At 43.7% G+C, this 141,825-nt stretch overlaps 6 protein-coding genes and 2 non-coding genes across 17 annotated transcripts; 7 read left to right on the plus strand and 1 right to left on the minus strand.

The window, feature by feature from the left end:
- The first annotated feature begins 27,265 nt into the window (after positions 1–27,265).
- lap2b (Lamina-associated polypeptide 2) lies at positions 27,266–36,870 on the plus strand. Its single transcript, NM_001173602.1, has 6 exons — positions 27,266–27,873; positions 28,312–28,429; positions 28,714–28,881; positions 29,147–29,259; positions 29,452–29,561; positions 34,552–36,870. Exons 1-6 carry the CDS (start codon positions 27,640–27,642, stop codon positions 34,967–34,969), a joined length of 1,161 nt encoding a protein of 386 aa, NP_001167073.1. The 5' UTR covers positions 27,266–27,639; the 3' UTR covers positions 34,970–36,870.
- Positions 36,871–38,044: 1,174 nt separating this feature from the next.
- LOC106561671 (phosphate carrier protein, mitochondrial) lies at positions 38,045–46,080 on the plus strand. 6 transcript variants are annotated; one of them, XM_014125850.2, is made up of 8 exons: positions 38,045–38,310; positions 38,690–38,857; positions 40,283–40,407; positions 42,190–42,369; positions 42,831–43,012; positions 44,135–44,307; positions 44,587–44,697; positions 45,328–46,080. In XM_014125850.2, the coding sequence occupies exons 2-8, from the start codon at positions 38,710–38,712 to the stop codon at positions 45,486–45,488; spliced, it is 1,080 nt and encodes a 359-aa protein (XP_013981325.1). In that variant the 5' UTR covers positions 38,045–38,310; positions 38,690–38,709; the 3' UTR covers positions 45,489–46,080. The 6 variants fall into 6 exon arrangements, with proteins under 6 accessions (XP_013981325.1, XP_013981322.1, XP_013981326.1 ...); XM_014125847.2 differs by lacking the exon at positions 40,283–40,407 and adding an exon at positions 41,623–41,750; XM_014125851.2 differs by having other exon boundaries at positions 38,090–38,304.
- Positions 43,269–43,503, plus strand: LOC123724997 (small nucleolar RNA SNORA53). The gene has a single exon (XR_006757473.1). It is a non-coding gene; the product is annotated as a small nucleolar RNA SNORA53 (small nucleolar RNA).
- Positions 44,950–45,184, plus strand: LOC123724996 (small nucleolar RNA SNORA53). The gene has a single exon (XR_006757472.1). It is a non-coding gene; the product is annotated as a small nucleolar RNA SNORA53 (small nucleolar RNA).
- Positions 46,081–46,767: 687 nt separating the features above from the next.
- Positions 46,768–74,726, plus strand: LOC106561670 (L-lactate dehydrogenase B-A chain). Of its 2 annotated transcripts, none has more exons than XM_014125843.2 (8): positions 46,768–46,909; positions 48,105–48,241; positions 70,634–70,751; positions 70,980–71,153; positions 71,277–71,450; positions 71,743–71,860; positions 72,147–72,270; positions 73,534–74,726. In XM_014125843.2, the coding sequence occupies exons 2-8, from the start codon at positions 48,113–48,115 to the stop codon at positions 73,699–73,701; spliced, it is 1,005 nt and encodes a 334-aa protein (XP_013981318.1). In that variant the 5' UTR covers positions 46,768–46,909; positions 48,105–48,112; the 3' UTR covers positions 73,702–74,726. The 2 variants fall into 2 exon arrangements, with proteins under 2 accessions (XP_013981318.1, XP_013981316.1); XM_014125841.2 differs by lacking the exon at positions 46,768–46,909 and adding an exon at positions 47,197–47,576.
- Positions 74,727–79,926: 5,200 nt separating this feature from the next.
- LOC106561669 (vesicle transport protein GOT1B) lies at positions 79,927–84,171 on the minus strand. Its single transcript, XM_014125840.2, has 5 exons — positions 83,994–84,171; positions 83,580–83,671; positions 81,685–81,863; positions 81,301–81,382; positions 79,927–81,019 (listed from the first exon to the last, which is right to left on the minus strand). The coding sequence occupies exons 1-5, from the start codon at positions 84,016–84,018 to the stop codon at positions 80,981–80,983; spliced, it is 417 nt and encodes a 138-aa protein (XP_013981315.1). The 5' UTR covers positions 84,019–84,171; the 3' UTR covers positions 79,927–80,980.
- A 64-nt stretch (positions 84,172–84,235) lies between these two features.
- Positions 84,236–98,602, plus strand: LOC106561668 (UDP-xylose and UDP-N-acetylglucosamine transporter). Of its 2 annotated transcripts, XM_014125838.2 has the most exons (10): positions 84,237–84,641; positions 84,864–84,977; positions 85,117–85,219; positions 85,364–85,413; positions 85,742–85,823; positions 86,069–86,129; positions 86,881–86,990; positions 89,306–89,381; positions 94,389–94,464; positions 97,601–98,602. In XM_014125838.2, the coding sequence occupies exons 1-10, from the start codon at positions 84,565–84,567 to the stop codon at positions 97,851–97,853; spliced, it is 1,002 nt and encodes a 333-aa protein (XP_013981313.1). In that variant the 5' UTR covers positions 84,237–84,564; the 3' UTR covers positions 97,854–98,602. The 2 variants fall into 2 exon arrangements, with proteins under 2 accessions (XP_013981314.1, XP_013981313.1); XM_014125839.2 differs by lacking the exons at positions 85,364–85,413; positions 85,742–85,823 and having other exon boundaries at positions 84,236–84,641.
- A 537-nt stretch (positions 98,603–99,139) lies between these two features.
- Positions 99,140–119,795, plus strand: LOC106561667 (calphotin). Of its 3 annotated transcripts, none has more exons than XM_014125835.2 (9): positions 99,140–99,366; positions 112,423–113,575; positions 113,880–113,970; positions 114,187–114,367; positions 115,107–115,121; positions 115,313–115,396; positions 117,310–117,380; positions 118,678–118,810; positions 118,913–119,795. In XM_014125835.2, the coding sequence occupies exons 1-9, from the start codon at positions 99,298–99,300 to the stop codon at positions 118,931–118,933; spliced, it is 1,818 nt and encodes a 605-aa protein (XP_013981310.2). In that variant the 5' UTR covers positions 99,140–99,297; the 3' UTR covers positions 118,934–119,795. The 3 variants fall into 3 exon arrangements, with proteins under 3 accessions (XP_013981310.2, XP_013981311.2, XP_013981312.1); XM_014125837.2 differs by having other exon boundaries at positions 99,164–99,382; XM_014125836.2 differs by lacking the exon at positions 115,107–115,121.
- Positions 119,796–141,825: the final 22,030 nt, after the last annotated feature.

A 141,825-nucleotide genomic window follows, 5' to 3' on the forward strand; every position in this document is an offset into this window, starting at 1 on the left:
GCTCTGCGAGTCAGAACCCTGGTTCCCCTGTCTCGGACAGAGCTCTGCCAGTCAGAACCCTGGTTCCCGGTCTGGGACAGAGCTCTACCAGTCAGAACACTGGTTCCCCGGTCTGGGAGAGAGCTCTGCGAGTCAGAACCCTGGTTTCTGGTCTGGGACCGAGGTCTACAAGTCAGAATCCTGGTTCCCCGGTCTGGGACAGAGCTCTACCAGTCAGAACACTGGTTCCCCGGTCTGGGAGAGAGCTCTGCGAGTCAGAACCCTGGTTTCTGGTCTGGGACCGAGGTCTACAAGTCAGAATCCTGGTTCCCGGTCTGGGACAGAGCTCTACCAGTCAGAACACTGGTACCCCGGTCTGGGAGAGAGCTCTGCGAGTCAGAACCCTGGTTTCTGGTCTGGGACCGAGGTCTACAAGTCAGAATCCTGGTTCCCCGGTCTGGGACAGAGCTCTACCAGTCAGAACACTGGTTCCCCGGTCTGGGAGAGAGCTCTGCGAGTCAGAACCCTGGTTTCTTGTCTGGGACCGAGGTCTACAAGTCAGAATCCTGGTTCCCCGGTCTGAGACAGAGCTCTACCAGTCAGAACACTGGTTCCCCGGTCTGGGAGAGAGCTCTGCGAGTCAGAACCCTGGTTTCTGGTCTGGGACCGAGGTCTACAAGTCAGAATCCTGGTTCCCCGGTCTGGGACAGAGCTCTGCCAGTCAGAAGCCTGGTGCCCCGGTCTGGGAGGCTCGCAGGTGGCCTTTCCCATTGGCTCTGCGTGGTAAAGCTGTTCAGAGTTTCCCTCTCCCTGCGTTCCCTTCAGCCTTCAGCATCTGTCTCTGTCTGCCAAACGCTGCTCACCTTGCATGTCCCAGGGCAGGCTGGGAATGCGTCCCAAATTACACTATTCCCTTTGTAGTGCACTACTTTTGACTAGGGCCCGTAGGGTGCTTTTTGTGACGCAAACCTGGAAGGCTGGAAGGACAAGGCCGGCGGCCGCTCAGCTCAGCAGCTCAGCTCAACAGGGCCTGTATGTGTGTTGAAAGGCTTCCATTTAAAATAACCTATGGATAATTAAATACAGAGCTCTAAGTTCACTGTACAGTAATTGGTCAGGAAGCCGTTCGCAGGCAAAGCTCATTTACAGTAAATGGATCAGCCTGGAGCTGCTGAAATACACTTGGCTCCCTCCGTGCATTATAACGATTGGAAATTTCAAGTGTAGTCCCAAAGGTTTTTTTTTAATGTGCAAATATTTATTGCGATGTCTCTTAGACGCTGTTATTTTTTTTTCTGTGGACAAAGTCAACACTGTTTGAGTGTGTGAGTACAGGTTTAGTAAAGTATTGCGTTTTAAAAATATAAATATTACAGAAATGTTTTTGATCATATGATCTGTGATGTTGTGTTAGAGTCTCAGAGGGCAATGAGGTGCAGGTTTAAAATAGAGATTCTTACTATTAAACTGTTGATATAGACAGAAAACAACGAGCATAACAAGAGAGGACATATTATCCTCATTGAAGGGCTCAGTCATTTAATTCGAGACATCTGAAAGACAGTGAAGAAATCAACCAAGTAAGTTAGATTATGATTGTGGATGTGCTTGCTCTAATAGAGCCAAGGCAGCAGCTACTCTTCCTGGGGTCCAGCAAAATGAAGGCAGTTTATAAAATGTTTAAAACATTACAATACAATCACAGATTTCAAAACACACTGTGTGCCCTCAGGCCCCTACTCCACCACTACCACATATCTACAGTACTAATTCCCTGTGTATGTGTGTGTATAGTGCGTATGTTATCGTGTGTGTTGTATTCACATGCGCTGTATAAAGCAGGTGTAGACCTCACCGTGAAATGCTTTCTTACAAGCTCTTATTAACCAACAATGCAGTTCATGAAATGCAGTTAAGAAAATATTTACTAAATAAACTAAAGTTAAATTATTATTTTTAAAATCTAAAAGTAACACAAGAAAATTACATAACAATAACAAGGCTATATATACGGGGGTATCGTGCAGGGGTACAGGTTAGTCGAGGTAATTTGTAAAGTGACTATGCATGGATAATAAACAGCTAGTAGCAGCAGTGTAAAAACAAATGTAAATAGTCCGGGTGGCCATTTGATTAATTGTTCAGCAGTCTGATGGCTTGGGGGTAGAAACTGTTAAGGAGCCTTTTGGTCCTAGACTTGGCACTCCGGTACCGCTTGCCGTGCGGTAGCAGGGAAACAGTCTATGACTTGGGTTACTGGAGTCTATGACAATTTTTTGGGCCTTCCTCTGACACCGCCTAGTATATAGGTCCTGGATGTCAGGAAGCTTGGCCCCAGTGATGGACTGGGCCGTACGCACTACCCTCTGTATCGCCTTACGGTCAGATGCCGAGCAGTTGCTATGTCAGGTGGTGACGCAACCGGTCAGGATGTTCTCAATGGTGCAGCTGTATAACTTTGAGGATCTGGCCCGTCGATGTTAATGGGAGCTTGTTAGTCCCTCCTTTTCCTGTAGTCCACAATCAGCTCCTTTGTCTTGATCACATTGAGGGAGAGGTTGTTGTCCTGGCACCACACTGCCAGATCTCTGACCTCCTCCTTATAGGCTGTCTCATCATTGTCGGTGATCAGGCCTACCACTGTTGTGTCATCAGCAAACTTAATGATGTTGTTGGAGTCGTGCTTGGGACTACGCACGCAGCTTTGAGGGGCCCCAGTGTTGAGGATCAGCGTGGCGGATGTGTTGTTACCTACCCTCACCACCTGGGGGCAGCCTGTCAGGAAGTCCAGAATCCAGTTGCAGAGGGAGGTGTTTAGTCCCAGGGTCCTTAGCTTAGTGATGAGCTTTGTGGGCACTATGGTGTTGAACACTGAGCTATAGTCAATGAACAGCATTCTCACATAGTTGTTCCTTTTGTCCAGGTGGGAAAGGGCAGTGTGGAGTGCGATTGAGATTGCATCATCTGTGGTTCTGTTGGGGCGGTATGCGAATTGGAGTAGGCCTAGTGTTTCCGGGATGATGGTGTTGATGTGAGCCATGACCAGCCTTTCAAAGCACTTTATGGCTACTGACATGAGTGCTACAGGGCGGTAGTCATTTAGGCAGGTTACCTTCGCTTCCTTGGGCACAGGGACTATGGTTGTCTGTTTGAAACATGTAGGTATTACAGACTCGGTTAGGGAGAGGTTGAAAATGTCAGTGAAGACACTTGCCAGTTGGTCCGCGCATGTTCTGAGTACACTTCCTGGTAATCTGTCTGGCCCCACGGCCTTGTGAAAGTTGACCTATTTAAAGGTCTTGCTCACATCTGCTACGGAGAGCATGATCACACAGTCGTCCGGAACAGCTGGTGTTCTCATACATGCTTCAGTGTTGCTTACCTCGAAGCAAGCATAAAAGGAATTTAACTCGTCTGGTAGGCTCGCGTCACTGGCCAGCTCGCGGCTGGGTTCCCCTTTGTAGTCTGTAATAGTTTTTAAGCCCTGCCACATCCGATTAGCGTCAGAGCCGGTGTTGTATGATGCAATCTTAGTCCTGTATTGAAGCTTTGCCTGTTTTATGGTTCGTCTGAAGGCATAGTGGGATTTCTTATAAGTGTCCGGATTAGTGTCCCGCTCTTTGAAAGAGGCAGCTCTAGCCTTTAGTTCGATGCGGATGTTGCTTGTAATCCAATGCTTCTGGTTGAGATATGTATGTACGGTCACTGTGGGGATGATGTCATCAATGCACTTATTGATGAAGCCGTTGACTGAGGTGGTATACTCCTCAATGCCATTGGTTGAATAGCGGAACATATTCCAGTCTGTGCTAGAAAAACAATACTGTAGAGTAGCATTCACATCAGCTTTAGTTGTTGCTTGTAAGCAGGAATCAGGAGAATAGAATTATGGTCAGATTTGCCAAATGGAGGGCGAGGGAGAGCTTTGTATGCATCTCTGTGTGTGGAGTAAAGGTGGTCTAGAGTTTTTTTCCTCTTGTTGCACATGTAACATGCTGGTAGAAATGAGGTAAAACGGATTTAAGTGTGCCTGCATTAAAGTCCCTGGCCACTTGGAGAGCCGCTTCTGGATGAGCATTTTCTTGTTTGCCTTCAGCGTCTGATCCCGTTAGCGGGATCAAAATCCAGCGAAAAATCATATCGCCAATTAGCATTAAAAAAAATCATAATTGTTTTAAAAAAATAAATATATATATATATATTTTTTTATAGATACACCTCTCCTGAATCGACCCACGTCGTCCGATTTCAAAAAGGTTTTACAGGAAAAGCAAATCATTAGATTATGTTAGATGAGTCCATCGTAAAAAGCAGCAACATAGCCATTTTCCGACCAACCACTTGCATCACAAATAACCAAAAAACAGCTAAATGCAGCACTAACCTTTTACAAACTTCATCAGATGACACACCTAGGACATCATGTTATACAATGCATGCTTTCTTTTGTTCAATAAAGGTCATATTTATATATAAAAACAGCATTTTACATCGGCGCGTAACGTTGACTGACTATTTTCCCCTCAAATGCGTCCCGGGAAACAGCGCATAATTCCATTTATTACTATTCGAAAACGATTTTTTAAATTTATATTGTCAATCTAACATTTATAGATGAATATCTCTTGAGAACACCTGTCATACCAGATTTTAAATTAACTTTACTGGGTAATCACACTTTGCGAAAAAAAAAAAGGAGATGCGATACACAGAAAATGAGCTAATAAACCGAGCTCGGCGCCATCTTGGAACAATCGCATGTCACATCTCATCTTGTATAATATTGTCAATAATCGCCTACCTTTAGTTGTCTTCATCAGAAAGCACTTCCAGGAATCCCAGGTCCACAACAGATGTATTTTCGGTCGAAAAAGTCCATCATTTATGTTCCATTAGCTTTCTGTTGTTAGCGCGTCTGAATGCTGTATCCAAATACTCTGCCGGGAGCGGCACAGCCGTTTCGAAAAAAAACGTTATTTTCCCATTTAGGTTTGTTCAAACATGTCAAACGTTGTAAAACATTAATCTTCAGGGCCTGTAACACCAAGAGAGCCAATAAGATTCGAGGGGGATGATTTCATTGTGTTTCAAACCGTTTACAAAGGTGGGGGTAGACATGGCCGCCGGCGTCATAATGGTGATGGCCCATCCCCTGTGACCAATTTCCAACGCGTCTCATTCACTGAGTTTCGACTGTATAAGGCTCAAACCACTGTGAAAAGACTGGCGACATCTAGTGGAAGCAATAGGAAGTGCTCACTGAACCATTGTTAACGGTGTGATTAATAGGGAAAGATGAGAAGTCGAGTCCACAATTCTGAATTCCACTTCCTGTTTCAATCGGTCTCGGGGTTTTGACTGCCATAGGAGTTCTGTTATACTCACAGACACCATTCAAACAGTTTTAGAAACTTTAGGGTGTTTTCTATCCATATATAATAAGTATATGCATGTCCTAGCTTCTGAGTTTGATTAGTAGGCCGTTGAAAATGGGAACGAATTTTTTTCAAAATGCGCTGTGGCGCCCCCTATCCTAGGGTATCCTCAAGAGGTTTTAAGGCCTTATAAAGCTCGATGAGTGCGGTCTTAGTGCCAGCATCAGTTTGTGGTGGTAAATAGATGGCTACGAATAATATAGATGAGAACTCTCGGTAGATAGTGTGGTCTACAGCTTATCATGAGGTATTCTACCTCAGGCAAGCAATACCTCGATACTTCTTTAATATTAGACATTGCGCACCAGCAGTTGTTGACAAATAGAAACACACCCCCGCTCCTCGTCTTAACAGACGTAACTGCTTTGCCTTGACGATGCACGGAGAAGCCAGCCATCTCTATGTTATCCGCGTCGTCGTTCAGCCACGTCTCAGTGAAACATAAGATATTACAGTTTTCATGTCCCGTCGGTAGGATAGTCTTAATCGTAGATTGTCCAGTTTGTTTGCCAATAATACGGAGGGTAGTGGTAGTTTACCTACTTGTCGGCGAACTCTAACAAGGCACCCCGTCCTCCTTCCCCTTCTTCTCAGTCTTTTCTTCACGCATGCAAACACTGCGGTTAGCCCTGCCAACCTTGTTGATCTACTGGCTTAGCATGGGGTTACATGCTGTATGCAGAGCATTCATTGAACTATTGAATCTGCTCTTCACATAAACAAACATACAGGCTCAATCCGTCATTGCTGTGTCAGACTAGACGTGTGTGTGTGTGTGTGTGTGTGTGTGTGTGTGTGTGTGTGTGTGTGTGTGTGTGTGTGTGTGTGTGTGTGTGTGTGTGTGTGTGTGTGTGTGTGTGTGTGTGTGTGTGTGTGTGTGTGTGTGGTTTCAGGGGTAAACCTTTTTATTAGACTGTCCTTTGTGTTTCAAATCCTCAGTAAAACATCAGGAAGGGTGTATGAAATGACTTGATCCCATTGGCTGCACACCACATTCTTTTTATTTTGATTCCTTCTAGCTCCAAGTGGTGTAAAGAGTGCATGTACTCAGAAGCGTCTCAATCCTCGGGTGTAACATATTTATAATATAGTTTATTTACCAGTAGTAATGGTTTAATAACCTGCTGTAACTGTACAGACAGTAGTAGTAATGGTTTAATAACCTGCTGTAACTGTACAGACAGTAGTAGTAATGGTTTAATAACATGATGTAACTGTACAGACAGTAGTAGTAATGGTTTAATAACATGCTGTAACTGTACAGACAGTAGTAGTAATGGTTTAATAACATGCTGTAACTGTACAGACAGTAGTAGTAATGGTTTAATAACATGCTGTAACTGTACAGACAGTAGTAGTAATGGTTTAATAACATACTGTACAGTAGTAGTAGTAATGGTTTAATAACATACTGTACAGTAGTAGTAGTAATGGTTTAATAACATGCTGTAACTGTACAGACAGTAGTAGTAATGGTTTAATAACATACTGTAACTGTACAGACAGTAGTAGTAATGGTTTAATAACATACTGTAACTGTACAGACAGTAGTAGTAATGGTTTAATAACATGCTGTACAGTAGTAGTAGTAGTAGTAATGGTTTAATAACATGCTGTACAGTAGTAGTAATAGTAATGGTTTAATAACATACTGTAACTGTACAGACAGTAGTAGTAATGGTTTAATAACATGCTGTAACTGTACAGACAGTAGTAGTGTTTTAGTAACTTGCTGTAACTGTATAGCAGTAGTAATGTTGGGGCCACCGGTTTGATTCCAAAGGCAACCGGCACCATGGCAACACCACAAGTCACAGAACATAAAACACCATGGTAGGTTTTTATGCTGTGTGTAAACTGCCACCACCAGAACCAAGAGAGCCTCCAGGCACGCACGCACGCACGCACGCACGCACACACACATTTCACACACACACACTTCACACACACACACACACACACACACACAAACACACACACACAAACACACAACCACCTCCTCAACCAACCCCTCACCCTCCTCCCTTCGTCCCTCAGACTTCACTGCAGAGCTATCTTTACTTGGGCACGGGGGTGGAGAGTGGGTCTAACTGTGTCTGACTGTGAGCTGTGCTGTGTGTTGCTTGGCAGTGCGGCTGAAGTTTATGGTAATGTTTTGGGTGATAGGTCGGTCGGGGGCAGTGGGTTGGCGGGTGGCAGGCCAGGCCAGAGCAGCCATTGGTGGTGGCTATGTGGTGACTGTGTGAGGTTTCAGGCCGTGTCCAGCTGGCCAGGGTTCGTTCTCTGAGGTCAGGGCAGGGGAATGAGAGGAGGCAGGTAGCAGGCAGTTCGACCTGGAGCTGCTCGTGGTCAGGGTGGGCGGGCGAGTGGCGGCGAGACGGAGCCACCCTCTCTTGTAGACCAGAGCACAGGGCCATAGAGGGTAGCCACAGTCAGACACAAACACACACACATAAACACACATAGTCAGACACCCCCAATGCTCTCTCTCTCCCCACAAACAACATCTGCCAAGACTGAGCAATGCCACAGTGACCACTTCATGAGGCCAGGGCAGAACGCTCGGACTCTGGGCTTCATTTTCTGCTTTCTGAATCCCCCGAATCTCTTTAAAGTACTGAGGTGTTATCACACAGGCACACACGTGCGTACACACACAGTTTAAAAAGGAGAAGGGTTAGCGACTACGGGAGCTCAACATTTTATAGATTTATCTACATAGTTTTCCAAGTTCAATTCCTTGCATTCTCTAGCAAAACTCCTTCCCCTGACTTTTAATACAAAGGCCTTTGTGAATTCACACTAAAGATTTTTTGGGAATATTTACTGTAAATGCCTATTTTTAGTACCCGTATATATAACATATCTGTTGCCACCCCATGTTATGAAGTTTCTCTCCAGTCATCATCAGACCCACACATCTGGTCCCAAGGTGTTCCCCCTGGTATACCTCCCTGCATCCATTCAAGCTACATTGTAGATGCTTTTGCTACAAAGAGGTGGGTGGAGAGATAAGAGCGTCTGCTAAATGACTCAAATGTTTAACATGTCAAATGCATACAAGGGGATGGGTGCGTTTTGAAGCTACAGGGTGAAAAGATACATCAAAGACCGTTGGCTAAATTTGTTCCAGGCTCTGCCCCTATTTTCAATTTCAGCACAAAAGCTTCTGTGAATTCAAACTAATAAAAAAATATATCTAAATAATAAAATAAATAAATAATATTTATTTAAAAAAATAAATGTTTGAAGAAATGAGACATAGAGAAAGGTAACAACAGTTGTGCCTCCTAGTTTCTCTCCCGGCACCACACTGAGTCTGACAAGCCGCTGAAAAATAGGACCAGCTCGAGTTTCACCCTTCAGAAAGAATGTGCTGTGAGGGGCTGTGACTGCTACCAACTACCAACCCTGTGGTCTAGCCCTGGCATGTTTGGTCTGGCTCTTCTGAAAATGATGTTGAGTGCCATTGAAGACCTAGCTAGGCAGGGTATGTACTGTACTGTACACCAAAGAGCTACTCTGAGTGTGCGTTCCAAATGGCACCCTATACCCTTTATAGTGCACTACTTTTGACCAGGGCCCATAGAGATCTTGTCAAAAGTAGTGCACGATATAGGGAATAGGGTGCCGTTTGGGACGCACACTGATTCTGACTGAGGGTGTTTCTACTCAAGAACTCTGGAGAACAGACTTCGTCCACCAAGACCTAATAGTAGCACTGGTAATCAGTCTTAACCCGGGCCTCAACATCAAAGCATTTTCTCAGGGGCGGTTGGGGCGGTTGGTTGGTGACTTTGGCGGGAATGCGTTTTTTATCATTGGCACTGGGACATTACAAACACCTGGTATTAGATTGGCATTATATGAAGGCTGCACACTAACTGCTGAAAGAAAGAAATAGCTTCAGGACAGGAGTAACACTTAGTTTAAAGTGTCAATGAAAAACAATAAAAGCTTTCAGGAGATATAGGACCAGCAGTGTTTGTTGTACAGTGAAAACTTTGTTTGTTTTGAAACAAAAGTATACTATCCCAGCTGTGACCTTTATAAAAGAAAAGAAAGAAGATTATACACAGACTGAGACAAAAAAAAATGAAAAATGGGCTGTGTGATGTAAATTTAGTACAATTATGTTATTGTATTATAAACATATTAATCTCACATAAAACATAATTATACCTAATTCGTTCAATTCTGTTTTATAGTATGCCAACTGTTCAGCGCTCACCTCTGGGCAGAACATCTCAAATCCTCAACCTCTCCTTTTATCAATACCAGCAGTATTGGAAGCCGCCGGCCTGAGCAAGGCTGCGATCTGGTTCAGTTACATAGAGACATAAAGTCCCAACAGAGGAAGAAAAACACTCAAAGACAATTTGGTCAAAGCACCTGATCTCGACTGGAATGTATTAGGTGTCACCCCCCATAGATGCTTGGTACCCTACCAAATTGTATTCCTTACACCGCGTCTGTCTTGCTATTGCACCTGTTCTGAATTTGCAGGAAGACAGAAAACACATACTATACACTAATGGGAGGAAGAGTATCACTCCGACTCAAATGACACCCTATCCTAATGGAAGCCCTCTGGGCCCTGGTCAAAAGTAGGGCACTATATAGGGAATAGGGTGCCGTTTGGGACGCACCCTATGCCAATTAGAAAGAGGTAAATCAGATCAAACCACCCAACATGCAACATTCTCACTGTGAATTAATTCAAATTGATTTCCCCAGCAAGGCCAATATTTTTTGTCCTGCCTGCCACTAAACGTTGGGCTATTTATCATCCAAACATCCTAAGCTAGGGTGAGGGGTTTTGTGTATAGGTACTCTTGGACCTCAGGACCAGTGGGTGTGATGTCCGGCCAGAGATAATATGGCCGTCTTGCCAAGAGCCCAAGCTGTGAACGCTTGTCTGAGAGTTACCGTAAATCCTTCTGCCTGCACCACTAAGAAGCTCAGAAAGCCACAGCCCTGCTATTCGCCACCCCTGTGGTCCTTTACAGGTAGCCTAGACTGACTTACAGACTGAACTAGGATCTCCCTCCTCTGTTTGTAGAAGGGAGCATTGCAAGGACAGACAAAGCTCTCAATGGATAAAGGATACTTTACTTATTTTGTATTATTATCCATAGGTGAAACCATGAGCAACAACTTTGCCTCTTGGATAATGAAAAAAAGAAATAATTCAAAAGCTTCTCTCTTAAAAAATATACAGTTCCTTCAGAAAGTATTCAGACCCCTTGACCTTTTCCAGATTTTGTTACTTTACAACCTTGTTAAAAAAAATCTTCAAATTCCTCATCAATCTACACACAATACCCCATAATGACATCACAATACCCCATAATGACAAAGCAAAAACAGGTTTGTAGAATTGTTTGCACATTTATTAAAAATGAAAAACAGAAATTCCTTATTTACATAAGTATTCAGACCCTTTGCTATGAGACTCGAAATTGAGCTCATGTGCATCCTGTTTCCATTGATCATCCTTGTTTCCATTGATGTTTCTACTCCTTGATTGGAGTCCACCTGTGATAAATTCAGTTGATTGGACATGATTTGGAAAGGCACACACCTGTCTATATAAGGTCCCACAGTTGACAGTGCATGTCAGAGCAAAAACCAAGCCATGAAGTAGGAGGAATTGTCCATAGAGCTCAGAGACAGGATTGTGTCGAGGCACAGATATGGGGAAGGGTACTAAAACAATTATGCAACATTGAAGATCCCCCAAGAACACAGTGGCCTCCATCATTCTTAAATGGAACAAGTTTGGAACCACGAAGACACTTCCTAGAGCTGGCCGCCCGGCCAAACTGGGCAATCAGGGAGAAGGGCCTTGACAAGGCACATGACAAGCCACTTGGGGTTTGCCAAAAGGCACCTAAAGAACTCTCAGACCATGAGAAACAAGATTATCTGGTCTGATGAAACCTTTGGCTTTGGCCTGAATGCCAGCGTCACGTCTGGAGGAAACCTGGCACCATCCCTACGGTGACACATGGTGGTGGCAGCATCATGCTGTGGGGATGTTTTTCAGAGGCAGGGACTGGGAGACTAGTCAGGATCAAGGCAAAGATGATCGAAGCAAAGTTCAGAGAGAACCTTGATGAAGATCTGCTCCAGTGCTGAAGACCTCAGACCGGGACGAAGGTTCACCTTCCAACAGGAAGCACACAGCCAAGACAATGCAGGAATGGCTTCGGGACACGTCTTTGAATGTCCTTGAGTGGCCCAGCCAGAGCCCGGACGTGAACCCGATCGAATATCTCATGAGAGACCTGAAAATAGCTGTGCAGCAACGCTCCCCATCCAACCTGACAGAGTTTGAGAGGATCTGCAGAGAAGAATGGGAGAAACTCCCCAAATACAGGTGTGCCAAGCTTGTAGCGTCATACCCAAGAAGACTCGAGGCTGTAATCGCTGCCAAAGGTGCTTCAACAAAGTACTGAGTAAAGGGTCTAAATACTTATGTAAGTGTAATATTTCCGGGGGGTTTTTTCTTCTAAAAACCTGTTTTAACTTTGTCATTATGGTATATTGTGTGTATATTAATAAAGCAAAAAAACTGTAATGTAACAAAATGTCGAAGAAGACAAGCACTTTGAATACTTTCCAAATGCACAGTATATATCTATATATATCTTGAAGCTGTCTTGAATTGGAGGGAGCACTAGCCATGTAACAAATGATTGTATAAAGGGCATGCCACTTTCAGAAAGCCTGTCTCAGTTTTAGTACAGATTTAGGATCTTAATTTGACCAGTTTCTCACAGCAGTAAAATCATCATGCATCAAAAGGAAATGTGAAGTATTGTGTGGATTATAATTAATGGATTTGTGTCGGGATTAATTAATTTCTAGTATTAAAAATGTTAAAGCGGAAATTACAAAGTTTAGAAACCTATTTAAACCTTGAATACACTACAAATGTTCATTTCCTGTTATGCAGGAAATTTCCTGCAACAACAGGGTGATCAAATTAAGATTCTACATCTGTAGCTGCTTGGTTCAGTCAATGGATCGTTATTTGCTTCCTCTCGCAATTGTTTCAGGAACTACCCTTTGTGTACACAAGTGTTTTCTTTGGCATTTTCATACCATGGTCTTTATAGCATTCCTGGGTGCAAACGTTTTGTCAAGTACACCTGTTGGAAAAGCCTTTTAAAAGGTGTTTGGGTATCCTGAGACCCGGCAAATATCCTTGTTTCATAGAAAGAGAGGGAAAGTAAGAAAAAACATAATTATAATAATATTAACAATAATTGTACTAGTTGATACGAAAAGCTCAGAAAATATATCTGTATTATGAAACTGTATCTGCTGCAATTTGTCACCAAGTTCTAATGCTAACTGTATATTATCTGTGTTTGCTGCTGATAATTGTAGCTGCTGCTATTTGTAGCAGGTAGGTGTCTCCACCTTCCGGAAGGTGTCTCCACCTTCCGGAGACACCTGAAACCCCACCTCTTTAAGGAATACCTAGGATAGGATAAAGTAATCCTTCTAACCCCCCCCCGTCTTAGTCACAGATATCATACTGTGACTAAGACCGGTAAAAAGGTCCTCCTGTATACTGCAATTCCCATCTTTTCAGTCCATGACAGTCCATTGCCTAATCTGATTGGGTTTTAAATTCATATTCAATTCATAGTGAATTTATGAACTTCAGGAATTCAATTGTCATGGTATAATCAAGAGAGAACCTCAGATTTCAGATGCTCTCTATTTCTGTGACTTATATTAGAGATCACTCATGGCACACTGGCTCTGCATGGGAACTAAGGACGCGAAACAAGGAATTACCCAACTTTCTTTCCTTTGGATATCAAAGCCTGCCGTTTGGGAGGTAGGGTAGGAAGACAGGAAAGGTCCAACACTGCCCCCACCAGGAGTTATCATCCCAGCAGGGTCCCAGGATCGAACCCTCCATCCCGATCTGTCGCTGCCTGGTCCTCAACCCCAAGCCATAGGGACAGAGAGGGAAGGTAGACTTGGGAGGTGGCAGATTGGGAAAGCTAGGGGAGGTGGAGGTCTTAAACAGGATGAGAGAGACAGCACACCCTAGCTGCGTGTAACTAACTGCCATAAATGCACAGTGAATCCTTTCGCTTGCTGTCACGCCATCCTGCGACCACAGGATTGCAGTGTTTACTTAACAGCCGGTGCATAAGAGAAAAGTTGTATTCCAAATGGCACCCTATTCCCTATGTAGTGCACTACTTTTGACCAGGACCCATAGACTCTATTCCCTATGTAGTGCACTACTTTTGACCAGGGCCCATAGACTCTATTCCCTATGTAGTGCACTACTTTTGACCAGGGCCCATAGACTCTATTCCCTATGTAGTGCACTACTTTTGACCAGGGCCCATAGACACTATTCCCTTTGTAGTGCACTACTTTTGACCAGGACCCATAGACCCTATTCCCTATGTAGTGCACTACTTTTGACCAGGACCCATAGACCCTATTCCCTATGCGGTGCACTACTTTTGACCAGAACCCATAGACCCTATTCCCTTTGTAGTGCACTACTTTTGACCAGGGCCCATAGACCCTATTCCCTATGTAGTGCACTACTTTTGACCAGGGCCCATAGACACTATTCCCTATGTAGTGCACTACTTTTGACCAGATCCCAATGGGCCCTGGTAAAAAAAAAAGTGCACTATATAGGGAATAGAGTGCCATTTTGGACAGACCTAAAAAGGGAAGACCACCGGCAGTTGCCACCCATCGGGCGCTGGGCAGGACCTGGGGCTCATCTTTGTTGAACGTGGCTCTGGTACCTGCCTGCCTCTCACCTCCCACTGGGCAGCCCGGACTGGAGACTATATTTAGCAACAAACTGAAAAAGAAAAACCCTCTCATTCTTAAAAAAGCTTTCTGTTTATGTTTCCATTGAGGCGGGCTGGGGGTTTAAAAGAGGTGAGAGGAGAGGAGGAGAGGTAAGACACTGGGCTGCACTCTGATGCTCTGACTAAGTGGTGATTTGATTTGCACAGGGTGGTGGTGGTGGTGGTGATGATGGTGCAGATCAGTGTTTTCCCCGCAGCATTCACGTGTAGATGTTGTGTCTGTACTGCAGACAGTCACTCTCTGGTTGGAGCTAGATCTTCTCCAAGCTCGTCTCCTTTCCTAAGCTGAGTACAAAAGCACAGGTCCAGTCCGCACAATAACTGAAGCCTTAGACAACTTATTTCAAGACAATAAATGGATTCTTCATTTACATTACATTTCTTCTTCTTCTGTACATCCTGTCCAACAACATCGCATTTAAAGTGGCTGATTTTACATCTTGTAAGGTGTTTAAAATAACAAATATAATGGAATCATTGGAGAGGAAAGTCAGAAAGACTGGCAGGCTGGCAGGTAGAGAGAGACAGAGGTTTGCAGCTCATTGAGCCACTGAGAGTCTTCAACCAAAACCACAGAAAATACCTGCTTTTAAAAGAAAGGGTTGAGGACAGCGACCAGTGTTGTCTTTCCTGTGAAACTCAAGTAAAAAATAAATAAAAGTATTATTCTGCTCCAACCTCCCAAACATGTGTGTACGTCTGTCTTTCAGAGGGATCGGGAGAAAGGAGACATTCGTCAGACATTCTTGGACATTGGACAATAAAGTAATATTATTTTTCTCAGTTCCCAATGCATCTTTATAAGGATGGGATGGGATGCAGCAGTTTCTAAGGAGGACATTTCTTTTAGATATAAGTTCCATGTTCTTGTTCACCCCTACACTGGGGTGATCTAATGTGTGTGCGCTCCAATCGAGAGACAATCCCTCTTTTCATGCCTCGCTTTCTTTCCATGTTTGATTCAGTAGTTCAGTGGGTGGTAAGACTCACAGTAAGAGCCTCACTGTGATTGGGGATGAGGGAGTTTGGCCTGGGAGCATGTTCCAATCCAAGGTGAGTAGGTGGCCTACCTACCGACGTGACTCATGGGAGATGACTGGTGTGTTCTGTTCACTCACTGCCATTAGTCTAAGTGCAGTAGTGTCAGTTAACTCGCCACTGGCACCAGGAGCACCAGGACTACTTAATGCCAGATGGAGGGAGCTGTCCTTGAAGTCTTCACAAGCAAGACATAGAGAAACAAACCCTTTATTCAGTAGAGGAGAGCGTAGAAAAAAACGGATATCTTTGCAAGGTTACCACAAAGTGTAGGTTAAATCCCACATAGGAAAAGGGAGGGATAAAGGAGATGGGGGGGGGGTTGAACTTCCAATTCCATTCCAGAAGTGTATAAAAAAACACAATTTGGATGTTGCTGACTGTAATTTTTTATTGCGTTCAAAATACAGGCTGAGATATAAAACAAAGCGGTGGTTGTCACGCTAAAGGGTCCTGCTGCTGAAGAGGTGTCGAATTATTGTACCTCAGCTGGATACGTGGGTGTTGGAAGCCAGGGGGTGAGGACGGTGCCAAACCCAGTAGACTTTGGCACATCTGTCCCCTCACCGCTGGCACGGATCAACCTTGCTCGCTGTGAGGCTTCAGACCATCGATAGGCCTCTGGTGGATTGGCAACCGACTACTACCGAGAAACCATGAAAACCATGCAAGGGCTTCACTGACTGACTCCCAAATATTGATCTATGATGAAGAGGGTCGTTGGATTGGAAAACAAGTAAACATGACAACAACACTTGTCACTTCCTGTTGTAGGCTTATCTCCACCCAATCCCCTTGGAACTGACACTTACACTGACATAACACTTCTTCTATGGTACAAATAGGTCAACACTAAACTAGACAGGGGCCCGCCCAAACAGTACAAAGATGGAATGAAAAGTTTACGTTTTCAAGATTACATAAATATAATAACAGCAGGAAAATTGCTATGCTGTTTTACCAGAGCGTCTGTTTTACCAGAGCGCCTGTTTTACCAGAACGTGTGTTTTACCAGAGGGTGTGTTTTACCAGAGGGTGTGTTTTACCAGAGCGTCTGTTTTACCAGAGCGCCTGTTTTACCAGAGCGCCTGTTTTACCAGAACGTGTGTTTTACCAGAGGGTGTGTTTTACCAGAGGGTGTGTTTTACCACAGGGTGTGTTTTACCAGAGCGTCTGTTTTACCAGAGCGTGTGTTTTACAAAAGGGTGTGTTTTACCAGAGCGTCTGTTTTACCACAGGGTGTGTTTTACCAGAGGATGTGGTTTACCAGAACTTGTGTTTGCCTGCTTTGGCACATTGCATGAGCTTTAGACAGCTCGGAACTGAATGAAAGCTAATGACTGGACCAAACCTGTTCTGATAAATTCCTTTGAGTAAGCAAGCTCTTGTTTAAGTAAGTACATACAGTACATTTATACAACGTTTTGTTTATTTTTGGAGGGTTCATCCATACCAACGATAAGCAAGGCAGTGACGAAACTGGCAAGACCATTGACGGCCTTGAGTGTAAGCCACCCCATAACCATTCAGTTAGACTCTTCTCTTTATTTAACTTCTTTACTCAATTACAATTTCATGTTTTGCTGAAACAGCAGTAATATTATAATTTGTTCCATCTTTGCTGTAGTCAAAAGTATGTGTTTCTTTCTGTAGCCTATTTCAACTTCCCAATACCAGATCACCAGTGTTGGGGAGAAGAGAACAACATATAGTTTAATTGGTAATTTAACTAAATATTGCAGTAGTTTGGCGGTAGTTGCACGAAATTCAAATCTTGGTAGTGTTTTTAGTAGTTAATAACCTTTTAGCCATGTAGCTAACTACTGACACCACTTTTTTTTGCAAAAATCAAATATGTGTTTTTATGTTTAATAGGCCAAATTACACATTCTGTTAACTCAGATCTGACTCCAGAGTGACCAGTCAGATTTCAGATTTAAATATATTTGGATGTACTTTTAAAAGTAACTTTAGTTAATTAAGTAAACTATATTTTTCTCAATGGTAGCTATAGTGTAGGTTAACTTCTTCCAGTAATTGGTAGCTTGGTAAACTATATTTTCAGAGTGTCTTCCCCAAAACTGCAGACCACCAATACCAGACATTTTATTTTCTCATGCTCTAAGAGATGAATTGAAAGCATTCATGTTTCATACACGAAACCTTGGAAAAATACTTTTCAACACTGACTTCCGTTTCACTGTGAGACCTTTATTATTTCTTTAATATAGAGCTGTAGAATAAAGGAACATTCTTTTAAGGTGGCGATGTCCGATTTCCTCTGTAACATTCAATGCTCCGTTTCAAAGTGCTTACTATTGCTTCTCTATGCAAACAACTCACTTCACGCTGTCCACTCTGATTGTGGGTGGGCAGTGGGCACACATAGTTTCAACTGACTGACCAAATAAATCTGATCATTTTAAAACACATTTTGAGAGTCTATGCTTGGCTAGTGATTCATGATCTTCTTTAAAATTTGAAAAAAAATACATTATTGACATCTTAATTCCTTATGATCAAGATCATAATTGTTTCATATAATATCATCTCTTCAACTACATGTAGGCAAAGGTCTCCCACCATGCACGCCTGACAATACTTTTATTATCAGCTATGGTAGATCCACTCTCCATCCGCTTTCCATCCACTCTCCAATTTATTTCTTAATTGAAAAATTTAGGCTGGAGCTATGCCAAAAAGGGGAGAGTGGGGTAAGTTTAGGTGTTTTTTAAATTCAGCATCACTCCCTCAAGGGAAATATAGTATTCTTTCTAACAAAGATGTCTACATATATTTCAGGATGTTATGTATCCCTGGAAATAATCAGAATCCATGTAAATATTACTGTTTTGAAAACATAGCTTGTTCAAAAAAACTGGTCTCTTGGCACAACTTACCCCGGGTATGAGGTAAGTTGAGCCACTGGACAGGGTAAGTTAAGCCACCTACAAATGTATGTACTGAATGAAATATTACCACTACCTTTTAAAAACCATGTCTATCTTTATTTCCCAAACACAATTCAACACAATCACAATCACTTTTTTGTCTTTTAATCATTTTAAGCATTTTTAGCATTGACTTAACACCTAACAAAAACTTAACACAGGCCAGGCCCTGTTATTACCTCATATCCCATCGATAATGCCTTGCATTACGTCTGGGAAGAAAACACTTAAATTTGTTCAACTTGCCATTGGCTCAACTATTGGTTCAACTTACCCCGTGGCCATTGTCTCTGCTTACCCCAAGGCAAACATTTTGACTATATTAGCCCACACAGCTAGAAGGATGCACTTTCATGCTAGATTTAGGACCTCATATTGAAGCTTATACAAACCCTAACTTATGTAGAGAACAATATTAAAAGTATCTACTTTGGTTAAGATACAAGCATCATGAAACCTCTAACACAATACATAAATTTGACTTGGTAAAAATCTTTTTTTTTTTACCTAACTTGCTGACCACTTTTTCCATGTAGTTTCCCACTGGGCACAGATGTCAGTTCAACGTCTAGTTTTGATTAACATTTGGTGGAGTTGTCAACTAACGTAAATTCAATGTGAAATCAAGAAAAAATGGTTTCCTAGAAGCGAGGGTGGCTCAACTTACCCATTTGGCTCAACTTACCCCACTCTCCCCTACAGTGAAATGATAAACACATTGAGATGTTGACATCTCCCTCGATCTGGCCCGGTGTGACTGTGAGTGCTGTTTGTGTTTCTACTGAATGCTGGTTGATTTATTAGGTAGGGTTAACAGTGAGGCTCCAGACTCCAGGACGACTGATGGCCTGCTCCGATGGAGGGCAGACTTGGGTTCAAATTCTATTTAAAATATTTCAAATACTTTGAGTGTTTGCCTTAGCCTGCCAGTAGTGCCAGATGGTGCCAGGGTTTGCTGTTTTGGAGCTATTCTATTGGACTGTAAAGCCAGGTGCACTCAATCTAGCCCAGCTCAATCAAGCCCAGCTCAATCAAGGCCAGCTCAATCAAGGCCAGCTAAAGGATTTGAAATGGATTGTATTTGAACCCCAGTCTGCTGCTCCGGTAGAGGGCCGCTGGGCCAGGCTGGTGAGCTCAGAGTCCAGGCATCAAGTATAGAGAGGAGAGGATGGAGAGAGAGGGAAACGGACAGAGCCAGAGGGCAGGCTGATGCCATAGCTGCCACCGGCACATCACAGCACAGGAGTCTTTTGAGAAAAGTATTTTGCTCTTTGGCTTTTCCACGCATCCGCCGGGGCCAGGCAGTTGGTTCGGTAACGGTGTTCATTCAACCATGCGAGGCGACCGGTGGGCAGCGCAAAGAAACTGAGCAGAAGCTGGTCTGATTGCTTGCCCTGCCTGACTGAGGGTTCCTGGGCCAAGTTAAGCACGGAAATATTTATTTCCTGTTAATTCAAGAGCCTTCCAGGTTACCCTCTCTCTGTTCATCCTGAGGTACCGGCCAGCCACTCAGTTCAACCGTGTCAGTCAGCCACAGGACTGTAGGCTATGTATAGTCAACTGGGTTCGTGGCTTGGTTAAACCATGTAGCTGCAGGTAGCCAGGCAGTTAGAGAGGCGAGCCAGCAACTGGAACTGGAGGGTTTGCCAGTTTAAATCCCTGGTCCGACAGGAACAAATCTGTCAGGAAGTGAGCTGGCAGGGTTGCTGGTATCAATTCCTAGATGCCATTGCCTGCTGTTGTGTCCTCAAGGAGCAAGGCACCTACAACCCACCCTCACAACAGCTCCCCATTGTCCCAGTGTGGCAGCCCCTCACACTGCCAAATAAAACAAACTGTATTTGTATGTGTGTCTTTCAAAGGGGTTGGGTTAAAAGCGGAAGTAACCTTTTTGGTTGGACCTTGTGTGCAATTCACCAATTCACCGATCTCAATCTTAATGTAGGTCGGCCATATTAATTTATGTTTGTTCAGTGAAGGTTTGAGACATGGTTAAACCATGTTAAGGTGAAGGGTTAAACTGTTTGTCTGAATTACCATTGAGAATTTCAGTGATATGTTTCTTACATGTCTGTTGTTCATTTTCAATAACATTTAGCATGCTCAAAATCTCCAATGAAATAACTTTACAGTCCAGGACTAGGAGTAATCTCTGTCCGGGAAACAGGCCCATAGAATTTAATCGAAGACTCTTTAGCTATGGCTATTATATCAGCTGTCGCTTACATAAGGAGACGTTCACTTAGCAGGGTGGTTTTTTGTTGGCCAGAGTAAAAGTTCCCTTAATTGTGCTGCAGGTATTGAGTTGCTGAGGGACGCTGAGAGGCTGAACGGCACAAGGTTGTCTCGGAGAGCCTGGTCTGTGCTGGGGGACACGGGATGGATTTATATTTGGGCAGGGCTGCTGGGCTGGTGATTGTGTTTGGCTTACAGCACTGTAGCGCTCCTGGCACCGGCTATGCTTAGCTATGCACATAGGGCCCGTGATCTCTTAAATTACAGCAAGGAGGATAAAAGATTTACAGGGTTGAAAGCTCTAACTCCTGTACTAATGTCTACTGGGATGTGAGCTGGGAGTCAGGGGTAACTTTAGGGTCTGTGTTCAAAAAGGTGTCTCAGAGTAGGAGTGCTGATCTAAGATCAGATCCCCTTTGTCCATGTAATCTTATTGATTATGATCCTTGATGGTAAAACTGATCCGATATCAGCACTTAGTGAGTATTTTGTGAATATGGGCCTAGATCTTGAATATGTATTGGGTAGTGTTGACCCTTGCATAGTAATTATTAGATATGACTCCATTACACTAGGAATAGACGTTGGGTTCACACTTCAGTTTACCTCTAAAGGGTGCTAATTTAAAAAAACCTCAAAAGCTCTGACGAAGGCCGTGAGGTTGATACGTAAAGCTTATTCAAGAGCAGTGATACTGTCAAGAGCAGTGATACTACCAAGAGCAGTGATACTACCAAGAGCAGTGATACTACCCAGAGCAGTGATACTACCAAGAGCAGTGATACTACCAAGAGCAGTGATACTACCAAGAGCAGTGATACTGCCAAGAGCAGTGATACTATCAAGAGCAGTGATACTATCAAGAGCAGTGATACTGCCAAGAGCAGTGATACTATCAAGAGCAGTGATACTAGCCAGAGCAGTGATACTGTCAAGAGCAGTGATACTATCAAGAGCAGTGATACCAGGCCAGAGCAGTGATACTATCAAGGGCAGTGATACTACCAAGAGCAGTGATACTGTCAAGAGCAGTGATACTATCAAGAGCAGTGATACTGCCAAGAGCAGTGATACTATCAAGAGCAGTGATACTAGCCAGAGCAGTGATACTGTCAAGAGCAGTGATACTATCAAGAGCAGTGATACTAGCCAGAGCAGTGATACTGTCAAGAGCAGTGATACTATCAAGAGCAGTGATACCAGGCCAGAGCAGTGATACTATCAAGGGCAGTGATACTACCAAGAGCAGTGATACTATCAAGAGCAGTGATACTACCAAGAGCAGTGATACTATCAAGGGCAGTGATACTACCAAGAGCAGTGATACTATCAAGAGCAGTGATACTATCAAGAGCAGTGATACTACCAAGAGCAGTGATACTATCAAGAGCAGTGATACTAGCCAGAGCAGTGATACTGTCAAGAGCAGTGATACTATCAAGAGCAGTGATACTATCAAGAGCAGTGATACTACCAAGAGCAGTGATACTATCAAGAGCAGTGATACTGTCAAGAGCAGTGATACTATCAAGGGCAGTGTGCGGGTTTCTTCTTTTTTCTAATTTTATTCAACTGTTACCATGCACCTGCAAAAAAGATATCTCAGATGTGCGAGTCCCTTTTGAATTTGAATCCTCTAAATTACCTAACACGTCATGCCATACCCTGCCGGTGGTCTTGACAGGGATTTAAAAAAATAAAATGTTTTATTCATTTTGAGACTTGAAAGTTCACCTAACATTTGTCTGAACTGAAGCAACCCAGTGCAGTGCACACAGACATGAGCTGTGTTTTCTGTATTCGACAGCCAAACAAAACTGGTATAAAACTTTTTGTTTTTAAACTATAATAACAATAATGCAAGTATATGGAGCACTTGGTTGGTATGGTACCAATGAGTGGAGAGCCATATGAGCATCAACAGATGAGCCAAGAGAGAATCTCAGTTTCCCCTGCAGAGAGAAATGTCTACAACTAAGTGTGTGTCCTTTATGTACAGTTAGTTTGAATTGTCAACAGACGTAAATATACTGTGTGAGCAGCAGACTGAGTTGAACCACTACTGGATGGCTGGATGGCTGTTCTTAGGCCAGGACACACAAATCTCCTCTTCAGCTCCTGTGAAACGAAACGCAGTCAGAGTGCCGGCGCCCGCATCCTACCCTCCCTCCCTCCATCCCTCCCACCCTCCCTCCATCCTAGCTCCGTACCTCCCTCTGGAACAGGAAACGACAGGGTCTGATCTTAATTAGCTTGGCAGTTATGAATAACATCCTCAGTGGATTAAGGGGATTGTTGTTGTTGTAGGTTTGTGTAGGGAGCAGGGAAAATGTCTCAACAACCAACCATTCTGATTCAGTTATTGTATAGTGGTGGTACACACACATGCACACACACACCTTGAGTGTGTATCCAGTGCCACGGAACTGTTGGAACTGTTGGAACCCACCCAGGCATGATCAGGATCACACAAGGAGCCATATTCAATCAAACATCAAACCCAGTAAATGGGAGATTTGGGATACCAGAAAACAGGTTAGTAGATTACCTGCTGGTTACACACATAACGAATATAGTGTAAAGAATGTGGACTCCACTTGTAAACTCTATTCCTTGTGCAATGTACCCAGGGCCAAACCTAGCCTTTTGGGGACCCTAAGCGATTTTTGTTTGGGGCATAACATTACCGTGCCCCCACCCCTCTTGGCAGTGGATAATTATTTTCAGTGTTAAATTTATTTCCTGCAACTCTGCACATTGTGCCATTGGGTGTAGAGAAAATGTTTCCGTTTTATAACTAATTTCATGCAATTCTACACATTTTGCCATGAGGTGAAGAACTGCTGATACAGTGCCTTGCGAAAGTATTCGGCCCCCTTGAACTTTTCGACCTTTTGCCACATTTCAGGCTTCAAACATAAAGATATAAAACTGTCATTTTTTGTGAAGAATCAACAACAAGTGGGACACAATCATGAAGTGGAACGAAATTTATTGGATATTTCAAACTTTTTTAACAAATAAAAAACTGAAAAATTGGCCGTGCAAAATTATTCAGCCCCTTTACTTTCAGTGCAGCAAACTCTCTCCAGAAGTTCAGTGAGGATCTCTGAATGATCCAATGTTGACCTAAATGACTAATGATGATAAATAGAATCCACCTGTGTGTAATCAAGTCTCCGTATAAATGCACCTGCTCTGTGATAGTCTCAGAGGTCCGTTTAAAGCGCAGAGAGTATCATGAAGAACAAGGAACACACCAGGCAGGTCCGAGATACTGTTGTGGAGAGGTTTAAAGCCGGATTTGGATACAAAAAGATTTCCCAAGCTTTAAACATCCCAAGGAGCACTGTGCAAGCGATAATATTGAAATGGAAGGAGTATCAGACCACTGCAAATCTACGAAGACCCGGCCGTCCCTCTAAACTTTCAGCTCATACAAGGAGAAGACTGATCAGAGATGCAGCCAAGAGGCCCATGATTACTCTGGATGAACTGCAGAGATCTACAGCTGAGGTGGGAGACTCTGTCCATAGGACAACAATCAGTCGTATACTGCACAAATCTGGCCTTTATGGAAGAGTGGCAAGAAGAAAGCCATTTCTTAAAGATATCCATAAAAAGTGTCGTTTAAAGTTTGCCACTAGCCACCTGGGAGACACACCAAACATGTGGAAGAAGGTGCTCTGGTCAGATGAAACCAAAATCAAACTTTTTGGCAACAATGCAAAACGTTATGTTTGGCGTAAAAGCAACACAGCTCATCACCCTGAACACACCATCCCCACTGTCAAACATGGTGGTGGCAGCATCATGGTTTGGGCCTGCTTTTCTTCAGCAGGGGCAGGGAAGATGGTTAAAATTGATGGGAAGATGGATGGAGCCAAATACAGGACCATTCTGGAAGAAAACCTGATGGAGTCTGCAAAAGACCTGAGACTGGGACGGAGATTTGTCTTCCAACAAGACAATGATCCAAAACATAAAGCAAAATCTACAATTGAATGGTTCACAAATAAACATATCCAGGTGTTAGAATGGCCAAGTCAAAGTCCAGACCTGAATCCAATCGAGAATCTGTGGAAAGAACTGAAAACTGCTGTTCACAAACGCTCTCCATCCAACCTCACTGAGCTCGAGCTGTTTTGCAAGGAGGAATGGGCAAAAATTTCAGTCTCTCGATGTGCAAAACTGATAGAGACATACCCCAAGCGACTTACAGCTGTAATCGCAGCAAAAGGTGGCGCTACAAAGTATTAACTTAAGGGGGCTGAATAATTTTGCACGGCCAATTTCAGTTTTTTATTTGTTAAAAAAGTTTGAAATATCCAATAAATTTCGTTCCACTTCATGATTGTGTCCGACTTGTTGTTGATTCTTCACAAAAAATTACAGTTTTATATCTTTATGTTTGAAGCCTGAAATGTGGCAAAAGGTCGAAAAGTTCAAGGGGGCCGAATACTTTCGCAAGGCACTGTACACTACCAAATTTTGAAATTGCATCTTGTGTTTTCTACTTTTGTAACTCTCAACAATAAATTGCGACTCAGAGTGAGTTCGGCCACTGGGCCCTATGCGTAGTCTACATATAGGCAGAGGAAGCGCTGAATGTACCTGGCTGCATGTACCATGCAAAATATAAAAGTGCTTTCATCAAGTTCAACCATTTACATTTTACATCTTCTATCAATTTCACCAGTATTTATTTTGTTGTGTCAGTGGAATTGGATCAGACACATTCACTGGGTGGTAAAAGGTTGAGTTTTCCTATGCTCCTAACGCAGCGGCGGTTGGCTCGATTGGGATTCAGAAATGCTTAAAATCCAAGATAAACTGGACCAAGGACAGAGTCTTATGTTCAACATTTTTCCAAATGATCAAAAAATTCATTGGATCTTTGAGTTGGATTTCAGTCAAGACCTCATCCGAGTCCCCACCCATCATGCTGTTACATTCTTGAATATGGAGACTTTCTGAGTATATGAATCTTATCTGGGCTCATCTGAGACTATACAACTCTAATTATAAGGTTTATAATAATATTATGCCTCTCTATGACACACTGAGTCACGATAATACTAGGATGATAATAACATGTTGTAAGGGGGTCATAAAAGTCAAGTCTTATGATGCATTATACCTACAGGCTTTAAGTGAAATGTTACCAAACTCTACACAATAACTATATTGGTCATGGAGAGCCTAAACATCTCCCATATCTGGAGACAAACAAATTCACTGACAAAGCTAAAAGATGACAATCAAATATTCTGCATGCTCAGATGAAGGTCTTCATGACTGAAAGCTTGAACTTTATACTCATTGAATGTGTATTGATTTAAGTGCACAGAGACTCTACAATTTAATCAGGTGGGGAAATTTGAGAGAGGTTCAGTAAGTTCAGTAAGTATCTAAAAGTTAACACCATTGCAAAATCTTTATCTAGCCTCAAGAGGTTACAAACATTCATCCCAAAATATATATTATTAGCTATTCACAATCACTGTATGGTACTGTAGCCTAAGAGAGCAATGTCCTTACACAGTATTTCATTTTTACATGAACTCATTTTGAAAACGTGAACGTTGATAATTGCAGTCTCCACTTTGATCATTTTTCAGAGGGCACGACTGTTATGCTTAAGGAGGCACTTCCTATGATTCTTGGCCCGCCGCGTATTTTCTGTGTAAATGACATACAAAGAAAACTTAAGAGGTGTTTCTCAAGGGCTCAACATTTTTTATGCTTACACCCCATTGGCAAGTCGGCTATGGAAAACCTGAACTATAAACTTCAAGCACTGTATTCTGTGTGGTTTGAGGCTGAAGGCTGAGGTGGGCTGGGGATCCATTGCTTGGTTTCTACGGTAGCAGCAGCATCCCAGAAAGGCCAGGGTTATGTCCCAAATGGCTCTCTATTCCCGGTATAGTGCACCACTTTTGACCAGAGCCCAATGGGCTCCAGTGCACTATAGGGAATAAGGTGCCATTTGGGATTCAGCCCAGGTCTAGGGGCAACACTCTGCCACCTCAAACCACTGTCACCATGGCATCATAGGGCCTTCACCACCACAGTGTAAAGGCTTGGCAACTGGCATGCCCTGAAGACCGGAGCCAGACAGTGGTCAGAAATATTTTTCTATGACTGTGATTTTTTCTCTCTCTCTCTCTCTCTCAGCTGGTCAAATTAGTCATGGACATTTATTTCCTTGTGCGATAAGAAGTGACCACTTATCTTAGCTTAATTTATACTTCAGAACGATCTGACCAGCGTGTACATTATGTTAAGAATATTCCTATGTACGCCTGTGTCAAACAATGTTTATAACGTTTAATGTAACACTGTTATAACAGCTTTCCTTTGTCACTTATAGTCTGTGAATTGTGAAGTGCTTAGGGGGCTGCTCTCACCGACCACTGGTTTTCAGACTCAACCATATAGTGGATGACACTGCCATCTTCAGATGGGGATGCAGAGTTTCATCATCATCATCAGTGTTATACAATTGGAAATGACCTCTCATGTCATTATAAAGGACTTTTAAACTATACCAAAATCAATCTGGGCAGAAATTCAGACGATATGCTATTTTGACTGCTGACTAGGCCTACTGATGTTGAAGCTCCTCTTTCTTTGTGGCAGGTGCATCTGTTATTTTCAAGACCGACCAATCACCATCTAGTTTATAGTTCATTGCCGTCTACCGTCCAATAGCTCTTCTCTTTGTTGCCTTGGCTTGGTATTAACTGGTTTACGACTGCGGACAGACAGACGCAAATAGGCCGGGCTTTAACTAATCGGGCCTACAGTTCTTTAAATAGTTTTAAATCCGTATTTACTTGTTCAGTTTAAATATACAATTAAATTGCATCTGTATTTTTGCTAAATAATCGCAGCCTGAGACAAGCGATCGGAGGTGAATATATCTGAAGATAAAAAAAATAAGTAACTAAACCGGATAGCTAGTTCATGCTAGCTAAGTTAAATCGCTGGGCGCCAGTCTTTTCATTTGCCGACATTGCTAGCTCTGCACGTTTTGTTGTTGTTGTTGTTAGCGACCGAGTTTGCTAACTGCTACATTTCAGCATTACTTGCTAGCTACAGTTTTAAACTAGAAGAAAGCAACCAGGCATGGCGGAATTCCTCGAAGATCCGTCTGTTCTCACGAAGGATAAGCTCAAAAGTGAGCTCACGGCCAACAATGTCCCACTTCCCAGCTCCGAACAGAAGAAAGATGTGTACATTCAGTTGTACCTGAAAAACTTGACCGTTCAGAACAAGAAATGTCCACCATCTGTAGACACGTTTTCCAGTGATGAAGATTTACCAGCCCCTGTAGTCTCCAACAAGAGCCGATCTGGAAGAGTAAGTAATGAAATGTTTGTTATAAATGGTTATTACAGTGCTATGAGTGTGAATGGATATTCTAATTTTAGTCATAATGCATTAAATCACTAGATACCTGTGTTGTAAAATCAAGGATGCTGTCCATGTGATGTTATTTCCGTGAAATATACACTAACATTATTTTCCCTGCTACTCACGCCTTGAATTAGTTCTCTAATGGATGTGTTAAGAACAAATTCTTATTTTCAAAAACGACCTAGGAACTGCCTTGCTCAGGGGCAGAAAGACAGGTGTTTTACCTTGTCAGCTCGGTAGATTCGATCTTGCAACCTTTCGGTTACTAGTCCAACGCTCTAACCACTAGGCTAGATAACGTTAGATAGAGACCAAATATTAGCCTCTATTAGATAATCGAATTAACCAATCTATGTATTGACACCCATAATCAATCCATAGAAAGCTACCAGGAAGACAGACAAGCCTCGCTCAGAAGAAGTGGAAGTCACAGACCTCACCGATGCAAGTTTAAAAGATGAGCTGTTGAAACATGGAGTCAACGCTGGGCCCATAGTTGGTGAGTCCTGCATATATCTCTCACTTGTCTAAGGTGTCCTCCTCTCCTTCATCTGCACTGATTGGAGAAGAGAAGTGAAAGTCAAATGGCAGAAGCCTACTGAGGAATCTGCTTTCAACTCATCAGTTCTTTCAAACCTGTGCAGATGAAGGAAAGGAGACGAGGAGAGGAAGCCACTTGAGACTATGGAGGTGTGTGCACCAACAGCCTCAGACAAACGGAGATATATATGTTTAACCACAGTTCACTTCATCCCTAACTGGTTTCCTTTGCCTTTCCCTCAGGCTCCACCAGGAAGCTTTATGAGAAAAAGCTTCAGAAGCTACTGGATACACCTGCTGCTGAGACTACACCCAGCCCACCTGAAACTGCCACAGTTAACGCTGCAGCCAAGGCAGATGGCAACCAGAACGGCAACACATACTCTGGCCAGTACAGTGACAAGGAGGAAGGTGAGAGCAATCATCTTACCACTGCACAAGAACATGCACCATTAATTAGGCAGCTCACCTATACAAATAAAAGTTAATTCAGGGTTGGGATCAATTCCATTTCAATTCAGGAAGTAGGACTAAACTGAAAAGCAATGAGGAAAATGTTAATTTCAGTCTACTTCCTGAATTTAAATGGAATGGATCTTTTTTTATTTTATGATGTTTGACTGTCAGTTTAGATGCCTTGATTCTCACTGACTCATGTTGGCTTTGCCTGTGCCAGATGAGATAGGTACTGCTACGGAACCAGAGCCTGTTCCCGTTGTGGAGAAGCCTTTGAGGAGCAGAGGGAAGACTCCTGTCACTGTTAGGAACAGCAGCAGACGGAGCAGCAAGGTAAGCCTTCAAGTTCAACTTTATTTTCCATATACAATAAATAAATAATAATTAAAACATACAATGGAAATCAGAGCTCTCACATTAATACCGCTTTCGTCTTCAACAGCAAGAAAGTTCAGCACAAATAACATTATCTTGCACCCATAAACTCCAGCCTCAATCATCTGTTGCTATTGTCAATGTTCACAGCTACAGGTGATGGAGGTGAGCCTAGCAACTGGCGACCAGACCCCTAAGAAGACGAGGGAGAATGTTGAAGAGATTCTCGCTAATGAGATCCTTTCACCCACAGGCATCAGGTAAGTCTGTTGACATTTCACTTCATCAGCGAAGTAGCCTTGAAGTGTCACGGCCGTCGTAGTAATTGGACCAAGACGCAGCGGGTTAAGTGCTCATCCTGACTTTTATTGTGAACACTTAAATAAACAAAACAATAAACGAACGAACAGTCTTGCAGGCTAAACACAGCAGTGCAAAAAAATAAAAAATAAAATACATTTAAAAAATACCACAATTCCCATAACAAACACACTCCTAATTATAGGACCTTCAATCAGAGGCAACGAAAAACAGCTGCCTCCAATTGAAGGCCCCAATCCCAATACCTAAACATAGAAATAGAATGACTAGACGGAACATAGAAATACACTAACATAGGACATAGACCAAAACCCCGGAATACATAAATCAAACACCCCTCTACATAAACACACACCCCGAACCACATAAAACAAATACCCCCTGCCACGTCCTGACCAAACTACAATAACCCCTATACTGGTCAGGACATGACAGTACCCCCCCCCCCCCCCCCCCAAAGGTGCAGACCCCGGATGCACCTCATACAAAAATAAACACAAAATAACCCCCCCCAAAAAAAGGAGGGAAGGGAGGGTGGCTGCCGTCACCGACGGTTCCCGTGCTACACCCCCCCCCTCCCCAATCCTCCTACTGTGGAGGTGGCTCAGGTTCTGGCCTTAGTCCACCACCTAACCTGTCCACCCCCGCAGAATACCTTTGGTTGAAGCGCCTCGCTGTAGACCTCGGGCTGAAGCGCTTCGCTGTAGACCTCGGGCAGAAGTGCGACTCTGGGAGCTCCGGACTGTAGTGTGACTCTGGGAGCTCCGGACTGTAGTGTGACTCTGGGAGCTCCGGACTGTAGTGCGACTCTGGGAGCTCCGGACTGTAGTGCGACTCTGGGAGCTCCGGTTCCGGACTGTAGGGCGACTCTGGGAGCTCCGGTTCCGGACTGTAGGCCGTCTCACTCGGTTCCGGACTGTGGGCCGTCTCACTCGGTTCCCGACTGTGGGCCGTCTCACTCGGTTCCCGACTGTGGGCCGTCTCACTCGGTTCCCGACTGTGGGCCGTCTCACTCGGTTCCGGACTGTGGGCCGTCTCACTCGGTTCCGGACTGTGGGCCGTCTCTCTCGGTTCCGGACTGTGGGCCGTCTCTAGACGGGGTACTGTCACTGGACACTCTGGACGGGGCACTGTCGTCGGACACTCTGGACGGGGCACTGTCGTCGGACACTCTGGACGGGGCACTGTCGTCGGACACTCTGGACGGGGCACTGTTTCCGGACACTCTGGACGGGGCACTGTCGTCGGAAGCTCTGGACGGGGTACTGTCGTCGGAAGCTCTGGACGGGGTACTGTCGTCGGAAGCTCTGGACGGGGTACTGTCGTCGGAAGCTCTGGACGGGGACTGCGCACTGAAAGCCTGATGCGTGGGGCTGGTAGTGGAGGTACCAGACTGGAGACACGCACCCCAAGGCTAGTGCGAGGAGCAGGAACAGGACGTACTGGACTGGGCTGATGCACTGGAAGCCTGGTGCGTGGAGCTGGCTTTGGATGTGCCAGACTGGAGACACGCACCTCAGGGCTAGTGCGAGGAGCAGGAACAGGACGAGTTGGACTGGGCTGACGCACTGGAAGCCTGGTGCGTGGTGCTGGCTTTGGAGACGCCATACTGGATACACGCACCTCAGGGCTAGTGCGAGGAGCGGGAACAGGATACACTGGGCCGTGAAGCATTACTGGAGGTCTGGAGCACACAACCCCTACGGGCTGAGTGCTCACTCGAGCATGGCACTTGCGAGGGGCTGGAATCATTCTCACCGGACTGTTCGTGCGCATAGGCGAGATCGTGCGCACTTCCGCATAGTATGGTGCTCTTCTGATCCTCTGTTCCCCATAATAAGCACGGATAGTTGGCTCAGGTCTACTGCCTGCCCTAGCCAAACTACCCGTGTGCCCCCCCCAAAAAAAAATATTGGGGCTGCCTATCCGGCTTCCTTGCCAGCCGTGTTCCCATATAATAGTCCCGGTTTTCACTCCACCTTCGCCGTTCCTCCCTCGCTATTTCCACCTGTCTCCATGGGAGGCGATCCCTTCCAGCCTGGATCTCCTCCCATGTGTAGGATCCTTTACCCTCCAAGATGTCTTCCCAAGTCCAGTACTCCTTATAGTCCACAAAAATATTTTTTTGCTCCTTACCCCGCTGCTTGGTCCGTTGGTGGTGGGAGGTTCTGTCACGGCCGTCGTAGTAATTGGACCAAGGCACAGCGGGTTGAGTGTTCATCTTGACTTTTATTGTGAACACTTAAATAAACAAAACAATAAACAAACGGAACAGTCTTGCAGGCTAAACACAGCAGTGAAAAAAAACAACCTCCCACAATTCCCATAACAAACACACTCCAAATTATAGGACCATCAATCAGAGGCAACAAAAAACAGCTGCCTCCAATTGAAGGCCCCAATCCCAATACCTAAACATAGAAATAGAATGACTAGACGGAACATAGAAATACACTAACATAGAACATAGACCAAAACCCCGGAATACATAAATCAAACACCCCTCTACATAAACACACACATTTACATTTAAGTCATTTAGCAGACGCTCTTATCCAGAGCGACTTACAAATTGGTGCATTCACCTTATGATATCCAGTGGAACAACCACTTTACAATAGTGCATCTAAATCTTTTAAGGGGGGGGGTTAGAAGGATTACTTTATCCTATCCTAGGTATTCCTTAAAGAGGTGGGGTTTCAGGTGTCTCCGGAAGGTGGTGATTGACTCCGCTGTCCTGGCGTCGTGAGGGAGCTTGTTCCACCATTGGGGTGCCAGAGCAGCGAACAGTTTTGACTGGGCTGAGCGGGAACTGTGCTTCCTCAGAGGTAGGGGGGCCAGCAGGCCAGAGGTGGATGAACGCAGTGCCCTTGTTTGGGTGTAGGGCCTGATCAGAGCCTGAAAGTATGGAGGTGCCGTTCCCTTCACAGCTCCGTAGGCAATCACCATGATCTTGTAGCGGATGCGAGCTTCAACAGGAAGCCAGTGGACAGAGCGGAGGAGCGGGGTGACGTGAGAGAACTTGGGAAGGTTGAACACCAGACGGGCTGCGGCGTTCTGGATGAGTTGTAGGGGTTTAATGGCACAGGCAGGGAGCCCAGCCAACAGCGAGTTGCAGTAATCCAGACGGGAGATGACAAGTGCCTGGATTAGGACCTGTGCCGCTTCCTGTGTGAGGCAGGGTCGTACTCTGTGAATGTTGTAGAGCATGAACCTACAGGATCGGGTCACCGCCTTGATGTTAGTGGAGAACGACAGGGTGTTGTCCAGGATCACGCCAAGGTTCTTAGCACTCTGGGAGGAGGACACAAGGGAGTTGTCAACCGTGATGGCGAGATCATGGAACGGGCAGTCCTTCCCCGGGAGGAAGAGCAGCTCCGTCTTGCCGAGGTTCAGCTTGAGGTGGTGATCCGTCATCCACACTGATATGTCTGACAGACATGCAGAGATGCGATTCGCCGCCTGGTTATCAGAAGGGGGAAAGGAGAAGATTAATTGTGTGTCGTCTGCATAGCAATGATAGGAGAGACCATGTGAGGATATGACAGAGCCAAGTGACTTGGTGTATAGCGAGAATAGGAGAGGGCCTAGAACAGAGCCCTGGGGGACACCAGTGGTGAGAGCGCATGGTGCGGAGACAGATTCTCGCCACGCCACCTGGTAGGAGCGACCTGTCAGGTAGGACGCAATCCAAGCGTGGGCCGCGCCGGAGATGCCCAACTCGGAGAGGGTGGAGAGGAGGATCTGATGGTTCACAGTATCAAAGGCAGCAGATAGGTCTAGAAGGATGAGAGCAGAGGAGAGAGAGTTAGCTTTAGCAGTGCGGAGAGCCTCCGTGACACAGAGAAGAGCAGTCTCAGTTGAATGCCCAGTCTTGAAACCTGACTGATTAGGATCAAGAAGGTCATTCTGAGAGAGATAGCAGGAGAGCTGGCCAAGGACGGCACGTTCAAGAGTTTTGGAGAGAAAAGAAAGAAGGGATACTGGTCTGTAGTTGTTGACATCGGAGGGATCGAGTGTAGGTTTTTCAGAAGGGGTGCAACTCTCGCTCTCTTGAAGACGGAAGGGACGTAGCCAGCGGTCAAGGATGAGTTGATGAGCAAGGTGAGGAAGGGGAGAAGGTCTCCGGAAATGGTCTGGAGAAGAGAGGAGGGGATAGGGTCAAGTGGGCAGGTTGTTGGGCGGCCGGCCGTCACAAGACGCGAGATTTCATCTGGAGAGAGAGGGGAGAAAGAGGTCAAAGCACACACACCCCGAACCACATAAAACAAATACCCCCTGCCACGTCCTGACCAAACTACAATAACCAATAACCCCTATACTGGTCAGGATGTGACATGAAGAATGGTTGTTTTGTCAAGAAAGATTAAATATAATTTTGGAAAAGTACTTATCTTTCCAGTAGGTCTAGCACAATTACTGTATAACCATGTAATCGATAGTTATGAATGAAGACTGCCATGAAAATAAAAGAACTGTCATCACCGCAACAACAACAAAAATGAACTAAAACAGCTGACTGAAGACGGGATGGTTAGGTATTCGTGTGGTTGAGTCCGTTTATACGGTAACATGGACTCTTAACAACGTGATGAAACTTTGTTTCTCCTTTCTGAAACAAACAAGGTGTTGTAGCAAACAAGCACACATAGAAATCTGCAAGCAAATTGCAGCAGCACACACAGAAATATAATCTATGGCAGCTCATGCAGTCAGGAGTGGAGGAGAGAAGAAAATGTGTGTAATAATAATATTTAACATTTCTTGCTATTCGAATGGTTAATGCGGAGACTTGCGGTCATTTGGCTGGCCAATTACCGTCATCCAAAATTCCATGACCTTCACAGCCCTACTTTTCAGTGATATTTAAAGCAGTAGATTTAAATTACTTTAGTCACTCACCTCATCCTCTAATCCCTCTCTCCCCAGCGCCAGCTGCAGGCGACCTATTCGCGGCGCGGCGGGCCGACCGGTGAAACCCAGCAACTACTGGCTGAACGAGTCTCTCCTGGAGCGCTCCATCTATACAGAGTCTTATTCTGAATGCAGCTCCTTGGGCTCCAATGTGCCGGCCAGGCCCGGCTTCCTCTCTGTCCTACTAAAGCTCATGGTACTCGTCACTGTAGCTGGGTCCATCTACTTCGCCATTCAGCACCTCGATGCAGATCAGGTTCAGTCCTTCAAGGGAATGCTAACCGACGCCAAGGGTCTCCTAAACAGCGCTAAGGGTCACCTGTGTAGCACGGTTGATAAGGTGGTGGATGCTGTGTTCGATAATGTGATTGTGCCGCTGGGTATCGGGGGAGGCAGCAGCCAAGGTGCAGAAGCAGAAAGTGGCGGCAGGTAAGCAGTGCACCCTCTCCACCCTGCTCTCTTTTTTTCTTGTATTTTTTTACCGTTATTTTACCAGGTTGTCCAATTGAGGTCAGAACCCCAGTTATTCAACAGACCACCTGGCCACTGCTCTGCCATCCACACCTCACTAGCTCACCACAACCCCTCCATCATCATCCTCTGGTCACCACCTTGGAGGACTGACTGACTTTTAATCTGGGCTGGTAGACTATCACCCTGTCCCCTCCTTGTTCACTTTTCCTCACCCCACGTGAGGAGAGCAGGATGGGTATTCAACCCAACCAGGAGAGCAGGAGGGGTATTCAACCCAACCAACACCAGCTTCCTGGAAAACCAACACTGTCTTGCCAAGACAGTCTGAAGAGACTTGTTTTTATTATTAAGCTGTTTTTAATTGTAGTGTGAAGTCTATGTTGTGTATTCTTTGTGTGTGTATTTTTAGAAAGGACAGACAAGTCGTACGCATGGTTGTAGTTTTTGAAGGACGTGTTTGTAGTTTTTGGAGTGTCTGTGGTGCCAGGTGTTTTTCTGATGGTGAAGTGCATGCACAGTGATAGCACTTAGTGCCAGTGTAAGTGTCAATTCCATTTCAATTCCAGTCAATTCAGAAAGTAAACAATTCCAAATGATCCTCATTAAAAAGCATGGAAGAGAATTGGAATTCCAGTGTACTTCCTGAATCGACTGGAATTTACATGGAATTTACCTCAACCCTGCTTAGTGCCCTCCCACTAATTCAAGCACAAAGAAATGCTACTAATTACGGGAACATTTCCAAGTATTTCTGTATGGATTTTTGAATATACACTAGTAGTAATAATAAAGCTAGGTAGAATAATGGTGCTCAGGTCTATTCTAATCTGCTCTAAATTAATCTGATCAGTGCTGGGAGGAGTGACAGTGTCCAATAGTGTAACTTCAGGTCTCGTCACTGTATGAGGAAAAACCCTTATTTTCAAGATATAAAGGTTATAAAACTGATTTTCTTTGGTTAAATTGCTCGTTTTTGGTATATGCTGCAGTAACTAAGTAAGTGGTCTGACCTTTGAATGGCTCATGATGGCACCTGACCTGAGGGGCAGTGACCCAAATCCCAGTATAGCTTTGTGAGTTTGTGTGAGTTTACGTACATGTTTCATTTAGTAGTGATTTGTTGTGCTAAAGATTCCAGATCTTCCAGTCCCATCTACCGGGTCATGTTCAGTAGGGCACTGTAGCAAGATGGCTATAATCCTCTCTGTTTTAATGTGTGTTTTCGCTGTTTGTTGCCTAAGGAACATGACCCAAGACTGGCTGTCTTTTTTTTAGTGCACCCACACTGCCCTTCTAAGCGGTTCTGCACTCTACTGATCTGGGAAGAATAACGTTTTTGCAATAGGTAGTTGAGCAAATATACGAGTTAACAATGTATTCCATTTTGTTACTTGGACTATAAATTGAAATTTACTCTGCCTCATGTACACTTCATTGTCATAGAAGAGGTAACACTAAAGGGGACAGTAGAACAATTGACTGAGACTAATGGTAATATTGATAGCAACTTAACTTATGTTGACCATTCATAGAATTTTGATGTCAAGATGTTGAAATGTTTGTCCAGTGTTGAAAATAAGTATTTTTTCTTTCTGTATTTTTCTAATGTGAATTGTTAATGTTGGTTTTTTGTCTAGGTGAAAGTGAAACTTAAAAAAAAAAATGCTATCTTAAAACTTTACCTCTTTGTTGACTTGTGGTTACACAGTGAATATATTAAAGATTCAAATGTTTTTGACTTTGATCAGGCAGCTAGCTTCCCATGGATGGACAGATATGATAGGGATTGTGGGGGTAAGGATTTTGAATCTGTTTTTATTTAAAATACTATCATGAAATAAATGTGGTAATTCAATTGTCTCCCCGTGGTTTTCTTTATTGAGATGGAGTTTGTAAACTGTTCGATGGACAGCTACTGTATTGACATCTGTTAGTGACGATTATGAGAACCCTTGTCTTGCCTGAGACTTGAAGATTTGTGTTGGCTCACTGAGGTAATGCCTAGGACTTAGTTCAGTGGGTTAACAGTCTTGTGGTGCACACTGTGCAGACGCCCACAGTCGAACGCAGTTGGTCACATGCATAAAACACCTCAGAAGGATGCTCTTGTTTGAGAATATTTCAACAAAAACTGAAAACATTCATGCATAGTAAGATAAGCGTCCAACTCAAAGGTGAAAGAAGAGTGTTGAGTGGCATCCTTCAACTTGAATCAAATCAAATTATATTGGTCACATACACATGGTTAGCAGATGTTATTGCGAGTGTAGCGAAATGCTTGTGCTTCTAGTTCTGACAGTGCAGCAATATCTAACAAGTAATATCTAATAATTCCACAACAACTACCTAATTTACACAAATCTAAGGAATGGAATAAGAATATATGAATATATGGATGAGCAATGTCAGAGCGGCAGCATAAGCTAAGGTGCAATAGATAGTATAGAATACAGTATACATTATACATATGAGATGAGTAATGATGAGTAATGCAAGATATGTAAACATTATTAAAGTGTCATTATTAAAAGTGGCCGATGATTCAAGTCTGTAGGCAGCCACCTTTCTGTGCTAGTGATGTTTGTTTTTAACAGTGATGGCCTTGAGTAGAAGCTGTTTTTCAGTCTCTCGGTCCCAGCTTTGATGCACCTGTACTGACCTCGCCTTCTGGATGACAGCAGGGTGAACAGGCAGTGGCTCGGCTGGTTGTTGTCCTTGATTATCTTTTTGGCCTTCCTGTGACATTGGGTGCTGTAGGTGTCCTGGAGGGTAGATAGTTTGCTCCCAGTGATGCGTTGTGCAGACCGCACTACCCTCTGGAGAGCCCTGCGGTTGTGGGCAGTGCAGTTGCCGTACCAGGCGGTGATACAGCCCGACAGGATGCTCTCAATTGTGCATCTGTAAAAGTTTGTGAGGGTTTTAGGTGACAAGCCAAATTTCTTCAGCCTCCTTAGGTTGAAGAGGCACTGTTGCACCTTCTTCGCTACACTGTCTGAATGTGTGCCTGTCACAAAGGAAAAGTACAAATCAATGAATGAACAACACAAAAAATGACACAAATTGCCACCTGGGGCAGTCAGGGACCTTCATATTGTATGCAGAAAAACCTGGTATAGGTAGGACGCCACAGAGCATCCCAAAGACACCAAAAGTGCACTTTGTGCGGAACTGACGTATCCTCTAACGTCAGGTGACGTAGTCTCTTGCACAGTTAGGACGGACACTTGCCAGACACCACGGTCTCTACGATTCGCCGGTGGTGAAGGACGGCGGCGCCATTTTGCGACTGAACGCGTGGAAGTAAAGAACATACAAAGATAACTTTTTGTGAATTTATACTTTACGTAGTAACACATTTGTTGATGTGGGATACATTTCTCAAGACAAGAATATTGGTTGCTCCAGCAAGGATAATCTAAAAAAATGTTGGCCGGCTAGCTAACGTTAGCTAGCCTAGCAACTAGCTAACACTCAGGCTAGCCAGCAGGCTTTTGTGTACTAACGATGTTAGCTAGATAGCTCTATTGCTTCAAAGTAACAAATACATGTTGAAACAACTTACATGACATGTAATTTCAGGCCAAGTTGGCCAACTAACTAAATACATTTTGATTTGTTTCATCCATTGTTTTTTTTTGTAAAGCTAGCTAACCACGTTGTCTTCATCTGTTCCCCACAGCCACCCTTGATTAAGGAACAATGTACCCCAACGCGTTAACACATTTGGCGCGATCAAACCCGTTCAGTGCGCCCCTTTTCACGCTACAGAAGGTCGAGGAGCCACCACAAAGCCTTGCTGCCGAACATGGACCAAGAAAACGCACATTGGCTGCCGCTGCAGTTGCCGGTAAGAAGAGTGGTGTATGTTACTTAATATTAGCCAACTAACGGTAGCTAGCAAAGTCCGCAACGATTTAGCTCGCTAAAATAGGTTTGATAGCTAATATTACCACTATGTTTTTACTAGTCCATAGCGTTATGGGTTTATGAACGAAAGCCAAACGAACCGTCTATCACTCTTTACTTATCAGTGATTACATCAATGACTATTTTTTTTAATTACACCTATGAATGGTAAATCGTCTGGGCCCAGTTTTTCTAAAATTATCTATCCAGATTTCGGCTATAGGATTAAATGCACATACGTAGAATGAATACAACAGACTAATCATTGACATGAATATGAACTAACGTTTTATTTCTATTCGTGTAATACTATCCAATAGCCGAAGTCCAGATAACCTTGGAAAAACTGATCGCTGAATATCAGGCATCAGACATTTTTTTAGTTCGCCTTTGGCATCTGTACAGTCCTTTTGCACTTCCTTTTAGGCAAGGCCTTTGCAGTCGTGCATGGAGGACACTGTGAAGGGCAAAGTTTTGTAATAAGTAGGCCAGAAGTTATGACAACTTAATAGTAGAAGTCTGCAGAAAAATCGAGCTAGCTTGAGATTTTAAAATAGGAATGCAGCTAATACTATTTCCAAGGCCCAATCCCCTTTTTATGAGGACTAAAGCTACAAGGCAAATCATATTGATAGACCTAAATGGTCCCATGTTGTCTATAGCCCTGGCACAGGTAGCTAGCTAATTACAAAGTAAACACTGTAACAGCCTAGGACTTATTTTGTTGCAAATAAGTAGAATAACACATGGGGGACCTAATGTCATGGTTGAGTTGAAAGAATAGTGTCATGAAGACTTGTTTGTCATTTGTGTGTGTATAGGGGCTTGCACATGTTACCTGATCTCCTTGCCATGTGAGTTTGGAAGTCTACCAATTTACTAAAGCTGTCATTATGGCCTTGTCCTAGGCTGTGCTACTTGCTTTGACAGTTTCTTCCATTGAGTCTTATCAGTTAGTGATTTAATGGGAACCGTTTGGCTTCGTTATACTTGAGCCCCTATCAAATAGATTAGACGGATAGGCTACCGTTTACAACCCTCCGTCTACGTACTATGTAAGATACGGTGCCCTTTAACTACATGTACCCATATATAAACGGAATAATCAGTCGTAACGCCGTCATGCTAGACTGTCGCGCTGAGGTATCGGCTTGAATAGAATGTGAGGCACCAGTTAAAGACTCAGTACTAGGAAAAAAAGATATGGTCTTCACTCTCGGGAGTTGAACTGAACATTTGTATTCAGGTCTCTGCACCAACTACCCAACTAAAGAGTAGGCCTAATACTGCAGTGTACATAAAAAAAATGTTTTCCAACCTCTTTACACCCTGTGAAAGAACCCCCAATTCACTGTCTTTTCCTCAGAGGGAGACAGTTGTGAGTTTGGCTCATCGCATTATTTCATCATGTGTGGCATCGGTGGAATCCTGAGCTGTGGTACCACACACACAGCAGTGGTGCCCCTTGACCTGGTCAAGTGCAGGTTGCAGGTCTGTGGCCCCCGACCACGGGTTGCATGGCATGTATATTGTGTTGTGGATTCCACTAAGACATTGACATCCCAGATAACAGTATTGTTCTGAAACAAGACTACATCCCCAAATAGCTTTTATTTTCAGGAACGGTGTGTTTCCACTAATATGCAGTGGGGGGAAGCAGCCAGTTATTTTATTTGCATGCTTGAACTAGAGATGTATTGTTGAGGCCCTAGGAGCTAAAATGAGAGTAAAGTAAGTCATGTGAACTGTGAAGCTTTAACAGAATGCGAAGCTGGCATTCTTTAACTTTATGGTATCACCCCTAAATGGTACTGGCAGGCGCTTGCCCTTTCTCTGTGCCGCTAACAGCAATTTGATACTGTACCCACATTCATTCAACATCAGTGACCTTTAGCCTAGCAACAACTGCAGTCAAATTCCTAGCCAGGACAGGACATCCTCCTTGTTAAAAACTGGACTGCCCTGGAGTTGGGCCTACAATACTTGCAGAACAAGTTTTCTAAATGACAACTGGTGTCCTTGGCCAGTATTCACAAAGCGTAGGAGTGCTGATCTGGGATACGTTTTGACCTTTCAATCATAATGAATAACATTACATTGATAAGAGGGGACCTGATCCTAGATCAGCACTCCATCTCTTGACACTCAATGAATAACAACCCTGGTATGGGAATAGAGGAATCACCCAAACATACCTTGCTTTTATTATTGAAGATTTGTTTTACATTTAAGTCATTTAGCAGATGCTCTTATCCAGAGCGACTTACAAATTGGTGCATTCACCTTATGATATCCAGTGGAACAACCACTTTACAATAGTACATCTATATATTTTTTGGGGTGGGGGGGGGGGTTAGAAGGATTACTTAATCCTATCCCAGGTATTCCTTAAAGAGGTGGGGTTTCGGGTGTCTCCGGAAGGTGGTGATTGACTCCGCTGTCCTGGCGTCGTGAGGGAGCTTGTTCCACCATAGTGGTGTTACTTGCTTAACAATAAAAACATGAATGACTATGTCAGTGTCGGGGAGAGCATATTCTCCACTGTGCTAGAGGGCATAATCAAAAGAAAAGCCTAGAGAGCGTATTATGACAATCCATTGCTAACGTTGTGGTGTGAGACACTCGGCATGGCTTCGAAGTGATGTTGACTAACAGCATGGTGTGTGTTGTCTGTCTCTATTCTGTATTGTGTTCGGTCTGCTCTAGATTCTGACGTTAGCTGTGAGTTTGGCTCTAAGAAATACTATGCCTTGTGCGGCTTCGGCGGCATCCTCAGCTGTGGGATCACACACACGGCGGTCGTTCCCCTTGACCTGGTCAAGTGCCGTCTGCAGGTCTGTATATCCGCTAGTCATGTGGGGTTGCGTCCCAAATGACTCCCTATATAGTGCACTACTTTTGACCAGGGGCCCTTAGGGTTTGTGTCAAAGTAGTGCACAATGTAGATAATAGGTTACCATTTGGAACGCAATTCTAGTCTCTGTGATCAATGTGCTCAGCTGCGCTGGAAGAATGGATACATTGCAGTGTTGAAGGTCAATTCCATTTCAATCCAGTGAGTAAATTGAAATTCAATTTTTTTCCCCCCTTCCTGATTTGAAATGGCATTGACCCCAACTCTAATAAATGTATAATACATTGAGTGTGTTATGGCCCTGTAGTATTGAGTGCATTTCTGTAGTATTGAGTGCATTTCTGTAGTATTGAGTGTATTGCCCCACTTAAAAAAACAAACTCATTCAGTTCAGTTTGTAATGTAGGTTCTGTCTCCAGGTGGACCCAGACAAGTACAAGAGCATCTTCAAGGGTTTCTCCATCACCATTAAAGAGGATGGCATGAGAGGGCTGGCTAAGGGCTGGGCTCCCACTTTCATCGGTTACTCCATGCAGGGTCTCTGCAAGTTTGGCTTCTATGAGGTGTTCAAGATCACCTACAGCGACATGATCGGAGAGGTCAGTACTGTAGTAGTGCTCATCAGTGAGACTAAGTCCGCGTCCCAAATGGCACTCTTTGAACAAAAGTAGTGCCCTATAAAGGGAGTAGGGGGACTTAGCCAATATGTTGATTCTTGTCTCCTTGACTCCTCAACTGTATTGAACCTTCTTCGCAAGGAGAGTGAATGCAAGGAATCAAGTAAAGATGAATTGCGAAAGACCCAAAGAATAAGGTCATCCACCTCCCATTTTTATAATAATCCATCAGTTCTTTCTCAATGAATCTTTCCTTGATTTCTTTTGCATCCTCTCGCCTGCTTCTCAAAACGCATTGAATACGGTCTTGAAGTAAGGAATCTTGGCGCTTCTGTTCCAATACAGTTGAGGCAAGCAGGTGAGATGTGAGGAGTCGTGGAAAGACTTAATTGAGATTGTGATTTTGCTCTTCACCTCCTACCCTGCCTGTCTGGTAAATGCAGGAAAACACCTACCTGTGGAGGACCTCTCTCTACCTGGCTGCGTCTGCCAGTGCAGAGTTCTTCGCTGACATCGCCCTGGCCCCAATGGAGGCGTGTAAAGTGCGTATTCAGACCCAGCCCGGCTACGCTAACAACCTCAGACAGTGTGCCCCTAAGATGTTCGCCGAGGAGGGACTCTGGGCGTGAGTATCCCTACTGAATCAGCCGGTCACCTCCGTCTTAGCCCTAACCCTTTTGATGTTTTTGTTATTTTGAAGGGTCTGGGTTGGTATGGTCAGTGAAGTGCTGGTGCTCTCAGATCTGCAACCATCGAAGGGCTAGGGCCGAGGGTCAGGGAACACATTGGGACCAGCTGAATTAATATGGCCTTGTTTTGTAATGACTAGAATAAACTTGGCCCAGAATAAACTCCTCATTGACGAGGATGTTTCAACGTCCAACACGCTCCTTAGATCCACCTCTGGGGGGCGCTCCTGGTCTGAGTCTGCTATCTCTCTCTCTGAGTGTTGACTGCAGCTCCAGCCCAGACGCTCCCAGCAGCTTTCTGGCTGTACAGTTGGAGGTGCTTGAGTCATTGGCGTGTGAGAACAGTCTACCTGCTCCTCAGCCCACTCCCTGCACTGGCACCCTCGCTGGAAAATGACCAGTGCAGACAGGCTGGGGAGCGGACAACTTTTCTATGTCCCTACATAACTTTTTCTTTACACAGGTCATAGACTATTTGGTTCCTGTTTCCTATACCCAGTTTAAGTCTACTCCTGGTCTTAAATACATGCTCAAGGAATAATCTATTAAAACAGTTGTTTAGTCCAGAATTAGATTAAAGGTCCAACGTAGCTGTTTTTATCTCAATATCCAAAAACCTTAAGTGTGATTGCTTTCATTTAAAATGGCCAAAAATAAAATAACTTTTTAGCAAAGAGCAATTTCTCAAGCGAGAATTTAGCTCGGACTATCTGGGAGTGGTCTGAGTTGGGAGGAGCAAACTGAGAACTAGCTGTTATTGGCAGAGTTTGGAACTTTCTTAATGGTTTATTAACTAATTTACCGACTGATTTATGTCACCAGGTAGGTCAAAACCCCATCCCGCCAAAACAGGCTGAAATTTCAGGTGGTCTTTTCAAACAGCTCTTACACTAAAAAGTCATTATTTTCACACTATTATTCCAACCTCAGTGTGGAAATGTATATAAAACAGAGGACAGTCAAGTTTGACTGCACTGGGCCTTTTAATCCTGGTGAGGTAAAGGTCAATAACATGGAACAAGTCACTCACGCTCTGCCCCTTTGCTGCTTCTCTATAGTTTCTACAAGGGTGTAGTCCCTCTGTGGATGAGGCAGATCCCCTACACCATGATGAAGTTTGCCTGCTTTGAGAGGACCGTGGAGCTGCTGTACAAACATGTGGTGCCCAAACCCCGTGCTGAGTGCTCCAAGGGTGAACAGCTGGTCGTCACCTTCGTGGCCGGATACATTGGTGAGTCCACAGTTCTAAAGAGATGCGTATTTAAGTTGGTAGATGTTTGTTTTGGTTAGACTTCCAACCACAAGTGGTTATACTGGGTATTCAATCATTTAAAGATGAGTTTTACAACTGATTTCCGTTGGTATGAGATGTAGCCTATAACTTTACTCCTAAGCCATAACTCATCCAAAATGTTTTTTTTTTTTCTTAATCGATTCAAGAATTTTGACTTATCTGATATTTTCTATGTTGTCCTGATCACATCTCTGATGGTTGTTCTATCCCCTGCAGCTGGTGTGTTCTGTGCCATTGTCTCCCACCCTGCTGACTCCGTGGTGTCTGTGCTGAACAAGGAGAGTGGCAGCACTGCCATCGGAGTGCTCAAGAAGCTCGGACCCAAGGGTGAGGAGTAGCGCTGCATTCCTCTGTCAGAACCCTCCCTACCCCCATATCCTTTTCACTCTACTGAGAGATACCGAATTGTACTGTGTTGACGCTGATATTTACCTTTCACAATGTTCTGTCCAGCAACTTCTATTAACTGTGGCAGATGTGTAACCAGGCCAGCTCAGTACAGCTTGGTTTGGCTCGGTAGTGTGACTCAGCCAGTAGGATCTTTCAGATGGAAATGTATTGTGTAGTAAAGAGGTTTCCAACACGCTCCTTAGATCCACCTCTGGGGGGCGCTCCTGGTCTGAGTCTGCTATCTCTCTCTCTGAGTGTTGACTGCAGCTCCAGCCCAGACGCTCCCAGCAGCTTTCTGGCTGTACAGTTGGAGGTGCTTGAGTCATTGGCGTGTGAGAACAGTCTACCTGCTCCTCAGCCCACTCCCTGCACTGGCACCCTCGCTGGAAAATGACCAGTGCAGACAGGCTGGGGAGCGGACATGATTCAATATCTCCTACATCATCTGAGTACCACCATCAGACATTTTGATTGGTTGATATTTTTTATGTTTATGCTGTAACATAAAGTATTACATTTTTGACTTGAGTGTAAACTGTTGTGTTCTGTTGCTTTCCATCTCCTCAGGTGTGTGGAAGGGTCTGGTGGCCCGTATCATCATGATCGGTACCCTGACCGCCCTGCAGTGGTTCATCTACGACTCTGTCAAGGTCTACTTCCGCCTGCCCCGTCCCCCTCCCCCAGAGATGCCCGAGTCCCTCAAGAAGAAGCTGGGGATCACAGAGTAAAGAAACAAAATGGCGGCCTTATCAACAAATATCTATAAAAAATGGCGGCCTTATCAACAGCAATATAAGATGGCGGCCTTCAAACAACACATCCTTAAGTTCACATCCACACTGCACACCGCTATCTGCCTGGTATAGTCATAGCTGTTCTGTTCTGCCTGTAGACCACCTACTCTGGTCTGAGCTACTTCAGCATATTACATTCAGAGCAAAATATGCTATGTAGAACAGACATGCCGCTACGACGTGTAGAATAAAGAATCATGTTGACTCTATTAGTAGCGTTTCTATCTGCGACGTTCCAAAACGTTTTCGTACTGAACATGGCCATGGTCAGCATGAGTTGGGGTTCATTTCAATTAGATTCCAGAAGTAAACTGAAATTCCACTTCTAAATTATAATTTCATAATTGGAATTTTAGTTTTTCGATTTGTTTTAATTGAAATGAAACTGAACCCAACCCTACTGGTCAAGGGGGAGGAGGGTTCCCACCTGTGGGGGAATAGAGAGAAGACAATAACACATGCCATCAGGTTAACACCCGACCGCAGTTGGTTAATGTTCTAATAAATAAATGAAAATGTGGAAACATTTTATGTCCTTGTTTTTGAAAGGTGTGTGTGACTGATGTTGGATTGTAGTTCAGGGGATGTTTTATGCCCCTTTAAACAGATCATTGCTTGTTCTGTTATTGGTTGTAGTTTAGTTATGAGGAGTTTTGCACTGAAGTTATGGAACATTCTTATGATTTGTCTGATTCTTGCATTATTACCTAGAATACACATACATCCTGCAGATGAAGAAGCCGGATGTGGAGGTCCTGGGCTGGTGGGGTTACAAGTGGACTGTGGTTGTGAGGCCGCTTGGATGTACTGCCAAATTCTCTAAAATGACATTGGAGGCGGCTTATGGTAGAGAAACCAAAGCGACTAATACGCCTCGCTCACACTGATTAGTGCCATAGCACAAAACAGTATGCAGCATCTGGATGTGTGCAAGAAATGTTCAAAATTCACCTTCTGCTACCATTTCTGTCAAGCTGTCTATGTGTACAGTTTGACGCAAATGTTTGGTAAATCCAATGTACTCACTGCAACTGCCTCTACTGCAAATGCAGCGTTCCGTTGGACATGAATGTACTTCTAGTGTACCACAATGCAAAGCACCTGTCGGTGTGATCGAGGCGTAAACCACAAGGGATTAAAAAAATATATATTTAACTTTAACTAGGCAAGTCGGTTAAGAACAAATTCTTATTTACCATGACGGCCTACCAAAAGGCAAAAAGCCTCCTGCGGGGACGGGGCTGGAATTAAAAAATAAATTACATTTAAATATTGGACAAACACATCACGACAGAGACACTACATAAAGAGAGACCTAGGACAACAACATGGCAGCAACACAACATGACAACACGGTAGGTAGTACAAAACAGGGTATGAACATTATTGGGCACAGACAACAGCACAAAGGGCAAGAAGGTAGAGACAACAATACATCACGTAAAGCAGCCACAACTCAGTAAGTGTCCATGATTGAGTCATTGAATGAAGAGATGGAGATAAAACTGTCCAGTTTGACTGTTTGTTGCAGCTCGTTCCAGTCGCTAGTTGCAGCGAACCGTAAAGAGGAGCGACCCAGAGATGTGTGTGTTTTGGGGATCTTTAACAGAATGGGACTGGCAGAACCGGTGTTGTATGTGGAGGATACACAGTGTAGATCGCCATCTGAGGTGCAGGGCAGGTACACCAGATGGGGCCTGTGTCATTACAGACATTTGGCATCTGATTAGTAAACCTAGAGCGTTGTCCCGTCAGAGTAAAGCAGGAGGAGGAGCCGGTTCAAGAGCTTTGTGCCGCTGTCACTGTGGTGCACACTCGTTTTGGGCCTGCGTCACATGCTCCGACTCTGTAGTGCCGCAGTTTATCTACAGTATTCCTCCTGACTTGACTGGATAGAGGATACGGTCGTTGTGTGAGGTGCTGTGGTTGCAGGGAGAAGGCACCATAGCTCTCTTCTGGTTTTAGACATGTTGATTACAGGGTGGTATTTGTATCTTACAGCTCGGAGCATCCTCCAACAAAGCAAGTATTTGTTTGTTATTGTTTGTGCCTAAAGGAGTTAAGGGTTTCCTGCTAGGATCGACAAGCTCTGCACAGTGATGTGGTTTTTCTGTTGTTTGAATGGTTGTTTGTGTGTGTTTAAGAATCGGGTGTAGGTGGTAGTAGGCGAAAGTCATGCAGGACTAAAGACTAGAATCAAATGTCTAAAACCTTAATCTCTAATCTCTGGGCAGTGCTGTCAGCCTGCCATTTTAAAGCGACGCAGGTTATTTTTTGAGTGCATCAATTATTTAATGAAACCCAAATGAATCCTAGCTGGGTCAGGAAAAGTGTTTGTCCTGCTTGTGTTTGAGGGTTCACTATTGTGTCGCTTTGGACATGTAAAAGACTTACATTTTATGTGTCTGACCAGGTTCATTCTCTTTCTCTCCCTCTACCCAACCCCTTCCCTCCTCCTCTCACTCCACTCTTTTCCTTTCCTATGTCTGCCCTCCCCTTGCATCTCTCTCTTCCTCTCTCCCCCCTCTTTTCCCATCTCCTTCCCTCCAGCATTGAACATGGCCTCTATCCTTCAGAAGCTCATGACCCCCCTGGTCAGTGGGAACCCGGAGCCACCCAGGAACAAGGTGACGGTGGTGGGGGTCGGCCAGGTGGGCATGGCCTGTGCTTTTAGCATCCTGCTCAGGGTAAGACCCGACTGCTCTGTGTTGTTGACTGACTCGTGTCAAAAACATTGCTACAGTATTATGTCTAGACTAACCCCCACCCTGTGTTACAGTATAACCAGTCTAGACTAACCCCCACCCTGTTGTACAGTATAACCTGTCTAGACTAACCCCCACCCTGTTACAGTATAACCTGTCTAGACTAACCCCCACCCTGTGTTACAGTATAACTAGTCTAACCCCCACCCTGTGTTACAGTATAACCAGTCTAGTCTAACCCCCACCCTGTGTTACAGTATAACCTGTCTAGTCTAACCCCCACCCTGTTACAGTATAACCTGTCTAGACTAACCCCTACCCTGTGTTACAGTATAACCTGTCTAGTCTAACCCCCACCCTGTGTTACAGTATATCCAGTCTAGTCTAACCCCCACCGTGTTACAGTACTACCTGTCTAGTCTAACCCCCACCCTGTGTTACAGTATAACCTGTCTAGTCTAACCCCCACCCTGTGTTACAGTATAACCTGTCTAGTCTAACCCCCACCCTGTTACAGTATAACCTGTCTAGACTAACCCCTACCCTGTGTTACAGTATAACCTGTCTAGTCTAACCCCCACCCTGTGTTACAGTATATCCAGTCTAGTCTAACCCCCACCGTGTTACAGTACTACCAGTCTAGTCTAACCCCCACCCTGTGTTACAGTATAACCTGTCTAGTCTAACCCCCACCCTGTGTTACAGTATAACCTGTCTAGTCTAACCCCACCCTGTGTTACAGTATAACCTGTCTAGTCTAACCCCCACCCTGTGTTACAGTATAACCTGTCTAGACTAACCCCACCCTGTGTTACAGTATAACCTGTCTAGACTAACCCCCCACCCTGTGTTACAGTATAACCTGTCTAGACTAACCCCCCACCCTGTGTTACAGTATAACCTGTCTAGACTAACCCCCACCCTGTGTTACAGTATAACCTGTCTAGTCTAACCCCCACCCTGTGTTACAGTATAACCAGGCTAACCCCCACCCTGTTACAATATAACCTGTCTAGACTAACCCCCACCCTGTGTTACAGTATAACCTGTCTAGTCTAACCCCCGCCCTGTGTTACAGTATAACTAGTCTAACCCCACCCTGTGTTACAGTATAACCTGTCTAGTCTAACCCCCACCCTGTGTTACAGTATAACTAGTCTAGTCTAACCCCCACCCTGTGTTACAGTATAACCAGTCTAACCCCACCCTGTGTTACAGTATAACCAGTCTAGTCTAACCCCCACCCTGTGTTACAGTATAACTAGTCTAACCCCCACCCTGTGTTACAGTATAACCTGTCTAGTCTAACCCCACCCTGTGTTACAGTATAACCTGTCTAGTCTAACCCCCACCCTGTGTTACAGTATAACCACTCTAGTCTAACCCCCACCCTGTGTTACAGTATAACTAGTCTAACCCCACCCTGTGTTACAGTATAACCAGTCTAGTCTAACCCCCACCCTGTGTTACAGTATAACTAGTCTAACCCCACCCTGTGTTACAGTATAACCTGTCTAGTCTAACCCCCACCCTGTGTTACAGTATAACTAGTCTAGTCTAACCCCCACCCTGTGTTACAGTATAACCAGTCTAACCCCACCCTGTGTTACAGTATAACCAGTCTAGTCTAACCCCCACCCTGTGTTACAGTATAATAGTCTAGTCTAACCCCCACCCTGTGTTACAGTATAACCTGTCTAGTCTAACCCCACCCTGTGTTACAGTATAACCTGTCTAGTCTAACCCCCACCCTGTGTTACAGTATAACCTGCCTAGTCTAACCCCACCCTGTGTTACAGTATAACCACTCTAGTCTAACCCCCACCCTGTGTTACAGTATAACTAGTCTAACCACACCCTGTGTTACAGTATAATCAGTCTAGTCTAACCCCCACCCTGTGTTACAGTATAACTAGTCTAACCCCACCCTGTGTTACAGTATAACCTGTCTAGTCTAACCCCCACCTTGTGTTACAGTATAACCTGTCTAGTCTAACCCCACCCTGTGTTACAGTATAACTAGCCTGACCCCACCCTGTGTTACAGTATAACCAGTCTAGTCTAACCCCCACCCTGTGTTACAGTATAACCAGTCTAGTCTAACCCCCACCCTGTGTTACAGTATAACCAGTCTAGTCTAACCCCACCCTGTGTTACAGTATAACCTGTCTAGTCTAACCCCACCCTGTGTTACAGTATAACTAGTCTAACCCCCACCCTGTGTTACAGTATAACTAGTCTAACCCCCACCCTGTGTTACAGTATAACTAGTCTAACCCCCACCCTGTGTTACAGTATAACTAGTCTAACCCCCACCCTGTGTTACAGTATAACTAGTCTAACCCCCACCCTGTGTTACAGTATAACCAGTCTAGTCTAACCCCCACCCTGTGTTACAGTATAACCTGTCTAGTCTAACCCCCACCCTGTGTTACAGTATAACCAGTCTAGTCCAACCCCCACCCTGTGTTACAGTATAACCTGTCTAGTCTAACCCCACTCTGTGTTACAGTATAACCTGTCTAGTCTAACCCCACCCTGTGTTACAGTATAACTAGTTTAACCCCCACCCTGTGTTACAGTATAACTAGTCTAACCCCCACCCTGTGTTACAGTATAACCAGTCTAGTCTAACCCCCACCCTGTTACAGTATAACCTGTCTAGTCTAACCCCACCCTGTGTTACAGTATAACCTGTCTAGTCTAACCCCCACCCTGTGTTACAGTATAACCAGTCTAGTCTAACCCCCACCCTGTGTTACAGTATAACCTGTCTAGACTAACCCCCACCCTGTGTTACAGTATAACCTGTCTAGACTAACCCCCACCCTGTGTTACAGTATAACCTGTCTAGACTAACCCCCACCCTGTGTTACAGTATAACCTGTCTAGTCTAACCCCCACCCTGTGTTACAGTATAACCAGGCTAACCCCCACCCTGTTACAATATAACCTGTCTAGACTAACCCCCACCCTGTGTTACAGTATAACTAGTCTAGTCTAACCCCCACCCTGTGTTACAGTATAACCAGTCTAACCCCACCCTGTGTTACAGTATAACCAGTCTAGTCTAACCCCCACCCTGTGTTACAGTATAACCAGTCTAGTCTAACCCCCACCCTGTGTTACAGTATAACCTGTCTAGTCTAACCCCACCCTGTGTTACAGTATAACCTGTCTAGTCTAACCCCCACCCTGTGTTACAGTATAACCACTCTAGTCTAACCCCCACCCTGTGTTACAGTATAACTAGTCTAACCCCACCCTGTGTTACAGTATAACCAGTCTAGTCTAACCCCCACCCTGTGTTACAGTATAACTAGTCTAGTCTAACCCCCACCCTGTGTTACAGTATAACCAGTCTAACCCCACCCTGTGTTACAGTATAACCAGTCTAGTCTAACCCCCACCCTGTGTTACAGTATAACTAGTCTAGTCTAACCCCCACCCTGTTTTACAGTATAACCTGTCTAGTCTAACCCCACCCTGTGTTACAGTATAACCTGTCTAGTCTAACCCCACCCTGTGTTACAGTATAACCACTCTAGTCTAACCCCCACCCTGTGTTACAGTATAACTAGTCTAACCCCACCCTATGTTACAGTATAACCTGTCTAGTCTAACCCCCACCCTGTGTTACAGTATAACCTGTCTAGTCTAACCCCCACCTTGTGTTACAGTATAACCTGTCTAGTCTAACCCCACCCTGTGTTACAGTATAACTAGTCTAACCCCACCCTGTGTTACAGTATAACCTGTCTAGTCTAACCCCCACCCTGTGTTACAGTATAACCTGTCTAGTCTAACCCCCACCTTGTGTTACAGTATAACCTGTCTAGTCTAACCCCACCCTGTGTTACAGTATAACTAGCCTGACCCCACCCTGTGTTACAGTATAACCAGTCTAGTCCCACCCTGTGTTACAGTATAACCAGTCTAGTCTAACCCCCACCCTGTGTTACAGTATAACCAGTCTAGTCTAACCCCCACCCTGTGTTACAGTATAACCAGTCTAGTCTAACCCCACCCTGTGTTACAGTATAACCTGTCTAGTCTAACCCCACCCTGTGTTACAGTATAACAGTCTAGTCTAACCCCCACCCTGTGTTACAGTATAACCAGTCTAGTCTAACCCCCACCCTGTGTTACAGTATAACCTGTCTAGTCTAACCCCCACCCTGTGTTACAGTATAACCAGTCTAGTCTAACCCCCACCCTGTGTTACAGTATAACCTGTCTAGTCTAACCCCCACCCTGTGTTACAGTATAACCAGTCTAGTCTAACCCCACCCTGTGTTACAGTATAACCAGTCTAGTCTAACCCCACCCTGTGTTACAGTATAACCGTCTAGTCTAACCCCACCCTGTGTTACAGTATAACCAGTCTAGTCTAACCCCCACCCTGTGTTACAGTATAACTAGTCTAGTCTAACCCCCACCCTGTGTTACAGTATAACCAGTCTAGTCTAACCCCCACCCTGTGTTACAGTATAACCAGTCTAGTCTAACCCCCACCCTGTGTTACAGTATAACCAGTCTAGTCTAACCCCACCCTGTGTTACAGTATAACCTGTCTAGTCTAACCCCCACCCTGTGTTACAGTATAACCAGTCTAGTCTAACCCCCACCCTGTGTTACAGTATAACCAGTCTAGTCTAACCCCCACCCTGTGTTACAGTATAACCTGTCTAGTCTAACCCCCACCCTGTGTTACAGTATAACCTGTCTAGTCTAACCCCAACCCTGTGTTACAGTATAACCTGTCTAGTCTAACCCCCACCCTGTGTTACAGTATAACCTGTCTAGTCTAACCCCCACCCTGTGTTACAGTATAACCTGTCTAGTCTAACCCCACCCTGTGTTACAGTATAACCTGTCTAGTCTAACCCCACCCTGTGTTACAGTATAACTGTCTAGTCTAACCCCCACCCTGTGTTACAGTATAACCTGTCTAGTCTAACCCCCACCCTGTGTTACAGTATAACCAGTCTAGTCTAACCCCCACCCTGTGTTACAGTATAACCAGTCTAGTCTAACCCCACCCTGTGTTACAGTATAACCTGTCTAGTCTAACCCCCACCCTGTGTTACAGTATAACCTGTCTAGTCTAACCCCCACCCTGTGTTACAGTATAACCTGTCTAGTCTAACCCCACCCTGTGTTACAGTATAACCCTAGTCTAACCCCCACCCTGTGTTACAGTATAACTAGTCTAGTCAACCCCCACCCTGTGTTACAGTATAACCAGTCTAGTCTAACCCCCACCCTGTGTTACAGTATAACCAGTCTAGTCTAACCCCCACCCTGTGTTACAGTATAACCAGTCTAGTCTAACCCCCACCCTGTGTTACAGTATAACCTGTCTAGTCTAACCCCACTCTGTGTTACAGTATAACCTGTCTAGTCTAACCCCCACCCTGTGTTACAGTATAACTAGTCTAACCCCCACCCTGTGTTACAGTATAACCATCTAGTCTAACCCCCACCCTGTGTTACAGTATAACCAGTCTAGTCTAACCCCCACCCTGTGTTACAGTATAACCAGTCTAGTCTAACCCCCACCCTGTGTTACAGTATAACCAGTCTAGTCTAACCCCCACCCTGTGTTACAGTATAACCTGTCTAGTCTAACCCCACTCTGTGTTACAGTATAACCTGTCTAGTCTAACCCCACCCTGTGTTACAGTATAACCTGCTAGTCTAACCCCCACCCTGTGTTACAGTATAACCAGTCTAGTCTAACCCCCACCCTGTGTTACAGTATAACCAGTCTAGTCTAACCCCCCACCCTGTGTTACAGTATAACCTGTCTAGTCTAACCCCCACCCTGTGTTACAGTATAACCAGTCTAGTCTAACCCCCACCCTGTGTTACAGTATAACCAGTCTAGTCTAACCCCCACCCTGTGTTACAGTATAACCTGTCTAGTCTAACCCCCACCCTGTGTTACAGTATAACCTGTCTAGTCTAACCCCACCCTGTGTTACAGTATAACCAGTCTAGTCTAACCCCACCCTGTGTTACAGTATAACCAGTCTAGTCTAACCCCCACCCTGTGTTACAGTATAACCTGTCCAGTCTAACCCCCACCCTGTGTTACAGTATAACCTGTCTAGTCTAACCCCACCCTGTGTTACAGTATAACCTGTCTAGTCTAACCCCCACCCTGTGTTACAGTATAACCAGTCTAGTCTAACCCCACCCTGTGTTACAGTATAACCTGTCTAGTCTAACCCCCACCCTGTGTTACAGTATAACCTGTCTAGTCTAACCCCCACCCTGTGTTACAGTATAACCTGTCTAGTCTAACCCCCACCCTGTGTTACAGTATAACCTGTCTAGTCTAACCCCCACCCTGTGTTACAGTATAACCTGTCTAGTCTAACCCCCACCCTGTGTTACAGTATAACCAGTCTAGTCTAACCCCCACCCTGTGTTACAGTATAACCTGTCTAGTCTAACCCCACCCTGTGTTACAGTATAACCTGTCTAGTCTAACCCCCACCCTGTGTTACAGTATAACTAGTCTAGTCTAACCCCCACCCTGTGTTACAGTATAACCAGAGTCTAACCCCCACCCTGTGTTACAGTATAACCAGTCTAGTCTAACCCCCACCCTGTGTTACAGTATAACCAGTCTAGTCTAACCCCCACCCTGTGTTACAGTATAACCTGTCTAGTCTAACCCCACCCTGTGTTACAGTATAACCTGTCTAGTCTAACCCCCACCCTGTGTTACAGTATAACCAGTCTAACCCCACCCTGTGTTACAGTATAACCAGTCTAGTCTAACCCCCACCCTGTGTTACAGTATAACCTGTCTAGTCTAACCCCACCCTGTGTTACAGTATAACCTGTCTAGTCTAACCCCCACCCTGTGTTACAGTATAACTAGTATAGTCTAACCCCACCCTGTGTTACAGTATAACCTGTCTAGTCTAACCCCACCCTGTGTTACAGTATAACCTGTCTAGTCTAACCCCCACCCTGTGTTACAGTATAACTAGTCTAACCCCCACCCTGTGTTACAGTATAACCAGTCTAGTCTAACCCCCACCCTGTGTTACAGTATAACCAGTCTAGTCTAACCCCACCCCGTGTTACAGTATAACTAGTCTGACCCCACCCTGTGTTACAGTATAACCAGTCTAGTCTAACCCCCACCCTGTTACAGTATAACCTGTCTAGTCTAACCCCACCCTGTGTTACAGTATAACCTGTCTAGTCTAACCCCCACCCTGTGTTACAGTATAACCTGTCTAGTCTAACCCCCACCCTGTGTTACAGTATAACCTGTCTAGTCTAACCCCCACCCTGTGTTACAGTATAACCTGTCTAGTCTAACCCCCACCCTGTGTTACAGTATAACCAGTCTAGTCTAACCCCCACCCTGTGTTACAGTATAACTAGTCTAACCCCCACCCTGTGTTACAGTATAACCTGTCTAGTTTAACCCCCACCCTGTGTTACAGTATAACCAGTCTAGTCTAACCCCACCCTGTGTTACAGTATGTCTAGTCTAACCCCACCCTGTGTTACAGTATAACCTGTCTAGTCTAACCCCCACCCTGTGTTACAGTATAACCAGTCTAGTCTAACCCCCACCCTGTGTTACAGTATAACCATTCTAGTCTAACCCCCACCCTGTGTTACAGTATAACCAGTCTAGTCTAGCCCCACCCTGTGTTACAGTATAACCAGTCTAGTCTAGCCCCACCCTGTGTTACAGTATAACCTGTCTAGTCTAACCCCACCCTGTGTTACAGTATAACTAGTCTAACCCCACCCTGTGTTACAGTATAACTAGTCTAACCCCACCCTGTTTACAGTATAACCAGTCTAGTCTAACCCCCACCCTGTGTTACAGTATAACCTGTCTAGTCTAACCCCCCACCCTGTGTTACAGTATAACTAGTCTAACCCCCACCCTGTGTTACAGTATAACCTGTCTAGTCTAACCCCACCCTGTGTTAAAGTATAACTAGTCTAACCCCCACCCTGTGTTACAGTATAACCATTCTAGTCTAACCCCCACCCTGTGTTACAGTATAACCATTCTAGTCTAACCCCCACCCTGTGTTACAGTATAACCAGTCTAGACTAACCCCCACCCTGTGTTACAGTATAACCAGTCTAGTCTAACCCCACCCTGTGTTACAGTATAACCTGTCTAGTCTATCCCCCACCCTGTGTTACAGTATAACTAGTCTAACCCCCACCCTGTGTTACAGTATAACCAGTCTAACCCCCACCCTGTGTTACAGTATAACCAGTCTAACCCCCACCCTGTGTTACAGTATAACTAGTCTAGTCTAACCCCCACCCTGTGTTACAGTATAACCAGTCTAACCCCACCCTGTGTTACAGTATAACCTGTCTAGTCTAACCCCCACCCTGTGTTACAGTATAACCTGTCTAGTCTAACCCCCACCCTGTGTTACAGTATAACCTGTCTAGTCTAACCCCCACCCTGTGTTACAGTATAACCAGTCTAGTCTAACCAAACCCTGTGTTACAGTATAACCAGTCTAGTCTAACCCCCACCCTGTGTTACAGTATAACTAGTCTAACCCCACCCTGTGTTACAGTATAACTAGTCTAACCCCACCATGTGTTAGTATAACCTGTCTAGTCTAACCCCACCCTGTTACAGTATAACCTGTCTAGTCTAACCCCCACCCTGCGTTACAGTATAACCTGTCTAGTCTAACCCCCACCGTGTGTTACAGTATAACCAGTCTAGACTAACCCCCACCCTGTGTTACAGTATAACCATTCTAGTCTAACCCCCACCCTGTGTTACAGTATAACCAGTCTAGACTAACCCCCACCCTGTGTTACAGTATAACCATTCTAGTCTAACCCCCACCCTGTGTTACAGTATAACCAGTCTAGACTAACCCCCACCCTGTGTTACAGTATAACCTGTCTAGTCTAACCCCCACCCTGTGTTACAGTATAACCTGTCTAGTCTAACCCCCACCCTGTGTTACAGTATAACCAGTCTAGTCTAACCCCCACCCTGTGTTACAGTATAACTAGTCTAGTCTAACCCCCACCCTGTGTTACAGTATAACTAGTCTAACCCCCACCCTGTGTTACAGTATAACTAGTCTAACCCCCACCCTGTGTTACAGTATAACTGTCTAGTCTAACCCCACCCTGTGTTACAGTATAACCTGTCTAGTCTAACCCCACCCTGTGTTACAGTATAACCTGTCTAGTCTAACCCCACCCTGTGTTACAGTATAACCTGTCTAGTCTAACCCCACCCTGTGTTACAGTATAACCTGTCTAGTCTAACCCCCACCCTGTGTTACTGTATAACCTGTCTAGTCTAACCCCACCCTGTGTTACAGTATAACCTGTCTAGTCTAACCCCCACCCTGTGTTACAGTATAACTAGTCTAACCCCCACCCTGTGTTACAGTATAACCTGTCTAGTCTAACCCCACCCTGTGTTACAGTATAACCTGTCTAGTCTAACCCCACCCTGTGTTACAGTATAACCAGTCTCGTCTAACCCCACCCTGTGTTACAGTATAACCAGTCTAGACTAACCCCACCCTGTGTTACAGTATAACCAGTCTCGTCTAACCCCACCCTGTGTTACAGTATAACCAGTCTAGACTAACCCCACCCTGTGTTACAGTATAACCTGTCTAGACTAACCCCCACCCTGTGTTACAGTATAACCTGTCTAGTCTAACCCCCACCCTGTGTTACAGTATAACTAGTCTAACCCCACCCTGTGTTACAGTATAACCTGTCTAGTCTAACCCCCACCCTGTGTTACAGTATAACCATTCTAGTCTAACCCCCACCCTGTGTTACAGTATAACCAGTCTAGACTAACCCCCACCCTGTGTTACAGTATAACCAGTCTAGTCTAACCCCACCCTGTGTTACAGTATAACCTGTCTAGTCTATCCCCCACCCTGTGTTACAGTATAACCTGTCTAGTCTAACCCCCACCCTGTGTTACAGTATAACCTAGTCTAACCCCACCCTGTGTTACAGTATAACCTGTCTAGTCTAACCCCCACCCTGTGTTACAGTATAACCATCTAGTCTAACCCCCACCCTGTGTTACAGTATAACCAGTCTAGTCTAACCCCCACCCTGTGTTACAGTATAACCTGTCTAGTCTAACCCCACCCTGTGTTACAGTATAACCTGTCTAGTCTAACCCCCACCCTGTGTTACAGTATAACCTAGTCTAACCCCCACCCTGTGTTACAGTATAACCAGTCTAACCCCCACCCTGTGTTACAGTATAACCAGAGTCTAACCCCACCCTGTGTTACAGTATAACCAGTCTAACCCCCACCCTGTGTTACAGTATAACCTGTCTAGTCTAACCCCCACCCTGTGTTACAGTATAACCTGTCTAGTCTAACCCCCACCCTGTGTTACAGTATAACCTGTCTAGTCTAACCCCCACCCTGTGTTACAGTATAACCTGTCTAGTCTAACCCCCACCCTGTGTTACAGTATAACCTGTCTAGACTAACCCCACCCTGTGTTACAGTATAACCAGTCTAGTCTAACCAAACCCTGTGTTACAGTATAACCAGTCTAGTCTAACCCCCACCCTGTGTTACAGTATAACTAGTCTAACCCCACCATGTGTTAGTATAACCTGTCTAGTCTAACCCCACCCTGTTACAGTATAACCTGTCTAGTCTAACCCCCACCCTGCGTTACAGTATAACCTGTCTAGTCTAAACCCCACCGTGTGTTACAGTATAACCAGTCTAGACTAACCCCCACCCTGTGTTACAGTATAACCATTCTAGTCTAACCCCCACCCTGTGTTACAGTATAACCAGTCTAGACTAACCCCCACCCTGTGTTACAGTATAACCATTCTAGTCTAACCCCCACCCTGTGTTACAGTATAACCAGTCTAGACTAACCCCCCACCCTGTGTTACAGTATAACCTGTCTAGTCTAACCCCCACCCTGTGTTACAGTATAACCTGTCTAGTCTAACCCCCACCCTGTGTTACAGTATAACCAGTCTAGTCTAACCCCCACCCTGTGTTACAATATAACTAGTCTAGTCTAACCCCCACCCTGTGTTACAGTATAACTAGTCTAACCCCCACCCTGTGTTACAGTATAACTAGTCTAACCCCCACCCTGTGTTACAGTATAACCTGTCTAGTCTAACCCCACCCTGTGTTACAGTATAACCTGTCTAGTCTAACCCCACCCTGTGTTACAGTATAACCTGTCTAGTCTAACCCCACCCTGTGTTACTGTATAACCTGTCTAGTCTAACCCCACCCTGTGTTACAGTATAACCTGTCTAGTCTAACCCCCACCCTGTGTTACAGTATAACCTGTCTAGTCTAACCCCACCCTGTGTTACAGTATAACCTGTCTAGTCTAACCCCACCCTGTGTTACAGTATAACCAGTCTCGTCTAACCCCACCCTGTGTTACAGTATAACCAGTCTAGACTAACCCCACCCTGTGTTACAGTATAACCTGTCTAGACTAACCCCCACCCTGTGTTACAGTATAACCTGTCTAGTCTAACCCCACCCTGTGTTACAGTATAACCTGTCTAGACTAACCCCCACCCTGTGTTACAGTATAACTAGTCTAACCACCACCCTGTGTTACAGTATAACCTGTCTAGTCTAACCCCACCCTGTGTTACAGTATAACCTGTCTAGACTAACCCCCACCCTGTGTTACAGTATAACCTGTCTAGACTAACCCCCACCCTGTGTTACAGTATAACTAGTCTAACCACCACCCTGTGTTACAGTATAACCTGTCTAGTCTAACCCCACCCTGTGTTACAGTATAACCTGTCTAGAGTAACCCCCACCCTGTGTTACAGTATAACCATTCTAGTCTAACCCCCACCCTGTGTTACAGTATAACTAGTCTAACCCCACCTTGTGTTACAGTATAACCTGTCTAGTCTAACCCCCACCCTGTGTTACAGTATAACCAGTCTAACCCCACCCTGTGTTACAGTATAACCAGTCTAGTCTAACCCCCACCCTGTGTTACAGTATAACTAGTATAGTCTAACCCCCACCCTGTGTTACAGTATAACCTGTCTAGTCTAATCCCACCCTGTGTTACAGTATAACCTGTCTAGTCTAACCACCACCCTGTGTTACAGTATAACTAGTCTAACCCCCACCCTGTGTTACAGTATAATCTGTCTAGTTTAACCCCCACCCTGTGTTACAGTATAACCAGTCTAGTCTAACCCCACCCTGTGTTACAGTATGTCTAGTCTAACCCCACCCTGTGTTACAGTATAACCTGTCTAGTCTAACCCCCACCCTGTGTTACAGTATAACCAGTCTAGTCTAACCCCCACCCTGTGTTACAGTATAACCATTCTAGTCTAACCCCCAACCTGTATTACAGTATAACCAGTCTAGTCTAGCCCCACCCTGTGTTACAGTATAACCTGTCTAGTCTAACCCCACCCTGTGTTACAGTATAACTAGTCTAACCCCACCCTGTGTTACAGTATAACCTGTCTAGTCTAACCCCCACCCTGTGTTACAGTATAACCTGTAGTCTAACCCCCACCCTGTGTTACAGTATAACCATTCTAGTCTAACCCCCACCCTGTGTTACAGTATAACCAGTCTAGACTAACCCCCCACCCTGTGTTACAGTATAACCAGTCTAGTCTAACCCCACCCTTTGTTACAGTATAACCTGTCTAGTCTAACCCCACCCTGTGTTACAGTATAACTAGTCTAACCCCCACCCTGTGTTACAGTATAACCAGTCTAACCCCCACCCTGTGTTACAGTATAACTAGTTTAACCCCCACCCTGTGTTACAGTATAACTAGTCTAACCCCCACCCTGTGTTACAGTATAACTAGTTTAACCCCCACCCTGTGTTACAGTATAACTAGTCTAACCCCACCCTGTGTTAGTATAACCTGTCTAGTCTAACCCCACCCTGTTACAGTATAACCTGTCTAGTCTAACCCCCACCCTGTGTTACAGTATAACCTGTCTAGTCTAACCCCCACCCTGTGTTACAGTATATCCTGTCTAGTCTAACCCCCACCGTGTGTTACAGTATAACCAGTCTAGACTAACCCCCACCCTGTGTTACAGTATAACCATTCTAGTCTAACCCCCACCCTGTGTTACAGTATAACCAGTCTAGACTAACCCCCACCCTGTGTTACAGTATAACCAGTCTAGTCTAACCCCCACCCTGTGTTACAGTATAACCTGTCTAGTCTAACCCCACCCTGTGTTACAGTATAACCTGTCTAGACTAACCCCACCCTGTGTTACAGTATAACCCGTCTAGACTAACCCCCACCCTGTGTTACAGTCTAACCCGTCTAGTCTAACCCCCACCCTGTTACAGTATAACCATTCTAGTCTAACCCCCACCCTGTGTTACAGTATAACCAGTCTAGACTAACCCCCACCCTGTGTTACAGTATAACCATTCTAGTCTAACCCCCACCCTGTGTTACAGTATAACCAGTCTAGACTAACCCCCACCCTGTGTTACAGTATAACCAGTCTAGTCTAACCCCACCCTGTGTTACAGTATAACCTGTCTAGTCTATCCCCCACCCTGTGTTACAGTATAACTAGTCTAACCCCCACCCTGTGTTACAGTATAACCAGTCTAACCCCCACCCTGTGTTACAGTATAACCAGTCTAACCCCCACCCTGTGTTACAGTATAACCAGTCTAACCCCCACCCTGTGTTACAGTATAACCTGTCTAGTCTAACCCCACCCTGTGTTACAGTATAACCTGTCTAGTCTAACCCCCACCCTGTGTTACAGTATAACCTGTCTAGTCTAACCCCCACCCTGTGTTACAGTATAACCTGTCTAGTCTAACCCCCACCCTGTGTTACAGTATAACCTGTCTAGACTAACCCCACCCTGTGTTACAGTATAACCAGTCTAGTCTAACCAAACCCTGTGTTACAGTATAACCAGTCTAGTCTAACCCCCCACCCTGTGTTACAGTATAACTAGTCTAACCCCACCATGTGTTAGTATAACCTGTCTAGTCTAACCCCACCCTGTTACAGTATAACCTGTCTAGTCTAACCCCCACCCTGCGTTACAGTATAACCTGTCTAGTCTAACCCCCACCGTGTGTTACAGTATAACCAGTCTAGACTAACCCCCACCCTGTGTTACAGTATAACCATTCTAGTCTAACCCCCACCCTGTGTTACAGTATAACCAGTCTAGACTAACCCCCACCCTGTGTTACAGTATAACCATTCTAGTCTAACCCCCACCCTGTGTTACAGTATAACCAGTCTAGACTAACCCCCACCCTGTGTTACAGTATAACCTGTCTAGTCTAACCCCCACCCTGTGTTACAGTATAACCTGTCTAGTCTAACCCCCACCCTGTGTTACAGTATAACCAGTCTAGTCTAACCCCCACCCTGTGTTACAATATAACTAGTCTAGTCTAACCCCCACCCTGTGTTACAGTATAACTAGTCTAACCCCCACCCTGTGTTACAGTATAACTAGTCTAACCCCCACCCTGTTACAGTATAACCTGTCTAGTCTAACCCCACCCTGTGTTACAGTATAACCTGTCTAGTCTAACCCCACCCTGTGTTACAGTATAACCTGTCTAGTCTAACCCCACCCTGTGTTACAGTATAACCTGTCTAGTCTAACCCCCACCCTGTGTTACAGTATAACCTGTCTAGTCTAACCCCCACCCTGTGTTACAGTATAACCTGTCTAGTCTAACCCCACCCTGTGTTACAGTATAACCAGTCTAGTCTAACCCCACCCTGTGTTACAGTATAACCAGTCTCGTCTAACCCCACCCTGTGTTACAGTATAACCTGTCTAGACTAACCCCCACCCTGTGTTACAGTATAACCTGTCTAGTCTAACCCCACCCTGTGTTACAGTATAACCTGTCTAGACTAACCCCCACCCTGTGTTACAGTATAACTAGTCTAACCACCACCCTGTGTTACAGTATAACCTGTCTAGTCTAACCCCACCCTGTGTTACAGTATAACCTGTCTAGACTAACCCCCACCCTGTGTTACAGTATAACCTGTCTAGACTAACCCCCACCCTGTGTTACAGTATAACTAGTCTAACCACCACCCTGTGTTACAGTATAACCTGTCTAGTCTAACCACCACCCTGTGTTACAGTATAACCTGTCTAGAGTAACCCCCACCCTGTGTTACAGTATAACCATTCTAGTCTAACCCCCACCCTGTGTTACAGTATAACTAGTCTAACCCCACCTTGTGTTACAGTATAACCTGTCTAGTCTAACCCCCACCCTGTGTTACAGTATAACCAGTCTAACCCCACCCTGTGTTACAGTATAACCAGTCTAGTCTAACCCCCACCCTGTGTTACAGTATAACTAGTATAGTCTAACCCCCACCCTGTGTTACAGTATAACCTGTCTAGTCTAATCCCACCCTGTGTTACAGTATAACCTGTCTAGTCTAACCACCACCCTGTGTTACAGTATAACTAGTCTAACCCCCACCCTGTGTTACAGTATAATCTGTCTAGTTTAACCCCCACCCTGTGTTACAGTATAACCAGTCTAGTCTAACCCCACCCTGTGTTACAGTATGTCTAGTCTAACCCCACCCTGTGTTACAGTATAACCTGTCTAGTCTAACCCCCACCCTGTGTTACAGTATAACCAGTCTAGTCTAACCCCCACCCTGTGTTACAGTATAACCATTCTAGTCTAACCCCCAACCTGTATTACAGTATAACCAGTCTAGTCTAGCCCCACCCTGTGTTACAGTATAACCTGTCTAGTCTAACCCCACCCTGTGTTACAGTATAACTAGTCTAACCCCACCCTGTGTTACAGTATAACCTGTCTAGTCTAACCCCCACCCTGTGTTACAGTATAACCTGTAGTCTAACCCCCACCCTGTGTTACAGTATAACCATTCTAGTCTAACCCCCACCCTGTGTTACAGTATAACCAGTCTAGACTAACCCCCACCCTGTGTTACAGTATAACCAGTCTAGTCTAACCCCACCCTTTGTTACAGTATAACCTGTCTAGTCTAACCCCACCCTGTGTTACAGTATAACTAGTCTAACCCCCACCCTGTGTTACAGTATAACCAGTCTAACCCCCACCCTGTGTTACAGTATAACTAGTTTAACCCCCACCCTGTGTTACAGTATAACTAGTCTAACCCCCACCCTGTGTTACAGTATAACTAGTTTAACCCCCACCCTGTGTTACAGTATAACTAGTCTAACCCCACCCTGTGTTAGTATAACCTGTCTAGTCTAACCCCACCCTGTTACAGTATAACCTGACTAGTCTAACCCCCACCCTGTGTTACAGTATAACCTGTCTAGTCTAACCCCCACCCTGTGTTACAGTATATCCTGTCTAGTCTAACCCCCACCGTGTGTTACAGTATAACCAGTCTAGACTAACCCCCACCCTGTGTTACAGTATAACCATTCTAGTCTAACCCCCACCCTGTGTTACAGTATAACCAGTCTAGACTAACCCCCACCCTGTGTTACAGTATAACCAGTCTAGTCTAACCCCCACCCTGTGTTACAGTATAACCTGTCTAGTCTAACCCCACCCTGTGTTACAGTATAACCTGTCTAGACTAACCCCACCCTGTGTTACAGTATAACCCGTCTAGACTAACCCCCACCCTGTGTTACAGTCTAACCTGTCTAGTCTAACCCCCACCCTGTTACAGTATAACCTGTCTAGTCTAACCCCCACCCTGTGTTACAGTATAACCTGTCTAGAGTAACCCCCACCCTGTGTTACAGTATAACCATTCTAGTCTAACCCCCACCCTGTGTTACAGTATAACTAGTCTAACCCCACCTTGTGTTACAGTATAACCTGTCTAGTCTAACCCCCACCCTGTGTTACAGTATAACTAGTCTAGTCTAACCCCCACCCTGTGTTACAGTATAACCTGTCTAGTCTAATCCCACCCTGTGTTACAGTATAACCTGTCTAGTCTAACCCCCACCCTGTGTTACAGTATAACTAGTCTAACCCCACCCTGTGTTACAGTATAACCAGTCTAGTCTAACCCCCACCCCGTGTTACAGTATAACTAGTCTAACCCCCACCCCGTGTTACAGTATAACCTGTCTAGTCTAACCCCCACCCTGTATTACAGTATAACCTGTCCAGTCTAACCCCCACCCTGTGTTACAGTATAACCTGTCTAGTCTAACCCCACCCTGTGTTACAGTATAACTAGTCTGACCCCACCCTGTGTTACAGTATAACCAGTCTAGTCTAACCCACACCCTGTGTTACAGTATAACCAGTCTAGTCTAAACCCACCCTGTGTTACAGTATAACCAGTCTAGTCTAACCCCCACCACGTGTTACAGTATAACTAGTCTAACCCCACCCTGTGTTACAGTATAACCTGTCTAGTCTAACCCCCACCCTGTGTTACAGTATAACCAGTCTAGTCTAACCCCACCCTGTGTTACAGTATAACCTGTCTAGTCTAACCCCCACCCTGTGTTACAGTATAACCTGTCTAGTCTAACCCCCACCCTGTGTTACAGTATAACCTGTCTAGTCTAACCCCCACCCTGTGTTACAGTATAACCTGTCTAGTCTAACCCCCACCCTGTGTTACAGTATAACTAGTCTAACCCCCACCCTGTGTTACAGTATAACCTGTCTAGTTTAACCCCCACCCTGTGTTACAGTATAACCAGTCTAGTCTAACCCCACCCTGTGTTACAGTATGTCTAGTCTAACCCCACCCTGTGTTACAGTATAACCTGTCTAGTCTAACCCCCACCCTGTGTTACAGTATAACCATTCTAGTCTAACCCCCACCCTGTATTACAGTATAACCAGTCTAGTCTAGCCCCACCCTGTGTTACAGTATAACCAGTCTAGTCTAGCCCCACCCTGTGTTACAGTATAACCTGTCTAGTCTAACCCCACCCTGTGTTACAGTATTAGTCTAACCCCACCCTGTGTTACAGTATAACTAGTCTAACCCCACCCTTCGTTACAGTATAACCTGTCTAGTCTAACCCCCACCCTGTGTTACAGTATAACCTGTCTAGTCTAACCCCCACCCTGTGTTACAGTATAACTAGTCTAACCCCACCCTGTGTTACAGTATAACCTGTCTAGTCTAACCCCCACCCTGTGTTACAGTATAACCTGTCTAGTCTAACCCCCACCCTGTGTTACAGTATAACCATTCTAGTCTAACCCCCACCCTGTGTTACAGTATAACCAGTCTAGACTAACCCCCACCCTGTGTTACAGTATAACCAGTCTAGTCTAACCCCCACCCTGTGTTACAGTATAACTAGTCTAACCCCCCACCCTGTGTTACAGTATAACTAGTCTAACCCCCACCCTGTGTTACAGTATAACCTGTCTAGTCTAACCCCACCCTGTGTTACAGTATAACCTGTCTAGTCTAACACCCCACCCTGTGTTACAGTATAACCTGTCTAGTCTAACCCCACCCTGTGTTACTGTATAACCTGTCTAGTCTAACCCCACCCTGTGTTACAGTATAACCTGTCTAGTCTAACCCCCACCCTGTGTTACAGTATAACTAGTCTAACCCCCACCCTGTGTTACAGTATAACCTGTCTAGTCTAACCCCACCCTGTGTTACAGTATAACCAGTCTCGTCTAACCCCACCCTGTGTTACAGTATAACCTGTCTAGACCAACCCCCACCCTGTGTTACAGTATAACCTGTCTAGTCTAACCCCACCCTGTGTTACAGTATAACCTGTCTAGACTAACCCCCACCCTGTGTTACAGTATAACTAGTCTAACCACCACCCTGTGTTACAGTATAACCTGTCTAGTCTAACCCCACCCTGTGTTACAGTATAACCTGTCTAGAGTAACCCCCACCCTGTGTTACAGTATAACCATTCTAGTCTAACCCCCACCCTGTGTTACAGTATAACTAGTCTAACCCCACCTTGTGTTACAGTATAACCTGTCTAGTCTAACCCCCACCCTGTGTTACAGTATAACCAGTCTAACCCCACCCTGTGTTACAGTATAACCAGTCTAGTCTAACCCCCACCCTGTGTTACAGTATAACTAGTATAGTCTAACCCCCACCCTGTGTTACAGTATAACCTGTCTAGTCTAATCCCACCCTGTGTTACAGTATAACCTGTCTAGTCTAACCCCCACCCTGTGTTACAGTATAACTAGTCTAACCCCACCCTGTGTTACAGTATAACCAGTCTAGTCTAACCCCCACCCCGTGTTACAGTATAACTAGTCTAACCCCCACCCTGTGTTACAGTATAACCTGTCTAGTCTAACCCCCACCCTGTGTTACAGTATAACCTGTCCAGTCTAACCCCCACCCTGTGTTACAGTATAACCTGTCTAGTCTAACCCCACCCTGTGTTACAGTATAACTAGTCTGACCCCACCCTGTGTTACAGTATAACCAGTCTAGTCTAACCCCCACCCTGTGTTACAGTATTACCAGTCTAGTCTAACCCACACCCTGTGTTACAGTATAACCAGTCTAGTCTAAACCCACCCTGTGTTACAGTATAACCAGTCTAGTCTAACCCCCACCACGTGTTACAGTATAACTAGTCTAACCCCACCCTGTGTTACAGTATAACCTGTCTAGTCTAACCCCCACCCTTTGTTACAGTATAACCAGTCTAGTCTAACCCCACCCTGTGTTACAGTATAACCTGTCTAGTCTAACCCCCACCCTGTGTTACAGTATAACCTGTCTAGTCTAACCCCCACCCTGTGTTACAGTATAACTAGTCTAACCCCCACCCTGTGTTACAGTATAACCTGTCTAGTTTAACCCCCACCCTGTGTTACAGTATAACCAGTCTAGTCTAACCCCACCCTGTGTTACAGTATGTCTAGTCTAACCCCACCCTGTGTTACAGTATAACCTGTCTAGTCTAACCCCCACCCTGTGTTACAGTATAACCAGTCTAGTCTAACCCCCACCCTGTGTTACAGTATAACCATTCTAGTCTAACCCCCACCCTGTATTACAGTATAACCAGTCTAGTCTAGCCCCACCCTGTGTTACAGTATAACCTGTCTAGTCTAACCCCACCCTGTGTTACAGTATAACTAGTCTAACCCCACCCTGTGTTACAGTATAACCTGTCTAGTCTAACCCCCACCCTGTGTTACAGTATAACCTGTAGTCTAACCCCCCACCCTGTGTTACAGTATAACCATTCTAGTCTAACCCCCACCCTGTGTTACAGTATAACCAGTCTAGACTAACCCCCACCCTGTGTTACAGTATAACCAGTCTAGTCTAACCCCACCCTTTGTTACAGTATAACCTGTCTAGTCTAACCCCACCCTGTGTTACAGTATAACTAGTCTAACCCCCACCCTGTGTTACAGTATAACTAGTCTAACCCCCACCCTGTGTTACAGTATAACCAGTCTAACCCCCACCCTGTGTTACAGTATAACTAGTTTAACCCCCACCCTGTGTTACAGTATAACTAGTCTAACCCCCACCCTGTGTTACAGTATAACTAGTCTAACCCCACCCTGTGTTACAGTATAACCAGTCTAGACTAACCCCCACCCTGTGTTACAGTATAACCAGTCTAGACTAACCCCCACCCTGTGTTACAGTATAACCATTCTAGTCTAACCCCCACCCTGTGTTACAGTATAGCCAGTCTAGACTAACCCCCACCCTGTGTTACAGTATAACCTGTCTAGTCTAACCCCCACCCTGTGTTACAGTATAACCTGTCTAGTCTAACCCCCACCCTGTGTTACAGTATAACCAGTCTAGTCTAACCCCCACCCTGTGTTACAGTATAACTAGTCTAGTCTAACCCCCACCCTGTGTTACAGTATAACTAGTCTAACCCCCACCCTGTGTTACAGTATAACTAGTCTAACCCCCACCCTGTGTTACAGTATAACTAGTCTAGTCTAACCCCACCCTGTGTTACAGTATAACCAGTCTAGACTAACCCCCACCCTGTGTTACAGTATAACCAGTCTAGACTAACCCCCACCCTGTGTTACAGTATAACCATTCTAGTCTAACCCCCACCCTGTGTTACAGTATAACCAGTCTAGACTAACCCCCACCCTGTGTTACAGTATAACCTGTCTAGTCTAACTCCCACCCTGTGTTACAGTATAACCTGTCTAGTCTAACCCCCACCCTGTTACAGTATAACCAGTCTAGTCTAACCCCCACCCTGTGTTACAGTATAACTAGTCTAACCCCCACCCTGTGTTACAGTATAACTAGTCTAACCCCCACCCTGTGTTACAGTATAACTAGTCTAACCCCCACCCTGTGTTACAGTATAACCTGTCTAGTCTAACCCCACCCTGTGTTACAGTATAACCAGTCTAGTCTAACCCCCACCCTGTGTTACAGTATAACTAGTCTAACCCCCACCCTGTGTTACAGTATAACTAGTCTAACCCCCACCCTGTGTTACAGTATAACTAGTCTAACCCCCACCCTGTGTTACAGTATAACCATTCTAGTCTAACCCCCACCCTGTGTTACAGTATAACCTGTCTAGTCTAACCCCACCCTGTGTTACTGTATAACCTGTCTAGTCTAACCCCACCCTGTGTTACTGTATAACCTGTCTAGTCTAACCCCACCCTGTGTTACTGTATAACCTGTCTAGTCTAACCCCACCCTGTGTTACAGTATAACCTGTCTAGTCTAACCCCCACCCTGTGTTACAGTATAACTAGTCTAACCCCCACCCTGTGTTACAGTATAACCTGTCTCGTCTAACCCCACCCTGTGTTACAGTATAACCAGTCTAGTCTAACCCCCACCCTGTGTTACAGTATAACTAGTCTAACCCCCACCCTGTGTTACAGTATAACTAGTCTAACCCCCACCCTGTGTTACAGTATAACCAGTCTAGTCTAACCCCCACCCTGTGTTACAGTATAACTAGTTTAACCCCACCCTGTGTTACAGTATAACCTGTCTAGTCTAACCCCCACCCTGTGTTACAGTATAACTAGTCTAACCCCCACCCTGTGTTACAGTATAACTAGTTTAACCCCACCCTGTGTTACAGTATAACCTATCTAGTCTAACCCCACCCTATGTTACAGTATAACCTGTTACTACTCATCTCTCAGTTTTCTGTAGTACACAAACATTCCCTCTTTATTAGTGTCATAACAAGGTTGTTGCTATGCTTTTGTGCTATGTTATTGCTCATGTAGGAACACCTCATTCATTGTGTGTTCAAATAATTTATAAAACATTGGTTTTTAGAAGCGCACATGCAAATTATATGTAATCAATAATATTACCATTTACTTATATGAATTACCTGTATTGGGGCTATATCTCTGCAGGAGCTAGCTGATGAGCTGGCCTTGGTGGACGTGATGGAAGACAAGCTGAAGGGAGAGATTATGGATCTGCAGCACGGCAGCCTCTTCCTTAAAACACCCAAGATAGTCGCAGGCAAAGGTGAGTCTATAGAAATGGGAAACTAGGTAACCAGAGAGCCAAGATGGCCACCCTCTACGTGTCAAATGTCTTTGTGATATTCAGTACCCTTACTGACTGAGGGGACCACGATATAAATAAGTGTTTTGACTTTTTAGTATAATTCTCGATTTTATTGGTCACGTTGTCTTTTGATATGTTATAAATGTCCTAATAAACTGAACTTGTTAATTTGTCTCCCACGGCCAGACTACTCTGTGACGGCTAACTCTCGCATCGTCGTGGTAACGGCGGGCGTACGTCAACAGGAAGGAGAGAGCAGGTTGAATCTGGTTCAGAGGAATGTCAACATCTTTAAACACATCATCCCTCAGATCATCAAACACTCCCCCAACTGCATCATCATCGTGGTCTCCAACCCAGGTACTCACTACACACACACACACACACACACACACACACACACACACACATACTAGTGTTAGTGACTCCAGTTATTTGTTAAAGCAGTGTAGTCTAAGCCCAGAAGTCTCTCCCTGGCCATAGTTGATGTGCTGACCTATGTGACCTGGAAGTTGAGTGGCCTGCCCAAGCACCGCGTCATCGGCAGTGGCACCAACCTGGACTCCGCCCGATTCCGTTACCTGATGGCAGACAAACTGGGCATCCACACTACCAGCTTCAACGGATGGATCCTGGGAGAACACGGAGACACCAGCGGTAAGTGTCCGGTGTGTGTGTGTGTGTGTGTGTGTGTGGTGTGAGCGTGTGTGGTGCATAATTAGGACAAATTAAAGAACACACACTCAGGAAGTCAGGACAAGTGTGTGTTTTTATACCATTCAAATAGGCTTTAGAATTCTTCTACTATAAATAGTAGCAACCCCCTTCTTTAGGGTTACTGTGATAAAGGTGAGACGTGAGATACCTGCCAATCTATCTGGGCCTTAAGGAGTTAAGTGTTAATTAGGTTAGTTAAGTGTTAATTAGGTTAACTGTGTGTGTGTTTTAGTGCCTGTGTGGAGCGGTGCTAACGTAGCAGGCGTTAACCTGCAGACGCTGAACCCTGACATCGGTACTGATGCTGACCAGGAGAACTGGAAGGAGACACACAAGCAGGTGGTCGACAGGTAATGTCGGCCTACACAGTCCTATTCAAGCAACCTGTTATCTCTATTGCTATTGGTGTAAATCGATGTAATTTGAAGTTTAATTTCTGTAGTTCTGTTCTCTCACTGTTATGGATTTCTGTGTATGTTGTGCTCAAGGTCACAACGGCAGTCTGGTTGCCTGCTCACTTCCACAATCATTTTTACTGTCAGCCTTGGGATTCGAACCGGCAACCCACCGGTTACTCCCCTGCTTTTCGAACTGCAAGGCTAGTGAGATTTAAAACTGTGACTGTGTGAGTTTCAGTGCCTATGAAGTGATCACGCTGAAGGGCTATACTAACTGGGCCATTGGCCTGAGTGTGGCTGACCTGACAGAGAGTCTGCTCAGGAACATGAACAGAATCCACCCTGTCTCTACCATGGTCAAGGTAAGGACACACACAGTGCTGTATATGTAAGTGTATGTGAGAGAGTGTAGAATGTGTGTCAGTGTGTAGACACTTATCTAATGTACAAGCACACACCTACACCCACAGATTACAGCATACCCAGCATACCCATAATGCACAACACACATACTACCGTTCAAAAGTTTGGGGTCACATAGAAATGTCCTTGTTTTTGAAAGAAAAGCAAATGTTTTGTCCATTTAAAATAACATCAAATTGATCAGAAATACAGTGTAGACATTAATGTTGTAAATGACTATTGTAGCTGGAAACGGCTGATTTATTTATGGCATATCTACAGAGGCCCATTATCAGCCACCATCACTCCTGTGTTCCAATGGCACGTTGTGTTAGCTAATCCAAGTTGATCATTTTAAAAGGCAAATTGATCATTAGAAAACCCTTTTGCAATTATGTTAGCACAGCTGAAAACTGTGTTCTGATTAAAGAAGCAATAAAACTGTCCTTCTTTAGACTAGTTGAGTATCTGGAGCATCAGCATTTGTGTGTTCGATTACAGGCTCAAAATGGCCAGAAACCTTCTTCTGAAACTCGTCAGTCTATTCTTGTTCTGAGAATTGAAGGCTATTCCATGTGAGAAATTGCCAAGAAACTGAAGATCTCGTACAACGCTGTGTACTACACCCTTCACAGAACAGCGCAAACTGTCTCTAACCAGAATAGAAAGAGGAGTGGGAGGCCCCGGTGCACAACTGAGCAAGAGGACAAGTACGTTAGAGTATCTAGTTTGAGAAACAGAAGCCTCACAAGTCTTCAACTGGCAGCTTCATTAAATAGTACCCGCAAAACACCAGTCTCAACGTCAACAGTGAAGAGGCAACTCTGGGATGCTGGCCTTCTAGGCAGAGTTCCTCTATCCAGTGTCTATTTATTTATTAACCTTTATTTAACGAGGCAAGTCAGTTAAGAACAAATTCTTATTTTCAATGCCGGCCTAGGAACAGGGGCCGAATGACAGATTTTTACCTTGTCAGCTCGGGGATTCGATCTTGCAACCTTTCGGTTATAAGTCTAAACCTGTAACCACTAGGCTACCTGCCGCACTATGTTCTTTTGCCCATCTTAATCTTTCTTTCAAAAACAAGGACATTTCTAAGTGACCCCAAACTGAATGGGTGTGTGTGTGTGTGTGTGTTACAGACAATAGATATAAATACATGCACACAAATAACTACACACATACCTACACTGCTCTAAAGTGTCCATGCTGTTGATCTTCAGGGCATGTACGGGGTCAAGGACGAGGTGTACCTGAGTCTGCCGTGTGTCCTGAACGCTGGGGGCGTGGCCAGCGTGATTAACATGACCCTGACGGATAATGAGATTGGCCAATTAAAACAGAGCGCTGACACACTGTGGGGCATACAGAAGGACCTGACGGATGTGTAACAGAACAAGAGGGGGCGCCACACTCCACTCACCACCAGGCTGCGTCCCAATAATATCTCCTTCACAATTTTCGAATCTACAAAATGTATCTAATCTTATAATCTAGATTCACACAATCCAAAAGCATTGGATCGCTGGAGGCATGGGCCAGTGCGAGTTTACATCAGTAATTTCCTTTCAAATCAATGAAGGGAAGGGAGTCCCGTGTAGCTCAGTTGGTAGAGCATGGTGTTTGCAACGCCAGGGTTGTGGGTTCGATTCCCACGGGGGACCAGTACGGAGAAAAAATGTATGAAATGTATGCATTCACTACTGTAAGTCGCTCTGGATAAGAGCGTCTGCTAAATGACTAAAATGTAAATGGAACTAGTGCACATTTTTGGAGGAAGGTTAGATAATTGGGACAGATCCCCACTCTCTTGATCACCTATAACTCAACGTATGCCACTTAGCAAACAGTCGCTTTTATCCAAAAAGACTTTCAGTTCAGGGAATGGATATATTTTGAATGTGTATTTGTTCCCTGCATTCATTTTAAATGTTTGAACTCACTACTGTAAGTCGTTCTGGATAAGAGTCTGCTAAATGACGTAAATGTAATTGAACCTGAAACTTTTCCATTGCTAGCACTGCACTACACTCTTAACTGGGCTACACAGTAAAAAAATGACTCGACTTCCAAAAATACTCTGTGTCACTGCTCCCATTTTACACTCTAGTACTGTTCTTAGCTTCCCTGTTATCTGGGAGGGAGTTTGGGTCACCATAGAAATAGAACCTATTTGTTCTATTTCTATGTTGGTCTCATGGGCACTTGGTTTGAGAGTTACTTTGTACATGACTGCTTTACTGGAAAAGGGGCAGATTACAGCGTCTTTGGGTTGGTGAACAGCACTATAAAAATAACATTTATTCAGGTGTGGGATCAGCAAAAGCTTCAGTCATTTGTCCTTGTCAGAATGAAGGGAAATACAATCTGTCAATCATGTTTGATGTGTAAATGAATAAAGCAAGATTATTTATTGGTCCTGCCTCATTTCTTTAGTTTTCAGGGACAGAATCATTTTTAATCAATCGTAATTTATTTGTTTTAAGATTTAGAAACGTATGTCTTCTGCACATTTTTTTTTTGATGGTTCGATCCTGGGCTGTATCACAACCGGTAGTGATCGGGAGTCCCATATGGCGGCGCACAATTGGCCCAGCGTCGTCCGGGGGTGTTTACTTGGCTCATCGCGCTCTAGCGACTCCTTGTGGTGGGCTGGGCGCCTGCAGGCTGACTTCGGTGTTTCCTCCGACTCATTGGTGCGGCTGGCTTCCTGGTTAAGCGGGCAGGTGTTATTAAGAAGCTCAGTTTGGCAGGTCACGTTTCGGAGGATGCATGAATCAACCTTCGCTTCCCGAGCCCATTGGGGAGTTGCAGCGATGAGACAATATCGAAAAAGGGGGGTTGTGGCCTACTTATTTTAACTGTATTTTAAAAAAAATGATTTAAAGGGCCAATAAGCAGTTGAAACAATAACAAAGCATTATCCCCACCACTGTTTCGCTAAAAAGCTGAGAGATGGGGCTAGAAAATGTAATTACTTTCAATTTCATAGACCGCTATGGATGCAAGAACTGACCATCCATTATATCAAATTACAGTTTGAATCATGTTTTGAGGCTATACAGTAAAAAAAAAAAAAGCGTATATTTTGGGTTCTGATTTGGATATGACAGTTAAACTAAACTAAATTCATGAGGCATTTATATGTTATACTCTTCAAGAATCAACTCTGAGGTGATAAAAAAACAAAACAATAACACTCAACTGACAGTCCACCATACTTAACATGGTCTGTGGCCAAAATGGCTCCCTATTACCTATAAAGTGCACTTTTTTTTTTTTTTACCCCTGAATAGGGTACCATTTTAGACACTGCCATCACACCACTCTGAACACCATCCATCAAATCAAATCAGATTGTATTTGTCACATGCAACAGGTTAGGGTTACAGTGAAATGCTTACAAGCCCTTAACCAACAATGCAGTTCAAGAAAGAGTTGATAAAATATTTACAAAATAAACTAAAGGAAAAAAAATCGAATCAATAAAAAAGTATCACAATAAATGTACATAATAGGAGGCTATATACAGGAGGTACCGGTACCGAGTCAATGTGGAGGATATATGGGAGTAAAAAGTACACATCGTCTTTAGGAATGTAGTGGAGTAAAAGTTGTCAAAAATATAAATAGTAAGTACAGATACCCCCCAAAAATACTAAAGTAGTACTTCAAAGTATTTTTACTTAGTTACTTTACACCACTGAATGTAATAACATATATACATACTAATTACACATTGACATAATGTAACAAATGCATAAATAATTGTATTGCTGAATGACTATGAGCAACCATAGACGTTACACAATCACTTTACTCAAGAAAAAAGCAGGATCTATGTTATGCGTGTCTTTTTAAGTAGAGCATGACCTGAGAAGTCCAGTTTCTCAGCTGAAATCAAGGACAAAAGGTGTGTTACTGTAACTTATTTTCAATACCCATTCAATCTCAACTAAAATTCTAGTTTTGAGCAGTCTGTAGGCTGTGCCTAAAATGCTGTTACCTTGGGGCACGCTGCGAGAAGGAGTCACCAATGTCACCAAGAGTAGCACGAGGGAGTCCTTGAGGTGTGAACACTTTATTATTTTGTGAGGAAAATATTTGTAGGCTACTGTAAAAACACCCTGACAAACCAATATGGGTGCATACATTTTTTTGGGGGGGGGTAACATGTCCCCACAAAACAGAATAAGAATACAATTGCTACTCTTTCAGCCACCAGTTGTCAATGAAAAGTACTATTATAAATACATTTTTTAGCCCAGAAGAGAGCTCAGATTCTGATATAGTAAATCAAAACACATCAGTATCGAGCCAAATATCCTACTCACTTTCATTTCTATAGTAGGTTTTAATTCAGCCGCTCTCCACTAAATATGGTAGTTTCATCTATAACAAAAGCCTTTGGCTTCTTAACCGTCTTCACTGGTCCCTCATTAGCTTCTTAACTGTCTTGGCTGTCCCTGATTAGCTTCTTAACGGTCTTAACTGTCCCTGGTCCCTGATTAGCTTCTTAACTGTCCCTGGTCCCTTATTAGCTTCTTAACTGTCCCTGGTCCCTCATTAGCTTCTTAACTGTCTTGGCTGTCCCTGATTAGCTTCTTAACGGTCTTAACTGTCCCTGGTCCCTGATTAGCTTCTTAACTGTCCCTGGTCCCTGATTAGCTTCTTAACTGTCCCTGGTCACTCATTAGCTTCTTAACTGTCCCTGGTCACTCATTAGCTTCTTAACTGTCCCTGGTCACACATTAGCTTCTTAACTGTCCCTGGTCACTCATTAGCTTCTTAACTGTCTTGGCTGTCCCTGATTAGCTTCTTAACGGTCTTAACTGTCCCTGATCCCTGATTAGCTTCTTAACTGTCCCTGGTCCCTGATTAGCTTCTTAACGGTCTTAACTGTCCCTGGTCCCTGATTAGCTTCTTAACTGTCCCTGGTCACTCATTAGCTTCTTAACTGTCCCTGGTCACTCATTAGCTTCTTAACTGTCCCTGGTCACTCATTAGCTTCTTAACTGTCCATGGTCCCACATTAGCTTCTTAACTGTCCATGGTCCCACATTAGCTTCTTAACCTTCGTCACTGGTCCCTCATTAGCTTCTTAACTGTCTTGGCTGTCCCTGATTAGCTTCTTAACTGTCCCTGGTCCCTCATTAGCTTCTTAACTGTCCCTGGTCCTTCATTAGCTTCTTAACTGTCCCTGGTCCTTCATTAGCTTCTTAACTGTCTTGACTGTCCCTGGTCCCTGATTAGCTTCTTAACTGTCCCTGGTCCCTCATTAGCTTCTTAACTGTCCCTGGTCCCTCATTAGCTTCTTAACTGTCCCTGGTCCTTCATTAGCTTCTTAACTGTCCCTGGTCCTTCATTAGCTTCTTAACTGTCTTGACTGTCCCTGGTCCCTGATTAGCTTCTTAACTGTCTTGACTGTCCCTGGTCCCTCATTAGCTTCTTAACTGTCTTGACTGTCCCTGGTCCCTCATTAGCTTCTTAACTGTCCGTCTTGACTGTCCCTGGTCCTCATTAGCTTCTTAACTGTCCCTGGTCCCTCATTAGCTTCTTAACTGTCCCTGGTCCTTCATTCGCCTCTTAACTGTCCCTGGTCCTTCATTAGCTTCCTGTCTTGACTGTCCCTGGTCCCTCATTAGCTTCTTAACTGTCTTGACTGTTTCTGGTCCCTGATTAGCTTCTAACTGTCTTGACTGTCCCTGGTCCCTGATTAGCTTCTAACTGTCTTCACTGTCCCTGGTCCCTCATTAGCCAAGAACTGTCGCTGGTCTCTCATTAGCTTCTTAACTGTCTTGACTGTCCCTGGTCCCTGATTAGCTTCTAACTGTCTTGACTGTCCCTGGTCCCTCATTAGCCAAGAACTGTCGCTGGTCCCTCATTAGCTTTTTAACTGTCTTGACTGTCCCTGGTCCCTCATTAGCTGTGAACTGGGTATTATTATAACCCATTGTGCACTAACTGTGAACTGTCATTACTCCTGAGACAGAAAGTTCATCCACACGGTGGAGATATCCAATTCGGATTTAAAAGCTTGTAATTTATTTTTTATTTTTGGAGGGGGGGGGGGGCAACTCTTCCCTGCGTTAAGGACAGTATCCATGCAGTTATGGGGAGCATCAACATTTGATCTTGACCTCTGAACTTTCATTAGGGCATACATAGAAAACAGAGTATGTATAACCTGTGTTCACTGGATTATCCCTCTTATTGTTCCTAATTATACATTTTATGAATGAAAGGGGGATACCTAGTCAGTTGGAAAGGGGGATACCTAGTCAGTTGTATAGGGAAAGGGGGATACCTAGTCAGTTGTATAGGGAAAGGGGGATACCTAGTCAGTTGTATAGGGAAAGGGGGATACCTAGTCAGTTGTATAGGGAAAGGGGGATACCTAGTCAGTTGTATAGGGAAAGGGGGATACCTAGTCAGTTGTATAGGGAAAGGGGGATACCTAGTCAGTTGTATAGGGAAAGGGGGATACCTAGTCAGTTGTACAGGGAAAGGGGGATACCTAGTCAGTTGTATAGGGAAAGGGGGATACCTAGTCAGTTGTATAGGGAAAGGGGGATACCTAGTCAGTTGTATAGGGAAAGGGGGATACCTAGTCAGTTGTATAGGGAAAGGGGGATACCTAGTCAGTTGTATAGGGAAAGGGGGATACCTAGTCGGCTGTATAGGGAAAGGGGGATACCTAGTCAGTTGTATAGGGAAAGGGGGATACCTAGTCAGTTGTATAGGGAAAGGGGGATACCTAGTCAGTTGTATAGGGAAAGGGGGGATACCTAGTCAGTTGTATAGGGAAAGGGGATACCTAGTCAGTTGTATAGGGAAAGGGGATACCTAGTCAGTTGTATAGGGAAAGGGGGTTTTACCTAGTCAGTTGTATAGGGAAAGGGTGATACCTAGTCAGTTGTATAGGGAAAGGGGGATACCTAGTCAGTTGTATAGGGAAAGGGGGATACCTAGTCAGTTGTATAGGGAAAGGGGGATACCTAGTCAGTTATATAGGGAAAGGGGGATACCTAGTCAGTTGTATAGGGAAAGGGGGATACCTAGTCAGTTGTATAGGGAAAGGGGTGATACCTAGTCAGTTGTATAGGGAAAGGGGGATACCTAGTCAGTTGTATAGGGAAAGGGGGATACCTAGTCAGTTGTATAGGGAAAGGGGGATACCTAGTCAGTTGTATAGGGAAAGGGGGATACCTAGTCAGTTGTATAGGGAAAGGGGGGATAGCTAGTCAGTTGTATAGGGAAAGGGGGATACCTAGTCAGTTGTATAGGGAAAGGGGGGTACCTAGTCAGTTGTATAGGGAAAGGGGGATACCTAATCAGTTGTATAGGGAAAGGGGGATACCTAGTCAGTTGTATAGGGAAAGGGGGATACCTAGTCAGTTATATAGGGAAAGGGGGATACCTAGTCAGTTGTACAACTGAATGCATTCAACTGAAATGTGTCTTCCACATTTAACCCAACCCCTCTGAATCAGCGAGGTGCGGGGGGGCTGCCATAATCGACAATCCAATTTAAAGCAGAATTTCCGGTTATTTTAAATCTACATTACTGTCATCTGAATTTCATGTGTCATTAAAACAAATGTGTCTGACAAACAGAATTTTAAAAACATACTTTATTTCAAGCATGTATTTACAAAAGATACTGTACATTGAGTAAAACATCTCTCTGACAACAAGCCTCTTAATATATTAAATAGAAAGTGACTTGTAAAGCCAAGCTGTGAGACCAGCAGTATCTGGGCTGTAGAGACACATTTGTAGTATTCGTTTTAGCTCGCGCAGTGTCCCGGGTGGGCGGAGATTTCCTGTAGGACCAATGGAATAGTCTAAAATGTGAAAATTCAGCTCGCACGGTGCCCTGGACAAGCTAAAACAAATGTACCAGTTGTGAGCGCAGGGCTATTTATCTACAACAGCTCCAAATACCATTTATGGGCAGGTGTAGCAGGTGTGTATTCAGTGACGCTGAACATTCTGAACATTGCAGATAGAAATAGAATAAGCAGAGCTGACGTAATTCTCTCTGACAATCATATCTGTTCTACACTATACATTTCTATCTGAGCGTTCTGTAACGCTACGGCCTCCAGAATAGGCCCCAGGTGTAAAACAAGGTGTGTTCTCAACAGCCGTACAAAATCTTCAGAAACGTTTCATCATCATCAAAAATGATTTTCTTCGTGACACTACAGGCACAACATTCCAATCTAGAACATATCTATCAATGTAGAAGAAAGGCATCTGTAACAGATTCCAGACTCCTCCATAGAGATGTTCATTCCAGTGGTTGGTCCAGTCACATGTCAATCATCATCATCATCAGTCGATCAGGAACGGACAGTAACACAAAAAGGGCCCAATTCACTGATTGGGCTTCGAAATAAAGTAGTCCTTTAGTAACAATGTCCATCAATGGCAACCAGGTTACGAAACCGTTTCCTTATTGTCAAAATAAACTTTACGATGCCAGTCGTATTCATACACCTGCCCAAAATAACATTATATTTCTTTGAACAGAAAGAGGTTTTTGATTCACAGCTTTGACCTTTAACTTGTGTGGACCAATAGTAGTTGACCAGTAGGGAACAAAGTCCCCATTATAAATAGAGTTAAGCGATGTAATACCCTCCAGTCCAAAGGTTGTCACTGTTATACCATATTGTTGCTGTCGCTGACTTTGTCCACAAACTGAAGAAGAGAGAATTTGATTATCAGTAAACCACAATCTTACCAATTCAGGGGCTGGTTTCCCGGTCACAGATTAAGCCTAGTCGTAGACTAAAAATCAAGCTCAACGGTGAATCTCCATTTAAGCGCTTTTTAGTCAAGGACTAGGCTTAATCTGCATCTGGAAACACCCCCCCCGAGGGCAGGCACAGTGATGAAAAAAAGCAAGGAGACAAAAACAGCTGACTGGCAATTCTATGAACTTTTCCACATTACACACAGCAAATAAATGTGATACTTACTCCACTAATCCCTGGGAGGTTGAGTATGGACCCGAGGACAGGCACCCTCCTGATGAAGCCTATTGCCACTGGGAAAAAGCCCCTGGAAAAGAGAAGAGAGTGGCATAGAGAGGTGAGAGACTGAAGAGGACTGTCATTTAGGGTGAAATTCAAAAGTATTTTTCTTGATTCATCACATCCTTGATACATCACATCCCCCCCCCTTCCCAAAATATCAGAGGGAAGCAAACGGGAGAGCACTGGAGGAGAATATATAAGGTTGTTTCTCCTCCAAAGCTCTTATCGCTTCCCTCTGATATTTTGATTAGACAAGGAGAGAGGAAGCAAGGAATAAACTTGAGATTAGCCCATTTTTTGACCAACTATCATTTCAGACCAACTCACCTGAATAAGAGGAAAAATCCATAGATCTCCAGCACCACTCCAATGATGGGCCAGCCAATCAGAACCACGACCACGCCCCCCAGGAAGAAACTGGTGGCTTTAAATTTGTGTCTCTGGAAGAAGAATTTGAAGGTACGCTCCAAGCCGATGACAAAGGCTAGGCCTGCTACAAACAATATCTGACACACAAACACAGGGAAAATAAATGAACAGAGGATTGGCAGTACTAGCCTGGCTGCATCCAAACTGATTTATACTGAACACAAATATAAATTCAACATGCTACAATTTCAAAGATTTTACCGAGTTACAGTTCATATATTGAAATCAGTCAATTGAAAAACATTCATTAGGCCCTAATCTATGGATTTCACATAACTGGGAATACAGATATGTATCTGTTGGTCACAGATCCAAGCCCCTACCTATTTTTTTTAAGGGATCAGAAAACCAGTCAGCATCTGATGTGACCACCATTCATTTGCCTCATACAGCGCAACACCTCCTTCGCATAGAGTTGATCAGGCTGTTGATTGTGGCCTGTGGAATGTTGTCCCACTCCTCTTCAATGGCTGTGCGAAGTTGCTGGATATTGGCGGGAACTGGAACACGCTGTCGTACACGTCAATCCAGAGCATCCAAAACATGTTCAATGGGTGACATATCTGGTGAGTATGCAGGCCATGGAAGAACGGGGCATTTTCAGCTTCCAGGAATTGTGTACAGATCCTTGTGACATGGGGCCGTGCATTACCATCCTGAAACATGAGGTGATGGCGGCAGATGAACGGCACGACAATGGGCCTTAAGATCTCATCAAAGTATCTCTGTTCATTCAAAATTGCCATCGATAAAATGCAATTGTGTTCATTGTCAGTAGCTTATGCCTTCCCATACCATAACCCCACCGCCACCATGGGGCCCTATGTTCCCAACGTTGACATCAGCCAACCGCTCGCCCATACGACACCATACACGTGGTCTGTGGTTGTGAGGCCAGTTGGACGTACGTCCAAATTCTCTAAAACAACTTTGGAGGTGGGTTATAGTAGAGAAATTAACATTACCTTCTCTGGCAACAGCTCTGGTGGACATTCCTGCAGTCAGCATGCAAATTGCACCCACCCTCAAAACTTGAGACATCTGTGGCATTGTGGTGTGTGACAAAACGGCCTATTTTAGAGTGGCCTTTTATTGTCCCCAGCACAAGGTGCACCTGTGTAATGATCATGCTGTTTAATCAGTTTCTTGATATGTCACAACTGTCAGGTGGATGGACGGATTACCTTGGCAAAAGATAAATGCTCACTAACAGGGATATAACACATTTTTTGCTCAAAATTTGAGTGCATATGGAACATTTCCAGGATCTTTTATTTCAGCTCATGAAACCTGGGACCAACACTTTACATTTTGCATTTATATTTTTGTTCAGTGTAGCTACAGTTCACCGTTGTTTCACTTCAACAACGGTGAGGTGAAAGGTAGTGAAATAATTTTGGATGCAAAGCTAGTGCAGTACAGTATGTCATATCACTTAATTTAGCTACGCAAACTGCTGGAGGACACATACCAATAATACCAGCTAGACAGGTCCTGATAAGGTGGTTTGATCAGAAACCCTGACAATACTGTCGCTAAGGAAGTGTCGCCATGCATTACAACAGAGAATCCTCACAGGCCTCCACAACAATAGCTGAAAGTGTTTCTTCCAGAGAGTAAGGAGTATAGCAGCAGAAATAAGTCATTCTTGTAACTTTACCATAAAGAAAGTTGGTGCACATACACACAGAGGGGCATCTATGGCATACGTCATAACATTATGATTATGTAGGCTTGGGCTGTAACTCACATTTCATAACATTATGATTGTGTAGGCTTGGGCTGTAACTCACATTTCCAATGGCAAGAAGAGCTTTGTCAAAAAACAGGACCATACCGAAGAAGAGGAAGAACACGCCGAAGCCTGTCAACCCCATCCCGATCTCTGTGGAGCCAAAATAGATGTCAATACGTTGTTAATTTACGCTTTCCATTGACATTGATTGACACCATCATCCAGCCATTCATATGACACTCAGTCTGCAGATCAGGGAACTCATGAGTTTGTAGCTAGCTACGAACTACAGTACAGATTCTTCTAACTAGCGATGCCTAGCTGTAATGATATGACTAGCATTGAAGCTCATAAAATAGGGCGATGGGCTCAACTGGTCCCATTCATCACATTATGGCTAGCTAGAAGTAGTTCACAAAGCGAAGAAAGAAACAAGCTTAAAACATTTCATTTATTAATTAAATGGTCTTACTTTGTGAATCCGTTAGAGAGATCATTTTGACTGCAGTGTAGCAATTGGTCAATAACTACTGCTCATTCAATAATCGTTAGGTAGATAACTAGCAGTCTCTGTTGTGAAGCTTGTTGACAGCGGAGGAGAGAAGCTAGAGCCACGTCTTCTGGAACCACGTACGCTCTAATGATACGTTCGCAGGATTCAGTTACGCTCAAATGATACGTTCGCAGGAATCAGTTACGCTCAAATGATACGTTCGCAGGAATCAGTTATGCGCAGTGCTGCGTAGATGCAATTTTGTTGTTCGTTGTTGTAGAAAATGGGGATCTATTTGTAAATATTTAAGCTACTAACACTTGACGTTCTTTCTATCGAGGCTCTCTGCAGTTCCGATTTCTTTGAACAAGACTATCTTTATGGGAAATGTGGTTATCCTTGTGAAAACTACAACACCCATGCGTAGCAACTTATTTATCTAGCTTTATCTCGGGCAAGAACCTGTGTTTACACAATGTCCTCGTTAGAAATACTCTTGAACAAGTAACGTATATAATTTTCGACAAAGTTTTTACCGATAACTGCAAACATGAACACAATTTTTGCAGTACTTCTTGTTTTTGTTGGGTGCTGCAGCAATGTTGTGTTTCTGGAACTACTTGTAAGGTCAGTTATTAACTGAACGAATGAACTATTGACTGCTCTAGACTAGGCTACTAGCTTCCATGGTTAAATTAGGTTAAATCTTTTGAGTATTTCTGCATTCTTTGGTTGTATAGCTAAGACGATGTTGCGCTTACATTACAATAATATATTATGTAGGCTAGCATATTTCCTACTTATTTATACTATTCATGCACACTTTTAATGCATTCTGCCTACTCCCAGAAAGTTTCCAGGATGTGGCAACATTGTGACCTTCGCTCAATTTGCCTTCATTGCATTGGAGGGGTTCATCTTCGAGACGAATTTTGGAAGAAAGAAACCGGCTATTCCAATGAGGTAGCCTAACGTCTTTATGTCTAGTTATCATTTTGTTGTCTGTCTGTCTGCTTGTCTGTCTGCTTGTCTGTCTGCCTACTAAGAATGAGATGAGAAGCACAGTTTTAATTCAACCTTTGTGTTTATTTCTTCTTTATAGCAACTATGTGATCATGGTGACCATGTTCTTCACTGTCAGTGTGATCAACAACTATGCCCTCAACTTCAATATCGCTATGCCTCTGCACATGATCTTCAGATCTGTAAGTATATCAATTTCCTTAGTCCATATTAATTTCCTTATAGCCTAACTTTAACTCAATGTCTGATGCCTCATACCACCTATTACCATCTAAAATCTCTTATTGGTTGACTAAGTGTGTGCTTTGTGTGTTATATCTCCACAGGGATCATTAATAGCTAATATGATCCTGGGTATAATAATTCTGAAGAAAAGGTATACATCCCTGCCTAATATCTCTTGACCTGGCAGTCTTTATATATACCCCCCCCCTTACATCACAACCCTTTATACTCGTTTAACATGTTAGAATGTAGATGTTGCTAAAATGACACCCTAGAACCATTATTTTGATAGATGAATGCTTTGCACTTCAGTTGTATTAAGTGTTGCATCATGGGAATGTGTTGCTGCTTTTGTTACTATTTTGCATGCTCGGACTGCTGTTTTTAACTGTGATCTTATGAGCTTAACTGTATTTTTATAGATCTTATCTGGTTTTCTGGTTATCCAAACTCTGATAGGAAGGTTCTTCCCCCTGCAGGTATTCAATGAGTAAATATCTCTCCATAGCGATGGTATCTCTGGGTATCTTCATATGCACCATTATGTCCGCCAGACAAGTGGTGAGGTCCTCATTAACATGTTTCTGTTCAACCACACACTTTTCTTCCATATAAAGTGCATTGTGGGTTGCAGCTTCACAGTTGTGTTGTAGCAGAGTTGTTAATAACATTGTTACACAGTTGCAACACTTTGTTACACACCTACACTACATGTTCATAGTGTACAGTAAGATCTTTAACTCAACACAGAACAACATAATACGTTACGCTGTGCTATTTAGTGACCTCTGTTTTTCCTTGTGCAGAACACAGGGGCCGAGGGCTCAGAGGAGCAAGATGTTTATGCCCTCCTGCACTGGCTGCTAGGTAAGTTTGCCATGAACTGTTGGGTGTGTACAGGATTTATTTGACTGAGTCATCACTCCCACTCAGCCAGAAGTATTTGTTGACTTGCATTTTTGATATTGAGATCGTTACCTGAGCCAAGACAAGTTGGGACTAACTTTTAACCGAGAACTGGCCACTTATTGTTTCAGTTGTTGACAGTTTTTATTTTTTATTTAACCTTTATTTAACCAGGCAAGTCAGTTAAGAACAAATTCTTATTTACAATGACGGCCGACGGTGCTGGGCCAATTGTGAGCCGCCCTATGAGATTCCCAATCACGGCCCGACGTGATTCAGCCTGGATTCGAACCAGGGACTGTAGTGATGCCTCTTGCACTGTGATGCAGTGCCTTAGACCGCTGTGACACTCTGGCGGAAAAATGCTTGAGATAAGCATGCACAACTCTAACAATCACATAAATAAACCACAAATTCATGTCAATGGGAAATGACTTGATTTGCACAAATTCTATTTACGCCTGCAGATCTCAACTCAGAATTCCGCCCCTGGTGCATTACCTATCCAATTCCCTATTTAATGTTTACATACTAGCTGATCCCCTGTGTGTGTGTGTGTGTGTGTGTGTGTGTGTGTGTGTGTGTGTGTGTGTGTGTGTGTGTGTGTGTGTGTGTGTGTGTGTGTGTGTGTGTGTGTGTGTGTGTGTGTGTGTGATCAGTAACTCAACCATGATCCACCTGATTTTCTGACCTAGCTTTGTTGTTATTCTAGGGATCGCCATGTTGACCTTTGCTCTGCTCATGTCTGCGAGAATGGGCATTTTCCAGGAGACCCTGTACAAGCAGTATGGCAAACACTCCAAGGAGGCTCTCTTCTACAATGTGAGTGTCAACCAGGGCTTAGACGATACCATCAACGCGATACTCTTCAGTAAAGTGGCAAGCAAACAGAACACAAAGTAGAAAATATCCCTAATGTTGTTATCCAGAGTCACATTTATTTATGTTATCAACTATAGCACACAATATTTTACATACAGCAGGTTTTTAAAGGACCAAGAGTTTTGTCTGCTTTGTGTTTTCATTTTTTTGCCTTGGAAAAAATATCGCAGTACTGGTATCATCACAGCCCTAGTGTCAACCCCAAACTCCTGTATGCAATGCATTTCATACCTGGCAGATGCCGTACACTTCTTCAGGCAAAGTAACTGACAAAAGTGATTGTCGTGTATCCCCTGGCAAGGGAGATTTAAAAAGCTTTGCTTCTCTCACCAAACATAATGCTCCACCATACAATAGTACAAAGCCTAATCCTTAACATTTGCTGCAAACAGAGTTGCTGAATTGTCAGTGTTTTCTGTGCATTGCTTGATTTGTACTGTACCTCTATGTATGTACAGTGAGGGAGGAAAAGTATTTGATCCCCTGCTGATTTTGTACGTTTGCCCAATGACAAAGAAATGATCAGTCTATAATTTTAATGGTAGGTTTATTTGAACAGTGAGAGACAGAATAACAACAACAAAAATCCACAAAAACGCATATAAAAAAATATATAAATTGATTTGCATTTTAATGAGGGAAATAAGTATTTGACCCCTCTGCAAAACATGACTTAGTACTTGGTGGCAAAACCCTTGTTGGCAATCAAAGAGGTCAGACGTTTCTTGTAGTTGGCCACCAGGTTTTCACACATCTCAGGAGGGATTTTGTCCCACTCCTCTTTGCAGATCTTCTCCAAGTCATTAAGGTTTCGAGGCTGACGTTTGGCAACTCGAACCTTCAGCTCCCTCCACAGATTTTCTATGGGATTAAGGTCTGGAAACTGGCTAGGCCACTCCAGGACCTTAATGTGCTTCTTCTTGAGCCACTCCTTTGTTGCCTTGGCCATGTGTTTTGGGTCATTGTCATGCTGGAATACCCATCCACGACCCATTTTCAATGCCCTGGCTGAGGGAAGGAGGTTCTCACCCAAGATTTGACGGTACATGGCCCCGTCCATCGTCCCTTCGATGCGGTGAAGTTGTCCTGTCCCCTTAGCAGAAAACCACCCCCAAAGCATAATGTTTCCACCTCCATGTTTGCCGGTGGGGGGGATGGTGTTCTTGGGGTCATAGGCAGCATTCCTCCTCCTCCAAACACGGCGAGTTGAGTTGATTCCAAAGAGCTCCATTTTGGTCTCATCTGACCACAACACTTTCACCCAGTTGTCCTCTGAATCATTCAGATGTTCATTGGCAAACTTCAGACGGGCATGTATATGTGCTTTCTTGAGCAGGGGGACCTTGCGGGCGCTGCAGGATTTCAGTCCTTCACGGCGTAGTGTGTTACCAATTGTTTTCTTGGTGACTATGGTCCCAGCTGCCTTGAGATCATTGACAAGATCCTCCCGTGTAGTTCTGGGCTGATTCCTCACCGTTCTCATGATCATTGCAACTCCACGAGGTGAGATCTTGCGTGGAGCCCCAGGCCGAGGGAGATTGACAGTTCTTTTGTGTTTCTTCCATTTGCGAATAATCGCACCAACTGTTGTCACCTTCTCACAAAGCTGCTTGGCGATGGTCTTGTAGCCCATTCCAGCCTTGTGTAGGTCTACAATCTTGTCCCTGACATCCTTGGAGAGCTCTTTGGTCTTGGCCATGGTGGAGAGTTTGGAATCTGATTGATTGATTGCTTCTGTGGACAGGTGTCTTTTATACAGGTAACAAACTGAGATTAGGAGCACTCCCTGTAAGAGTGTGCTCCTAATCTCAGCTCATTACCTGTATAAAAGACACCTGGGAGCCAGAAATCTTTCTGATTGAGAGGGGATCAAATACTTATTTCCCTCATTAAAATGCAAATCAATTTCTAACATTTTTTACATGCATTTTTCTGGATTTTGTTGTTGTTATTCTGTCTCTCACTGTTCAAATAAACCTACCATTAAAATTATAGACTGATCATTTCTTTGTCAGTGGGCAAACGTACAAAATCAGCAGGGGATCAACTACTTTTTTCCCTCACTGTATGTATGTCTCTTCTCTGCATATTTAGTTTCCTTGACACAGATTAAGTTTAGTCCTGGACCAAAAAACTCTTTCAATGGAGATTCTCAATTGAGGATGTTTTCTAGTTTAGGACTAGGCTTCATCTAGGTCTGGGAAATTTACCCATAATCTCTGACATTGTAATATGTTTTGTTGTTGCCCTCTCAGCACTGCTTGCCTCTTCCTGGGTTCCTGCTTCTGTCCTCAGATATCTACAACCACTGTGTCCTCTTCAGTCAAAGCAGTGAGTTAAAACACAGTCAAATATTTGAATGAAACATGTTAAAGTAACCTCATTGAGTAGAGTTGCAAAGTTCCCAAGTTTTAAAAACATTTTTTTAGCCCAGTTGGAGGATTCTCTTCCTGCTTATTCCTTCATGATTCCAGAAAACCTCCGGGATTTCTGAACAACCTGGAAAATTTGAAAATTAACAGAATTTTACAACTCGAATCCTCATTCCGTGTAGTGAAAGGACCTCAATAATCTAAGGTTAAGTTTGTTGTTGTTGTTTTTGCTGACTGAAGTCATTTACGCTTTGTTGAATCTACACTGAACAAAAATATGAACGGAACATGTAAAGTGTTGGTCCAATGTTTTATGAGCTGAAATAAAAGATTCTAGAAATTTTCCATACGCACAAAAAACATATTTCTCTCAAATGTTGTGCACAAAGTTGTTTACATCCCTCTTAGTGAGCATTTCTCCTTTGCCAAGATAATCCATCCACCTGACAGGTGTGGCATATCAAGAAGCTGATTAAACAGCATGATCATTACACAGGTGCACCTTGTGCTGGGGACAATAAAAGGAATGTCCAACAGAGCTGGTGCCAGATCATTTAATGTTCCTTTCTCTATCATAAGCGGCCTCCAATGTCCTTTAAGAGAATTTGGCAGTACGTCCAACCGACCTCACAACTGCAGACCACGTGTAACCACACCAGCCCAGGACTATCCACATCCGGCTTCTTCACCTGCGGGATCATCTGGACAGCTGATGAAACTGTGGGTTTGCACAACTGAAGAATTTCTGCACAAACTGTCAGAAACCATCTCAGGGAAACTCATCTGCGTGCTCGTCGTCCTCACCATTGTCTTGACCGGACTAGAGTTAGATTTCAGTGGGCAAATGCTCACCTTCGATGGCCACTGGCACGCTGGAGAAGTGTGCTCTTCACGGATGAATCCCAGTTTCAACTGTACCGGGCAGATGACAGACAGCATGTATGGCGTCTTGTGGGCGAGCAGTTTGCTCCATGGTGGGGTTATGGTTTGGGCAGGCATAAGCTACGGACAATGAACACAATTGCATTTTATCTATGGCAATTTGAATGTACAGAGATATCGTGACGAGATCCTGAGGCACATTGTTGTGCCATTCATCCGCGGCCATCACCTCATGTTTCAGCATGATGATCCACGGCCCCATGTTGCAAGGATCTGTAAACAATTCCTGGAAGTAGAAAATGTCCCAGTTCTTCCATGGCCTGCATATTCACCAGACATGTCACCCATTTAGCATGTTTGGGATGCTCTGGATCGACGTGTACGACAGCGTATTCCAGTTCCCGCCAATATCCAGCATCTTCGCACAGCCATTGAAGAGGAGTGGGACAACATTCCACAGGCCACAATCAACAGCCTGATCAACTCTATGCGAAGGAGATGTATCGCGCTGCATGGTGGTCACGCCAGATGCTGACTGGTTTTCTGATCCACGCCCCTACCTATTTTTTTTAAGGTAACTGTGACCAACAGATGCATGTCTGTATTCCCAGTCGTGTGAAATCAATAGATTAGGGCCTAATGAATTTATTCCAATTGATTGATTTCCTAATATGAACTGTAACTCAGTTAAACCGTTGAAATTGTTGCATGTTGTGTTTATATTTTTGTTCTGTGTGTGTGTGTGTGTGTGTGTGTGTGTGTGTGTGTGTGTGTACAGTACCAGTCAAAAGTTTGGACACACACCTATTCTTTTCAAAAGTTTTTCTTTATTTTTACTATTTTCTACATTGTTGAATAATAGTGAAGACATCAAAACTATGAAATAAACATTTGAATTAATGTAGTAACCAAAAAATTGTTCAACAAATCAAAATATATTTTAGATTCTTCAAAGTAGCCGCCCTTTGCCTTGACAGCTTTGCACACTCTTGGCATTCTCTCGAACCAGCTTCACCTGGAATGCTTTTCCAACAGTCTTGAAGGAGTTCCCACATATGCTGAGCACTTGTTGGCTGCTTTTCCTTGACTCTGCGGTCCAACTCATCACAAACCATCTCAATTGGGTTGAGGTCAGGTGATAGTGGAAGCCAGGTCATCTGATGCAGCACTCCATCACTCTCCTTCTTGGTCAAATAACCCTTACACAGCCTGGAGGTGTGTTGGGTCATTGTCCTGTTGAAAAACAAATGATAGCGCAAACTAGATGGGATGGTGTATCGCTGCAGAATGCTGTGGTAGCCATGCTGGTTAAGTGTGCCTTGAAATCTAAATAAAACACAGCCAGTGTCACCAGAAAAGCACCCCCACACCATCACACCTCCTCCATGCTTCACGGTGGGAACCACACATGCAGAGATCATCTGTTCACCTACTCTGCGTCTTACAAAACCACGGCGGTTGGAATCAAAAATCTTACATTTGGACTCATCAGACAAAAGGACAGATATCCACTGGTCTAATGTCCATTGCTCGTGTTTCTTGCCCCAAGCAAGTCACTTCTTCTTATTGGTGTCCTTTAAGTAGTGGTTTTTATGCAGCAATTCGACCATGAAGGCCTGATTCACGCAGTCTCCTCTGAACAGTTGATGTTGAGATGTGTCTGTTACTTGAACTCTGTGAAGCATTTATTTGGGCTGCAAATTCTGAGGCAGGTAACTCTCTAATGAACTTAACCTCTGCAGCAGAGGTAACTCTGGGTCTTCCTTTCCTGTGGCGGTCCTCATGAGAACCAGTTTCATCATAGCGCTTGATGGTTTTTGCGACTGCACTTGAAGGAACTTTCAAAGTTCTTGAAATGTGTTGGATTGACTGAACTTCATGTCTTAAAGTAATGATTATTTGAGCTGTTCTTGCCATAATATGGACTTGGTATTTTACCAAATAGGGCAATATTCTGTATACCTTGTCAAAACACAACTGATTGGCTCAAACGCATTAAGAAGGAAAGAAATTCCTCAAATTAACTTTTAACTTGGCACACCTGTTAATTGAAATGCATTCCAGGTGACTACCTCATGAGCTGTTTGAGAGAATGCCAAGAGTGTGCAAAGCTGTCATCAAGGCAAAGGGTGGCTACTTTGAAGAATCTCAAATATAAAATATATTTTGATTTGTTTAACACTTTTGGCTACTACATGATTGTGTAATTTCAAATGTCTTCACTATTATTCTACAATGTAGAGAATAGTACAAATAAAGAAAAACCCTTGAATGAGTAGGTGTGTCCAAACTTTTGACTGGTTCTGTGTGTATGATTTTATATACAGTTGTGGCCAAAAGTTTTGAGAATGACACAAATATTAATTTCCACAAAGTTTGCTGCTTCAGTGTCTTTAGATATTTTTGTCAGATGTCACTATGGAATACTGCAGTATAGTTACAAGCATTTCATAAGTGTCAAAGGCTTTTATTGACAATTACATGAAGTTGATGCAAAGAGTCAATATTTGCAGTGTTGAACCTTCTTTTTCAAGACCTCTGCAATCCATCCTGGCATGCTGTCAATTAACTTCTGGGCCACATCCTGACTGATGGCAGCCCATTCTTGCATAATCAATGCTTGGAGTTTGTCAGACTTTGTGTTTTTGTTTGTCCACCCGCCTCTTGAGGATTTACCACAAGTTCTCAAAGGGATTAAGGTCTAGGGAGTTTCCTGGCCATAGACCCAAAACATTTATGTTTTGTTCCCCGAGCCACTTAGTTATCACTTTTGCCTTATGGCAAGGTGCTCCATCATGCTGGAAAAGGCATTGTTCATCACCAAACTGTTCCTGGATGGTTGGGAGAAGTTGCTCTCGGAGGATGTGTTGGTACCATTCTTTATTCATGGCTGTGTTCTTAGGCAAAATTGAGTGAGCCCACTCCCTTGGCTGAGAAGCAACCCCACACATGAATGGTCTCAGGATCCTTTACTGTTGGCATGACACAGGACTGATGGAAGAGCTCACCTTGTCTTCTTCGGACAAGCTTTTTTCCGGATGCCCCAAACAATCGGAAAGGGGATTCATCAGAGAAAATGACTTTACCCCAGTCCTCAGCAGTCCAATCCCTGTACCTTTTGCCGAATATCAGTCTGTCCCTGATGTTTTTCCTGGAGAGAAGTGGCTTCTTTGCTGCCCTTCTTGACACCAGGCCATCCTCCAAAAGTCTTCCCTTCACTGTGCGTGTAGATGCACTCGCACCTGCCTGCTGCCATTCCTGAACAAGCGCTGTACTGGTGGTGCCCCGATCCCGCAGCTGAATCAACTTTAGGAGACGGTCCTTGCGCTTGCTGGACTTTCTTGGGTGCCCTGAAGCCTTCTTCACAACAATTGAACAGCTCTCCTTGAAGTTCTTGATGATCCGATAAATGGTTGATTTAGGTGCAATCTTGCTGGCAGCAATATCCTTGCCTGTGAAGCCCTTTTTGTGCAAAGCAATGATGACGGCAAGTGTTTCCTTGCAGGTAACCATGGTTGACAGAGGAAGAACAATGATTCCAAGCACCACCCTCCTTTTGAAGCTTCCAGTCTGTTTTTCGAACTCGATCAGCATGACAGAGTGATCTCCAGCCTTGTCCTCGTCAACACTCACACCTGTGTTAACGAGAGAATCACTGGAATCACTGGTCCTTTTGTGGCAGGGCTGAAATGCAGTGGAAATGTTTTTGGGGGATTCAGTTCATTTGCATGGCAAAGAGGGACTTTGCAATTAATTGCAATTCATCTGATCACTCTTCATAACATTCTGGAGTATATGCAAATTGCCATCATACAAACTGAGGCAGCAGACTTTGGGAAAATTAATATTTGTGTCATTCTCAAAACTTTTGGCCACGTGTGTGTGTGTGTGTGTGTGTGTGTGTGTGTGTGTGTGTGTGTGTGTGTGTGTGTGTGTGTGTGTGTGTGTGTGTGTGTGTGTGTGTGATAGTAAAGAAGTGACTTTACATGTTATGTCTGTTGGAGTCTTTCTTGTAATATTATGTTGAGTTCTTGTCCTGTTGTCCTCTTGTTGTGCTGTAGCCTAAATGTAATTTGTCTTCCAGCTCCTGTAGAGGTTCCTGTGATTGGCCAGGCTGTTCCAGTGATGTGGCTATACCTGCTGATTAACGTAATCACACAGTATCCTTGACCAAATCAAATTGTATTTGTCACATGCGCAGAATACCGTGAAAAGTAACAATAACGAGGCTATGTACAGGGGGTACAGGTTAGTCGAGGTAATTTTAACATTTTGGTATAGGCAAAGTGACTATGCGCAGATGATTAACAGTGAGTACCAGCAATGTAAAATCAAAGGGGAGGTGGTGTCAATGTAAATAGTCCGGGTGGCCATTTGATTAGTTATTCAGCAGTCTGATGGCTTTGGGATAGAAGCTGTTAAAGAGCCTTTTGGACCTAGACTTGCCGCTCCGTTACCACTTGCCGTGCAGTAGCAGAGAGAACAGTCTATGACTTGGGTGACTGGAGTCTTTGACAATTTTTGGGGCCTTCCTCTGACACAGTAGGTCCTAGATTGCAGGAAGCTTGGCCCCAGTGATGAACTGGGCCATACGCACTACCTTCTGTAGCGCCTTACGGTCGGATTCCAAGCAGTTGCCATACCAGGCGGTGATGCAACCGGTCAGGATGCTCTCGATGGTGCAGCTGTATAACTTTTTGAGGATCTGGGGACCCATGCCAAATCTTTTCAGTCTCCTGAGGGGGAAAAGGTGTTGTCGTGCCTTCTTCACAACTGTCTTGGTGTGTTTGGGCCATGATAGTTCGTTGGTGATGTGGACACCAAGGAACTTGAAACTCTCGACCCGCTCCACTACAGCCCCGTCGATGTAAATGGGGCCGTGTTCGGCCCTCCTTTTCCTGTAGTCCACGATCAGCTCCTTTGTCTTGCTCACGTTGAGGGAGAGGTTGTTGTTCTGGCACAACACTGCCGGGTCTCTGACCTCCCTATATTCTGTCTCATCGTTGTCGGTGATCAGGCTTGCCACTGTTGTGTCGTCAGCAAACTTAAGAAGGGTGTTGGAGTCGTACTTGGCGACTCAGTCATGGGTGAACAGGGAGTACAGGCGGTAGTCATTTAGGCAGGTTCCCTTTACTTTCTTGGTCACAGGGACTATGGTGGTCTGCTTGAAATATGTAGGTATTACAGACTCGGTCAGGGAGAGGTTGAAAATTTCAGTGAAGACACTTGCCAGTTGGTCCACGCATGCTCTGAGTACATGTCATGGTAATCCGTCTGGCCTCGCTGCCTTGTGAATGTTGACAGGTCTTGCTCACATCGGCAACGGAGAATGTGATCACACATTCGTCCGGAACAGCAGGTGCTCTCATGTGTGCTTCAGTGTTGCTTGCCTCGAAGTGAGCATAAAAGTTATTTAGCTCGTCTGGTAGGCTCGCGTCACTGTGCAGTTCGTGGCTGGGTTTCCCTTTGTAGTCCGTAATAGCTTGCAAGCCCTCCCACATCCGACGAGCATCAGAGCCGGTGTAGTAGGATTCAGTGTTAGTCCTGTATTGACGCTTTGCCTGTTTGATGGTTCATCTGAGGGCATAGCAGGATTTCTTATAAGCGTCCAGATTAGTGTCCCGCTCCTTGAAAGTGGCAGCTCTTTAGCTCAGTGCGGATGTTGCCTGTAATCCATGGCTTCTGGTTGGGATATGGACGTACAGTCACTCTGGGGACGACGTCGATGATGCACTTATTGATGAAGCCGGTGACGGAGGTGGTATACTGCTCAATGCCATTGGATGAATCCCGGGAACATATTCCAGTCTGTGCTAGTGAAACAGTCCTGTAGCATCTGCATCAACTGACCACTTTCGTATTGAGCGAGTCACTGGTACTTCCTGCCTTATTTTTTTCTTGTAAGCAGGAATCAGGAGGATATAATTATCAGATTTGCCTAATTGAGGGCGAGGGAGAGCTTTGTATGTGTCTCTTTCCCCCACTTGTTGCACATGTGACATGCTGGTAGAAATTAGGTAAAACGGATTTAAGTTTGCCTTCATTAAAGTCCCCGGCCACTAGGAGCGCCACTTCTGGATGAGCATTTTCTTGTTTGCTTATGGCCGTATACAGCTCGTTGAGTGCGGTCTTTGTGCCAGGATCGGTTTGTGGTGGTAAATAGATGGCTACGGAAAATATAGATAAACTCTCTTGGTAGATAGTGTGGTCTACAGTTTATCATGAGGTACTCTACCTCAGGCGAGCAATACTTCGAGACTTCCTTAACATTAGACATCGCGCACCAGCTGTTAATGACAAATAGACACACACCCCCACCCCTCGTCTTACCAGACGTAGCTGTTCTGTGCTGCTATTGCTAGGAAAACCCAGCCAAATGTATATTATCCGTGTCTTCGTTCAGCCACGACTCGGTGAAACATAAGATATTACAGTTTGTAATGTCCCTTTGGTAGGATAGTCTCGAACAGAGATCATCCAGTTTATTCTCCATTGATTGCACGTCGGCCAATAGTGTGGTCGAGTGGGTGGTAGAGGCGGGAAAACCCACTCACCGACGAATTCTAACAAGGGCACCGCGATCTCCGCCCCCTGTATTTCCGTCTTTTCTTCACGCGAATATCTAGGATTTGTGTCTGGTCTCGGAGAAGCAGTATATCCTTCGTGTCAGAATAATTAAAGATAAAATCTTCATCCAGTTCGAGGTGAGTAATCGCTGTTCAGATATCCAGAAGCTCTTTTCAGTCATAAGAGACGGTAGCAGCAACATTATGTACAAAATAAGTTACAAACAATGTGAAAAAACACACAAAATGGCACAGTTGGTTTGGAGCCTGTAAAACAGCAGTCATCCCCTCCGGTGTCATTCTTTTACAGTATTATTGCAATTGTTTAATTTGTTTTTAAAGTACACCTAAAGACGAAACATAATCGACAGTAACAAAACATTAAGGACAAAAACATCAGAAAAGTGTCCTCACAGGGCTTCACTCACGTCACAAAACTCTTACTTGAAACACTTTGTGTGTAGTCACTGAACACAAATGGGCATAGTTGGTGGGGAATTCATCCCACTGTAAACTAATTAGAGTAGTGTAGAGATTGTTTTTATACAGCTGTAAGAACAATACACTATTGCTCTCTGCATACTAGAAGACTATAAACATTCACCTTAAACATGTATGACTGTACATAGTACTCATGCAAGGATATAGAAGAGCCCCCCCCAAAAAACACAACACTTTTATGAAACACACAACATCATCACCCTCTTGCAGTCCTTCACCTTCTCCTCAGATATGTGTGTATCCGCGGCGTGTTCATCCTGACCACAGAGTGTGCCTCTCTCACCGTGACCCTGGTGGTCACACTGAGGAAGTTCATCAGCCTCATCATCTCCATCCTCTACTTCAAGAACCCCTTCACCGCTTGGCACTGGGTGGGCACTGCCGTCGTCTTCCTGGGCACCCTGATTTACACGGAGGTCTGGACTAGCGTCCGCATGGCACTGAGAGGAAAAGAAGAGCTGAAAGAGAAGAAGGCAGAGTGATACGCAGCACAGAAGGCGGAGTAATACACAGCACTGACGTATCACTCAATGACTGTTTTTCACTTAATCTTTCCTCAATTCCTTGCATCCTCTCTCCTTGCCTCATTCTCAAAACACATTGGAGAAGAAGGTCTGGGGAGGGACCTGAGACATTCTCTTCCAATATGACTATAAACGAGAGAGGATGCGAGGAAATGTCGAAAAGGGAAATGAAGATAGAGCCAATGTCACGAGAGTGCCTCTGGCAGCACTGTTGTGTGTACAGTACTGTATTTGTTGTAGGTGTGCTCCCCCTTCTCTCTCTGCTGCAGTCGCAGTGGGACCATGTCTGTTTTTAATAGGATCATAATTATGTATTTTAAGTAAGGTTTTTCCTATTTCCTTAGAAAAGATGGCTTCCCAATAGGCTTCCCGCCTAACCCATTTTTAAGGACATCACCTATCAGTGGAGGCTGCTGAGGGGAGGACGGCTCATAATAATGGCTGGAATGGCGTGAATGAGCAGGCATCAAATGCATGGAAACCAGACCATTCCACTATTCTGTTCCAGCCATTACCACGAGCCCATTCTCCCCAATTAATTTGACACCAACCCCCTGTGCTAGACAAACACTACAGTACCTATTGACCGAATAAGCCAAGGCAAGCTAAAAATAAAAAACACATATATAATAATTATAATAAAAAAACATATTTGTCCTCTGAAGACAAAGGGGTTAATAAAATAAGGCAAGCTGTTGTGGAACTGATACCGTACTGTTCTGTTAATTTTGTTTGGTGAAAACAGTATTTATTTAACTAAATATGAGGTTGGGGATATTCTGATCTGTGTGTTAATAGTGAGTTGACAAACCACTTCATCAACAGATATTGATGGGACACAAGTGAAAAGCGTTATGTTAATGTCTTGTGATACTTGTTCATGTTTTATTTTAGGAATATTTCATTAGGTAACTGTTTGTCAAAGTAGTACTTGGCAGGACCAGTAACTTTGTCATGAAAAACACCAATGTGAAAAATCATGCAAATGCATTTTTGGCATTTTCCTACATTGTAGAATCATTACACCATCCATTCTCTATCTACTGAAATTGCATTGTAGTATATAGTTTCTATATATTACGTTTCTCTACGTATATTTCCATAACATGAGTCCCTGATAATGGGACATGCTGTACTTCTTACGTCATAGTTTCCGTGAAAATGAAGACCAATGGAAAGGGGTCTTGTTCAAGACGCCTTTTCTCAGCCAATAGAAATGACCAATAAACATTACTCTGAAGTGGGAAGGGCAGGCACTTGCGGTTGTGTTTGTATCGGAGCTGTGAGATTAAACTGGGCGGCGTGGTCTCGGTCCGAAGACCCACGTTGTGGTACAAGATTTACACCAAACCTACCTGCACATTCTCAATAACATTTTAGGCACTCTGTCTGTACGAAAAGGATGGGAGGCAACAGCAGCAGCCACGTCTCGTATGAAGACGACCACGTTACTTTTGTGAAGGGCATTAGGGTGAGTGAGCAACGAGGTACAAAGTTTATGTAACCCAAAAACATACAACAATGTTATGCGCCCTTAGTCATTAGTTACAGAAAACCGTATAATTTCAGTAGTTTCGGTTATGTTGCATTTGTTTTTGTCGAATGTCGGTAGTATGCCAAAATACTGAAACGTACCAAATTCGTGAAAAGTATCGATGTATAGGCTTCTTCCAACAGCCTAATCAGCACGTTTACTTTCCAAGTAAATCAAAATCTATGTATTTTCATAAGCGGGCAAACAGCCAATTTTTACACGTTGCACAACCATTTGATTTGAAAACAATATGCTGCTACGCCCCCCAAATTACCCAGGCCTTTTCTAATTTGGGGGAAAGTCCGTCCCCGCCCTCCATCCTCTCTCATCCGTGAGTCGGGAGTGCAGTGTATGCTGCTAATACTGCAGTAATTTTGCAATGTAACTTCAGTTACAATTTGAATTTGGACTGTATTTGTCACATGCACAGAATACAACAGGCGAAGACATTACCGTGAAACGCTTACTTGGGGGCCCTTAATCAACAATGCCGAGTGGGTTTTTTTTAAGTAAGAAAAATGTGCTAAAAAAACTAGAGAAAATAGTAACACAATAAAATAACAATAACGAGGTTATATACCGAGACAATGTGCAGTGGTACTGGTTAGTCAAGGTAATTGAGGTAATATGTAGGTAGGGGTAAAGTGACTAAGCATAGAGAATAGCAGCAGCATATGTGAAGGAATGTGTGTGTGTCAGTGTAGTGTGTGTGTGTGGTTAGAGTCCAGTGAGTTGACATCAAGTCTGTTGCAAGAGAGTCGGTGCAAAAAATTATAATAAAATAAGGGGGGCAATGCAAATAGTCTGGGTTGCTATTTGCCTAACTATTCAGCAGTCTTATGGCTTGGGGGTAGAAGCTGTTAAGGAGCCTTTTAGTCCCAGACTTGGCGCTCCAGTACCGCTTGCCGTGTGTTAGCAGAGAAAACAGTCTATGACTTGGGTGGCTGGAGTTTTTGAACATTTTTAGAGCCTTCCTCTGACACCGCCTGGAAGCTCGTCCCCAGTGATGTACTGGGCCGTACGCACTACCATCTGTATCGCCTTGTGGTCAGATGCCAAGCAGTTGCCATACCAAGCGGTGATGCAACCAGTCAGGATGCTCTCGATGGTCTTTTATCCAGGTGGGAAAGGGCAGTGTGAAGTGCAATAGAGATTGCGTAATCTGCGGATCTGTTGGGGCGGTATGCGAATTGAAGTGGGTCCAAGGTTTCTGGGAGGATGGTGTTGATGTGAGCCATGATCAGCCTTTCAAAGCATTTCATGGCTACAGATGTGAGTGCTATGGTGGTGGGAGTCATTTAGGCAGGATACTTTAGCGTTATTGGGCACAGGTACTATGGTGGTCTGCTTGAAACATGTAGGTACAGACTGGGTCAGGGAGAGGTTGAAAATGTCAGTGCAACCAGCTGGCATGTGTCCAGCGCATACTGGTGATCTGTCTGGCCCTGCGGCCTTGTGAAAATTAACCTGTTTAAAGGCCTTACGCACATTGGCTAGAGCGAGCGTGATCAAGTACAATTGTCTGGAACAGCTGGTGCTCTCATGCTTTGTTCAGTGTTGCTTGCCACGAAGCGCGCATAGAAGGCATTTAGCTCGTCTGGTAGGCTCACAGCGGCGTTTCCCTTTGTAATCTGTGATAGTTTGCAAGCTCTAGCCTTTAGCTCAGCGCAAATGTCTCCTGGAATCCATGGCTTCTGGTTGGGATATGTATGTACGGTCACCTTGGGGATGACTTCGTCGTTGCACTTATAATGAAGCCGGTGACTGTGTTAAACTCCTCAATGCCATCGGATGAATCCCGGAACATATTCCAGTCTGTGCTAGTGAAACAGTCCTGTAGCTTAGAATCCGCTTCATCGGAACGCTTCCTTATTGAGCTGGGACTTTGAGTTTTGCTTGTAAGCAGCTATCAGGAGGATGGAGTTATGTTCAGATTTACCAAATGGAGGGTGAAGGAGAGCTTTGTACGTGTCTCTGTGTGTGAAGTAAGGGAAGACCCCCATGAAATGGACAAAAATGAATGGGAACATATTGGCACCGCACGAATCATACACACAATGGACAATACCACCCAATTTGGTCCACATTCATCCAAATCATATTGCAAATTTCATATGGCAAATGCCAAGTGTCACACCCCAAAAATCCTATAGATGGCGAGCGTGCTCCACCGTGGATTTTCATATTGCAAATGTAACACAAGTCAACACCCAAGAGTCAAATTTTGAAAACGTATCACCCCCTTAAGTGCTTTCTGGACCGTTTTTAGAAATTCTTTCGATTTTTTTTTTGTTTTTTTTGTATTTTTTAAAAATGTATTTATACTGCTCAAAAAAATAAAGGGAACACTTAAACACATCCTAGATCTGAATGAAAGAAATAATCTTATTAAATACTTTTTTCTTTACATAGTTGAATGTGCTGACAACAAAATCACACAAAAATAATCAATGGAAATCCAATTTATCAACCCATGGAGGTCTGGATTTGGAGTCACACTCAAAATGAAAGTGGAAAACCACACTACAGGCTGATCCAACTTTGATCTAATGTCCTTAAAACAAGTCAAAATGAGGCTCAGTAGTGTGTGTGGCCTCCACGTGCCTGTATGACCTCCCTACAACGCCTGGGCATGCTCCTGATGAGGTGGCGGATGGTCTCCTGAGGGATCTCCTCCCAGACCTGGACTAAAGCATCCGCCAACTCCTGGACAGTCTGTGGTGCAACGTGGCGTTGGTGGATGGAGCGAGACATGATGTCCCAGATGTGCTCAATTGGATTCAGGTCTGGGGAATGGGCAGGCCAGTCCATAGCATCAATGCCTTCCTCTTGCAGGAACTGCTGACACACTCCAGCCACATGAGGTCTAGCATTGTCTTGCATTAGGAGGAACCCAGGGCCAACCGCACCAGCATATGGTCTCACAAGGGTTCTGAGGATCTCGTCTCGGTACCTAATGGCAGTCAGGCTACCTCTGGCGAGCACATGGAAGGCTGTGCGGCCCCCCCAAAGAAATGCCACACCATGACTGACCCACCGCCAAACCGGTCATGCTGGAGGATGTTGCAGGCAGCAGAACGTTCTCCACGGCATCTCCAGACTCTGTCACGTCTGTCACATGTGCTCATTGTGAAACTGCTTTCATCTGTGAAGAGCACAGGGCACCAGTGGCGAATTTGCCAATCTTGGTGTTCTCTGGCAAATGCCAAACGTCCAGCACGGTGTTGGGCTGTAAGCACAACCCCCACCTGTGGACGTCGGCCCTCATACCACCCTCATGGAGTCTGTTTCTGACCGTTTGAGCAGACACATGCACATTTGTGGCCTGCTGGAGATCATTTTGCAGGGCTCTGGCAGTGCTCCTCCTGCTCCTCCTTGCACAAAGGCGGAGGTAGCGGTCCTGCTGCTGGGTTGTTGCCCTCCTACGGCCTCCTCCACGTCTCCTGATGTACTGGCCTGTCTCCTGGTAGCGCCTCCATGCTCTGGACACTACGCTGACAGACACAGCAAACCTTCTTGCCACAGCTCGCATTGATGTGCCATCCTGGATGAGCTGCACTACCTGAGCCACTTGTGTGGGTTGTAGACTCCGTCTCATGCTACCACTAGAGTGAAAGCACCGCCAGCATTCAAAAGTGACCAAAACATCAGCTAGGAAGCATTGGAACTGAGTAGTGGTCTGTGGTCCCCACCTGCAGAACCACTCCTTTATTGGGGGTGTCTTGCTAATTGCCTATAATTTCCACCTGTTGACTATTCTATTTGCACAACAGCATGTGAAATTTATTGTCAATCAGTGTTGCTTCCTAAGTGGACAGTTTGATTTCACAGAGGTGTGATTGACTTGGAGTTACATTGTGTTGTTTAACCTGTTATGGCTAGGGGGCAGTATTTTCACGGCTGGATAAAAAAACGTAGCCGATTTAATCTGATTATTACTCCTGCCCAGAAACTAGAATATGCATATAATTATTAGCTTTGGATAGAAAACACTCCAAAGTTTCTAAAACTGTTTGAATGGTGTCTGTGAGTATAACAGAACTCAAATGGCAGGTCAAAACCTGAGAGATTCCTTTACTGGAAGTGGCCTGTCTGACCATTTATTGTCTTTCTTTGACATCTCATTCCATTACAAAGGATCTCTGCGGTAACGTGACACTTCCCACGGCTCCAATAGGCTCTCAGAGCCCGGGAAAAACCTGAATGTTGTCATTCCAGCCCCAGGCTGAAACGCATTATCGCCTTTCTCAAGTGGCCGATCAAGGGACTGTGGGCTTAGGCGCGTGCACTGGCCGCCCCCGTCTTTCTGGTTTTTCCTCTGTTTACCGAAAAGGAGATTCCCGGTCGGAATATTATCGTTTTTTACGCGATAAATTGCATAAAAATTGATTTTAAACAGCGGTTGACATGCTTCGAATTTCGGTAATGGAATATTTAGAATTTTTTTGTCACGAAATGCGCCATGCGCACGACCCTGATTTACCATTTCGGATAGTTTCTGGGACGCACGAACAAAACGCCGCTATTCGGATATAACGATGGATTATTTTGGACCAAACCAACATTTGTTATTGAAGTAGCAGTCCTGGGAGTGCATTCTGACGAAGACAACAAAAGGTAATCAAACTTTTGTAATAGAAAATCTGATTTTGGTGAAGGCTAAACTTGCCGGGTGTCTAAATAGCTAGCCCGTGATGGCTGGGCTATGTACTTAGAATATTGCAAAATGTGCTTTCACCAAAAAGCTATTTTAAAATCGGACATATCGAGTGCATAGAGGAGTTCTGTATCTATAATTCTTAAAATAATTGTTATGCTTTTTGTGAATGTTTATCGTGAGTAATTTAGTAAATTGTTAGTAAATTCCCCGGAAGTTTGCTAGTTCTGAACGTCACATGCTAATGTAAAAAGCTGTTTTTTGATATAAATATGAACTTGATTGAACAAAACATGCATGTATTGTATAACATAATGTCCTAGGTGTGTCATCTGATGAAGATCATCAAAGGTTAGTGCTGCATTTAGCTGTCTTCTGGGTTTTTTGTGACATTATATGCTAGCTTGAAAAATGGGTGTCTGATTATTTCTGGCTGGGTACTCTGCTGACATAATCTAATGTTTTGCTTTCGCTGTAAAGCCTTTTTGAAATCGGACAGTGTGGTTAGATTAATGAGAGTCTTGTCTTTAAAATGCTGTAAAATAGTCATATGTTTGAAAAATGGAAGTTTTCGGATTTTAGAGGAATTTGTATTTCGCGCCACGCCCATCATTGGATATTGGAGCAGGTGTTCCATTAGCGGAACGTCTAGATGTAAGAGGTTAAGTGTTCCCTTTATTTTTTGATCAGTGTATTTTTTTATTAATTTTTTTGTCAATTACACATGTATAAGAACTGTATGAACATACTTTTGACATATTTTATTGACATCATTTTAATTTTTTTGCTTGTACATAAGGCATATGTTTTGTCCATTTGCAATATGATTTCATAGGAAGTCAAAAGTGACAATATTTTCTTTTTTTTCCCAAATGCCATAAGAAATATCCAAATGAAATGTCCAATTATTTTTTTGTCAATTATACATGTATGAAAGTATTGAATGTGCCAAATCAGGATGTTTGTCCATTTGCCATGTACGATCATAGGAAGTCGGTTTCCAAACCCAAAAGTCAGTGAACCATGTCCAAATGGCATTTATACTGCCCAAATGATATATGTTAAGCCATGAATCAACCTAGATGGTCTATTTGTCATGTATGATGAGGGAGAAGTGGGACTCTGTTGTTTTGAAAAATGTCCAAAATGACCATTACCATCACGAATTTGACATGCTCAAAAATACTGCAGAAATGCAAAATTGACTGGCCCGATGAACTCGAGATGGCCGGGCAGTGCTAGTGGTTCCTCTCTATCGCTCGACGGTGACATGAGAGAAGTGGGACTCCATCAGTCAATTAGATATCATTCTGACACCAAACTGATACCATCTGACACCAAACCCACTTTTTCCAACTCGTTTAGAAGCCAACTATCACATATCAGAGCAGGTCCATAATTCACAGCGCCTTCAGATTAAACATAATAAAAATGTAAAACACGTTCTAGCTGCGGGTCCAGCTCTGACATTATGTGTAGGCCTATGTGAGGTGACCCCAAATCCCAAGTTTCGGCTCGATAGGTCATTCGGTGCCCGAGCAATGACCTTAATTGGTGCTGAAAATCCACTTTTTTCCGGGCGTTGCTACGCGGTCCTTGAATGAGCTATCGGACAAACCTTGGGGTCCATCTCTGGGCCGAGGCGGTTTCAATGCACCTAGTCTTGCGACTCTGGGACATTTCTAAATGTCGTCATTTTCGTGATGTCAAAATGAATTGAACATATTGCAAATGTACGAGGCTGTTTCTTGGTCTGAGAACCGTCTAGAGCCACTTAACTCACCGTGCAATATCGACTTGAGCTCTAGAACAGGTTTCTAAAGTTTCAGAGCTCTAGGTCTGACGGTTCTTTGATCGTTCGAATGAAGGTAACTATTGCAGGCACTGTATGTCTCTAAGCCCCACACTGTGTCACTATGTCCTAGCTGTGTGTGTTAGTTTTTTTGCAAATCTGATGGGATAAATGACTGGTTCACAGTTCATGAGGGTTACCTAGTCACACACACGAAGTTTTGAAATGATCTGACTTTTTTAACCCTTCGAAACAGCCCATGTGACCCATATTTAACTTCTCTAGGGCCAGTGGGACGATTTCGTCCCACCTACGTAACAGCCAGTGGAATCCTGTGGCGCGTTATTCAAATACCTTAGAAATGCTATTACTTCAATTTCTCAAACATATGACTATTTTACACCATTTTAAAGACAATTCTCGTTCATCTAACCACACTGTCCGATTTCAAAAAGGCTTTACAACGAAAGAAAAACATTAGATTATGTCAGCAGAGTACCCAGCCAGAAATAATCAGACACCCATTTTTCAAGCTAGCATATAATGTCACATAAACCCAAACCACAGCTAAATGTAGCACTAACCTTTGATCTTCATCAGATGACAACCCTAGGACATTATGTTATACAATACATGCATGTTTTGTTCAATCAAGTTCATATTTATATCAAAAAACAGCTTTTTACATTAGCATGTGACGTTCAGAACTAGCATACCCCCCGCAAACTTCCGGTGAATTTACTAAATTACTCACGATAAACGTTCACAAAAAACATAACAATTATTTTAAGAATTATGGATACAGAACTCCTTTGTGCACTCGCTATGTCCGATTTTAAAATAGCTTTTCGGTGAAAGCACATTTTGCAATATTCTAAGTAGATAGCCCGGCATCACAGGGCTAGCTATTTAGACACCCACCAAGTTTAGCCCTCACCAAAGTCAGATTTACTATAAGAAAAATGTTATTACCTTTGCTGTTCTTCGTCAGAATGCACTCCCAGGACTTCTACTTCAATAACAAATGTTGGTTTGGTTCAAAATGATTAATAGTTATATCCAAATAGCGGCGTTTTGTTCGTGCGTTCAAGACACTATCTGAAAGGGTAAAGAAGGGTGACGCGCACGACGCGTTTTGTGACAAAAATTCTAAATATTCCATTACCGTACTTCGAAGCATGTCAACCGCTGTTTAAAATCCATTTTTATGCCATTTTTCTCGTAAAAAAGCGATAATATTCCGACCGGGAAAGCGTGTTTACGTTCAAAGAGAGAGAAAATAAAAACATGGGATCCCCTCGTGCACGAGCCTCAGTCTGATGGTCCTCTGATCGGCCACTTACCAAAGGCGCTAATGTGTTTCAGCCAGCGGCTGGAATTACATCATTCAGCTTTTTCCCGGGTTCTGAGGGCCTATGGGAGCCGTAGGAAGTGTCACGTTACAGCAAAGATCCTAAATTTTCAATAAACAGAGCCAAGAAACTCAAGGAATGGTCAGAGAGGGCACTTCCTGTACAGAATCTTTCAGGTTAACCTGTTATGGCTAGGGGGCAGTATTTTCACGGCTGGATAAAAAACGTACCCGATTTAATCTGATTATTACTCCTGCCCAGAAACTAGAATATGCATATAATTATTGGCTTTGGATAGAAAACACCCTAAAGTTTCTAAAACTGTTTGAATGGTGTCTGTGAGTATAACAGAACTCAAATGGCAGGTCAAAACCTGAGAAGATTCTGTACAGGAAGTACCCTGTCTGACCATTTCTTGAACTTCTTTGCCATCTCTATCAATTACAGGGGATCTCTGCTCTTACGTGACACTTTCTACGGCTCACATGGACTCTCAGAAGGCGGCAAAATGCTGAATCGTGGCTTTGCAGGCTCTGGCTGAAACAAAGTAGCGCGTTTGGGTAGTGGCTGGTTACAGTACTGTGAGACTCAGGCTCGTGCCTGCGTCGACCGAAAGCTTTCTTTTCCTTTGTCTGTTTACCTAAAAGGATATTCCCGGTCGGAATATTATAGCTTTTTTACGAGAAAAATGGCATAAAAATTGATTTTAAACAGCGGTTGACATGCTTCGAAGTACGGTAATGGAATATTTAGATTTTTTTTGTCACGAATTGCGCCATGCGCACGACCCTTATTTACCATTCGGATAGTGTCTGGAACGCACAAACATAACGCCGCTATTCGGATATAACGATGGATTATTTGGGACCAAACCAACATTTGTTATTGAAGTAGCAGTCCTGGGAGTGCATTCTGACGAAGACAACAAAAGGTAATAACATTTTTGTAATAGTAAATCTGATTTTGGTGAAGGCTAAACTTGCCGGGTGTCTAAATAGCTAGCCCGTGATGGCTGGGCTATGTACTTAGAATATTGCAAAATGTGCTTTCACCAAAAAGCTATTTTAAAATCGGACATATCGAGTGCATAGAGGAGTTCTGTATCTATAATTCTTAAAATAATTGTTATGCTTTTTGTGAACGTTTATCGTGAGTAATTTAGTAAATTGTTAGCAAATTCCTCCGGAAGTTTGCGGGGGGTATGCTAGTTCTGAACGTCACATGCTAATGTAAAAAGCTGTTTTTTGATATAAATATGAACTTGATTGAACAAAACATGCATGTATTGTATAACATAATGTCCTAGGTGTGTCATCTGATGAAGATCATCAAAGGTTAGTGCTGCATTTAGCTGTCTTCTGGGTTTTTGTGACATTATATGCTAGCTTGAAAAATGGGTGTCTGATTATTTCTGGCTTGGTACTCTGCTGACATAATCTAATGTTTTTCTTTCGCTGTAAAGCCTTTTTGAAATCGGACAGTGTGGTTAGATAAAGGAGAGTCTTGTCTTTAAAATGCTGGTAAATAGTCATATGTTTGTAAAATGGAAGTTTTTGTATTTTTGAGGAATTTGTAATTCGCGCCACGCCTATCATTGGATATTGGAGCAGGTGTTCCGCTAGCGGAAGGTCTAGATGTAAGAGGTTAATCCCAGAAAAATGGCCTTAACTCAAAAAGCGTTGAGGCCTCAACTCCATCTTGTTCGGGGCCAACTGCCCATTATGCCAAACCAAGTTTCGTCTTCGAAGTCTTTTCCGTTTAGGAGAAAAGGCCACGTTGTGATTGGTGATGTTTGTTACATTTGCAATATGATTCCATTCGCCCTCTTGTGGTATAATCCGGGACAGGTGAAAAATGACACCTGAACATTTTATAAAACAAAACCGAATGTCCGAGAGACTCCGTTCGATGACTCCCGGAAGATCCGGCCCCGGTGCACGGCCCGACGCCGTCCGCGAATTTTACAAACGTTCGTGGACGTCTAGTAAGGGACCGTACATTTGCAATATGAACTTTCTCATCAACCATACAGCAAATGCCGAAATGTTCCCTTCATGTATGTAAAGATGATCTGAGTTTTTTTTTTTTTTAAGTTTTTTTTTGGTTTTTTTCTCCTCTAGCTGCACATGTGACATACTGGTAGAAATGAGGTAAAACGGATTTCAGTTTTCCTTCATTAACCTCTCTGGTCAACAGCCCGTGGAATCGCGTGGCGCGAAATACAAATACCTAAAAAATGCTATAACTTCAATTTCTCAAACATAAGACTATTTTACACCATTTTAAAGACAAGACTCTCGTTAATCTAACCACATTGTCCGATTTCAAAAAGGCTTTACAGCGAAAGCAAAACATTAGATTATGTCATGAGAGTACCCTGCCAAAAATAATCACACAGCCATTTTCAAAGCAAGCATATTTGTCACAAAAACCAAAACCACAGCTAAATGCAGCACTAACCTTTGATGATCTTCATCAGATGACACTCCTAGGACATTATGTTATACAATACATGCATGTTTTGTTCAATCAAGTTCATATTTATATCAAAAACCAGCTTTTTACATTAGCATGTGATGTTCAGAACTAGCATACCCACCGCCAACTTCCGGTGAATTTACTAAATTACTCATGATAAACGTTGACAAAATACATAACAATTATTTTAAGAATTATAGATACAGAACTCCTTTATGCAATCGCGGTGTCAGATTTTAAAATAGCTTTTCTGCGAAAGCACATTTTGCAATATTCTGAGTACATAGCTCGGCCATCACGGCTAGCTAATTTGACACCCACCAAGTTTGGGGCTCACTAAACTCAGAATTACTATTAGAAAAATTGGATTACCTTTGCTGTTCTTCGTCAGAATGCACTCCCAGGACTTCTACTTCAACAACAAATGTTGTTTTGGTTCCAAATAATCCATAGTTATAGGCAAATACCTCCATTTTGTTCGTGCGTTCAGGTCACTATCCGAAGGGTAACGCGCAAGCGCATTTCGTGACAAAAAAAATCTAAATATTCCATTAACGTACTTAGAAGCATGTCAAACGCTGTTTAAAATCAATTTTTATGCAATTTTTCTCGTAAAATAGCGATGCTGTATTTTCGATAGAGATGCTACAGAAGGACAACAAATTGTCAGACAGGGCACTTCCTGTATGGAATCTTCTCAGGTTTTGGCCTGCCATATGAGTTCTGTTATACTCAGACATCATTCAAACAGCTTTAGAAACTTGAGTGTTTTCTATCCAAATCTACTAATTATATGCATATTCTAGTTTCTGGGCAGGAATTAGTAACCAGATTAAATCGGGTACGTTTTTTTATCCGGCCGTGAAAATACTGCCCCCTATCCCAAACAGGTTAACAGCTTGTGACCACTGTGAAACTGATAACGGGAAAGAGGTCTCCACACCCAGGGAGGGGAGAAACCATTAGGCTTGCAGTAGATTATGTAACATGTATGTATGTATTGGAAGAAGACTTGTAAATAAGCATTGACAGTGTTAAAGAAGAGGGGCATTTATAAGGGGTATGACATATGGTATGACCAAATGTGAGGTATAAAAGGCTATGTGCTTGTATGATTGGGAGAGCTCTCTGAATAAAGAACTAACCTTTTGCAGACTTCTGGGACTTTGTCAAATTCTTCTATTAACCGGGGCCTTACAACCCCTGGGGAATTGGTCAAAGTATATAGTGAGTTTTGAGTTAATATCATTGGAACTAGAAATTCTCGTGACAATAGCCCACAAAGGTCTCCGCCACGGCACAACCCAAGGGGGGCGCCAACCCAGACAGGAAGACCACGTCAGTGACTCAACCCACTCAAGTGACGCGCCCCTCCTCGGGACGGCATGGAAGAGCACCAGTAAGCCCGTGACTCAGCCCCTGTAATAGGTTTAGAGGCAGAGAATCCCAGTGGAGAGAGGGGAACCGGCCAGGCAGAGACAGCAAGGGCGGTTCGTTGCTCTAGTGCCTTTCCGTTCACCTTCACACTCCTGGGCCAGACTACACTCAATCATAGGACCTACTGAAGAGATAAGTCTTCAGTAAAGACTTAAAGGTTGAGACTGAGTCTGCGTCTCTCACATGGGTAGGCAGACCATTCCATAAAAATTGAGTTCTTTAGGAGAAAGCCCTGCTTCCAGCTGTTTGCTTAGAAATTCTAGGGACAATTAGGAGGCCTGCGTCTTGTGACCGTAGCGTATGTGTAGGTATGTACGGCAGGACCAAATCGGAAAGATAGGTAGGAGCAAGGCCATGTAATGCTTTGTAGGTTAGCAGTTAAACCTTGAAATCAGCCCTTGCCTTAACAGGAAGCCAGTGTAGGGAGGCTAGGACTGGAGTAATATGATAAAAATGTTGGTTCTAGTCAGGATTCTAGCAGACGTATTTAGCACTAACTGAAGTTTATTTAGTGCTTTATCCGGGTAGCCGGAAAGTAGAGCATTGCAGTAGTCTAACCTAAAAGTGGCAAAAGCAGGGATTAATTTTTCTGCATCATTTTTGCACAGATTTTTGCAATGTTACATAGATGGAAAAATCTGTCCTTGAAACAGTCTTGATATGTTCGTCAAAAGAGAGATCAGGGTCCAGAGTAACGCCGAGGTCCTTCAGTTTTATTTGGGACGACTGTACAACCATCCAGATTAATTGTCAGATTCAACAGAAGATCTCTTTGTTTCTTGGGACCTAGAACAATCATCTTGTGGAACAACATATCCTTTTATCTGCTAAATGTCTTGCACAACTAGCTACATTTTGTTTTTATCACTTTATACATTTTATTTTGGAAATCTATCCTGTAAAGATAATTTGCCTGAGGACGCGCAATTGGAGGAGTTTCATACAAGTGTATTTTCGTCAGCTTTCCCTCTCCTTGCCGCCTCTCCTCGATTACCTTTTGACCTTTCTCTCAAAAGGAGTCTAGAGAGAATGGAGGAGCAAGGACCCAAGAGTTGAGCAAATCTAATTGAGAAAGTTCCCAGTCTTTACCGGGGTGTAAGCTTATGCACGTCTTTGCAGGAGCTGGGGGGGTGCTACGCCAATATAAGCTATCTGTGTTAGGTGATTTACATGGCACACAAATCTAATTGTATTATCTTTAGTACAGTCTAGTGCTCTGTTTCTAGAAAAATGTTATGCCTGATGATTGTTGACCTTTTGCCTTCTTTCCATGACAGCTGACTGACAAAGTCATCAATCGAATGAGAGAAGAGTGCCAGGCCCAGAAGGTTGTCCATCCTCGCTCACAGCAGAATGGACCTGCTTCCATGCATTCGACAGAACCTGTGGTCCCTCTGTCCACACCGGCCCCCACAGTCGATCATTTGGTCCCTCTTCTGGTCCCCCCTTCCCTGTTTATCCCCACAGCCCCTCCACCTGTGGTCCTACCCACACCTCCGTCTCCCCCTGTTCAGCCAGTAAAGCTTACTCCTCCACCTCCTGTCACATTTGTCTCTGCTCCCCCTCCACCTGCGGCCCTACCCACACCTCCCTCTCCACCTAAGGAACCGATAGTCCGAGCTCCAGCTGTTGAACCTATTGTTCCACCTCTAGATACCAAAGTGCTTCCTCAAGGGGCAGAACCCATACTTCCTCTGGTGCCTTTAGAACCTATAGTGCCATCTTTGGCCCCATCTCCACCAATAGAAAAACCAGTACCTGTACTCCAATGTACCCCTACCACTGAGGAACCTGTAGTTCTGCCGACACTGGCTGAACCTATTATCCCACTTGTCCCTATAGAACTCGTAGTACCACCTAAGCCTGTGAAACCTGTGGTTCTAGCTCCTCCAGCTGTGGAACCAATTGTGCTGCCTCCAGTGGTTGAATCTACCCCTGACCCTTCACCTGTTGAAGCTATTGTCCTGCCACCTGTTGTGGTTGAGGAAGTAGCAACACCTACCCTCGTAGAACCGGTTGTCCTGCCACCTGTTGTGGAATCTGTCACCATTACGACACCACTTGTTGTTGAAGAGGTTGTCCTACCCACACGTCCACCTGTAGAGCCCCTACCTGTCTCTACTCCTCCGCCTGTTGCAGAACCTCCACCTCCCCCAGTCCTAGCACCTATCCCAGAGCCTATTATGGAGGAACTTCCTCCAGCACCATGTCCCTCCATGGAGATGGCCACCCTGTTTACTGCATCGGCTGCTAGCAAACCAGCTGATCTCCCTCCCCCTGTAGAAGAGCCCATAGCTCCCCCTCCTCCTCTCTCTGCCCCAGTAGAACCCATGGTCAGCATTCCACTACTCCCTCTCATTGAGAACGTGGCTGTTCCAGTCGTGGCTCCTGTTGTGACCCCCACTGTGATCCCACTGCAACCTCCATTAGGTGAGTCTGCTTTCTCTCATTCAAGTTGTATTGATTTGTGTTATTGGGTTGTAATCATGTAGTCATGATGTATTCCTTATTGGCTGCAATATTTGCAACAGTGACGTAAATGAGGACACAGAGACCTGTCATTATGCATAAGTGTGTGCTTTGTTTGACTCCTACACTACATAATTCAATATAGACCTTTCAGACGTCTCAGATGATTTGATAAGTCGAGCATTGTTGGTTTTTTTTATGTTTGTTTTTTTACACACAAACCTCTCGCATGAAACGTGTTCCTTCTTTTCTGGTTTGGTGATAGATGAAGAAGTGCTGAGGAGGCACATCCAAGCTGAGCTAACGAAGGGCCTGGAAGAGGAGATGAAAGTGAAGCGGCAGGAGTTTGAAAAACAGTGAGGAGACCAACATAGATAATAAAGGGTGGTTTTCCCAGACACAGGTTAAGCCGAGTACTGGACTAAAACACAAGCTCAATGCAATGTCTCATTTGAAAATGCCTTTTTAGTAAAATACTTAAAATACTTAGTAAAATACACTTTTTCAAAGTGGTCCTAGGAATAGCCTTTTTAGGGACATGGTCAGGTCTGATCTTCTGTGTCTATCTATAGGTTGTATGAGGTAAAGGTCCAGGCCAGAGCCCAGGCCCAGGCTGTAGCCCAGGCCCAGATCCAGCAGGAGGTGAAGAAAATCCTGGATCTGGAGAAGGCAGCGCAGGGAGAGAACCTGATGGAGGCCACCGCGAAGGAACGTATGACCACAGAGGATGAGAGACTCATGGCCCAGCTCTACGTAAGACACAGCACTAGATACAGTGGTGGATGTACAAGCTTGAATATAAGAAATGCCTGAAATGCTAACTAAGTACAGTCAGACTGGTCTGTCAACTTAACCAGAACTACCTAGCCGTTTGCCACTAATTGTGTTCACTAAAAGGTATTTGCTCTTCTGTAGTTTGAAATATTTGTATGAGGTTTGTCTGTATACTTTCCGTTTGATCGTGACTAATGTTACAGAGTACTTGGATTTATTTATCTATTGTTTCATTCTGTCTAAAATGCTTGCGAAGGCCTTGCAAGTAAGTGTTTTAGCTGTTTCCATAAAAGGTCTGGCTGATGTTGGTAATATTTTGTGCATGACTGCTTGTGGCTTGTTTTTTGCCAAGTTGGATTGCTCCTATTCTGTTGGCATGAGCTCTTGGTGTGTTCTCTTAGGGTGAGTCAGGTGATTTGCCCAGGAAAACAGGCAAAGGTACCACTCCTTACCCCCTGCCACCACTAATGAGCTTGGCTGCAGCTGGCTGATACAGCTCACCCAGATTTGTGGACAGAGCACTGGTCAGTTGACTGCCAGGCTGGCAAGTTGAGTTCAGAGCAGATCCCAAAGGGATGGTTTGTTGTTTGCTTCTACTATGAAATAGAATGGCATGACGTTGCATCTTGGAGGTCTGCGTTTCCCCTTTGACCTGTAAAGATCCTAGTTCTCACCAATCCGTCTTCATCTTCCTTCCTGTTCTGCTATCTTGTTTCAGTGGATAGAGCTTAAGGTAAGACAAGGGAGTGATCCTACTTCACGCATGCCTTGAAGATTATCTATTTCCTTAAAAACAAAGTTCTATATGATTTTCGTGTTGAATATTTGATTTTGATTGTCATCTCACTCAGGCTGTCATTTAGTAGGAAAGAAGAAATTACTTTATGCTCCGTTATGTAAATATATTCTCTCTGTCCTTCTCAGGCCCACAAACTGGAGGAGAAAGAGAACCAGATGAAGAAACAGGATGCACTCTTCAGGGAACAGGTCGCCAAGCTGGAGGAAAAGGTACACGACACACGGACTCTGACATACAAACGTCACACACGGCCACAGCCTCTGTTACTATTCCTGTCATATTGTGTTATTACTGTACACACTGTAGAAAGGTTTGTGGTCATACGCACATCCTTAAAGGTAGGTGCTGGACTAAGGAAGAATACTAGAAAAGAACAAAGGCCCGCACACTGAATATGCTCCCAATTGCCACTTTTATTGACAATGTTTATATCCAAAAAGGATCTTCTTCAGGTCAAAATGACTGTGCATCTACAGTTGAATTCGGAAGTTTACATACACTTAGGTTGGAGTCATTAAAACTCGTTTTTCAACCACTCCACAAATTTCTTGTTAACAAACTATAGTTTTGGCAAGTCGGTTAGGACATCTACTTTGTGCATGACACAAGTCATTTTTCCAACAATTGTTTACAGACAGATTATTTCACTTATAATTCACTGTATCACAATGGGTCAGAAGTTTACATACACTAAGTTGACTGTGCCTTTAAACAGCTTGGAAAATTCCCGAAAATGATGTCATGGCTTTAGAAGCTTCTGATAGGCTAATTGACATAATTTGAGTCAATTGGAGGTGTACCTGTGGATGTATTTGAAGGCCTACCTTCAAACTCAGTGCCTCTTTGCTTGACATCATGGGAAAATCAAAAGAAATCAGCCAAGACTTCAGAAAAAATATTGTAGACCTCCACAAGTCTGGTTCATGCTTGGGAGCAATTTCCAAACGCCTGAAGGTACCACGTTCATCTGTACAAACAATAGTACGCAAGTATAAACACCATGGGACCATGCAGCCATCATACCGCTCAGGAAGGAGACGTGTTCTGTCTCCTAGAGATGAACGTACTTTGGTGCGAACAGTGCAAATCCATCCCAGAACAACAGCAAAGGACCTTGTGAAGATGCTGGAGGAAACAGGTGCAAAAGTATCTATATCCACAGTAAAACGAGGCGTATATCAACATAACCCGAAAGGCCGCTCAGCAAGGAAGAAGCCACTGCTCCAAAACCGCCATAAAAAAGCCAGACTACGGTTTGCAACTGCACAAAGATCGTACTTTTTAGAGACATGTCCGATGAAACAAAAATAGAACTGTTTGCCCATAATGACCATCGTTATGTTTGGAGGAAAAAGGGGGAGAATTGCAAGCCAAAGAACACCATCCCAAATGTGAAGCATGGGGGTGGCAGCATCATGTTGTGGGGGTGCTTTGCTGTAGGAGGCACTGGTACACTTCACAAAATAGATGGCATCATGAGAAAGGAAAATTATGTGGATATATTGAAGCAACATCTCAAGACATCAGTCAGGAAGTTAAAGCCTGGTCGCAAATGGGTCTTCCAAATGGACAATGACCCCAAGCATACTTCCAAAGTTATGGCTTAAGGACAACAAAGTCCAGGTATTGGAGTGGCCATCACAAAGCCCTGACCTCAATCCTATAGAGAATTTGTGGGCAAAACTGAAAAAGTGTGTGCGAGAAAGGAGGCCTACAAACCTGACTCAGTTACACCAGCTCTGTTAGGAGGAATGGGCCAAAATTCACCCTTATTATGGGAAGCTTGTGGAAGGCTACCCAAAACGTTTGTCCCAAGTTTAACAATTTAAAGGCAATGCTACTAAATACAAATTGAATGTATGTTAACTTCTGACCCACTGAGAATGTGATGAAAGAAATGAAAGCTGAAATCATTTTTACTTGGATTAAATGTCAGGAATTGTGAAACTGAGTTTAAATGTATTTGGCTAAGGTGTATGTAAACTTCCAACTTCAACTGTAAATGCTGACACACCACCTTACTTTCCCTACAATGCATGACAGCTCAGTAGGCACAGTCATACCAGTGTCCTACAGCTTGTCAACAGTCCAACAGCTGTTGTGTTGTTCCCCTCGTTAACAGAGTGCTCAGTTCTTCAAAGTCACCACAGAGAACTTCAAGAAGGGCAGAGAGGATGCTCACAACACCTTCAAGTGAGTATCATTGTTTTTGGGGCTGGAATTTGCCAGGGACCTCCCAATATGATTGTATCACTATACTTAGGTGCCGGTTCGATACTTAGATTTTATTGCAATTTGATGTTCCAAACATTGCTATGACTGGCACAATAACCGTGTAACCGATAGTTGTGGATGAAGAAATAAAATGACCGTTATAATAACCGAACGAACAGCTGACTGAAGACGGGATGGTTAGGTATTCGTGTGGTTGAGTCCGTTTCTACGGTAACATGGACTCTTAACAACGTGATGAAACTGTGTTACCCCTTGCTGAAACGAGCAAGGTGTTGTAGCAAACGATGAATTGAATGGGCTTGGAACCTCTAACCCTGGCAGTTTGATGGGTAAACTCATGGGTACAATGACTGCCTGGTATTGTGATGTAATAATTTCCATGGTAATGGAGAATGTTCATTCAAATGATGTTAACTGTGCTTCATGCAATGGAATGGGTTTTCATTTTATTTTTTATGTCAGTTGAGTTGAATTAACAAATCACAGCAAATATTGATGGGTACACTTCCTGCTTTTACGTCCTTCTTTGTTCCTGTGGATACACTCGCAATGGCCGCCAGTCCACCCATTATGCCATCACTGACTTGAATTCGGACACCCGTTCTGTTCATTCTATTTCACATGCAGTCAGGAGTGGAGGAGAAGAGAAAAGGTGCATCTATTTTTTTTTATATATATATATATATATATATATATATATACATACACACACACACACACACACTGTTATTACCATGGTAATTTGGCTGGTCAATTACCGTCATCCAAAATTCCATGACCTTCACAGTCCTACATATTGCTCACCATATGTCTGCTACAGAGGGACAAGAGACAGCATGACAAAATTAGTTTTGATCAGTCGTGGAAATAAAAGTGCTGAAAACATGTTGGATTACTATTTAAAAAGAAGATGGGGAACAAGCTATAGGATGAAAAATACCAGTGTTTTGTCGAGATACAGCCGACTAGCTCTATCTAACGCTACCTAACAAAAAATGTAATAAAAATCAATACTTGGAGTCAAGTATCGATTTATAATATCGTCCAAAAATCATATCGCCATATGTAACTATCTGTTTTTGTCCCCCCGTTGCTAGTCATTACACTGGGCCGTAGGCTAAAGGTTTTTATTTCCTTTACTATTTAACCAGGTAGGTTATGAGAACTCATTCTCTTTGACAAAAACAAACTGTCTAGATTGGGCAGAATATGGTATAGTAGGATGTGTCCATCATCTCTCTCTCTCTATTCCCAGGCGTGTTGACATCAAGCCAGTGTGTGGTGACCTGCAGAATCAGATCCTGAAGTGCTACAGGGAGAACACTGGACAAACCCTCACCTGCTCTGGCATCGCCAACTTGTACATGCAGTGTGTGGACAACCACAAGGTCTCACTCACACACACACACACAGACTGAAAGTGAAACATACACACCGCTGTTGTGAGCTGACATTTTAGTCAAGCACCGTTCTTCTTCTTTGTTTTTCAGACTAAGAGCATTGGAGGTTAGAAGAGCCTCATTTTTCACCTATGGCATTACTGTTTAACCAGAAGGACAGGAGCCGGACGCCATCAGCCATCGAGACACACCAAAACCAGTTGAACTGTTCTAAGACCATGACCACCACAGCTGATGACACTCCTGCTCCACCATCCCTTCCTCCCATCCATGGTTTCTGTATTAATCCCCCCCCGAGAGGGTCAGAGGTAGAATGAGGAGACTGACCCAGTACAGGCTAGAGACTGGTACTGATGTCAAAGGATGTGAGGGAGAGCGCACAATAAGGTTCTTGGGTACACAAATGGACGGTGTTACTAGCACTACACTGACAGAAAATGGACATTGTTACCATGACTACACTATGACAGGAAATGCGAGACATCTCATCCCTGACTGGATATAAAATGCTTTATACATCTCCACCAATGGAAATATTGGGATTACGGTTTTGCCGTTGACAGCAGTATGAAACATAATGGAATGGCCAAGTTGTGAAAGATATTGTGCGTTATTTGTTTGTTGAGTTAATATGCACCTATGCCTTAATGTCACATCAAAACACAAATGTTGCCTATGCAAAAAAAAAATGTTCTTTATTGTTATAAAATACAAACACATATGGGGGTGGAAACTGACAGGTTGCGTCCCAAATTACATCCTATTCCCTATGAAGTGCACTACTTCATAGTGCACTATGACCAAGTGTGAGGTCTGACCCATAGGGCTCTGGCCAAAAGTAGTGCATAGTGTGTAATATGGGCCTGACTTCACACTTGGTCGCCACAGACCAAACCAAGGCAAATTTGGCACTTTTTTCATGGAGGGTGTGAACGGGAATTGTTCTGATCTCAATAAATTGTTGTGAAACCCCCATCAGCCTTCAGATTGGAATTTATATTGGTTCAGCTATAAGAATGTTTATTGGAAATAAAAATGCTGCTTTGTTTGAGTGGCACTGCCCTCCTGTGGACATGGTTAGAATTACGCACTTTTTATTTATTTTTATTCGACCTTTATTTAACTAGGCAAGACAGTTAAGAACAAATTCTTATTTACAATGATGGCCTTCCCTGGCCAAACGCAGACAACGCTGGGCCAATTGTGCGACACCCTATGGTACTCCCAATCACGGCCGGATGTGATACAGCCTGGATTCGAACCAGGGACTGTAGTGACGCCTCTTGCACTGAAGATGCAGTGCCTTAGGCCGCTGCGCCACTCGGGAGAGGATAACAAGTAAACAATTGACCCAAAATGTCACTGTTTAAAGGGTTGTTGTTTTAACTTAATCACATCGTGTAGCCTGCTTGTGTGGAAATGTATCGTCTTCCGATACCTGTCACTGCGTATAGTCAGTCTACTGTGCTCATTTTTTGGCCATTAGATTGCGCACCTTTTTCCGCATACTGCAGCATGCGGAGATCGGGCGACCCTGGTACATAATCAACTGTAGGTCTACCTATCTGTTGCATGTCGGATTTCTAATCTACCACTTCGGAGTTTCTTTAAGTTTCCAAAGAGAGAAGACGCACATTATCACATGGGTACGATGACAGAATAGATACGGAAAAGCAAAGTGCGCAACGGACCACAAAAACATCGGTGAAAGCGAGCGCACGAAACGTCCCACCACCATCCATTCCACTCCGAACTGCATCGGTGCGGTGGACCACACCATCCGCGCTTCATCTGCAGGGCGGGGAGACGGACACCTGCACCGAAGCTTCGCCATTTGCTTGTACATGCAAGTTTGACATTTTATTTTATCATAATTTCAATTATTTACTGTATCCCAGTTGGTTTATTTGATGCTGAAGTGTGGTGTTTTATTATGCAGATTCTAAGTAGGCTAGGCTAATATATTTGATTGTAGCTACAATAACAGTGGCCAACGATGTTAATTTGTTTGTTTTATTAAATAGTCTATAGAAATGTTTTTGTAGACTAGAGGAATTGATGCTGCGCAATGTTTTTGTTGCCAAAGGGAGGATGTTTTCGTCACCCGCCACATCTCTGGCACTTGGGCATTGCCCATCGTCCGCATTCCGCATCATGTTGCGCAGATACAAATCCAGTGCTGAAGTATTCAGAATAACTAGGTGAATGTCTTTTTATCTATCAATACAAGTAAGTGAAACAGTAATTAAAGCGTAAATAACCTGTGAATCCCTCTGCTATTTAATGCACGTAACTCCTCAGTGGAAGACCTGATAAATATATAATCCTCAAACACTGTTTTCTACTCTAGATTTGCAGGAGACTGCCATGATTCTAGGAGATCCCAAAGTATGGGCTTCTATAGGCTGTATGATAATTGTTCCTTCAGATGAACCTGAAATGTGAGTGTGCTAAATGTATAGCAGCTTGCTAAGATAATATCGGGCCATCAGTGGCCTTTAAGGGCTGGTATATAGATGTATTCAATGTCCACCCCGTTTTTTACCGATTTAAAACAAATGTGCTGTGGTACTTGGCTGCACCATGCTCTGTCACCAGGAGAGGGCCCGCTTTCTTAGACCTTTTCACACTAATGAGCCGCGCTGTACTGCATTGGCCTGGTTACAACCGCTAAAAGACTGAGTCAGTTTGACTCGTTCCTCAGTCAACTCTAGCTCACCTCATCTGCTGCCTTAAAAAGCTGTGAACTCACCGGTTATATTTTGCATCCATTAACTGATGCTTTGCCATGCCTCCTACAGAGTGAGATTCTTGGCAGTTCTCCTGTGCGCCAGACATCAGGGCATGTCTCTGTCTCGCCATTATGCTTATGGGAGAGTGTCTGACGGTGCATATTTCTGGCAGCAAATCTGGGTGTGTTTTTTAGGCTTGTGTGTTTGAGTGGGACTGGTAGTCAATGTCCCATTATAGTACAAGCAGCATGAAGCAGATACGGGGGGAAAATAATCACATCCAAACCCATTAACAATTGTAGAATATATTTGAACTGAGTGTTGTGTTGGGGGCCATCACACTGGTGCCATTTGTGTTTACAATTGTGTGTGTGTGAGATGACAGGAATTAGACAGAGAAGGTGGCATAGTAGGGGTAATGAGAGCAGGAGGAAGAGGAAGTGGCTACCACACGACATATTTTTGAACACATTTTCAGTCCTTTCTCTTTTAGCATCTCTTGGCAACGAGTTCAGTTGCTGAGGTGTGAAGTTGTCACTCTGCAGGACCAGTCAGTGCATCTCTGACTAGAAGATCAAGTGGTAGTTCATTGTTAGGGATCCAATGCCAGAATATTTCAAGGGGGAACAGTATTGACCACAGTAATAGTTCTGTCTGTCTTAAAGCAAGTGTGCGTGTGTGTATTTAAAAAAACAAAAATTGTCCTCTGCCTCATACGCTCCCACAGCCGCTTATGGGCTTCCCCACCTAATAGCAGACTGGAAAAACAAAACACTAAACCAAACTGTGGTCTGCATCTCCAAAACCAGACTTGACGTCTGTCTGCTCCCTACTCCATTACCCAGAGAGGATGCTGTGGTCAGAATAACATGGTGGTTTTCTGTGGCTTGTTCGGTTTGTACATCATGGTTCTGACTGGTGTGAGTTTGACGTAACTGTGTGTATACTGTGTGTGTGTGCATGAGTGAGTAGTACAGTACCTTCTCTTTGTATAATTGCTTATAAAGACCAGAGCATACTGCTGTCACTCAGCTTGTATTATAGATTGTAAATCTATATGTAAATAGCTAGATGTTGTACTGACTCGTACAATTACATCAGTGTCCATAGCAACATCATCTGGGGAATGTTATGTCTTCAGATGTAAGATTTTGGTTAAAAAAAAAAACGTTCTAACGAATGTGTTCATACAGCCTTGTTTCATTATCCCAATCCCCTGTGTAAATGTATATAGCTGCTCCAGCTGTCTAGCTGTGTTTTTATAAGAGATACAATTTGGCTATTATATTTGGTATTGTTGGAATTTTATTAGGATCCCCATTAGCTGTTGCAAAAGCAGTAGCTACTCTTCCTGGGGTCCACACAAAGCATGAAACATGACATATTAAAGAACATCAGTAGAGAAGAACAGTTCAAGGACAGAACAGCCTCACTTCATAGACGCAGGTGGCAGGGCATGCCATAGTGATTGTTACCAAGGATGTGTCTGTCTGCAGTCTGGAGACCACTCAGGGGTAGTATTTTTTTATATATATATATATATATATATACACTACCATTCAAAAGTTTGGGATCACTTAGAAATGTCCTTGTTTTTGAAAGAAAAGCACATTTATTTTGTTAATTTAAAATGACGTCAAATTGATCAGAAATACAATGTAGACATTGTTAATGTTGTAAATGACTATTGTAGCTGGAAACAGCAGATTTTTAATGGAATATCTACATTGGCGTACAGAGGTCCATTATCAGCAACCATCACTCTTGTGTTCCAATGGCACGTTGTGTTAGCTAATCCAAGTTTATCATTTTAAAATGCTAATTGATCATTAGAAAACCCTTTTGCAATTATGTTAGCACAGCTGAAAACTGTTGTGCTAAATAAAGAAGCAATAAAACTGGCCTTTAGACTAGTTGAATATCTGGAGCATCATCATTTGTGGGTTCCATTACAGGCTCAAAATGGCCAGAAACAAAGACCTTCTGAAACTCGTCAGTCTATTCTTGTTCTGAGAATTGAAGGCTATTCCATGTGAGAAATTGCCAAGAAACTGAAGATCTCGTACAACGCTGTGTACTACTCCTTTCACAGAACAGTGCAAACTGCCTCTAACCAGAATAGAAAGAGGAGTGGGAGGCCCCGGGGCACAACTGAGCAAGAGGACAAGTACATTATAGTGTCTAGTTTGAGAAACAGACACCTCACAAGTCCTCAACTGGCAGCTTCATTAAATAGTACCCGCAAAACACCAGTCTCAACGTCAACAGTGAAGAGGGATGCTGGCCTTCTAGGCAGAGTTCCTCTATCCAGTGTCTGTTCTTTTTTCCATCTTAATCTTTTCTTTTTATTGGCCAGTCTGAGATATGGCTTTTTCTCTGCAACTCTGCCTAGAAGGCAGGACAATGACTCTAAACACACGGCCAAGACAATGCAGGAGTGGCTTTGGGACAAGTCTCTGAATGTCCTTGAGCCCGGACTTGAATCCGATCGAACATTTCTGTAGAGACCTGAAAATAGCTGTGCAGCGACGCTCCCCAACCAACCTGACAGAGCTTGAGAGGATCTGCAGAGAAGAATGGGAGAAACTCCCCAAATACAGGTGTGCCGAGCTTGATGCGTCATACCCAAGAAGACTCGAGGCTGTAATTGCTGCCAAAGGTGCTTCCACAAAGTACTGAGTAAAAGTATGAATACTTATGTACATGTGATATTTCTGTTTTTACATTTGCAGAAAATAACAAAAAAACAGTTATTGCTTTTGTCATTATGGGTTATTGTGTGTAGATTGAAGATGTAAAAAAAAAAAAAGATTTAATCCATTTTAGAATAAGGCTGTAACGTAACAAAATGTGGAAAAAGTCAAGGGGTCTGAATACTTTCCGAATGCACTGTATATCTGTTTTTTTAGCGTATTGTATTAAACTGACACACCGTTCTATGGCTTATGACCTTTATTATTTTGTCACAATTTATTAAACGTATGGGTCTGTAATCAGCAGAGGACTCTCCAGATTTTCCTGTTTTTAATATCACTGAAATAACTGTTCGATACATGGAATGTACGGCCCAGTACATCCCTGGGGCCAAGCTTCCTGCCATCCAGGACCTCTGTACCAGGCAGTGACAGAGGAAAGACCTAAAAAGTGTCAGACTCCAGCCACCCTAGTCATAGACTGCTCTCCCTGCTACCGCACGGCAAGTGGTACCGGAGCGCCAAGTCTAGGACCATGAGGCTTCTAAACAGCTTCTACCCCCAAGCCATAAGACTGCTGAACGTCTAATCTAATGGCCTCTCAGACTATTTGCATTACCCCCCCCCCTACACTGCTGCTACTCTGGTTAATATCTATGCATAGTCACTTCAATAACTCTACCTTCATGTACATATTACCTCAATTACCTTGACTAACCGGTGCCCCCTGTATATAGCCTCCCTATTGTTATTTTACTGCTGCTCTTTAATTAATTGTAACTTTTTTTTATTTTTTATGTTTTTTCTTAACTGCATTATTGGTTAAGGGCTTGTAAGTATTTCATTCGGCGCATGTGACAAATACAATTTGATTTGAACTAGGAAATGTGGAATTGAATGACATTTGTGTAAATAAGGGCGCTACTTTGTACCAAAATGTTAACAGTATCTAATATTTCTATTTGGGTGATCTCTGTTTTTACATTTTTTTTGGTCTGCTGATAATTGTTTCAGGGTTGTTGAGTCTAAGAAGGCTGTAGGTTGTTAAATTCTGATTTATATCGATTTTTCATAGAAGCTTTTAAAATAGTCCTTAATTGCGTTATTGTTTCTAATTAACACATTTGTATCTTTTCAAATTATAACTGGTTTGGGGATTATTTGTTTTGTGATGGCTGCGAGATGTTTACCAGGTGTATTTGCCATTGAACAGTATGCTTTATTTGAGTTCAACCTGTAGTTATTGGCTCTCTTCAAAGGTAGAAGATCATATTCCTGCTTAAGTTCAGAATTTAAAAAAATCTTCTTACCTTGTAAAGATTTTTGATAGTCTTTTTTATTTAATTTTAATTTCTAACTCAGATTGAACTTTTGCCTAGTATGAGATTGTCATACATTTACGTCATTTAGCAGACGCTCTTATCCAGAGCGACTTACAAATTGGTGCATTCACCTTATGATATCCAGTGGAACAACCACTTTACAATAGTGCATCTATATCTTTTTTTTGGGGGGGGGGGTTAGAAGGATTACTATATCCTATCCCAGGTATTCCTTAAAGAGGTGGGGTTTCAGGTGTCCCCTAATGTACGCCTTAAAAGCATCCTAAATTATATTGTGGGTCGGCTTTTCTCTGTCCTCAATGTGTACATTTGTAAGGGTAAAGGTTTTTATTATTTCATTTACGTATTTAATACATTTCAGGCTTTGAAGATGTGCTCTGTTCATATTCTGTCGCTAAGTGTATGTTCTGTTGTAATTTAGCATGATAGTGGAGAATGATCCAATATCACTGGATTTTTTTTAACCAAGTAAATTGTTGAGAGCATTTTTTTTTTTAAGAAAACATTTCAATACTTAAATAGCTTTTCTTACTTTAAGAAAAAAATAGTAGTCTTTTGTAGTTGGGAATAGTAAACTTCAGGTATCCTGTAAATTATTTGTAGAGATTTTTCAGCCTCTTTGGAGTTTCCTTGAATTTGCCTTTTTTTGTTGCTACTTTTCAATCTTATCGAAATGTATGATTTAGGTTGCCAGCTAAAATAATAGTTTCTGTCTGGATTTGATCTAATACAGTTTTGAATTCTATCTAAAAACACACCAGATTTGCCCCTGGTAGGATATAAACTTAGCAAAAAAAGAAACATCCCTTTTTCAGGACCCTGTCTTTCAAAGATAATTCGTAAAAATCCAAATCACTTCACAGATTTTCATTGTAAAGGGTTTAAACACTGTTTCCCATGCTTGTTCAGTGAACCATAAACAATTAATGAACATGCACCTGTGGAAAGGTCGTTAAGACACTAACAGCTTAGACGGTAGGCAATTAAGGTCACAGTTATGAAAACTTAGGACACTAAAGAGGTCTTTCTACTGACTCTGAAAAACACCAAAAGAAAGATGCCCAGGGTCCCTGCTCATCTGCGTGAACGTGCCTTAGGCATGCTGCAAGGAGGCATGAGGACTGCAGATGTGGCCAGGGCAATAAATTGCAATGTCCGTACTGTGAGACGCCAAAGACGGCGCTGCAGGGAGACAGGACCGACAGTGATCGTCCTCGTGGCAGACCACGTGTAACAACACCTGCACAGGATCGGTACATCCGAACAACACACCTGCGAGACAGGTACAGGATGGCAACAACAACTGCCCGAGTTACACCAGGAATGCACAATCCCTCCATCAGTACTCAGACTGTCCGCAATAGGCTGAGAGAGGCTGGACTGAGGGCTTGTAGGCCTGTTGTAAGGCAGGTCCTCACCAGACATCACCTCACCAGACATCACCAACAACATCGCCTATGGGCACAAACCCACTGTCGCTGGACCAGACAGGACTTGCAAAAAAGTGCTCTTCACTGACGAGTCGCAGTTTTGTCTCACCAGAGGTGGTCGGATTCGCGTTTATCGTCGAAGGAATGAGTGTTACACCGAGGCCTGTACTCTGGAGCGGGATCGAGGTGGAGGGTCCGTCATGGTCTGGGGCGGTGTCACAGCATCTCAAGGCCGTGCGTTATAGGGAAGACATCCTCTTCCCTCATGTGGTACCCTTCCTGCAGACTCATCCTGACATGACCCACCAGCATGACAATGCCACCAGCCATACTGTTCGTTCTGTGTGTGATTTCCTGCAAGACAGGAATGTCAGTGTTCTGCCAGGGCCAGCGAAGAGCCTAGATCTCAACCCCATTGAGCATGTCTGGGACCTGTTGGATCGGAGGGTGAGGGCTAAGGCCATTCCCCCCGAGAAATGTCCGGGAACTTGCAGATGCCTCGGTGGAAGAGTGGGGTAACATCTCACAGCAAGAACCAGCAAATCTGGTGCAGTCCATGTATGAGATGCACTGCAGTACTTAAAGCAGCTGGTGGCCACACCAGATACTGACTGTTACTTTTGATTTTGACCCCCTCTTTATTCAGGGACACATTATTCAATTTCTGTTAGTCACATGTCTGTGGAACTTGTTCAGTGTGTCTCAGTTGTTGAATCTTACGTTCATACAAATATTTACACATGTTAAGTTTGCTGAAAATAAACGCAGTTGACGTTTCTTTTTTTGCTGAGTTTACAATGAAATCAATGCGTATTTTTCACCATGTAAGGTACAATTCAAAATTAGTAAACGTCCTTTTTGGTCCATGTGCTGGGATATAAGGGAAAAGGGTGTATTCTTATTCATCTGGATACCTATACCTCTGCTGTTACCACAGTAGGTGGAAGCATAAGCCTCTCCAACCCAGCTGCTCTTTAAATGTTCAATTTCTCCTTTTTGGAAGTGTAACTCTTGCAGGAAAACCACATCTGCTGACAATCTCTTTAAATGTTCAAGAACCATATACTTCTTTTTCCCCTGTCATGGAGCCCGTTCAGATTCCATGTAATAAATTGGGATTTTCTTGGTCTTGTATAAAATCAAGGTAAACTGTTCTATCATTGAAGAACTAGATAAAAAAAAAATTGCAGACATATGAGGGCAATGGACATTCTATGGAATGGAGGAGTTATAGTATGAATACATAGTTATTATGTAATTACATACAGTTGAAGTTGGAAGTTTACATACACTTATGTTGGAGTTTTTCAACCACTCAGTTAGGACATCTACTTTGTGCATGACACAAATAATCTTTCCAACAATTGTTTACAGACAGATTATTTCACTTATAATTCACTCTATCACAATTCCAGTGGGTCAGAAGTTTACATACACTAAGTTGACTGTGCCTTTAAACAGCTTGGAAAATTCCAGAAAACGATGTCATGGCTTTAGAAGCATCTGATAAGCTAAATTACATAATTTGAGTCAATTGTAGGTGTACCTGTGGATGTATTTCAAGGGCTACCTTCAAACTCAGTGCCTCTTTGCTTGACATCATGGGAAAATCAAAAGAAATCAGCCAAGACCTCAGAAAATAAATTGTAGACCTCCACAAGTCTGGTTCATCCTTGGGAGCAATTTCCAAACGCCTGAAGGTACCACGTTCATCTGTACAAACAACAGTACGCAAGTATAAACATCATGGGACCACGCAGCAGTCATACCACTCAGGAAGGAGACGCATTCTGTCTCCTAGAGATGAACGTACTTTGGTGCGAAAAGTGCAAATCAATCCCAGAACAACAGCAAAGGACCTTGTGAAGATGCTGGAGGAAACGGGTACAAAGTATCTATATCCGCAGTAAAACAAGTCCTATATCGACATAACCTGAAAGGCTGCTCAGCAAAAGCCAGACTACGGTTTGCAACTGCACATGGGGACAAAGATCGTACTTTTTGGAGCAATGTCCTCTGGTCTGATGAAACAAAAATAGAACTGTTTGGCCATAATGACCATTGTTATGTTTGGAGGAAAAAGGGGGAGAATTGCAATCCAAAGAACACCATCCCAACCGTGAAGCACGGTGGTGGCAGCATCATGTTGTGGGGGTGCTTTGCTGCAGGAGGGACTGGTGCACTCCACAAAATATATGGCATCATGAGGAAGGAAAATTATGTGGATATATTGCAGCAACATCTCAAGACGTCAGTCAGGAAGTTAAAGCTTGGTATCAAATGGGTCTTCCAAATGGACAATGACTCCAAGCATACTTCCAAAGTTGTGGCAAAATGGCCTAAGGACAACAAAGTCAAGGTATTGGAGTAGCCATCACAAAGCCCTGACCTTAATCCTATAGAACATTTGTGGGCAGAGCTGTAAATGCATGTGCGAGCAAGGAGGCCTACAAACCTGACTCAGTTACACCAACTCTGTTAGGAGGAATGGGCCAAAATTCACCCAACTTATTGTGGGAAGCTTGTGGAAGGCTACCCAAAACATTTGACCCAAGTTAAACAATTTAAAGGCAATGCTACTAAATACTTATTGAGTGTATGTTAACTTCTGACCCACTGGGAATGTGATGAAATAAATAAAAGCTGAAATAAATCATTCTCTCTACTATTATTCTGACATTTCACATTCTTACAATGAAGTGGTGATCCTAACTGACCTAAAACAGGGAATTATTACTAGGATTAAATGTCAGGAATTGTGAAAAACTGAGTTTAAATGTATTTGGCTAAGGTGTATGTAAACTTCCGACTTCAATTGTATGTAGAGCGTGTGTGCTGAGCTGACATTTAACATAAAACATAAAGCAAAGTACTTCGCACTCGGGAAGTCTGATGTCACACCAGTGTTTATGTGGCCTCAGAGTCTTGGCCCTCAGTGGCAGGTTAAACATTATGGAAACTGATTGCACTGTTGATGTGAATGTTCAGTGAATGTTCATTGTAATTATGTGCATTTTATATGTAATTGGTTTTGACAGATTAATGAAGATGCCGGTGCAAAGTGCTTCTGTGAAACTGTGTGTGAGCGTTTGTGTGAAAGAGAGAGGAAGTTCCACTTGCTAGGTGCCAGATAATACAGCTGGTTTGTATTTTAAACAGACAGAGAAATAGAGGGGTGGTCAGGATTTCTGGTAAAAGGCTAGGGTGGGGACTGTTTGTGCGCCAGCAGACATTCCACGCGATGCTGCGGCAGCATGCAGCTCAGCGGGTCAGCTGGTCAGAGCACAGACAGAGGGAGAGGCGAGAGTAGAGGAGCAGCAGGATCACACACAATGGACTAGTATTTTTTTAATAAAACAAAAATCTTTATCCAAGAAACCATCCCTGAAACATGATGATTCTGTCACTTGTTAGTAGTGTGTGGAGGGGATGAGTGGTAGTGATGGAGGCTGATCTGGGTGAGGGGTTATGGGTAGCTGTGACTCAGCCCCCGCAGAGATGGAAGATGAAAGGAGGAGAGGAAGGAGAGAGGGAGTGACTCAGCATGTGGTCAGCTGACTCAGACCACAAGGAACGATGGGGAGCATGTGCAGCTGGAGGAGAAAGTGTTTGAGTGTGTGTGTGTGTGTGTGTGTGTGTGTGTGTGTGTGTGTCTCTGTCTCTCTGTCTCTGTGTATGTGAGTGAGTGTGTGTGTGTGTGTCTCTCTCTCTCTCTGTCTCTGTGTATGTGAGTGAGTGTGTGTGGTCTTTGACAGCCAGGTCTTCCATTAGTTCTATTTCCTGTCACTTGATTGGAATGTTGGAGCAGGATTCCTGTCCTGTTTGTCTCTCCCGCTCACCTGCCCAACCTTCACCACCTGGATACCATTACTTCCTCTTGTCTATGCGGGACTTTCCCACTCTGTGTGGTCTGGACATAGTGAATGTCACTGGAGTTGTAGTGTGTGCGCATGTGTATAATTGGATCTCAAGTGTCCCTAATTTTAGTGATTTATCATTTATGAGGAGTCTGTCTCTCATCGAAACAATATTATTTTTAAATGTGTTAAGTATTGTTTTAAAAGGGGCTCTGAGGAGAAAAAGCAAACAATGCCACCATGTGGTGAATACTGGAGCTGCACTGTGGGTGTGTCAGACTCGGTTTCAAGTGTACGGGAAGTGATTCTAAAAGTGTGTTTGTACAGTTGTGATTCTAAAAGTGTATGAGAGTACAGTTTGTGTGTTTTAAAAGGAGAGAGAGAGAGTGTGTCATAAATCCTGTTGACTCACAGCATAAGAATGACTTAATCTGCTTCAGGTCTGGATGAACAGATCACAGCCTCACACTTGAAGTAAAGAGGAGAGGAGAGAGGGAGGAAGGCAGAGAGAGGGAGGAAGGCAGAGAGGAAAGGGAGCGAGAGGAAGGCGGAGAAGAGAGAGCGAGAGGAAGGCAGAGAGAGGGAGAGAGAGGAAAGGGAGCAAGTGGAAGGCAGAGAGAGAGAGAGGTAGTAGCTGTACAGTCTCTCTGGAACCTACCCTTCAGAGCATCTATTCCTCACTCTCGTTGGGCTTGTTTAGAGACAGACATGAGACAGACATGAGGGCTTAGAGAGCTACATATTGTTTCTATAGACTGGCTGGGTGGATGGGCTCCTCTCCTTTCAACCAATCAGTTTAATGTTTCTATAGACTGGCTGGGTGGATGGGCTCCTCTCCTTTCAACTGAACAGCACAGCAACACATGCAACATGGAGATGGCTTCTGGACCTCATGTGGCTCACAGGGGGAGTTTTCTAACAGGTTAGTGTGTCTTTGTGTACATGGTACTTATTCTAGAGTATAAATGCAACTGAAATTCACTGTTACAACAACTATGTTAAATGATGTTCAATGGCATTTAGATGGTGTAATTGGAAAAGTAACTCATGTTTTCAGTAAGATTCAGCATTTATAGTGTATCCATTTATAATAACGGTTTGTCTTTATTTTGTCATAGACGTGGTAACTGTTCATGTAGTAGTGGTGTGTGTTTGTGTAGTTGAGTACGTTTTTATAAACATGTAGTGCATCCAGCAGTCAAACCGGGAGACTGTTGAATCGATCTCCTATTCTCTGGCACGCGCTGACCAGACAGTTGCTAACAAACTGGGCGTCTGAGGTTTCACTAACATCTGTCATGCACTGTGCTGTAGACACCAGGGTCCCCAAACACTCATAGACATCAATAGAATGCTGTGGTGTAAGGCAGTATGTAGCTACTCCCTCACGCCAAACGTCTCACAGAAGCTAAGGCTTTGTCACAGAGAGACTGGCTGGAAGACATTACCCTCACAGATGCTAAGGCTTTGTCACAGAGAGACTGGCTGGAAGACATTACCCTCACAGAAGCTAAGGCTTCGTCACAGAGAGACTGGCTGGAAGACATTACCCTCACAGAAGCTAAGGCTTTGTCACAGAGAGACTGGCTGGAAGACATTACCCTCACAGAAGCTAAGGCTTCGCCACAGAGAGACTGGCTGGAAGACATTACCCTCACAGAAGCTAAGGCTTCGCCACAGAGAGACTGGCTGGAAGACATTACCCTCACAGAAGCTAAGGCTTCGTCACAGAGAGACTGGCTGGAAGACATTACCCTCACAGATGCTAAGGCTTCGTCACAGAGAGACTGGCTGGAAGACATTACCCACTCAAGACCATAAAGAGTAAACGATGATCTCATATTCAGTTGTAACTTCACACACGCACGTATGCATACACACACACCCTATAAACATACAGATTGTGTGTGTGTGTGTGTGTGTGTGTGTGTGTGTGTGTGTCACTATCAGTCTCTTTCTGTCTTATATGAGAGTGTGTGTGTGTGTTTGTTTCACTATCAGTCTCTTTCTCTCTCGTATGAGAGTGTGTGTGTTTGTTTCACTATCAGTCTCTTTCTCTCTCGTATGAGAGTGTGTGTGTGTGTGTGTGTGTGTGTGTGTGTGTGTGTGTGTGTGTGCCTTTTTTGTGTGTAAGTTTCACTTTGACTCTGCTTAGCTTTCTCCTTCTCTATCGTATCCACATAGCCCATGTTAGTTCCGGGTGATCACACCTGGAGTTTGTCCTACATTGGCTGTGCATGTATATAGCTACGTCTCTTCCTGAGTGGCGAGCCTCATTCTGTCAGTTCTATCCTGTCTGTTCAGTCCCTGATCTGTAGAGTCGGTCCCTCTGTCTGTTCAGTCCCTGATCTGTAGAGTCGGTCCCTCTGTCTGTACAGTCCCTGATCTGTAGAGTCGGTCCCTCTGTCTGTACAGTCCCTGATCTGTAGAGTCGGTCCCTCTGTCTGTACAGTCCCTGATCTGTAGAGTCGGTCCCTCTGTCTGTACAGTCCCCGATCTGTAGAGTCGGTCCCTCTGTCTGTACAGTCCCCGATCTGTAGAGTCGGTCCCTCTGTCTGTACAGTCCCCGATCTGTAGAGTCGGTCCCTCTGTCTGTACAGTCCCCGATCTGTAGAGTCGGTCCCTCTGTCTGTACAGTCCCCGATCTGTAGAGTCGGTCCCTCTGTCTGTACAGTCCCCGATCTGTAGAGTCGGTCCCTCTGTCTGTACAGTCCCCGATCTGTAGAGTCGGTCCCTCTGTCTGTACAGTCCCTGATCTGTAGCGCGGGTAACAAAGGTTCAGCCTAATTAACTACAAACTTTTGCTTCTCTCAGTGTAAAGTGTAGCTTAACTGTAGCAACGCTGTCTAGTTAGATGAGGACTCTCATCCATACATTACTATCCATACATTACTGTACTGGCGAGGACTCATGGCTGGCCCATACATCAAATCCTGTACTAGGAAATCGCACTTTGACCTTTTCCTCCATTATTTATGTGGATATTTTGCATATTTTTGCATCTCATACTGGCAAGGATTCTATATGTAGATGGCTAATAATTTCATTTATGGGCTAATAATTTCATTTATGGGCTTTACAATCTGTTTTACCTGGTCTCAGACTATGTCTCCTTTTAAAGCTGTCTATTGAAATGAAAATCTACTGAGTGAAAATCCATGTTATTATGACTGATCCGTCACAATGTTATGGCCAGTGATTGCTTTCTGTCTGTAGAATGCGTCGTTGCTATGTTGCGCCCGCCGGTCTGACGTCTCAGTTGAAGTGTTGACATTGGTAGAAGGAAGCAAGGCGGAGCTGGCTGGAGGAGTACATTATAACATCCTGGTTAGAGGGATGATGGGAAGGGCTGGGTTTCTCCTGTCTGGCCCACTGCCCAGTCCCAGAATCTTACTGGGTTCCTGTACTGAAAGCCAAACTCAGTAACTTGAAAAAACAACAGAACGACATCCCCGCCCTGCATTGTTTTCTCTAAAAGAGAAAGGACACAGAACACAGTCCCTGAAGTCTCTCCCTGTGAGTCGGTATCCCTTAGGGAAGTAGCGCTGAGAAATTGTGCTGACATTTGGATCCATAATAAACGATAAGAGGACATGAAGTGGTGTTTTGAAATGATTATAAAGTAAAGTGTCCGTTCTGGGAAAGCACAAGTATGAGATCGTGGTTTTAGACAGACACATTTGAAAGGAATTTGGATAAGAGCTTGTTCTTAGCTTATTGACTAACTGCCATTAGAATAGTGTTTGGATGTAAAGTCCAGGTTACGACCTTGTTAGTCACAGCCAGGGTGAGATTTGAGCACGTTGTGTCCTGGAGCTTTTTTTGGTTGTACATCCAGAAAGCAGAGTCAAGTAACTTACTCCTTAATCCCTCTTCAATCCCCTGTATTACATTTGAAAGGAAAATGCTTACCCATGTTAGGAATGAAAGTTTGCGTGTGCATTTAAACCAGGAGTGTTGATGTAAGTACACTGTGTAGTATAATGTCCTAGTAGCTCATGGCATGATGAATATCAGACTGCTTCTCTGGGGCGGTTCCCTGGAATACGCTTCTGTCAGCAGATTCACACTTTCCACAGCTATAGCCTAGCTTGTGCTATTAAGGATAATTGCTGTGTGTGTATACCCCAAGCGTGAACCCACTGCGGTATGCTAAGGGACATTAACTCAGACGTGAACCTGGATTGGCACAGCCAGCCACGTTAACTTCGACATGAACTATGGTAGTGTACAGAGACAGCTCCCTGTCCTCCCCAGGCACAGGGGATAACTCACTGTCATATCCTCATTTTTAGGGTACAGTATGATACTGTATATTGCACTTGATAGACTATTTTATCCAATGTGACCTGCAGTATAGGGAATGCAGATATTTTGAGTCTTTTGTACGTGATCACTGTGGGAATTGAACCCACAACCTTGGTGTTTAGCTCCATGCTGTTACAAACTGAGCCTCTCAGTAGGACCACTCCTTATGGTCCAATAAGGAGCTGATGTGACTCACTTAGACTGTATCAGGTTACGGACCAAGCTCCGATTTCCAGGATATGTTAAATGACGTGGTGATGGGAGAACTACTGATGTGATGATTAACAAATTGGTGACTCAAAACACAAGTGCCACTCTCAGATTCCTGTCTGCATTAACCAGTCATTGCTCCTGGAAATACGATCCTTTAAGTTGATGCAGAGACAAAACCCTTTCACACAAACACAATGGGTCACAGACAGACCTACTAATGTGTTGTGATGTCTGTAGAAGATTGCAGAGTAATGAAGGTGTTCTTTCAGCTTTCCTCTTACATGGACATGTACTTGTTTTGCTTTAACGGTCTCTCTGCATGACAGTTTGAACTGCTTTGCTTAGCCTAGGAGCTCCGACACGTACAGTTGAAGTCGGAAGTTTACATACACCTTAGCCAAATACATTTAAACTCAGTTTTTCACAATTCCTGACATTTAATCCTAGTAAAAATTCACTGTCAGTTAGGATCACCACTTCATTGTAAGAATGTGAAATGTCAGAATAATAGTAAAGAATGATTTATTTCAGCTTTTATTTCTTGCATCACATTCCCAGTGGGTCAGAAGTTTACATACACGCAATTAGTATTTGGTAGTATTGCCTTTAAATTGTTTAACTTGGGTCAAACGTTTTGGGTAGCCTTCCACAAGCTTCCCACAATAAGTTGGGTGAATTTTGGCCCATTCCTCCTAACAGAGCTGGTGTAACTGAGTCAGGTTTGTAGGCCTCCTTGCACGCACACGCTTTTCAGTTCTGCCCACAAATGTTCTATAGGATTGAGGTCAGGGCTTTGTGATGGCTACTCCAATACCTTGACTTTGTTGTCCTTAGGCCATTTTGCCACAACTTTGGAAGTATGCTTGGGGTCATTGTCCATTTGGAAGACTCATTTGCGACCAAGCTTTAACTTCCTGACTGATGTCTTGAGATGTTGCTTCAATATATCCATATAATTTTCCTGCGTCATGATGCCATCTATTTTGTGAAGGGCACCAGACCCCCCTTGCAAAGCACCCCCACAACATGATGCTGCCCCGTGCTTCATGTTTGGGATGGTGTTCTTTGGCTTGCAAGCCTCCCCCTTTTTCCTCCAAACATAACGATGGTCATTATGGCCAAACGGTTCCATTTTTGTTTCATCAGACCAGAGGACATTGCTCCAAAAAGTATGATCTTTGTCCCCATGTGCAGTTGCAAACTGTAGTCTGGCTTTTTTATGGCGGTTTTGGAGCAGTGACTTCCTCCTTGCTGAGCGGCCTTTCAGGTTATGTCGATATAGGACTCATTTTACTGTGGATATAGATACTTTTGTACCTGTTTCCTCCAGCATCTTCACAAGGTCCTTTGCTGTTGTTCTGGGATTGATTTGCACTTTTCGCACCAAAGTACGTTCATCTCTTGGAGACAAAATGCGTCTCCTTCCTGAGCGTTATGAAGGCTGCGTGGTCCCATGGAGTTTATACTTGCGTACTATTGTTTGTACAGATGAATGTGGTACCTTCAGGCATTTGGAAATTGCTCCCAAGGATGAACCAGACTTGTGGAGGTCTACAATTGTTTTTCTGAGGTCTTGGCAGATTTCTTTTGATTTTCCAATGATGTCAAGCAAAGAGGCACTGAGTTTGAAGGTAGGCTTTGAAATACGTCCACAGGTACACCTACAATCAGAAGCTTCTAAAGCCATGACATCATTTTCTGGAATTTTCCAAGCTGTTTAAAGGCACAGTCAACTTAGTGTATGTAAACTTCTGACCCACTGGAATTGTGATACAGTGAATTATAAGTGAAATAATCTGTCTGTAAACAATTGTTGGAAAAATGACTTGTGTCATGCACAAAGTAGATGTCCTAACCGACTTGCCAAAACTATAGTTTGTGTACAAGAAACTTGTGGAGTGGTTGATAAACGAGTTTTAATGACTCCAACCTAAGTGTATGTAAACTTCTGACTTCAAATGTAGAGCCTATTGGGGACATATGGTGTGTGTGTGTCTGCGCAACATGATAAACTCGTCATGCCAAATGACACCGGGTGACAACCGAGGGTGGTGGTGTGTGGACCATCTGAGAACAGCCCACGCTCTCGACACGACCGTTATGTACATGGCTGCACTGAGATTCGTAGACTCTCACTATAACAAACAACTCCTCTCTATATTACAAGCTAAGTCTATTTTCTTCTCCCTCTTACTCTCAGGAGGAGACCTCCCAACCCCCCGGGAGCGTCCTGATGTGCTTTGCTGATGCTGCACAACGGTACTGTACTGGACCTCTGTCCTCTTCAGGGAAACTGTACTCTCGTATGAATGTAGGAAGTACTGCCAGCTGTAATGGTAAATGTGCAAGCTTTCAGAATATCCATGTACTGCTCCTCACTCCTCCTGAAGTAAATGGTAACCTAACCTCATGTGTATCCAGGAAATAGTGCCCATTGTATTGCTAGAATGCAAGCTGGCAGAATTTCTCCATGACGCACCCTCTTTGTTTCATCACAACCATTTTGGTTTCTGAATAGTACATGTGACCAGGCCACACTCCCTGTTCTCTATGCTCTCATTTTTATAATGGGACATGACATGCACAGTGAAATTAGAGAATTAGGACAGTTTCTCTCTCTCTCTCCAACCTGTGACCAAGGTAACCTGTGATCTCCCTACTTCCTACTTTAATAACAAGCCGGTCTCAGCCAGGCCATCGCATTGCTCTATAATCCACAAATAACCTACCACGCCCAGTGTCTGCAGACAGTTACCTCTTCTGGCAGAATGAAGACAATTTCAATGACCTCAGACACAGTAAAAATACAGAGCACTGAAGGTGCACTGAGTAACTCCCCCCAGAAGCTGGTTTCCTATGGTGGTTTAGATGTGTGTTCCCTGTTCTAGCACCATATGAAATCAGTGTTGTGGGAGGCAGATTAGCAGCTCATGGAAACAGACCAAATCATAGTTTATGATATATAATGATGTATGGTGTATATGGTAAGTACAACTGCATGAAGTGTTTCATTGCAATTTTGTAATAAAGTTATTTCTGTCTTGATAACTATGTTATTAGTTTGGCTACTTTCTGTATAACCTCTAAAGTTATTAAAGTGAACAAATTATACCATCAGTGTGTATGACTCCTTTATTTATGGCTGTAGTCTCTATTGTTATGTATTCCTGTACTCTCTTATTTATTCCTGTACTCTCTCTCTATGTGGTTGTTTATTCCTGTACTCTCTCTCTATGTGGTTGTTTATTCCTGTACTCTCTCTCTCTCTCTCTCTCTGTGGTTGTTTATTCCTGTACTCTCTCTCTCTCTCTCTCTCTCTCTGTGGTTGTTTATTCCTGTACTCTCCTCTCTCTCTCTCTGTGGTTGTTTATTCCTGTACTCTCTCTCTGTGTGGTTGTTTATTCCTGTACTCTCTCTCTCTCTCTGTGGTTGTTTATTCCTGTACTCTCTCTCTCTCTCTCTGTGGTTGTTTATTCCTGTACTCTCTCTCTCTCTCTCTGTGGTTGTTTATTCCTGTACTCTCTCTCTCTCTCTGTGGTTGTTTATTCCTGTACTCTCTCTCTCTCTGTGGTTGTTTATTCCTGTACTCTCTCTCTCTCTGTGGTTGTTTATTCCTGTACTCTCTCTCTCTCTCTCTCTGTGGTTGTTTATTCCTGTACTCTCTCTCTCTGTGGTTGTTTATTCCTGTACTCTCTCTCTCTCTCTCTCTCTGTGGTTGTTTATTCCTGTACTCTCTCTCTCTCTCTGTGGTTGTTTATTCCTGTACTCTCTCTCTCTCTCTGTGGTTGTTTATTCCTGTACCTCTCTCTCTCTGTGGTTCTTTATTCCTGTACTCTCTCTCTCTCTCTGTGGTTGTTTATTCCTGTACTATCTCTCTCTATTGTTATTTATTCCTGTACTCTCTCTGTTATTTATTCCTGTAGCCTCTGTGTGTTGTTGATCATGAACTGTTGCCTCAACACATTTTATGGCTCTTCTTTAACGGTGCCAGTTAAAATCAGATTAACCATAAGCCTGTCTCTACATGTCATCTCTTGTGGTGACTGCACACACACACACACACATGCAAGCTCGCTCACACACACACTCAGGGCCGTAACTACATATGAGGACACCGAAGTCCGGACCTCTGTAATCTTTTCGAATTTGAAAAAACAAAAATGTTGGAACTTGGTTGGGGTCTCATCTTACTGTTGACAGTTCGATTTGTCTGTGTTTTATATATCTCCACACTACGAGATTGGAATAATACTGTGAAAATTAGGATAATTCCCTTTTAGTGTACGAGCTGTTGGTGGGATGGAGTTTTGGCAAATTAGTTCATAGACAAATAAGACAGTTCCAAACCTTTCTGCCAATAACAGCTCGATTTTAGACCACTCCCAGACAGTCCAAGCTAAATTCTTGCTTGAGAAATTGCTCTTTGCGAAGAAGCTTTTTGGTTTATTTTTGACCAAACAACCACAGTAAGGTACTTAATTATTACAGAGACATTTTTTGATATTGAGATAAAAACGTCCACATTGGATTTTTAATAAAATACTTTTTCTGCTAGCAGATCCCTCTGTACTTATTAAATGATTAGTTTTTAATTCTGGTGCTGAGTTAATGTGTAGTGGCTAATTGTATAGCTAATAAGCTATGTGCTTGTAGATAGACTGAGGGTAATGAAGCTACAGCAACCAATGTGATAATGACAGGAGTCATTTTGGCTGTTCTCCAAATAACAACTCAGACCCTGGTTATGGTCCTGCACACACACATATTACACACACGCGCACACACACACACACACACACACACACACACACAGACACACACACACACACACACACACACACACACACACACGCAGACACAAGACACACACACACACAGAGACACACACAGACAAACAGACACACACACACACGCACAAACACATACACACACACTGTCCCATCTGACATTAAAGACACACACCCCTCGCTCTTTGATGTCGGACTATATTTCACCTGACAGACAGGGAGGCGATTCTCATACTTGTACAGCCTACTGGACTCCGAGAGAGTTCCTCTCTCAAGTTATCATGTTGGGGCGAGTGAGTCTCTGAACTTACAATGGCTGGCCCCAAGTCGGTATACTTTTTTTCCTGTGCTTTATGCTATTTGCCTTATGACTCATGTGTGCTTTGTTAACGATGAACTTGCTTGTTTACCCAATCGTGGGACAGGCTGTTTGTTCCCACACTCAGGACTCTGACTCTCTATTGGTTACACAGATTTTTGGACTCCCATCCTATTCTAACCACCTCTCGCCCGGCTTTGTATTCATGTTACCTGATGAAATTGCTGTACAATATGATCTTGTTGCCATCTGGTGCACATTCAAATGTCATAAAAAATCAACACTGTTTCTAGCCCCAATTCTGACTTGTGCTTGATATCGGTTTCACTGATTTCTGCTCTCGTAAAAGCTTGGGTTTTCTGCACGTTAACACTAGAAGCTTATTATCTAAAATAGATCAATTGAAAGTGTGGGTTCACAGCTCCAATCCAGATGTGTTGATCATTACTGAGACGTGGTTAAGAAAGAGAGTTTTGAATACTGATGTTAACCTTTCTGGTTATATCCTTTTTCGGCAAGACAGATCTTCCAAAGGTGGGGGAGTGGCAATCTTTACCAAGCATCACCTTCAGTGCTCGTTGTCTCCACCAAGTCTGTCCCCAAACAATGTTATTTGCTGGTTTTAAGCATTACATTTTCAAATAGCTCTTTGTTGACTGTTGCTGGGTGCTATCGTCCTCCATCAGCACTGGTCTGTACCCTATGCTCTCTCCTGGCCCTTTACACACAAAGTCTTAATTTGTCCTGCTAGGTGACCTAAACTGGGACATGCTTAAACAACCTGACCAAGTCCTAAAGCAATGGGACTCCCTAAATCTTTCTCAGATTATTACTGATCCCACAACGTATGACTCCAAACACCCAGAAAAGGCTACTCTCCTTGATGTTATCCTCACAAATAATCCTGATAGGTATCAGTCTGGTGTTTTCTGTAATGACCATAGTGATTACTGTTTTACAGCCTGTGTTCGTAATGGCTGCTCAGTGAAATGACCTGTCCTGATTTGTCACAGATGTTTGCTAAAAAACTTTAATGAGCAAGCCTTCCTTCATGACCTGGCCTCTGTAAAATGCTATAGAATCAGCTTGTCGAAGACGCGTGGACCTTCTTTTTTTATATTTTCAGTGGTATTGTTAACAAACACATACCCATAAAGAAAATGAGAATTAAAAACAGGTTCAGCCCCTGGTTCGACCGTGATCTGGCAGTTACTCCACCTCAAGAATTCAATTTGGGGAAAGGCTCAGCACGCATACTCAGGGTGACTGGCTCTCGTTTAGGCAAATGAGAAATAAGTGCACTAAGGCTATCCGGAAGGCC

This window comes from Salmo salar, chromosome ssa10 (assembly GCF_905237065.1).
Source record: "Salmo salar chromosome ssa10, Ssal_v3.1, whole genome shotgun sequence".
Classification (NCBI taxonomy): domain Eukaryota; kingdom Metazoa; phylum Chordata; class Actinopteri; order Salmoniformes; family Salmonidae; genus Salmo; species Salmo salar.

Bases quoted from the DNA above. Each gene is read 5' to 3' on its own strand.
- lap2b (NM_001173602.1), top strand. From the start codon at position 27,640: ATGGCGGAATTCCTCGAAGATCCGTCTGTTCTCACGAAGGATAAGCTC. The intron at 27,874-28,311 runs GTAAGTAATGAA...ATCAATCCATAG, and splicing joins ACAAGAGCCGATCTGGAAGA to AAAGCTACCAGGAAGACAGA. The intron at 29,562-34,551 runs GTAAGTCTGTTG...CTCTCTCCCCAG, and splicing joins CTTTCACCCACAGGCATCAG to CGCCAGCTGCAGGCGACCTA.
- LOC106561671 (XM_014125847.2), top strand. From the start codon at position 38,710: ATGTACCCCAACGCGTTAACACATTTGGCGCGATCAAACCCGTTCAGT. The intron at 42,370-42,830 runs GTCAGTACTGTA...TGGTAAATGCAG, and splicing joins ACAGCGACATGATCGGAGAG to GAAAACACCTACCTGTGGAG. The intron at 44,698-45,327 runs GTGAGGAGTAGC...CCATCTCCTCAG, and splicing joins CAAGAAGCTCGGACCCAAGG to GTGTGTGGAAGGGTCTGGTG.
- LOC106561669 (XM_014125840.2), bottom strand. From the start codon at position 84,018: ATGATCTCTCTAACGGATTCACAAA. The intron at 81,864-83,579 runs GTGAGTTACAGC...TTTGTGTGTCAG, and splicing joins CTCTTCTTGCCATTGGAAAT to ATATTGTTTGTAGCAGGCCT. The intron at 81,020-81,300 runs GTAAGTATCACA...TCTCTTCTTCAG, and splicing joins ACCTCCCAGGGATTAGTGGA to TTTGTGGACAAAGTCAGCGA.
- LOC106561667 (XM_014125835.2), top strand. From the start codon at position 99,298: ATGGGAGGCAACAGCAGCAGCCACGTCTCGTATGAAGACGACCACGTT. The intron at 117,381-118,677 runs GTGAGTATCATT...CTCTATTCCCAG, and splicing joins GATGCTCACAACACCTTCAA to GCGTGTTGACATCAAGCCAG. The intron at 118,811-118,912 runs GTCTCACTCACA...TTTGTTTTTCAG, and splicing joins AGTGTGTGGACAACCACAAG to ACTAAGAGCATTGGAGGTTA.
- LOC106561670 (XM_014125841.2), top strand. From the start codon at position 47,522: ATGTTGATTACAGGGTGGTATTTGTATCTTACAGCTCGGAGCATCCTC. The intron at 71,451-71,742 runs GTAAGTGTCCGG...TGTGTGTTTTAG, and splicing joins AGAACACGGAGACACCAGCG to TGCCTGTGTGGAGCGGTGCT. The intron at 71,861-72,146 runs GTAATGTCGGCC...TGTGAGTTTCAG, and splicing joins CACAAGCAGGTGGTCGACAG to TGCCTATGAAGTGATCACGC.
- LOC106561668 (XM_014125838.2), top strand. From the start codon at position 84,565: ATGAACACAATTTTTGCAGTACTTCTTGTTTTTGTTGGGTGCTGCAGC. The intron at 86,130-86,880 runs GTAAGTTTGCCA...TTGTTATTCTAG, and splicing joins CCTCCTGCACTGGCTGCTAG to GGATCGCCATGTTGACCTTT. The intron at 89,382-94,388 runs GTGAGTTAAAAC...TTTGTCTTCCAG, and splicing joins TGTCCTCTTCAGTCAAAGCA to CTCCTGTAGAGGTTCCTGTG.